At 44.1% G+C, this 144,179-nt stretch overlaps 3 protein-coding genes across 3 annotated transcripts in view; 1 reads left to right on the forward strand and 2 right to left on the reverse strand.

Annotated features, from left to right (window-relative positions):
- Positions 1–45,684: 45,684 nt before the first annotated feature.
- rimbp2b (RIMS binding protein 2b) lies at positions 45,685–92,567 on the forward strand. The gene is made up of 27 exons (XM_064967093.1): positions 45,685–45,765; positions 51,419–51,541; positions 55,893–55,997; positions 57,190–57,240; positions 57,859–57,879; positions 61,156–61,366; positions 61,809–61,963; positions 62,671–62,750; positions 63,436–63,545; positions 66,028–66,232; positions 66,422–67,095; positions 74,924–75,075; positions 75,378–76,037; positions 76,249–76,383; positions 77,917–78,069; positions 79,906–80,688; positions 81,911–82,031; positions 82,520–82,633; positions 84,109–84,296; positions 84,487–84,655; positions 84,869–84,931; positions 85,294–85,397; positions 85,620–85,643; positions 86,443–86,445; positions 86,578–86,649; positions 86,875–87,018; positions 90,007–92,567. The coding sequence occupies exons 3-27, from the start codon at positions 55,896–55,898 to the stop codon at positions 90,199–90,201; spliced, it is 4,689 nt and encodes a 1,562-aa protein (XP_064823165.1). The 5' UTR covers positions 45,685–45,765; positions 51,419–51,541; positions 55,893–55,895; the 3' UTR covers positions 90,202–92,567.
- A 607-nt stretch (positions 92,568–93,174) lies between these two features.
- piwil1 (piwi-like RNA-mediated gene silencing 1) lies at positions 93,175–114,613 on the reverse strand. Its single transcript, XM_064967094.1, has 21 exons — positions 114,549–114,613; positions 113,793–113,877; positions 113,516–113,615; positions 113,210–113,338; positions 112,830–113,044; positions 112,418–112,539; positions 112,168–112,248; positions 111,867–112,064; positions 99,954–100,062; positions 99,740–99,866; positions 99,506–99,623; positions 99,317–99,431; positions 97,953–98,140; positions 97,747–97,819; positions 97,432–97,632; positions 97,217–97,320; positions 96,994–97,073; positions 96,646–96,811; positions 96,416–96,541; positions 96,179–96,326; positions 93,175–95,021 (listed from the first exon to the last, which is right to left on the reverse strand). The coding sequence occupies exons 2-21, from the start codon at positions 113,859–113,861 to the stop codon at positions 94,905–94,907; spliced, it is 2,586 nt and encodes an 861-aa protein (XP_064823166.1). The 5' UTR covers positions 113,862–113,877; positions 114,549–114,613; the 3' UTR covers positions 93,175–94,904.
- A 29,450-nt stretch (positions 114,614–144,063) lies between these two features.
- The window catches only part of LOC135540551 (frizzled-10-like), a 3,085-nt gene continuing 2,969 nt past the window's right edge, over positions 144,064–144,179 (reverse strand). The window contains exon 2 of the mRNA XM_064967095.1: positions 144,064–144,179. This exon is cut by the window's right edge and continues 2,135 nt beyond it. The gene's annotated coding sequence lies outside the window, so the exon portion shown is untranslated.

The following is a 144,179-nucleotide window of genomic DNA, read 5'->3' on the forward strand; positions in this document are numbered from 1 at the left end:
TGCTAAATTGAGTTGCCAGTCGAGGTCTTTTGATTGCAAATGTTGGTTCCCTGTGGCTTACAGAGAAAACACACAGGCCGAGAGAAAAACAGATTCCGATTTCAATCCTCAACCACCCTGGAGTCACAGGGCTCTGTGTTGTAGAAAATAAAGTAATTTGTTTTCAATTGAGCCTCAGCAGGGACGCCTCAGCGGGGACACCTCCCTAGTTGTTCCAGTGTGTGTGTGTATTGCTCCTTAAATTTTTGTATGTTTCGCTCCATTAACTTAATGTTTTTGATGATGAATCACGCCATATGTACATACAGTATTATGCATATTGTGATTGTGATAGTTGTTCTATTGCATACAGTCCCCTCTCAGACTGACTGACTCTCTCAGATTAAGTATTTGAAATTGTAATTAAGTCTGTATCTGCTGCCTGAGTAGCCAACTCTTGGGTTTGTCTGTCTATGTGGTTTGGCTCAGAGGAAGCAGTGTAATGTCTGTCCAGTAAAGGAGTGTCCTGTTATAAATTGGCAATGAGGGAGTGGAGAGAGAGAGGGAGGGTTAGGGAGCATCTCAGTCTGTCCAGACCCAGATGGGCGGGCGGGCAGAGGGGGGAGGGGGGTGGCGTCTGTTTCTCCTGCTTCTGTGCCAGGCTCCAGAGGGGTGAAAGCATGGGTCTTTATCTCCTCCTGGGCACCACCTGGTTCCCATTACAGGTCACTACTACAGGGACTGTTCTCCTCCTGGGCACCACCTGGTTCCCATTACAGGTCACTACTACAGGGACTGTTCTCCTCCTGGGCACCACCTGGTTCCCATTACAGGTCACTACTACAGGGACTGTTCTCCTCCTGGGCACCACCTGGTTCCCATTACAGGTCACTACTACAGGGACTGTTCTCCTCCTGGCACCACCTGGTTCCCATTACAGGTCACTACTACAGGGACTGTTCTCCTCCTGGGCACCACCTGGTTCCCATTACAGGTCACTACTACAGGGACTGTTCTCCTCCTGGGCACCACCTGGTTCCCATTACAGGTCACTACTACAGGGACTGTTCTCCTCCTGGGCACCACCTGGTTCCCATTACAGGTCACTACTACAGGGACTGTTCTCCTCCTGGGCACCACCTGGTTCCCATTACAGGTCACTACTACAGGGACTGTTCTCCTCCTGGGCACCACCTGGTTCCCATTACAGGTCACTACTACAGGGACTGTTCTCCTCCTGGGCACCACCTGGTTCCCATTACAGGTCACTACTACAGGGACTGTTCTCCTCCTGGGCACCACCTGGTTCCCATTACAGGTCACTACTACAGGGACCTGGTTCCCATTACAGGTCACTACTACAGGGACTGTTCTCCTCCTGGGCACCACCTGGTTCCCATTACAGGTCACTACTACAGGGACTGTTCTCCTCCTGGGCACCACCTGGTTCCCATTACAGGTCACTACTACAGGGACTGTTCTCTCCTCCTGGTTCCCATTACAGGTCACTACTACAGGGACTGTTCTCCTCCCACCTGGTTCCCATTACAGGTCACTACTACAGGGACTGTTCTCCTCCTGGGCACCACCTGGTTCCCATTACAGGTCACTACTACAGGGACTGTTCTCCTCCTGGGCACCACCTGGTTCCCATTACAGGTCACTACTACAGGGACTGTTCTCCTCCTGGGCACCACCTGGTTCCCATTACAGGTCACTACTACAGGGACTGTTCTCCTCCTGGGCACCACCTGGTTCCCATTACAGGTCACTACTACAGGGACTGTTCTCCTCCTGGGCACCACCTGGTTCCCATTACAGGTCACTACTACAGGGACTGTTCTCCTCCTGGGCACCACCTGGTTCCCATTACAGGTCACTACTACAGGGACTGTTCTCCTCCTGGGCACCACCTGGTTCCCATTACAGGTCACTACTACAGGGACTGTTCTCCTCCTGGGCACCACCTGGTTCCCATTACAGGTCACTACTACAGGGACTGTTCTCCTCCTGGGCACCACCTGGTTCCCATTACAGGTCACTACTACAGGGACTGTTCTCCTCCTGGGCACCACCTGGTTCCCATTACAGGTCACTACTACAGGGACTGTTCTCCTCCTGGGCACCACCTGGTTCCCATTACAGGTCACTACTACAGGGACTGTTCTCCTCCTGGGCACCACCTGGTTCCCATTACAGGTCACTACTACAGGGACTGTTCTCCTCCTGGGCACCACCTGGTTCCCATTACAGGTCACTACTACAGGGACTGGGCACCACCTGGTTCCCATTACAGGTCACTACTACAGGGACTGTTCTCCTCCTGGGCACCACCTGGTTCCCATTACAGGTCACTACTACAGGGACTGTTCTCCTCCTGGACCTGGTTCCCATTACAGGTCACACCTGGTCCACAGGTCACTACTACAGGGACTGTTCTCCTCCTGGGCACCACCTGGTTCCCATTACAGGTCACTACTACAGGGACTGTTCTCCTCCTGGGCACCACCTGGTTCCCATTACAGGTCACTACTACAGGGACTGTTCTCCTCCTGGGCACCACCTGGTTCCCATTACAGGTCACTACTACAGGGACTGTTCTCCTCCTGGGCACCACCTGGTTCCCATTACAGGTCACTACTACAGGGACTGTTCTCCTCCTGGGCACCACCTGGTTCCCATTACAGGTCACTACTACAGGGACTGTTCTCCTCCTGGGCACCACCTGGTTCCCATTACAGGTCACTACTACAGGGACTGTTCTCCTCCTGGGCACCACCTGGTTCCCATTACAGGTCACTACTACAGGGACTGTTCTCCTCCTGGGCACCACCTGGTTCCCATTACAGGTCACTACTACAGGGACTGTTCTCCTCCTGGGCACCACCTGGTTCCATTACAGGTCACCCATTACAGGTCACTACTACAGGGACTGTTCTCCTCCTGGGCACCACCTGGTTCCCATTACAGGTCACTACTACAGGGACTGTTCTCCTCCTGGGCACCACCTGGTTCCCATTACAGGTCACTACTACAGGGACTGTTCTCCTCCTGGGCACCACCTGGTTCCCATTACAGGTCACTACTACAGGGACTGTTCTCCTCCTGGGCACCACCTGGTTCCCATTACAGGTCACTACTACAGGGACTGTTCTCCTCCTGGGCACCACCTGGTTCCCATTACAGGTCACTACTACAGGGACTGTTCTCCTCCTGGGCACCACCTGGTTCCCATTACAGGTCACTACTACAGGGACTGTTCTCCTCCTGGGCACCACCTGGTTCCCATTACAGGTCACTACTACAGGGACTGTTCTCCTCCTGGGCACCACCTGGTTCCCATTACAGGTCACTACTACAGGGACTGTTTCTCCTGGGCACCACCTGGTTCCCATTACAGGTCACTACACAGGGACTGTTCTCCTTGGGCACCACCTGGTTCCCATTACAGGTCACTACAGGGACTGTTCTCCTCCTGGGCACCACCTGGTTCCCATTACAGGTCACTACTACAGGGACTGTTCTCCTCCTGGGCACCACCTGGTTCCCATTACAGGTCACTACTACAGGGACTGTTCTCCTCCTGGGCACCACCTGGTTCCCATTACAGGTCACTACTACAGGGACTGTTCTCCTCCTGGGCACCACCTGGTTCCCATTACAGGTCACTACTACAGGGACTGTTCTCCTCCTGGGCACCACCTGGTTCCCATTACAGGTCACTACTACAGGGACTGTTCTCCTCCTGGGCACCACCTGGTTCCCATTACAGGTCACTACTACAGGGACTGTTCTCCTCCTGGGCACCACCTGGTTCCCATTACAGGTCACTACTACAGGGACTGTTCTCCTCCTGGGCACCACCTGGTTCCCATTACAGGTCACTACTACAGGGCACCACCTGGTTCCCATTACAGGTTCTACAGGGACCTCCTGGGCACCACCTGGTTCCCATTACAGGTCACTACTACAGGGACTGTTCTCCTCCTGGGCACCACCTGGTTCCCATTACAGGTCACTACTACAGGGACTGTTCTCCTCCTGGGCACCACCTGGTTCCCATTACAGGTCACTACTACAGGGACTGTTCTCCTCCTGGGCACCACCTGGTTCCCATTACAGGTCACTACTACAGGGACTGTTCTCCTCCTGGGCACCACCTGGTTCCCATTACAGGTCACTACTACAGGGACTGTTCTCCTCCTGGGCACCACCTGGTTCCCATTACAGGTCACTACTACAGGGACTGTTCTCCTCCTGGGCACCACCTGGTTCCCATTACAGGTCACTACTACAGGGACTGTTCTCCTCCTGGGCACCACCTGGTTCCCATTACAGGTCACTACTACAGGGACTGTTCTCCTCCTGGGCACCACCTGGTTCCCATTACAGGTCACTACTACAGGGACTGTTCTCCTCCTGGGCACCACCTGGTTCCCATTACAGGTCACAGGTCTACTACAGGGACTGTTCTCCTCCTGGGCACCACCTGGTTCCCATTACAGGTCACTACTACAGGGACTGTTCTCCTCCTGGGCACCACCTGGTTCCCATTACAGGTCACTACTACAGGGACTGTTCTCCTCCTGGGCACCACCTGGTTCCCATTACAGGTCACTACTACAGGGACTGTTCTCCTCCTGGGCACCACCTGGTTCCCATTACAGGTCACTACTACAGGGACTGTTCTCCTCCTGGGCACCACCTGGTTCCCATTACAGGTCACTACTACAGGGACTGTTCTCCTCCTGGGCACCACCTGGTTCCCATTACAGGTCACTACTACAGGGACTGTTCTCCTCCTGGGCACCACCTGGTTCCCATTACAGGTCACTACTACAGGGACTGTTCTCCTCCTGGGCACCACCTGGTTCCCATTACAGGTCACTACTACAGGGACTGTTCTCCTCCTGGGCACCACCTGGTTCCCATTACAGGTCACTACTACAGGGACTGTTCTCCTCCTGGGCACCACCTGGTTCCCAATACAGTCACTACTACAGGGACTGTTCTCCTTACAGGTCACTACTACAGGGACTGTTCTCCTCCTGGGCACCACCTGGTTCCCATTACAGGTCACTACTACAGGGACTGTTCTCCTCCTGGGCACCACCTGGTTCCCATTACAGGTCACTACTACAGGGACTGTTCTCCTCCTGGGCACCACCTGGTTCCCATTACAGGTCACTACTACAGGGACTGTTCTCCTCCTGGGCACCACCTGGTTCCCATTACAGGTCACTACTACAGGGACTGTTCTCCTCCTGGGCACCACCTGGTTCCCATTACAGGTCACTACTACAGGGACTGTTCTCCTCCTGGGCACCACCTGGTTCCCATTACAGGTCACTACTACAGGGACTGTTCTCCTCCTGGGCACCACCTGGTTCCCATTACAGGTCACTACTACAGGGACTGTTCTCCTCCTGGGCACCACCTGGTTCCCATTACAGGTCACTACTACAGGGACTGTTCTCCTCCCAGACCACTCACCCAGTGCCCATTAACAGCCTGCTTCTAGCTGCGACACAGTAAATAAAGGATAGTTGAAATCAGTTCACTACCACTACCAGAGTCAGTTTATCTTGAAACTCAGAGTGATACGTTCCCTGGAGTTAGGGTTGATAACTGGAGTTCATTACCTTTAACTCCATTAAGAGTAACCAGAGACAGGGAGTTCAATCTGTGAAGTTATGCAGGAGGGACCCATTGTCATATTTCCCAGCATGTTCTGTTACAGGTTGATTTCCAAAATGGTTTGTTTCAATATCAATATACAGTTGAAGTTGGAAGTTTACATACACCTTAGCCAAATACATTTAAACTCAGTTTTTCACTATTCCTGACAATTAATCCTAGTAAAAATTCCATGTCTTAGGTCAGTTAGGATCACTACTCACACTAGAATAATAGTAGAGAAAGATTTATTTCAGCTTTTATTTCTTTCATCACATTCCCAGTGGGTCAAGCGTTTACATACACTCAATTAATATTTGGTAGCATTGCCATTAAAGTGTTTAACTTGGGTCAAACGTTTCAGGTAGCCTTCCACAATCTTCCCACAATAAGTTGGTGTAAATTAGTGAAGTTTGTAGGCCTCCTTGCTCGCACACGCATTTTCAGTTCTGCCCACAAATGTCCTATACGATTGAGGTCAGGGCTTTGTGATGGCCACTCCGATACCTTGACTTTGTTGTCCTTAAGCCATTTTGCCACAACTTTGGAAGTATGCTTGGGGTCATTATCCATTTGGAAGACCCATTTGCGACCAAGCTTTAACTTCCTGACTGATGTCTTGAGATGTTGCTTCAACATTCCTTCCCCATAATTCCATCTATTTTGCCATCTATTTTGTGAAGTGCACCAGTTCCTCCTGCAGCAAAGCATCCCCACAACATGATGCTGCCACCCCCGTGCTTCATGGTTGGGGGGGGTGTTCTTCGGCTTGCAAGCCTCCGCCTTTTTCCTCCAAACATAACGATGGTCACTATTTTTGTTTCATCAGAACAGAGGACATTTCTCCAAAAAGTACCATCTTTGTCCCCATGTGCAGTTGCAAACCGTAGTCTGGCTTTTTTATGGTGGTTTTGGAGCAGTGGCTTCTTACTTGCGGAGCGGCCTTTAAGGTTATATCGATATAGGACTCGTTTTACTGTGGATATAGATACTTTTGTACCGGTATCCTCCAGCATCTTCACAAGGTCCTTTGCTGTTGTTCTGGGATTGATTTGCACTTTTCGCATGAAGGTACATTCATCTCTAGGAGACAGAACGCGTCTCCTTCCTGAGCGGTATGATGGCTACGTGGTCCCATGGTGTTTATACTTGCGTACTATTGTTTGTACATATGAACCTGGTACCTTCAGGCATTTGGAAATTGCTCCCAAGGATGAACCAGACTTGTGGAGGTCTGCAATTTTTTTTCTGAAGTCTTGGCTGATTTCTTTTGATCTTCTCATGATGTCAAGTAAAGAGGCACTGAGTTTGAATGTCGGCCTTGAAATAATTGACTCAAATGATGTCAATTAGCCTATCAGAAGCTTCTAAAGACATGACATCATTTTCTGTAATTTTCCAAGCTATTTAAAGACACAGTCAACTTAGTGTATGTACACTTCTGACCCACTGGAATTGTGATACAGTTAATTATAAGTTAAATAATCTGTCTGTACACAATTGTTGGAAAAATTACTTGTGTCGTGCACAAAGTAGATGTCCTAACCGATTTGCCAAAACTATAGTTTGTTCACACGAAATCTGTGGAGTAGTTGAAAAACGAGTTTTAATGACTGCAACCTAAGTGTATGTAATCTTCCGACTTGTAATCTAACTGTAAATGTACATGCGGCAATATCTGTCTACACAAAGATAAGAAACATACATTTTTCTAAACTAATCCAACAAATATTGGATATCAAATGACAAACCACCATAATATGAAACATTAAGAAATAATCTAATATGGCTTTACACCCTTATAATTCAAAGGAAGTAAACGGAAAGACAAATGTACTCTGCTGTAGTTGATTGTTAATTCAAAACATCACAGAAAAGTGTCAAATGGCAATTGGAGATCAATTTAAGCAACTCTTTGAGAGTTGGATATCTACTCCAATTTAGTGTAATTTTAACTCCAAAGAAATCAATACCATAAGTAGTTTTAACACAAAATTGGGTTGGGACCATATAAACCCCAAAATTGTGTTACATTTAACATCATAGGACCTAAATGAACTCTTGCAGTTTTACTGTGCACCATCTTCTCTGATATTATACTTACTATAGGTAGGGCCTGGTGTTTTACCAGGTCACACTCTCTTTATCTCTTACCCCCCCCCCCCACTCTCTCTTTATCAATTCAATTCAAGGGCTTTATTGGCATGGGAAACACGTGTTAACATTGCCAAAGCAAGTAAGGTAGATAATATATAAAGTGAAATAAACAATACAAATTAACAGTAGACATCACACATACAGAAGTTTCAAAACAATAAAGACATTACAAATGTCATATTATATATATACAGTGTTTTAACAATGTACAAATGGTAAAGGACACAAGATAAAATTAATAAGCATAGATATGGGTTGTATTTACAATGGTGCGTGTTCTTCACTGGTTGCCCTTTTCTCGTGGCAACAGGTCACAAATCTTGCTGTTCTGATGGCACACTGTGGAATTTCACCCAGTAGATTGGGAGTTTTTCAAAATTGGATTTGTTTTCGAATTCTTTGTGGATCTGTGTAATCTGAGGGAAATATGTCTCTCTAATATGGTCATACATTGGGCAAGAGGTTAGGAAGTGCAGCTCAGTTTCCACCTCATTTTGTGGGCAGTGAGCAAATAGCCTGTCTTCTCTTGTCTGCCTACGGCGGCCTTTCTCAATAGCAAGGCTATGCTCGCTGAGTCTGTACATAGTCAAAGCTTCCCTTAATTTTGGGTCAGTCACAGTGGTCAGGTATTCTGCCGCTGTGTACTCTCTGTGTAGGGCCAAATAGCATTCTAGTTTGCTCTGTTTTTTGTTAATTCTTTCCAATGTGTCAAGTAATTATCTTTTTGTTTTCTCATGATTTGGTTGGGTCTAATTGTGCTGCTGTCCTGGGGCTCTGTAGGGTGTGTTTGTGAACAGAGCCCCAGGACCAGCTTGCTTAGGGGACTCTTCTCCAGGTTCATCTCTCTGTAGGTGATGGCTGTGTTGTGGAAGGTTTGTTGTGGAAGGTTTGGGAATCGCTTCCTTCCTTTGATGTTTGTCCCATTTTGTGAAGTTTTGGTTGGTGAGCGGACCCCAGACCTCACAACCATAAAGGGCAATGGGCTCTATGACTGATTCAAGTATTTTTAGCCAGATCCTAATTGGTATGTTGAAATTTATGTTCCTTTTGATGGCATAGAATGCCCTTCTTGCCTTGTCTCTCAGATCGTTCACAGCTTTGTGGAAGTTACCTGTGGCGCTGATGTTTAGGCCAAGGTATGTATAGTTTTTTGTGTGCTCTAGGGCAACAGTGTCTAGATGGAATTTGTATTTGTGGTCCTGGTGACTGGACCTTTTTTGGAACACCATTATTTTGGTCTTACTGAGATTTACTGTCAGGGCCCAGGTCTGACAGAATCTGTGCATAAGATCTAGGTGCTGCTGTAGGCCCTCCTTGGTTGGTGACAGAAGTACCAGATCATCAGCAAACTGCAAACATTTGACTTCGGATTCTAGTAGGGTGAGGCCGGGTGCTGCAGACTTTTCTAGTGCCCGCGCCAGTTCGTTGATATATATGTTGAAGAGGGTGGGGCTTAAGCTGCATCCCTGTCTAACCCCACGACCCTGTGTGAAGAAATGTGTGTGTTTTTTGCCAATTTTAACCGCACACTTGTTGTTTGTGTACATGGATTTTATGATGTCGTATGTTTTACCCCCAACACCACTTTCCATCAGTTTGTATAGCAGACCCTCATGCCAAATTGAGTCGAAGGCTTTTTTGAAATCAACAAAGCATGAGAAGACTTTGCCTTTGTTTTGGTTTGTTTGGTTGTCAATTAGGGTGTGAAGGGTGAATACATGGTCTGTTGTACGGTAATTTGGTAAAAAGCCAATTTGACATTTGCTCATTACATTGTTTTCATTGAGGTAGTGTACGAGTCTGCTGTTACTGATAATGCAGAGGATTTTCCCAAGGTTACTGTTGACGCATATTCCACGGTAGTTATTGGGGTCAAATATGTCTCCATTTTTGTGGATTGGGGTGATCAGTCCTTGGTTCCAAATATTGGGGAAGATGCCAGAGCTAAGGATGATGTTAAAGAGTTTTAGTATAGCCAATTGGAGTTTGTTGTCTGTATATTTGATCATTTCATTGAGGATACCATCAACACCACAGGCCTTTTTGGGTTGGAGGGTTTTTATTTTGTCCTGTAACTCATTCAATGTAATTGGAGAATCCAGTGGGTTCTGGTAGTCTTTAAAAGTTGATTCTAATATCTGTATTTGATCATGTATATGTTTTTGATCTTTATTCTTTGTTATAGAGCCAAAAAGATTGGAGAAGTGGTTTACCCATACATCTCCATTTTGGATAGATAATTCTTCGTGTTGTTGTTTGTTTAGTGTTTTCCAATTTTCCCAGAAGTGGTTAGAGTCTATGGATTTTTCAATTACATTGAGCTGATTTCTGACATGCTGTTCCTTCTTTTTCCGTAGTGTATTTCTTTCTGTATTGTTTTAGTGATTCCCCATAGTGAAGGCGTAGACTCAGGTTTTCCGGGTCTCTATGTTTTTGGTTGGACAGGTTTCTCAATTTCTTTCTTAGATTTTTGCATTCTTCATCAAACCATTTGTCATTGTTGTTAATTTTCTTCGGTTTTCTATTTGAGATTTTTAGATTTGATAGGGAAGCTGAGGTCAAATATACTGTTAAGATTTTTTACTGCCAAGTTTACACCTTCACTATTACAGTGGAATGTTTTACCCAGGAAATTGTCTAAAGGGGATTGAATTTGTTGTTGCCTAATTGATTTTTGGTAGGTTTCCAAACTGCATTCCTTCCATCTATAGCATTTCTTAATGTTACTCAGTTCCTTTGGCTTTGATGCCTCATGATTGAGTATTGCTCTGTTTAAGTAGACTGTGATTTTGCTGTGGTCTGATAGGGGTGTCAGTGGGCTGACTGTGAACGCTCTGAGAGACTCTGGGTTGTGGTCAGTGATAAAGTAGTCTACAGTACTACTGCCAAGAGATGAGCTATAGGTGTACCTACCATAGGAGTCTCCTCGAAGCCTACCATTGACTATGTACATACCCAGCGTGCGACAGAGCTGCAGGAGTTGTGACCCGTTTTTGTTGGTTATGTTGTCATAGTTGTGCCTAGGGGGGCATATGTGGGAGGGAATGCTGTCACCTCCAGGCAGGTGTTTGTCCCCTGTGTGCTGAGGGTGTCAGGTTCTTGTCCGGTTCTGGGATTTAGGTCGCCACAGACTAGTACATGTCCCTGGGCCTGGAAATTATTGATTTCCCCCTCCAGGGTGGAGAAGCTGTCTTCATTAAAAATAGGGATTCTAGTGGGGGGATATAGGTAGCACACAGGAGGACATTTTTCTCTGTTAGGATAATTTCCTTTTGAATTTCTAGCCAAATGTAGAATGTTCCTGTTTTGATTAATTTAATGGAGTGAGTTAGGTCTGCTCTATACCAAATTAGCATACCCCCTGAGTCCCTTCCCTGTTTCACACCTGGTAGTTTGGTGGATGGGACTACCAGCTCTCTGTAACCTAGAGGGCAACCAGTGGGTATGTCTCCTCTATACCAGGTTTCTTGCAGGATGACAATGTCTGTATTACCGATTTCTTTGGTGAAGTCCGGGTTTCTGCTCTTCAGGCCAAAGGCAGATGACCTCAGGCCTTGGATATTCCAGGATGATATAGTGAATGCTTTGTGTTCCATAGAGTGTCCAATGTTGTTGGTCGTGGTTTGGCCTCAGGCCAGTAAGTGTGAGCAGAGCCTGCTGAGCATTTGGTACATGCCATTGGCTTGGGCGAGTGTGAGAGTGGGGGTTGGGACTGTTTGCCCGCTCACTACCTGGGCGTATGTGTGGCTTCCATGTTGAGGCCCTCTTTGAGCGGATGGGGTGGGCAGGAGTGGCATAGGTCTGATTTGAGGGGGCCTAAATGGGGTGTGGGCATGGTTGACGTGTGGGGCTGTTGATTGGTTGGGGTGGGGGTGTGGATGTGTCTGGGTGTGCGGTGGTCTGGATGTAATTCCTCTTGGCGTGGGTCCTCTATGTGTCTCGCTGGTCTGGGTGGGGTGTCTATTGATCTGTTGCTCCTGTGTGAAGTGTTGGGGATACGTTTGAGAGCGATGTCCTTTAGAGTTCGGGCAAAGGTGGGCACTGCTGTCTTGTAGAGGTGGACCTGGTCATAGAGGCTGTTCAAGTCCAGGGTGGAGTGGTGGGCCAGGAAAACGTTTGGTTTTGAGGCACAGTCACGGGAAATACTTGCGTTTACCCGCTGTATTGTGGCAGGGTGGAAGTCTTTTCGTGGTAGCAGGGTGGAGATAACCACTTGTGCGTTGGGGAAAGTAGAAGAAGCCTTTTCAATCACTCCCTTCAGTGCTGTGGCCACTCTTTCCTGCTGTGCTCTCAGGTCGTTTGTGCCTGTGTGTATTATTATGTGGCTGGGTGAGCCTAGTTTGGCCTCAGACAGAAGGTCTAGGGCGCGCTGGGTGTTTGGACACCAGAGTTTAGACACACTGTGTTTGGGAAAAAGTTTTTTTTTCTTCTATATATTTCCCATTTGTGTCCATAAGTAGTACAATCTGTGTCTTGTGTTTGTCCTCAGTGGGTGTGGGGGGGTTGTCAGAAGGGCTATCAGGGTGGCTGACAGGGGGGGTGCTCAGAGGGGGTATTATCTCTCTCTGGTGTGTCATTGTTGATGGGTCCACTAATTGAGGACAGTATGTGGGGCCAGGCAGGCTGCAGATTGGGTTGAGGGTTGAGGCAGGGATGAGAATGGGGTTTCCTCTGCCTATTCACTCCAGTCTTTAGTGGAATTTGATAAGTCACAAAATATGATTTAGTATGCCCAAAGCTGCAAGTTGATAAGCTGCTAAAAATCTACCATTTGACTTGCAGCTTTGGCACTGTAGTTTTTGTACTAATTCATGACAATACCCATGTGAAAACACCGAGAGCTGGCACTGCACGTCTGTACAGGTGATGGGTTTTAAAGACGGAAGGCTTAATGTACTGTTCTGTAGGCCTATGTGATGTTTGTTCAGCATTCTCCAGAGACTGTCTTTCAAATACGCCATAAAGACATTGTGAATTGGGTATAAATGGGTATATTCAAATAAGATATTATTCCGCACATCTCTGTCTCCTCCCTGTAGAGTTGAACAGCAGACAGTCTGTACATCTGACTCAGGATCAAAGGGAGACACTGCCTGCCTCTTCCACCTCTGCCATGCAGTCAGAGTACCTCTGCTCCGCTTGGAAGAGTCCCTGGACCTTCTCACTGTCTGTCTGTCTGTCTCTGTCTGTCTCTGTCTGTCTGTCTGTCTGTCTGTCTGTCTGTCTGTCTGTCTGTCTGTCTGTCTGTCTGTCTGTCTGTCTGTCTGTCTCTGTCTGTCTGTCTCTCTCTGTCTGTCTCTCTCTGTCTGTCTGTCTGTCTGTCTGTCTGTCTGTCTGTCTGTCTGTCTGTCTGTCTGTCTGTCTCTGTCTCTGTCTCTGTCTCTGTCTCTGTCTCTGTCTCTGTGTCTGTCTGTCTCTGTCTCACTGTCTGTCTGGGAAGAGACCGCAGTCAATTAGCCTTTTGCTAGCAGTTAAGTGTTTTGTCCTGAGGAGCGGACCTTGATTTGACGCAGAGGAAGAACCAGCAGAGAGTCGTGCTAGTTAGAGCAGACTCCACATCAAAGGCTATAGCTGCCACTCTCCTGATGTGAATTTCAATACTACAGAATATTCTATCACAGGTCGAATCACATAGCTAGGTGGTTGAAAAGTGTAATAGTTCAATTTTCATTAATTGTGAATTAGTGTTAGCTAGCTCAATAAAGTTGAGGTTAATTAAGACTCTTGTCTCATCTTCCTAGTTTCATGGGTCAATGATTTTACATTACCAGAGACATTGTGATAACACTGGATCAGAACAAATAGCACAGCATGTAATATTTTGTGTCACAATCAGCTTCTCTGGGCAGGGCCCAAGTGTCTAGCCAGACCAACAGGCCTGGATGTGAATGAATGTGTTCGTGGCTGGGCTTGTAATGTTTCCTCTCTCTGAGTCTCTCCACGGGCCTGTGATGAGAGAGAGGGACTCAGATGTAGAGACAGACCACACACATTCCCTGTCTGCAGAACAGAATGAAGGAGGCTGCCAATAATGGAGAACATGGGCACTGTTATGTGAGTGATAGTGTGCCATTTGGTCTTATTAAATGTATTTAGAATGTGGGTGTGTTATCTAGATGTAGTGGCAGCCTGGGAACGATTCAGTGACGTCACTGTCTAGGTCACTTGCGTTCCTCTGTGTTGAGATGCAGCCTTAGGCTCCTTCTGTCCCCTCACTCGCACATCATCCACACGTGCATTATATACCTCGGTCATCATGAAGTGCTTTGAGAGGCTGGTCATGGAACACAGCAAGGCCAGCATGGAAGGTACACTGGACCCACTCTAATTTGCCTACCGCTTCAACAGATTCACTGAAGATGCCATTTCCATCGCTATTCAAACAGCTGTAACACATCTGGGCAAGAGGAACACCTATGTGAGAATGCTGTTCATTGACTACAATTCAGCATTCAACTCTATTGTTTCCTGCAAGTTCAACACCAAGCTCAGAGCCCTGGTTCTGGACACCGCCCTCTGCAACTGGATCCTGGACTTCCTGACAGTCAGACCACAGGCAACAAATCCTCCTCCACACGGACTCTTAACACAGAGGCCCCCCCAGGGGTGTGTCCTCCTCTGCTGTGCTCCCTGTTCACCCACAACTGCGTGGGTTTGCACGACACCAACTCCATCATCAAGTTTGCTGATGACCCCACGGCCTGATAAACAACAACGACAAGTCAGCCAATAGGGAGGAGGTAAGTGAACTGGCACTGTGGTGTCATGACAACAACCTCTCCCTCAACGTCAGTGAAACAAAGGAGTTGATTGTCGACTTCAGGAAGCAGAGGAGGACTGAAGTAGAGAGAGTCAGCAGTTTTAAGTCCCTCGGCGCCCACATCACAGAAGACTTGTCATGGACCAACACCACCACCACTCTTGTCAGGAGGGCGCAACAGTGTCTCTACTTCCTAAAGTGGCTCCAAATACTACCGCTGAGCCATCGAGAGGGTCCTGACCGGTGGCATCAAGTCCGGGTACAGTAATTACTCCGTCCACAAGGCCCTCCAGCGGATTTTGAAGACGGTGCTTTAGAAAGGCCTGCAGCATCATCGCGGACCCCACACACCCCAGCTATGAGCTGTTCTCTCCCTTACCGCCAGGCAGACAGTATCAGAGCAGTGAGTCTGATATCAACAGGCTCAGAAACAGTTTCTATCTACAAGCCATCAGACTGCTGAACACTTGGACTGACCACCTGCTCTGATTATCCACACCTTAGCACACATCACAACGGCTGCTACCAACTTCTCAATTTATGCATTTACCCCCCCATTCCCCCCTTTCCCCAATACACGTGTAAATGCTGGACTATAAATAGTTCCTTCCTGTATTATACTGATGCTAAAAATGTATTATATTCTACTGCCACTTACTTTATGTATTCTTATTTTATTTTTTACTACCTCTCCTCTCCTCTCCGGGGGCTGGGCTGATGTGATGAACACAGTGTCCTTCCTACTCAGCGAGAGAACAGTGAGTCAATACCTACCAACCTCCCCTCAGCAGCTAACTCATCTACCTGGCTGGCTCGCTACTGCCCACTCTAATGCACTGCCCCGCTGGCACAATAACTGAGTCAGCCTCAGCTGGGGAGCTGTGAACACTGGAGAATGGAGATAGATCAGTGCTGTGGATTGGTTATGTGATTACCGGAGATGTTACTGTGCACAGAGAAATGATGAGCTGTTGTTGAACGTGTGTGTTTACCTTGTGAACAGACTGTGCGTCTGCAGAGGTTGGAATTGTCATGGTGTGATGGTGAGTAAGCCTCTGAGTGTCTGAGTAGGTTGTAGTGTTGGGAGGGAGTAGGAACAAGGCTATAATGAAGCTAGTCATCAGATGTTCTCTGTGTGAGCCTTAATCGACAAAACATGTTCCCATGTAAAAACACTCACACATTCTCAGTTGACCATGCTACCAACCAGAACCTAATCACATCCTGCTCTCTTAAAGAGCTGTTTTGTCTTGTAGCAGCCTAGTCATTTGACCTCAGGTGTGATGAACAGCTAACTGTACATGTTGTAGTTGTACATTCTCCCTCTGCCTGTCTGCTCCTCAGTAGTCTCTGGTGGCTTTGTGACTCTTTGTTTGCTTTCCATTAATATAAGGTCAAAGTCTCATCTGAATGCTTAGTGGTCATGTCCTGGGATTATCTGAATTTGAGCGTTCTCCCCAGAGGCAGCCACAGGTAAATGGCGTTCAGTCCTCTGTCACCATAATTGACCTCCTATTCCTCCCAGCCAGCCGGCCAGCCCTACTATAGCTTCGGCAGTGGTGGAATAAGTACCCAACAGTCATACTTGAGTAAAACTAAAGATACCTTTAATAGAAAATGCCATAAGTAAAATTCACCCAGTAATATACTACTAGAGTAAAAGTCTGAATGTTTTTGATTTGAAATATACTTAAGTATCAAAAGTAAAAGTATAAATCAATTCAATATCCTCATATTAAGCAAAACAGATGGCATCATTTTCTATTTCAATTTTTCCAGATAGTCAGGGGCACACTCCAACAATCAGACATAATTTACAAACGAAGCATGTGTGTTTAGTGAGTCTGCCAGATCAGAGGCAGTCAGCCAGGCAGTAGGGATGACCAGGGGTGTTCTCTTGAGAAGTGTGTGAATTGGACCATTTTCCTGTCCTGCTAAGCATTCAAAATGTAACGAGTACTTTTGGGTGTCAGGAAAATTGTATTGAGTAAAAAGTACATGATTTTCTTCAGGAAAATAGTAAAAGTAAAAGTAAATAGTAAAAGTAAAAGTAAAAGTTATATGAATTGTAAAGTACATATAACCCAAAATACTACTTAAGTAGTAATTTAAAGTATTATTAAGTGTTTTACACCATTGAGCTTTGGCTATTGGTCTAATACTTCCTCCTAGCAATTTATATTGTATTATTTCCTTTTGTTCTCCTCCAATGCCCTACTCATCTCCCCTTCTCTCCTCTTTTCCAATACTGTGTCTGTTTATATCTGTCCCTAGATCATTTTTCACCTTTCTCCCCACCCAGTTGCTCGTCATTGCTCCTCCCTTCACTTACAGTGTGTTATTTCCTCTCTCCTCTCTCTCCTCCCTTGCTGTGGTGTCTGAGAACCCATCTGCAGGCAGGTAGTGTTCACTCAGTGGCTTGGAGAGGAGAGGTCAGACCCTGGTAAAAGTGGCTTCATTTGGATTCTGACTGCAGTATGCTGGGGCCGTTGGTTTCTAGTGTTGCTGTAAAACTGCTGCTACTGCTGCTTCTACTGGTGCTTCTGCTACTGCTGCTAATGCTTCTGCTAATGGTACTGCTGCTGCTGCTAATACTACTACCACTACTGCTTCTGCTACTACTACTGTTACTACTACTGCTTCTGCTACTACTACCACTACTGCTTCTGCTACTACTACCACTAATACTACTACTACCACTACTGCTTCTGCTACTACTACCACTACAACTACTGTTACCACTTCTGCTGCTGCTACTACTACTACCACTACTGCTACTACTACTGTTACTACTACTGCTTCTGCTACTACCACTACTACTACTACCACTACTGCTTCTGCTACTACTACTGTTACTACCACTGCTTATGCTACTACCACTACTACTACTGTTACTACTGCTTCTGCTGCTACTACTACCACTACTGCTTCTGCTACTAATACTGTTACTACTACTGCTACTACAAATACTGCTTCTGCTACTGCTGCTACTACCACTGCTGCTACTAATGTTACTGCTGCTGCTACTGCTACTATCTCTACAACTGCTGCAACTGCTGCTACTACTGCTGCTACTACTGCTGCTACTACTACTGCTACTACTACTACTGCTACTACTACTACTGCTGCTACTGCTACTACTACTACTACTACTGCTACTACTACTACTGCTGCTACTGCTACTACTACTACTGCCGCTACCACTACTACTACTACTACTGCTGCTGCCACTACTACTGCTACTACATGACGCTTAATACTGTACGTCCTCGATAAGGGCTAAAGCCGTACTGATACCCAGGCTAAAATGCTGCAGAGTTGAGGGCTTATACTGTAAATCGTGCCTCCTTCCATGTGTCTATTTCTCCCATCTCTCTTTCTCTCCCTTTTATGCTTTACCCTGTTTGCTATCTTTCTCTCACTCTCTCGTCCTTTCTTACACACACACACACACACACACACACACACACACACACACACACACACACACACACACACACACACACACACACACACACACACACACACACACACACACACACACACACACACACACACACACACACACACACACACACACACACACACACACACTTTCTGTCCCTCTTTCACTATATCAGTCCATCTCTCTCTCTGTCCATCTCTCTCTCAAATTCAATGGCTATTTTAATGGTAAGAAAAACATTGCGTCAATCTTGCCAAAGCAACAATGTATACAATATACTGTAAATTGTTATAAAATAATGAATAATAATAATATAAATGGTAGTAAATAATAATTAAAATAGAAATAACAACAAAATGGTAACAGTCAATAGTAGAAATATAATCAATAATATGGACAATAAAAGGCTAAACATGGAAAATCGGCATGCTACTATTGTTATTATGATTCAGTGTCCCTCAGGCTATGGCAGACAAATACACACAGTATTTGGTTGCAAGACCGTTGCTCCTTCATCCATTAGTATTTCTCCTCAGGGTTTAATAAGATAACGTAGTAAATTCTGTGAATAATGAATCTCTTGGTGAGGAATATTTCTCACAGTAAAGCTGAAAGTGCATCTCTGTCTCAAAATGTATTTTTATGTCTGCCAGTTTATATTGTCAATTGGTGGTCACTCAGCAATGGCGAATTTATCATGTAAATATTGGTGGGGCAAAAAAAATGCATGCCAGCAAAGCCACTACACAACACAATACTAAACAATACATTAATTGTACTATAACGGTGACAAATGGTGCCCACAAACTGTTTGGGCCTACTTAAAGCTGTCCCAAAAGCAGAGTCCCATCAGCAGTCCCAACACCTTACCACTATCAGCGGAACCTTGTCTAGCAGCGAAACAGTTCATTCAGACTAATTTACTGCCTTTAAAAAACATAGCTGATATGGCTGACTTTCTTAAACAAAGGTGGTTTTTAATGACAATTGAGATGTACAAACTATGGCATAAGGGGACGACAAGCGTATGAGTCAATCTGTAATTTCGATTTAAGACATTAATGAGCGAGCCAGGACGGACATAGCCAATATAACTATTTGTTCAGCACTTTTGAAATGTTCAGGGACAGAATTCAGAACATGGGCCATTATTACAGTGCTCTCCCTGTATACCAAGTCAGAATCGTGGGATAAATAAAGGGGGCACATAAGCAGACAATGAAAGCTCTTACAATATTCGATGATTACATTTCTCAAAAACAGGTTATAGGCTACACTGAGTCAGAACCGTAACTTTAGGCGAAATTAAGAGGTGAAAATAGACCAAATTATAAGGGTGGGCTACTAACAGCTTACTACACAACATACACTTAGTATTTCTTTCTTAGCTACAGTGTACATATCTCCCTGGTATATTACATAATTTATGCAGCAGCATTTAACACATTTTTAGACTCACCCACTTGAACAGGAAGGTGGCACTGCGGTCCTTTGTGGGCAAATTTTGTCAACAAAGAGAGAGAGGCCGGATTTACAATTCTGAATTGGATGAAAATCAATCCAAATGCATTTTCCCAGTGTGAGCTCGTTTATTCCAGACTTCACAGTTGCAATGCTTGCAGTTAGCCACTGTCACCTATTCCTTCCAACCACTCATTGTTGAATTTGCAATTTCCAACTTGTTGTGCAATGTTTATGCCCAATGGTCGATGAGCACTGACACGTTTTACCTATAATTTCTCTTCATATGACAAGGATTAAAAAGGATTTGTCAGTAGATTGTTGACTTGATTCATGATGATGACTGCTAGCTAAGATTTTGAAAGTAAGATGTTGACATCAATCAAAGCTAATGTGCATATAAATAGATTTGATGTCATTTTATCCGTGGCCAGTGACCTTGAGCCTTCTTGGAAGGGCACTGCTAATGTAACTCTGTTAGGGCCCAAAGGCCTTGAATTTTCGATGTCTACCCCTACTAAGGACTTAGACTTGGTGGTGACAGATCACTGAGCCAATCACGGTGCAACGCTCCTATTTTCGGCTGGCTTGCCCCACCACCACAGGAAGCACTGAGCTTGGCTGAAACGCCTGCATTTTGGAGCTGCCTTACTCAAGAAAACAAAAAAGAGACCATTGCTGTGTTCGAGTACCCATACTAACATACTGTATACTACATACTTAATGAGTATATACTACATACTATTAGTTTATTTTAGTACACTGTAAACAAACGGTATCCTTTCAGCATAGTATGCCTGTCTACCAGAAGTTCATGCTGTTGCTATGCAATCTCTTGCCAGCACAACAAATGACTTGCAAGACACTTCGAGTGTGTTCGTAAATTCAACATGGAGTGCCAGAGTGCGCTTTTGTCAATTCAGAGCGTTTCCATCTATGAGCGTTCAGAGGGCACACTGGACGTTCTGGCCGAGGACTAGGGGTTGATCCGAGCGTTCTGCCAACCATAACGGCAGTGAAGCACACAAGCTGACTGGCTAGCTACTTCCAGACATAACTAAGAGAACACCTCACACTGACCATTTTACTCGCCCTAGCAGAGCTGGTTGGACAGTTTTCATGTTATCCAGAGCGTTGGTTACTGTACCTGTGCTGCTAGCAACAATTTAATTACGTTTTTTTGCCCGACGTTTACTGACACAGGCCATATTCGTAATTTCATCAGTTATTCTGCGCTCTGGCTCACTCGGTGCTCTGATATCCGAGTAGATAGCCAGAACGAATATATGTCCATTTAGAACGCACTCAACTATACCACTTAGCTGACGTGAATAATCAAGTCAATAAAAGTTGGGTAGTTAGATAGAGTATAGTTAATATATGGGCAAGTTCGATGTATTAGTAGCCAAACTTTAGGTAATGAGCTAAAATACCGGTACCTACTGCTGTAATGATATGCAATGAGATTTGTAAGGATAGCGTAGCCAACATAACGTGTAGCGTAACTTATTAGAAAAGTAATTACTTTATTACATTGCTCAACTTTTTCTTAACAGTTGTCATAATTAGTTAAAGCAATGAATTTGTATCGGCTTTCGTCGGACTTCGGCTGCATATTTTCCGCCATTTTCTTCAAATCGGGGCGGCAGGTAGCCTAGTGGTTAGTGAGCGTTAGCCCAGTAATTGAAAAGTTGTTAGATCGAATCCCCGAGCGGACAAGGTAAATATCTGTCGTTCTGTCCCTGAACATGGCAGTTAATCCACTGATCCTAAGCCGTCATTTTAAATAACAATTTGTTCTTAACTGACTTGCCAAGTTAAATAAAGGTAAAATAAAAATGACTATAAAGCACAGCCATGAGCCCACAACTGGTCATGTGACCAACTCTTCTGACTTGCCTGGTTAATTTTTTTTTATCTGAAAACGTTGTGAAACCACGCCCATTTTGGAAGAATTGCATTATGGGCCATAAAAGCACAGAAATAGTGTCCACTGCTTGTATACTTTGTATTTTGGCGAATGTAGTACAACATCCGGAAACTTTTGGCATACCAACGCTATCCATACTATGACCAATAAGCATACTACATACTCAATTTACATTACAAATAGTATGGTTATTGCGGTTAGTATGAGTATTCGAACACAGCTCATGGTTTGTATGCGGCTTTATTAACTCAACTATATTTGTTGGCGAACTGATAAATGACTCGTATTAATGCCATAATAACATAACAAACAAGCAAAAACTTTTTTATATGTTTTTCTTGTTCCTAAAAATGTGGTGCTCAATCATTTTAGTCAATAAGATTCTTGCTACGTAAGCTTAACGTTCTGAACATTCGATAAGTGTAGTCCACTTGTCATTCCAATCTCCTTTGCATTAGCGTAGCCTCTTCTGTAGCCTGTCAACTATGTGTCTATCTATCCCTGTTCTCTCCTCTCTGCACAGACCATACAAACGCTCCACACTGCGTGGCCGCGGCCACCCTAATCTGGTGGTCCCCGCGCACGACCCACGTGGAGTTCCAGGTCTCCGGTAGCCTCTGGAACTGCCGATCTGCGGCCAACAAGGCAGAGTTCATCTCAGCCTATGCCTCCCTCCAGTCCCTCGACTTCTTGGCACTGACGGAAACATGGATCACCACAGACAACACTGCTACTCCTACTGCTCTCTCTTCGTCCGCCCACGTGTTCTCGCACACCCCGAGAGCTTCTGGTCAGCGGGGTGGTGGCACCGGGATCCTCATCTCTCCCAAGTGGTCATTCTCTCTTTCTCCCCTTACCCATCTGTCTATCGCCTCCTTTGAATTCCATGCTGTCACAGTTACCAGCCCTTTCAAGCTTAACATCCTTATCATTTATCGCCCTCCAGGTTCCCTCGGAGAGTTCATCAATGAGCTTGATGCCTTGATAAGCTCCTTTCCTGAGGACGGCTCACCTCTCACAGTCCTGGGCGACTTTAACCTCCCCACGTCTACCTTTGACTCATTCCTCTCTGCCTCCTTCTTTCCACTCCTCTCCTCTTTTGACCTCACCCTCTCACCTTCCCCCCTACTCACAAGGCAGGCAATACGCTCGACCTCATCTTTACTAGATGCTGTTCTTCCACTAACCTCATTGCAACTCCCCTCCAAGTCTCCGACCACTACCTTGTATCCTTTTCCCTCTCGCTTTCATCCAACACTTCCCACACTGCCCCTACTCGGATGGTATCGCGCCGTCCCAACCTTTGCTCTCTCTCCCCCGCTACTCTCTCCTCTTCCATCCTATCATCTCTTCCCTCTGCTCATACCTTCTCCAACCTATCTCCTGATTCTGCCTCATCAACCCTCCTCTCTTCCCTTTCTGCATCCTTTGACTCTCTATGTCCCCTATCCTCCAGGCCGGCTCGGTCCTCCCCTCCCGCTCCGTGGCTCGACGACTCACTGCGAGCTCACAGAACAGTGCTCCGGGCAGCCGAGCGGAAATGGAGGAAAACTCGCCTCCCTGCGGACCTGGCATCCTTTCACTCCCTCCTCTCTACATTTTCCTCCTCTGTCTCTGCTGCTAAAGCCACTTTCTTCCACTCTAAATTCCAAGCATCTGCCTCTAACCCTAGGAAGCTCTTTGCCACCTTCTCCTCCCTCCTGAATCCTCCTCCCCCTCCCCCCTCCTCCCTCTCTGCAGATGACTTCGTCAACCATTTTGAAAAGAAGGTCGACGACATCCGATCCTCGTTTGCTAAGTCAAACGACACCGCTGGTTCTGCTCACACTGCCCTACCCTGTGCTCTGACCTCTTTCTCCCCTCTCTCTCCAGATGAAATCTCGCTTTTCTTGTGACGGCCGGCCGCCCAACAACCTGCCCGCTTGACCCTATCCCCTCCTCTCTTCTCCAGACCATTTCCGGAGACCTTCTCCCTTACCTCACCTCGCTCATCAACTCATCCCTGACCGCTGGCTACGTCCCTTCCGTCTTCAAGAGAGCGAGAGTTGCACCCCTTCTGAAAAAACCTACACTCGATCCCTCCGATGTCAACAACTACAGACCAGTATCCCTTCTTTCTTTTCTCTCCAAAACTCTTGAACGTGCCGTCCTTGGCCAGCTCTCCCGCTATCTCTCTCAGAATGACCTTCTTGATCCAAATCAGTCAGGTTTCAAGACTAGTCATTCAACTGAGACTGCTCTTCTCTGTATCACGGAGGCGCTCCGCACTGCTAAAGCTAACTCTCTCTCCTCTGCTCTCATCCTTCTAGACCTATCGGCTGCCTTCGACACTGTGAACCATCAGATCCTCCTCTCCACCCTCTCCGAGTTGGGCATCTCCGGCGCGGCCCACGCTTGGATTGCGTCCTACCTGACAGGTCGCTCCTACCAGGTGGCGTGGCGAGAATCTGTCTCCCGCCACGCGCTCTCACCACTGGTGTCCCCCAGGGCTCTGTTCTAGGCCCTCTCCTATTCTCGCTATACACCAAGTCACTTGGCTCTGTCATAACCTCACATGGTCTCTCCTATCATTGCTATGCAGACGACACACAATTAATCTTCTCCTTTCCCCTTCTGATGACCAGGTATCGCATCTCTGCATGTCTGGCAGACATATCAGTGTGGATGACGGATCACCACCTCAAGCTGAACCTCGGCAAGACGGAGCTGCTCTTCCTCCCGGGGAAGGACTGCCCGTTCCATGATCTCGCCATCACGGTTGACAACTCCATTGTTTCCTCCTCCCAGAGCGCTAAGAACCTTGGCGTGATCCTGGACAACACCCTGTCGTTCTCAACTAACATCAAGGCGGTGGCCCGTTCCTGTAGGTTCATGCTCTACAACATCCGCAGAGTACGACCCTGCCTCACACAGGAAGCGGCGCAGGTCCTAATCCAGGCACTTGTCATCTCCCGTCTGGATTACTGCAACTCGCTGTTGGCTGGGCTCCCTGCCTGTGCCATCAAACCCCTACAACTCATCCAGAACGCCGCAGCCCGTCTGGTGTTCAACCTTCCCAAGTTCTCTCACGTCACCCCGCTCCTCCGCTCTCTCCACTGGCTTCCAGTTGAAGCTTGCATCCGCTACAAGACCATGGTGCTTGCCTACGGAGCTGTGAGGGGAACGGCACCGCAGTACCTCCAGGCTCTGATCAGGCCCTACACCCAAACAAGGGCACTGCGTTCATCCACCTCTGGCCTGCTCGCCTCCCTACCACTGAGGAAGTACAGTTCCCGCTCAGCCCAGTCAAAACTGTTCGCTGCTCTGGCCCCCAATGGTGGAACAAACTCCCTCACGACGCCAGGACAGCGGAGTCAATCACCACCTTCCGGAGACACCTGAAACCCCACCTCTTCAAGGAATACCTAGGATAGGATAAGTAATCCTTCTCACCCCCCCCCTCCCCCTTAATGATTTAGATGCACTATTGTAAAGTGGCTGTTCCACTGGATGTCAGAAGGTGAATTCACCAATTTGTAAGTCGCTCTGGATAAGAGCGTCTGCTAAATGACTTAAATGTAAAATGTAAATGTCAAAACAGTTGTCGCTTTTGCCCTGAATGACTGGTCGCCACTGCTGCTTTGCATCTCTGACAGAGTAGAGATAATCAGCCAATCATATTCCCTGTATAGGGCCAGATAGCAATTTATTCGGCTTTGAGATTTTGTTTGTTTGAATTCTTTCTTTTGAAGCAGTGCTGGTGTCAGCTTGGTTGGTTAGGTTCAACACCAGTTGACTGAGAGGGCTCGTTTCTGGGCTCAGCTCTTGGGTTTGAAGTTCTTTAAATTGGAGACTTGAATTTGGACTTGAATTTAGGTGTGGCCAAAATTGTTACGATATATTTTGTATTTTCATTACCGATGGAAAGCGGCCCTACATGCATTAGGTGATGCATTTCTCTGGATATGTAGAATTTTCCAACATAATTCTGGATGTAGGTCTTCAATTGGATGTTTGTCCCACATTTTAAAGTCCACTTCTGCAAAGAGCTATTGGTAGGATTACACTGTCAAATATTTTGGTCCAAATTCCAGTTGGGATGTTGATTTTTCAATAACGTTTTTTTTTTCCTTTTTTTCTTCTTCTTTTTCCTTCTTTCTTTCTCGATACTCCAGTCTGTGTGAGTATCACAGTGTGTGTGTGTGTGTGTGTGTGTGTGTGTGTGTGTGTGTGTGTGTGTGTGTGTGTGTGTGTGTGTGTGTGCGTGTGTGTCTCTGTGCAGCTGAGGTTCTTACAGGACTCACATACACAACACACACCAGTCAGACGAGTAGAGTATTAACAGAGCAGGCATCTGCGCCCACGCACGCAGACTTAAGCTGTGCAGTTATGTAACTTACTCTGCCATTTCAAATGATTTCTGATCATTACTGCTCCCTGGACTGTGCTGGATTACTGTCTGTTTGGGCTGGGGGTATGAAACCTGTAGTCAGTGCTGCTGTGTGGATCCTGAGTGGAGCTGCCTGGGCTGTGGTGTTAGGTAACAGGGGGATCCTCTTTGAAGTGGTTTAGAGCGCAGTGCAGCGCAGTTGCAAGCTACTGCCTCCCATCAGAGCCAACTCTGTCTTCCATCTTCGCTGTGGAGTTAGCACATACAGAGCTTCCCGAACGCTCCTCTACCAGCTCCAGAGTGAAGGCAGGGATACAAAGAACAACAAGGAGAGTGTGTCTCCTAGCCACTTCTGTTGTGTGTGTACAATTTATCTTCGGCTGCAGCATTGGCATTTTGAGAGGCAACAAATTAGCTGAAAATCTGTGCTCTCCTGTCATAGATGAAGTACCGTGTGATTCTGTGTGTTACTCCTTCAGTAAAGGTCAAATGTTCTGGCACTGTGTGTGACTACCTGCCTCAGTACATTTGAATGACTACTGCTGAATGGTTCCAGTATTTTGACAGCATATTTGTTTATGTGATTAAAATTCAATGGCATAATTAGAGACAAGGTTAACCGTGCCCATATCACATTGAGCACAGGAGGCAAAATGAATAATGTTTAATGGATCAGACTGATATTATCCAAGCATCTTTCATCCCTAAATGTGCCACAGTACTCCTCGAGACAAGGCTGAGAAAACAGATAACGCTCTCTCTCTTGCGCTCTCTCTCTTGCGCTCTCTCTCTTTGCGCTCGCTCTCGCTCTCTTCTCTCTCTCAGGATTAGGAGCCATTATTATGCATGATGCATAGAGAGATTGTGAGGGTGAGATAGAAAGGAAACGTACCCCTGCACTCTCACACAGAAAATAAACATAGGCTTTTCTCATTTACATGGCAAGATAGCAGCAGATAAAAGGGCTGAGAATGGAAGGGAAGAGATTCACTAAATCAGTGTCTGAACTGTGCCGTTGATTATGCTAAGAGGACTGGTAGAGGACAAGGGGACAGGGGTGAGAGGTCCCAGCCACCCAGGAGGGACATCCTCTGTAATATGCTTTGAGGCCACAGCAGCCCAACCAGAGGAGAGCCTGAGGAAACCACCACAGGATAGATGGCAAATCTCTACACTGTGTACAAAACATTATGAACACCTGCTCTTTCCATGACATAGATCAGGTGAATCAAGTGTCATGTTTGTCAAATTCAAAGTTTCTATGTCACATGCAAAAGTGAAATGAAATGGCTTTCTTGCAAACTCAAAACCCAACAATGCAATAATCAGGTGAAAGCTTTGATCCCATATGATCCCTCAGGTGAAAGCTATTATCCCTTATGATCCCTTATTGATGTAACTTGTTAAATCCACTTCAATCAGTATAGATGAAGGGGAAGAGACAGCTTTTAAGCCTTGAGACAGTTGAGACATGTATTGTGTATGTATGCCATTCAGAGGGTGAATGGGCAGCTCAATATTAGGAAGGTGTTCTTAATGTTTTGTAAATTCAGTGACTATCTCTGATCTGTCAACATGAGTGCTCTCCATGGTGCTGAACTACAGATCATTACGACAGGTCACTGTTGTGGCATCATGCACTGTTGTCATGAGTGCTCTGCTCTGATACAACCCTACTTGCCACAATGCTCTTCATACTGTGTAGGAACGTCCTATACAATATGATTCAAGTTATGACCCCTGCTAAAACCAGTTTACTGGTGCTGTTGATATTTTGCTTGCCTGTACTGTATTGTGTTTCTATAGAGATCACAGTGCCTCTCTCTCCTCCCCCTTGTCACTCAGTGCTGGAGTGCTACCATATCTTGCACAATTAAGACATATGGTGCCTGATTACAACAGGAGACTCACATACCGGGAACCCATCCATGTCTATTTTTTCCCTGGCTCACATAGTAACCTACACACACAGTCACACACTAACACACGGTCACACACTAACATAGTACATGTGGGCGGACACGGAGGAAATATTTCACTATACTGTTTATCCTCTGTTGTGTATGTATTTATATTAATGTCATTGTGGCCTCAACAATAGATCCAGCTTAAGGGGGTCCGTCTCCCTCATCTGTCTTAATTTAATGTGCAGTAAACGCCTATACACTTTATCTTGGAGCTCATTACTCAGAACGGCAGCCATTTGAGTCTTTTATTGGAGGGATGTTTAATTGAACATTGGCTGGTGTGTTCCAAACAAATGGGCCTGAGCTGCGTGTGTGTGTGTGTGAAATATTCCTAGCGCTTAGCCCGTCTGGTTATAAAAACTGCACACATTATAGTGGCAGTCCAGGGACACAGAGACAGAGCTGATTGCGGTGGGTGTGTGTGATTCACTCATAGTTAATAATGTAGATGGAAATGACAGAAATGAAAGAATGCAACCCTCTCTACTCATAACCACATACAGTATGCATACACATACACATACACATACACACATACACATACACATACACACACACATACACATACACATACACACACACATACACATACACACACATACACATACACACACATACACATACACACACACACACATACACATACACACACATACACATACACACACATACACATACACACATACACACACACACATACACATACACATACACACACACACACACTTACGTACACACATACACACTCATGCATGCATGCACACATGCATAATTCAACTTGGTAGATTGGTTGTGCCGGATAGGGGTGGTTAAGGATGCATTCATAGCAACTCTCAGTTGCCTGGGGTAAGCAACACAAGGTTAAAGAGCATGTATGGGTCAAAGCATTGGCACTCTATAAAAAACGTTTTGGTCTAGACTAAAATATCATTATGTCTTAGTCACATTTTTGTCATTTTAATAAGGATTTAGTCCAATTATTTTCAAAATGACAAAAAGAGCGGGCCACTTTAGTCAACTAAATGCCCTTTAATTTTAGTCACATTTGTATTGCCTCATTAAGCTGCAGTGCCTTCAGAAAGTATTCAGACCCCTTGCCTTATTCTACATTTTGTTGTGTTACAGCGTGAATTCAAAATTAATTACCCCATAATGACAAAGTGAAAGCATGTTTATACACATTCTTGCAAATGTATTAAAAATGATCAGAAATATCTCATTTTCATAAGTTTTCACACCCCTGAGTCAATACTTTGTAGAAGCACCTTTGGTGGTGATTACAGCTTTGAGTTGGCTTTTCTCCCATTCTTCCTTGCAGATTTTCTCAAGCTCTGTCAAGTTAAATGGGGAGCGGTGGTGAACAGCAATCGTCAAGTCTTTCCACAGATTTTCAATGGGATTCAAGTCTGGGCCACTCAAGGACTTTCACATTCTTGTTCTGAAGCAATTCCAGCGTTGCTTTGGCTATATGCTACTGGTAATGTTACCAGGGCCACGTTCAGTTGCAAAACGTTCTTGAATGTTGCAGATAGAAAATTCCATGAATAGAGACAATGTTATTCCATATTATAAACGGGTTGGTTCGAGCCCTGAATGTTGATTGGCTGACAGCCGTGGTATATCAGACCCTATATATCAAGGGTATGACTAAACGTTTATTTTTACTGCTCTAATTACGTAACCAGTTTATAATAGCAATAAGGCAGCTCGTGGGTTTGTGGTATATGGCCAATATACCACGGCTAATGGGCTGTGTCCAGGCACTCCGCCGATATGCAATATGCTTGATGAATGAAAAATGCCCCCCGGCAATGCGCGATAGAAATAAATGATGGGTCATATCTTTTGAACAGTAATCTCTCAAGCCATTTTCTCAGAGGAAAAGATGGAGAATTGGCTACAGAACCTGGCAATGAATTGCAGTGGGGAAAGTTAATTTTCTGCTTTACTATTAAACTCAATGCAGCTATTGTTTTTAATTTAATCGACCAGCTTGTGTTTCTTAACCAGGCAACGGGTAGCTAACTAGAAGGCTGGGGGTGACTGGTTAGCTATACGGAGAAGCATGAGAGTTGCCCGCACGATGTGTATAATTGGAGGTGAAGCAGGACACCTGTCTGCCCACACATCACTTGCTCCCACGCAGCTGATGAGTGCCGGGTCTGGTGCGACCTTTCCACTGCTACACAGAATGGCACTGCTAATATTAATGGGTTTATCACTGAAAAACTCTCAATCTCTCCAAAAACTATTTTCCAGTCCATTTAGTAGTCAGATTGTGTCTCGTCTCATTTAAGTCAAATGAAATGAAAAATACATTTAAAAAAATTCTGGGTATATTTAGTCAATTATAGGCTCATCAACTGCCACTGAAAAATAGGTGTTTGAGACAAATATTGTAGTCACTACTTTTTGGAACCCTTCCTCTCTGCCTCAGACATGTTGCTACAGAAGCCCTGTGCCAACTCAAAAGCACAACCAACATAGAATCCTATTCCATAAAAATCACTTTTTTTAGATAACCATTCATACAAACCAGGTAGATTAAACAAGTAACTTTCTATTACAAAGTGACAGTATATGCATTTTTCTGAAATATAGGGAAATCTCAGGTTGAAATGAATGATGTGCAAATGAATGGGTTTTCATATGCTTCATGTGCTGGGATCTTCTGGGGGCTATGCTAATGTTTATTGTAGTCCTGTCTAGGGATCTCGCTCCATTCCACCAGGGAGTGTACAGTAGTGGAACACATTGACACAGTTCAAATCCATTTTAGTTCTACACACTAATCTTAGAATATCCAGCTGCACTTCCTCTGCACCCTTTCAATCCCAGCATGTCTACAGTAACAAGCACATTCCTCATTAACATTTCACAGCAATCAGTTAGCTGGAGCTCAATCTACTGAAGACCAGAAGGAAACAGTATTGACGTAGGCCATCAGCTGTTCACAGTTAGGACATGAGTTTTGATGTGTTCAAGCCTGTCAAATGTGTCGACACGTTGAAAAGGAAGCTCTGAATTATATTAACGTTGCCGCTAGAAATAACAACACTAGGGCTTTCAATTTTCCCTTATTTGTTTGATGGGGACTTATTTTAAGGTGACACCTGGACCTAGTAAAAGGTCAAAGATGTTATATTGTACCAGGCCGTCCACCTGAGAATGAATCTGTCGCTTCTGCCTGGCACCTACTACCATACCCTAGAAGGTGCCAGGGAGAAGCAATGGATTCATTCTCACTTCAATATTTTGTCTTGCCCATTCACCTTCTGAATGGCACACGTATGTACAGTGCATGAGGAAAGTATTCAGACCCCTTGACGTTTACCACATTTTGTTACGTTACAGCCTTATTCTAAAATGGAAGAAAATGTCATTGTCCCTCCTATCCATCTACACACAATACCCCATAATGACAAAGCAAAAATAGGTTTTTATACATTTTTGCAAATGTCTAAAAAAAATACATAACTGAAATATCACATTTACATAAGTATTTAGACCCTTTACTCAGTACTTTGTTGTAGCACCTTTAGCAGCGATTACAGCCTGGAGTCTTGTGGGTATGACGCTACAAGCTTGGCAACCTGTATTTGGGGAGTTTCTCCCATTTTTCCCTGCAGATCCTCTCAAGTTCTGTCAGATTGGATGGGGAGCGTCGCTGCAAAGCTATTTTCACATCTCTCCAGAGATATACAATTGGGTTCATGTCCGGCCTCTGGCTTGGCCACTCAATGACATTCAGAGACTTGTCCCGAAGCCACTCCTGCATTGTCTTGGCTGTGTACTTAGTGTCATTGTCCTGTTGGAAGGTGAACCTTCGCCCCAGTCTGAGTTCTTGAGCGCTCTGAAGGAGGTTTTCATCAAGGATCTCTCTGTACTTTGCTCCGTTCATCCCTTGATCCTGACCAGTCTCCCAGTCCCTGCTGCTCTAAAACATTCCCCCAGTATGATGCCACCACCACCATGCATCACCGTAAAGATGGTGCCAGGTTTTTTCCAGATGTCACGCTTGGCATTCAGGCCAAAGAGTTCAATCTTCGTTTCAACAGACCAGAGAATCTTGTTTCTCATGGTCTGAGAGTCCTTTACATGCCTTTTGGCAAACTCCAAGCGGCCTGTCATTTGCTTTTTACTGAGGAGTGGCTTCTGTCTGGCCACTCTACCATAAATGCCTGATTGGTGGAGTGCTGCAGACATGGTTGTCCTTCTGGAAGGTTCTCCCATCTCCGCAGAGGACTCTGGAGCTCTGTCAGAGTGACCATCAGGTTCTTGGTCACCTCCCTGACCAAGGCCCTTCTCTCCCGATTGCTCAGTTTGGCCGGCCAGCTCTAGAAAGAGTCTTGGTGGTTCTAAACTTCTTCCATTTAAGAATGATGGAGGCCACTGGGTTCTTGGGGACCTTCAATGCTGCAGAATGTTTTGGTGCCCTTCCCCAGATCTGTGCCTCGACACAATCCTGCCTCTGAGCTCTACGGACAATTCCTTAGACCTCAAGGCTTGGTTTTTGCTCTGACATGCACTGTCAACTGTGTGACCTTATATAGACAGGAGTATGCATTTCCAAATAATTTCCAATCAAGTGGATTTACCACAGGTGGATTCCAATCAAGATGTAGAAACATCTCAAGGATGATAAATGAAAACAGGATGCACCTGAGTTCAATTTCGAGTCTCATAACAAAGGGTCTGAATACTTATGTAGATAAGGTATTTCTGTTTTTATTATTTTTTTATTCTAAAAAAACTATTTTCACTTTGTCATTATGGGGTATTGCGTGTAGTTTGATGAGGGAAAAAAAATGTAAAATCCATTTTAGAATAACGCTGTAACGTAACAAAATGTGGAAAAGGTCAATGGGTCTGAATACTTTCAGAATGCACTGTATGCAACATTGCAGCATATTTTCACACTGTGAATCATGGGACCACTTATGGGAGGCTGGCTTTCTAGCCACCTGTTTTCTGTAACTACATATTGTTGTTCTCTGTAACTATATATTGTTGTTCTCTGTAACTACATATTGTTGTTCTCTGTAACTACGTGTTGTTGTTCTCTGTAACTATGTACTGTTGTTCTCTGTAACTACGTATTGTTGTTCTCTGTAACTACGTATTGTTGTTCTCTGTAACTGCGTATTGTTGTTCTCTGTAACTACGTATTGTTGTTCTCTGTAACTACGTATTGTTGTTCTCTGTAACTACGTATTGTTGTTCTCTGTAACTGTGTATTGTTGTTCTCTGTAACTATGTATTGTTGTTCTCTGTAACTACGTATTGTTGTTCTCTGTAACTGTGTATTGTTGTTCTCTGTAACTATGTATTGTTGTTCTCTGTAACTACGTGTTGTTGTTCTCTGTAACTATGTATTGTTGTTCTCTGTAACTACGTATTGTTGTTCTCTGAAACTACGTATTGTTGTTCTCTGTAACTACGTATTGTTGTTCTCTGTAACTACATGTTGTCGTTCAATTGACAACTCAATTATACAGCTAATTGATATATGGGTGGTGTGAAAACCAGCTTTGAAAGACCCCAGGGGCTTGACTGGGAAACACACCTCATGTGGGGAAGGAGTATCAGCAGCTATCAGGTGGATGCTGCCTGGCCTGGTGGAAGAGGGCTGCTGGAAATGGAGGCTTTGTCTGAGCTTGTATCTCACTGTGTTTCAATGAAGGGACTCTGCAGAGAGCATGGTATTATAACCCAGACCTCTCTGAAGGGCCAAGCTAATTCATGTCTTTCCTTGCTTATGTTGGACATTCGGTGTAAAGGTTGAGTCTCACAGACTTGAGAGGCAGGTGGTTGACACCTTTATGATGGCATGTGGATGAAGATGAAAGGAGTTGAATGGACTCTTCCTCCCTCTATCTCTCTTGCCCCCCCTCTCACATGCACACACACACTCTGAGACGGCACTGAATAAATGAAAGGCTCTGTCCTCCACTGACTAGTCTCACTGTCAGTCGGTTTTCTCTCAGGACACTGTTGTCATACCGTGGCATGACTAAGTTAAAGTCATTGTCCCTGACAAAACAGAGAAGCCAAACACAGCAAGTCTTTTCTTCTTCTCAGGAGACTGAGATCAGCAGGAAAAGGGAGGAGTGTGAAGCTCTGAGGGGGTGAAGAAACAGAATAAGTGCTCTAAAAATACCTCTGGCTCTCACTCGCTGAAATGCCAAGAGTCTCAGTCCAATTGATTTGTACCTGAGAGAGGGAGCGCGAGACGGCTTTGCCCCATGTCATCACGTACACACAGAGCTCCCCAGAGAAGATTAGCTGTGCTGTACTGTGGTGTGTGTCACACTGCTGGCATTCTAGCGGTGATTATAGAAATGAAGAAATAGGCTCACATTAATGGGATTTGCATGTGCAGCATAAAACAATGAACACTGTGCTGCATTCTGACTATGCGAGGATGTACGCTATGCATTCCTGCTTATTCTGCTCTTTGCACAGATGACAATTTCCACACTGTTTATATATTGTACTAGCTATAATACATTATAGAGATATACTGTACACTTAGCTAGTAAGATGGGCCCTGGATATGTTGGCACTGATGTATACAGTATAGTTCATGCTGTGTAGATGTCATGGTTGTTCACAGGAGGAGGTCAGTGGTGTGTTACACAAGCCCTCTGCTCCTATGTGCTGCTCTCTGCCTCTCTCTCTGCCTTTCTCCTCTGCTGCCTCTCTGCTGCCTCTGCACCCCCAGGAACGTTTCTCAGAAAGTAGCAGAAATGTCAGTGTGCCTTCTGGGCTGGCCTTGACTCTATACAAAGGGTCAGGGAGGGAAGAAAGGACAAGGCAGAAAGCAGCCAGTGCTGAGAGAGTAATCCACTCTGACTACTCTGGAAGGCATTTAAAGAGGAGCCTTTCTCCCTACCCTTGACATTTTAAAACATATACAGTATTTCATCAGGATGGATAGTGGGGTCTTTTGCTGGGGCTATTTAAAACGGTTTCTCTCTCTCTCTTTTGCTCTCTCTTTATTTTTCATTCTCTGTCTCTTTCTTTCTTCTCTCTCTCTCTCTCTCTCTCTCTATTTCTCTCTCTCTCTTTTTCTTTCTCTCTTTTTCTTTCTCTCTCTTTCTTTCTCTCTCTCTCTCATATAATTCATGGAACAGTTCCTTCTGCATATTTCACATGTAATAACATAGTAGGTTTTTGTGCTTTAGAATAAGCTGTGAAATCTAGATATAGCACATTAACATTTTCTAGAGATGTATCTATGTGTCTTTGTTGTATTGTTTGAAATTGCTTGAGTCTAACACATATCTCAGATATGAAGGAAGCCATGAGGAGCAGTCAGTATGTCCCCGACCCATCCTGCCCTTCACTGCAGGAGAACAGTGCGTCACAGCACAGCTATTGGTATGTGTGTGGCGGTGGGGTTTCCCCATCAGAACTACAGGGGAGCCTAGATGGATCTACAGCTCATGTCTCATCATATCGGTTTAAGCATCATTTCTTAACCCAGAACCAACTGTTGTGTGCGCTAGCTAGCTACTCGATTTGAAGACATTTGTTTACGTTTCTGTTAAGTCTGTCACAGGAGATTAGTTTAAGCATGACATTTGTACTGTTGTTGTGTTTGTTATTCATATTATTCTATAAGTTTTGTCATTGCCGGATGTATTATTCATGCCAACCTGTTTAGAAAGTAAGCCCAGAATAATGTAGATGGACTGATTTAAGCAACACTTTGTGTGCATTATTTTCCCGTGGAGGTCTGCAGAGTGCTGCAGGGTAAAGTTCCATCAGTAAGCTAAATGGTGCTGCCTGTTTGCAGCTGGACCATTAGAATTCACTGCTCGCTGCCCCAAGGCCCTCCTCTTTAGTGGGCCTGACTTTGTGTGTGGTGCTCTGCCCCAAATAAACACTCCATTAAGGCTGTGTGCTCTGCGTGCTCCTACTTACAGTATGTTCCCTCCCCACAGAACAGCAGCACTCCACTCCACCACACTGCTCCCCTTTCCTATCCTGTCTGCCCCCAATGTCAACCTCCTCAGTCCCCGGGAATTACCCAGAGGAGAAACTGTCCCCAAATGACGTACATAAATGGAAGGCAGGCTAGCCTTTACAGAGACTTCAGAGCTGCTCTTATCTCCTCATAGACTAAGTTTACAGAGTAACAGAAACACAGCCAGGCAGCTGGGCAGACACAGAGACACGACCAGAGGCAAGCAGTCCATGTGAGAGTAGAGGAGATGGAGGGGCAGGCATTAGTGTCAGTCTGTTTGGTCTATGCTGGCCAACCTCTCTGTGTTCTTCAGTGCACTCGTCAGACCATGCCAGCCTCACTTCTCTTTATCTGGGATCTGAGAAATGTTGTTTGTATTGCTGAGTATCAGTTTGATAAGATACCGTATCTCTCTGGTGTTTTTTTACTGGGATGGTAGCATATCCCAGTATGAAATTAAAGACTGCCTAAACTATATTTTGCTATTAGCATAACACACATTTGAGTAAAAATCAAACACTCGATGTTGGAGTGTGTATTAGAATGTGTAGTATTGTGAGTAACAGTGTTTAGTGGCAGGGCCATCTGGCACCTCATCCTACCCAGTAGTACCCAGGGACAGAGTATTTTACTGCTGCTCTGTTCACTGATGTGGAATAAAGCATGTCACAGCCCATAAGGACAGTCACCTTGGAAATGGTCATTAGCCATACTAACACCACCCCAATATTAATCTCTGCACACATAGTAGAGAAGGCTGTTAAAACAACATGATCTATGAGGCAGCTTGTCTTATCAACTACTGGATAACCAAGAAGTCAAAACACTAGACTTCATTTAGTTCAACTGAAATAAACAATAATATAGCCATTTGCTCAGTAAACTAAAGAAATTTGGCTTAGCACCTAAAACCCTCACAAACTTTTACAGATGCACAATTGAGAGCATCCTGTCAGGCTGTATCACCGCCTGGTACGGCAACTGCACCACCCACAGCCGCAAAGCTCTCCAGAGGGTGGTGCGGTCTGCCCAACGCAGTACCAGGGGCAAACTTCCCGCCTTCCTGGACACCTACAGCATCCGATGCTATAGGAACTCCTCATCGGAGTTCTACTCCTACTCCTCATCGGTTCCTCTGGTGATGTAGAGGTTAATCTAGGCCCTGCAGCGCCTAGCTCCACTCCCATTCCCCAGGCACTCTCATTTGTTGACTTCTGTAACCGTAAAATCCTTGGTTTCATGCATGTTAACATTAGAAGCCTCCTCCCTAAGTTTGTTTTATTCACTACTTTAGCACACTCTGCCAACACAGATTTCCTGGCTGTGTCTGCTTCCTGGCTTAGGAAGGCCACCAAAAATCTTGAAATTTCTATCCCTAACTATAACATTTTCTGACAAGATAGAACTGCCAAATGGGGCGGAGTTGCAATCTACTGCAGAGATAGCCTGCAGAGTTCTGTCATACTATCCAGGTCTGTGCCCAAACAATTCGAGCTTCTACATTTAAAAATCCACCTTTCCAGAAACAAGTCTCTCACCGTTGACGCATGTTATAGACCACCTTCAGCCCTCAGCTGTGCTCTGGACATCATATGTGAATTGATTGCCTCCCATCTATCTTCAGAGGTGACCTAAACTGACCTAAACTGGGACATGCTTAACACCCTGGCCATCCTACAATCTGAGCTAGATGCCCACAATCTCACACAAATAATAAATGAACCTACCAGGTACAACCCCAAATCCGTAAACACGGGCACCCTCCTGGCCTGGGTATCCTGGAAGGATATTGACCTCATTCCGTCAGTAGAGGATGCCTGGTTATTCTTTAAAAGTGCGTTCCTCACCATCTTAAATAAGCATGCCCCATTCAAGAAATTTTGAACCAGGAACAGATATAGCCCTTGGTTCACTCCAGACCTGACTGCCCATGACCAGCACAAAATCATCCTGTGGCGTACTGCATTAGCATCAAATTGCCCCCGCGATATGCAACTTTTCAGGGAAGTTAGGAACCAATATACACAGGTAGTTAGGAAAGCAAACTCCAAAAAGTTCTGGGACACTGTAAAATCCATGGAGAATAAGAGCACCTCCTCCCAGCTGCCCACTGCACTGAGGCTAGGAAACACTGTCATCACCACCGATAAATCCACAATATTAGAGAATTTCAATTAGCATTTTTCTACAGCTGGCCTTGCTTTCCACCTGGCTACCCCTACCTCGGTCAATAGCCCTGCACTCCCCACAGCAACTTGGCCAAGCTTCCCCCATTTCTCCTTCACCCAAATCCAGATAGTAGAAGTTCTGAAAGAGCTGCAAAATCTAGATCACTACAAATCAGCTGGGCTAGAGACAATCTGGACCCTCTCTTTCTAAAATTATCCGCCGCAATTGTTGCAACCCCTATCACTAACCCCTATTACTCCTTTGTATCGTCTGAGATCCCCAAAGATTGGAAAGCTGCCACGGCCATCCCCCTCTTCAAAGGGGGAGACACTCTAGACCTATATCTATCCTACCCTGCCTTTCTAAGGTCTTCGAAAGCCAAGTTAACAAACAGATCACCGACCATTTTGAATCCCGCCGTGCCTTCTCCGCTGTGCAATCTGGTTTCCGAGCTGGTCATGGGTGCACCTCAGCCACGCGCAAGGTCCTAAATGATATCATAACCTCCATCGATAAAAGACAATACTGTGCAGCTGTCTTCATCGGCCTGGCCAAGACTTTCGACTCTGTCAATCACCACATTCTTATCGGCAGACTCAACAGCATTGGTTTCTCAAATGACTGCCTCACCTGGTTCACCAACTACTTCTCAGACAGAGTAAAATGTGTCAAATCGGAGGGCCTGTTGTCCGGACCTCTGGCAATGTCTATGGGGGTGCCACAGGGTTCAATTCTCGGGCCGACTCTTTTCTCTGTATACATCAATGATGTCGCTCTTGCTGCTGGTGATTCTCTGATCCACCTCTACGCAGACGACATCATTCTGTATACACCAATCACCGACACCATTCGGGCCCTTCTTTGGACACTGTGTTAACTAACCTCCAGACGAGCTTCAATGCCATACAACTCTCCTTCTGTGGCCTCCAGCTGCTCTTAAATGCAAGTAAAACTAAATACATGCTCTTCAACCAATCGCTGCCCGCACCTGCCCGCCCATGCAGCATCACTACTCTGGACGGTTCTGACTTAGAATATGTGGACAACTACAAATACCTAGGTGTCTGGTTAGTCCTAGGTGTAATACCTAGGTGTCTGGTTCGGCTCACATTAAGCATCTCCAATCCAAAATTAAATCTAGAATCAGCTTCCTATTTCGCAACAAAGTATCCTTCACTCATGCTGCCAAACATAACCTCATAAAACTGACTATCCTACCGATCTCTGCCATGGCCATAGTGGAGTTTGGAGTGTGACTGTTTGAGGTTGTGGACAGGTGTCTTTTATACTGATAACAAGTTCAAAAAGGTACCATTAATACAGGTAACAAGTGGAGGACAGAGGAGCCTCTTAAAGAAGAAGTTACAGGTCTGTGAGAGCCAGTAATCTTGCTTGTTTGTAGGTGACCAAATACTTATTTTCCACCATAATTTGCAAATAAATTCATTCTCATTTTGTCTGTCATAGTTGAAGTGTACCTATGATGAAAATTACAGGCCTCTCATCTTTTTAAGTGGGAGAACTTGCACAATTGGTGGCTGACTAAATTATTTTTTGCCCCACTGTATGTATATTCTTAATCCATTCCTTACTTAGATTTATGTGTATTTGGGGTATATGTTGTGAAACGGTTGGATATTACTTCGATATTACTGCATTGTTGGCGCTAGAAGCACAAGCATTACGCTACACCCGCAATAACATCTACTAAACACGTGTATGTGACCAATAAAATTTGATTTGATTTAATAATACCACTTGAATAATATCACTTTAATGTTTACATATCTTGCATTACTCATCTCATATGTAAATACTGTATTTTATACCATCTATTCTATCTTGCCTATGTCTTACAGTCATTGCTCATCAATATGTTTATATGTATATATTCTTATTCCATTCCTTTACTTAGATGTGTGTGTATTATGTATTTGTCGTGGAATTGTTAGAGTACTTGTTAGATATTGCTGCACTATCAGAACTAGAAGCACAAGCATTTCGCTACACTCACAATAACATCTGCTAACCATGTGTATGTGACTAATACAAGTTGATCATTTTACTTAATCCAGCTATTGGCCTCATAGTAATCTTTGGTAAGGGTTTGTAATGTCACCATGGTTTGGCATACAGCATACAGATGGGAAACAGAAGAATTTGTTAGCAGCATGGTTGTTGATATGGTTTCTCCCACGGGTGTGTTTATTTCTCTCTCACAGATAAACTGATAAGTTGGTGTGTGTATTTGTCTTTCACAGATGAGCTGATATGTTGATGTGTGTATTTGTCTTTCACAGATGAGCTGATATGTTAATGTGTGTATTTGTCTTTCACAGATGAGCTGATATGTTGATGTGTGTATTTGTCTTTCACAGATGAGCTGATATGTTAATGTGTGTATTTGTCTTTCACAGATGAGCTGATATGTTGATGTGTGTATTTCTCTCTCACAGATGAGCTGATATGTTGATGTGTGTATTTCTCTCTCACAGATGAACTGATATGTTGATATGTGAAATGCAGCATGTTTCTGTGGTCATGAAGGCTATTTTACATCTGAACACTCCACTATTCAGGAATTGTTTACAAACACAAAGAACAATGTTTGTGCAGTAAGCTATAAGCCCAATACATTATCAACACATATTGGCTTTGCTTGAATTGCCATGTCAATGCATTGCTGTTTGGGCCATTAAAAAAATGTATTTCACAATTTGAGGTAGGCTATATGATCACACTGGTAATACATCCATTGTTGTTTTACTTGTGAGGCACAGCTGAGTGAGCATACATTTAAATAATCTGCTTTTTATTTTGTATTTTACTGGGCTGATTGAGCCTGCATCTGATGGTCAGTCTCAGCAGAGGGAGAGAGCAGCAGACTGAGGGTCAGCCTCTCAACATACCTCCGTTCTCCCTTTCCTCCACTGACACTGACCAAAAAGGGACACGGTCTTCCAGCTGATGGCAAAACTCACGTCGCACTGCATTATTTCTGTCTCATAAACACATTAATTTTGTTACTCCTATGAACAGAGAAAGTGAAATATTCCTTGATGTTAAAAAGACCCAAGCCACTAATAATAACAACAACGCAAGCCAATAGATACACTCTCCTGTTCATTCATAACAGCCAATTACCTGTATGCTTGATCCGACTGTGTTCGGAGGCGCCGTATGGATGGTGTGACGCAGTAGCCTCCGGAGGCACGCAGAGGCCAATTTGAGCTCTGTACCGCGTCGCTGTGCGGCTCTCAAATGTTGTAACAATGCAGAGTGCTCCATATACAGGGCCAAGAAAAAGTATGTGAACCCTTTGTAATTACCTGGATTTCTGCATAAATGTGACAGAATTTGATCTGATCTTTATCTAAGTCACAACAATAGACAAACACAGTGTGCTTAAACTAATAACACAAATAATTGTATTTTTCTTGTCTATATTGAATGCATCATTTAAACATTCACAGTGTGGTTGGAAAAAGTACGTGAACCCCTGGGCTAATGACTTCTTCAAAAGCTAATTGAAGTCAGGAGTCAACTAACCTGGAGTCGAATCAATGAGACGAGATTGGTGTTTTTGGTTAGAGCTGCCCTGCCCCATAAAAAACACTCACAAAATTTGAGTTTGTTATTCACAAGAAGCATTGTCTGATCTGAACCATGCATCAAACAAAAGAGATCTCAGAAGACATAAGATTAATTGTTGCCTTGCATAAAGCTAGAAAGGGTTACAAAAATATCTCTTAAAGTCAGTCCACGGTAAGACAAATTGTCTATAAATTGTGAAATTTCAGCACTGTTGCTACTCTCCCTAGGAGTGTCCATCCTGCAAAGATGACTGCAAGAGCACAGCGCAGAATGCTCAATGAGGATAAGATGAATCCTAGAGTGGAACATGCTAACATCTCTGCTGACGAGTCGACAATACGTAAAACACTAAACAAGAATGGTGATCATTGGAGGATAACATGGAAGAAGTCACTGTTGTCCAAAAAAACATTGCTGCACATCTGAAGTTTGCAAAATAGCACCTGGATGTTCCACAACGCTACTGGCAAAATATTCTGTGGACAGATGAATCTAATGTTGAGTTCTTTGGAGGAACACACAACACTATGTGTGGAGAAAAAAAGGTTGTTAGCCAATTGAAGCTCAACAGAAGTTAGGTGATGCAACAGGACAACAACCCAAATGACAGAAGTAAATCATCAGAATGGCTTGAAGAGAAGAAAATACGCCTTCTGGAGTGGCCCAGTCTGTCCTGACCTCAACCCTGATTGAGATGCTGTGGCATGACCTCAAGAGAGCGGTTCACACCAGACATCCCAAGAATATTGTGTAACTGAAACGGTTTTATAAAGAGGAATGGTCCAAAATTCCTCCTGACCTCTGTGCAGGTCTGATCCGCAACTACAGAAAACGTTTGGTTGAGGTTATTGCTGCCAATGGAGGGTCAACCTGTTATTAAATACTTTTTCCATCCTGCACTGTTTACACAGTGTGTTCATTAAGGACATGAACAATTATAATTGTTTGTGTGTTATTAGTTTCAGCAGACTGTTTGTCTATTGTTGTCACTTAGATGAAGATCAGATCACGTTTTATGACCAATTTATGCAGAAACCCATGTAATTCGAAGGGTTTCACATGTGTTTTCTTCCCACTGTAGCTCCGCGTTGTCATGATTGGTTGACGGTAGGTGAGGGCGGGAAGTCCTGTATAAACTCACTTCCTCGACAACTTCCTTCACATCAGCTCTGCGCTGCTCGGTGAACCTCTTGAAGTATGAATGCTCTGATGTCTGCAGAGGCCGTATCATCATATATGCTGTAGCAGCGCGGATAAAGGCAGACGTCAGAGTGACCAGGCAGCGCCTTTTACTGCTGCAGTGCTGAGGGAAAATAGGAAGAACGGGAATTTTATGGCTTATAAAAGTGTTGAATACAAAGTGTTGACAGTGCTGAGTAAGAATTTAAACATGAGCTCAGTCATAAAAACAGCAGCTCTTCGCTTTCTTATGCCTGCTACATTACTGTCGACATGGTAATCTGAGCCATCCGATTGGCCAGCGGTAGGCCTAAAGTGCACTTGATATGCTCTCTGGGCCTGCCGGGAAGGTAGAGTTTACCTTCAGACACATGAAATAGTTAGAAATGGCAATAGTTCGCCAGCCCTGGCGCGCAGGGCAGCTTAATCGGGTGCACCTAAGGATTTATTGATGTTTTTTTTTACTGAAATGTTTGTTGATCGACGAGGAATGCCTTGGAGATCGACCAGTTGATCGCGATTGACTGGTTGGTGACCACAGCTTTAGAAAGTTGAGTGATGTTCAAACTTGTGCTTATTTATGTGGGCTGTTATGTCTTCTGTGCGGCTGTTTGGGGAGCTGCGCGGTAATCTGCGCCTCCGCCTGCAGTTTAGAGGGAAAATTGGTCTCAGCTAATTCCGTTACCATGGAATTGCCCATGAACAGTCATCTGACTGAGAACACAGGAGAAGGACAGTGCCCCTTTTAGAAAGGTCAGTGTTGGCTGCTTGGTGGAGAGACAGAGAAAGAGAATCCATTCCTCAGCCCTGGTCTAATTAACTACCCAGAACAGTGTCCACCCAGCCGAGATCCAGCCTCAGCCCAGATCCAGCCATTGTCTTTGTCTGGTTACACACATGGTCGGCTGGATGGCTGGCTCCTCTCTGATAGTCTTTTAACAGTAGGGCAGATTCAGTTATTCCGCACATGTGCCTAATTACCCTCTGAGCCTTAGTCTAAATACATTATTCACAAGGCTTCCTTGAATCCACCCTGAAGAATTAATATAATACATTTTTATGACCTCCCCATTTGCAAAGCTTCAAATACACAATTTATTTTGTGGCACAGATATACCCGGCGTCATTGTCTTCATTTGCTCTTTGTCATTTTATATAGTTATTAGTCAAGCCAAAGTTTATGGAAGATTGATAACTAGTCGGCCTGCCCATTGCAAATTACATCCAAACATTGTGAGAAGACTGGGAATTCCAGCTATTGTCTGGTTTGCCTGTTCACTACGGTATTTTTCAGACAATCTACAAGCATTACAAATCATTCAGTGAAATTAATAATCAGAGTTTTGGGTGTAGCTAGAACATCTCACTCTGCCAATCTCTCTGGTGTTGCTAGCCTCATCTTGGCAGAGATGGAGCTAGTGCATGTTGTGCATTCAGAGCATACAGTGTCTCTTATTGTTATGATGACTCCTCACTCCGCATTAACGATGCAGCAGCATCTCTGTTTTGTTTTCAGTTGTTCTCTGTTGGTCTCACTTCATACACATGTACACTTGGACCTGTGTCCTTCAGAAAGCCAACCTACACCAGCTATGAGTTGAAGGGATCGATATACGTGTATTGAAATACCAATGCAAACGTGCTTATACAGGAAAGATTGGAATTGACTTGAATGAATTGATGCAGTTTGAAACACCAATGGTTTTTGATGAGAGAGAATTGAAATGAATGGAAGTACAACCGGACTTCTGCAGAACACAGTGGTGTCACATGTCTCTTTAAAGTGTGCCTCCCCCTCTGCACTCAGATGGCCATTTCTCCTGTCTTATGTGTTATGTTCTAGGGCAGGGGTATTCAACTCTTACCTTACGAGGTCCGAAGCCTGCTGGTTTTCTGTTCTACTTGATAATGAATCGCACCCACCTGGTGTCCCAGGTCTAAATCAGTCCCTGGTTAGAGGGGTAGAATGAAAAAACATTGCGGAACTGGCTTCGAGGTCCAGAGTTGCGTTTGAGAGCTCTAGGATGTAATATCTGTGTGTGTGTGTGTGTGTGTGTGTGTGTGTGTGTGTGTGTGTGTGTGTGTGTGTGTGTGTGTGTGTGTGTACGCGTTTGTGCCTCTGTGCTGGTATGTGAGAGTGTCTTTACAATTCACATGTGTCCTCTATACCAGCATGTCTGACCTTCATAAGTAAAACACCAGAAGATTCCAGGACAACACCGTGCACTGTCAATAGCCATTTAAAAGACACACTGTACTTAAAGTTCATCTATCGTGCATGAGCGGCGAAGGCTTCTTAGATCCTTGCAAAACAACACTGCCTTTGCTTTGCCTGCCGCTGTAGTTAAAGTGAACTGCACATCACAAAAGAGAGAAGTTCTCCAGTTGACACTCCAAATTGCATCTGCGGCACCCTCATGGCTGTTGATTGAATCTAATTACGTTTTCCTCCTCTGCAATGAATGGATGTTTTTTAATCTCCCCCTGACACACTTAGTGGGAAGAAGGGTGGGGGAGGTGCCATGAGTGTCTAGAGTGGGTATAAAAATGCTAATCTTATTTGCATTCGGTGTCAGTGGAAACATTACTTGGTTAAATATGCTCTTTTTTCCATCTGTTTCTCTTCCCACCAACTACATCTAACGCATTGCAGTAAGATCTGGCATTTGTGTTTTTATGTCAACTACCATGAAAATGTTGGTTTTTCATGAAGGCATGTTGTTCCTTTAGTCGTCCCACTGGGCACAGGCGTCAGATCAACGTCTATTCCACGTTGGTTCTACGTCATTTCATTTAAATAACGTGGACGCGGTGTTGATTCAACCAGTGCGTGCCCAGTGGGATGCTTCCTAGGACAGATGAGCAAACCCCCAGTGGATGAATAATGCAGCACCTATGGCCGAAACACGTCTGCTCTGTTGAGTACAGCAGCAGCTTACTCTACTGGCATAATCAGGAGCTCCTCTCCTCTGAGGTCTAAACACTCTCTATCTGCTCTCTCTTCCCTCTCTGTCCAGGAGCATGAGCTTCAAGATGTTCTCAAGGAGAAAAAGCACTTGAGTCACCACTTGTTCAACAATAGCAAAAAGGCAGTCCAGAATGAGCAGGTAGGTACTGTAGGAGAGAAAGCCACACCACAGATGGTTGCCATGGTGCTGTAATGGCAGCGTAGTTTGAGAGCTCCTGTAAACATTGTACATATTTAGCTGATTTAAGTGTTTTTAAATGATTTATTTAATTATTTGTGTGATAACTCATTGAATTTTGATTTAATATATTTAGTTGCCTTGACCAACAGAGTAGCATAATTTATGGCAGATGGATTTGTTTGGTTTGCTAAACTACCTCTATAGCTAACTGTCCACTGCATTCAAGTGATGCACAGCACCGGCTTCTACTTTCAACCAAAGTGAGAGAACTGCAGTGTGGAGATGGCAGAAAGTGCTCCCTCATAGTATGAGGCTGACTTTATATACTGGACTGATGTTTGGTGAGCTTTTAGTGCCTGTATCAGCATCAGAAGAAGAAGCATCACCCAAGTTGGTGCTACACATTGCTAGTAGAGGAGTCGTACAGTTCCTACAGAGCGTTGAGGACTGCAGACAACATCAGGACCAGCAAGCTTAACTCAAGCACCACCATCATCATCAAACCTGTCCCTCCTTTGTACCATCCAACTGGGCTGCCAGCAGAATGACCTTAACCAAGAGCAGGCACCATCTGAACCTGTCAAGACTAGAGACATCACAAAGAGCAGGCACCATCTGAACCTGTCAAGAGGAGAGACATTACCAATAGCAGGCACCATCTGAACCTGTCAAGAGCAGAGACATTACCAATAGCAGGCACCATCTGAACCTGTCAAGAGGAGAGACATTACCAATAGCAGGCACCATCTGAACCTGTCAAGAGCAGAGACATTACCAATAGCAGGCACCATCTGAACCTGTCAAGAGGAGAGACATTACCAATAGCAGGCACCATCTGAACCTGTCAAGAGTAGAGACATCACCAAGAGCAGGCACCATCTGAACCTGTCAAGAGGAGACGCATCACCAAGAGCAGGCACCATCTGAACCTGTCATCACCAAGAGCAGGCACCATCTGAACCTGTCAAGAGTAAAGACATCACCAAGAGCAGGCATCATCTGAACCTGTCATCACCAAGAGCAGGCACCATCTGAACCTGTCAAGACTAGAGACATCACAAAGAGCAGGCACCATCTGAACCTGTCAAGAGGAGAGACATTACCAATAGCAGGCACCATCTGAACCTGTCAAGAGCAGAGACATTACCAATAGCAGGCACCATCTGAACCTGTCAAGAGGAGAGACATTACCAATAGCAGGCACCATCTGAACCTGTCAAGAGCAGAGACATTACCAATAGCAGGCACCATCTGAACCTGTCAAGAGTAGAGACATCACCAAGAGCAGGCACCATCTGAACCTGTCAAGAGGAGACGCATCACCAAGAGCAGGCACCATCTGAACCTGTCAAGAGTAGAGACATCACCAAGAGCAGGCACCATCTGAACCTGTCAAGAGGAGACGCATCACCAAGAGCAGGCACCATCTGAACCTGTCATCACCAAGAGCAGGCACCATCTGAACCTGTCAAGAGTAGACACATCACCAAGAGCAGGCATCATCTGAACCTGTCATCATCAAGAGCAGGCACCATCTGAACCTGTCAAGAGTAGAGACATCACCAAGAGCAGGCACCATCTGAACCTGTCAAGAGTAGACACATCACCAAGAGCAGGCATCATCTGAACCTGTCATCACCAAGAGCAGGCACCATCTGAACCTGTCAAGAGTAGAGACATCACCAAGAGCAGGCATCATCTGAACCTGTCATCACCAAGAGCAGGCACCATCTGAACCTGTCAAGAGTAGAGACATCACCAAGAGCAGGCATCATCTGAACCCGTCAAGACTAGACTTCAATCTACACTTTTTTCACCTTTTTTCTTTCTGTCTGTATACTGCAATTCTGCTTTTAGCTGTGAATGTGTACAAGACAGTCTAACTAATAATAAAAAGACAATAACTAACCCAATATAAACCACAGCCTGTCATTTCCAATGGAGCAAATTAATCATAGCGGGCAGAACAAGGAAGGATTTGGGCAGAGCACAGCATGAGCTAGTGAGATCATATTTACTGTGTTCTGCATATATTTGCATATTTCCATTAGGGAACACTTACTCTGTGATTTGCGCATGTGCAATAACTCAATCCGCCCTTGCACTCCTTCCAAACAACACCATTTTTTACTTTGTAAAGTCTACAAAACTTAGTCCACTCTGTTCTTAACATTCTAGTTTTGGGAACAGAAAACTATATTGAGGTCAAATGTTTAATCTTCTCTCACTGCCGGCCACTCGTCTTCCTCTCATCACCATATTTGGTGGTGAGGGGAAATGCCAACCGGATGCTTTAGATTTATACATTCAGTGAAATATCTGTCTCTTTGTTCTATCTGTGGCTACAATGTGCTGCTATGATTTATGAATACACAATGAAACCTCCGCAAACACACCGTCTCAGGGGTTCACTCCATTCCACTCTCTGGGACTGGGACTAAATGTGACTGGGACTAAATCAGGGTTCCCCAGCTGGCGACCCCCGCGGGTGGTTTTATTTGGCCCCCAAGTTTTCTGTAGCCCCCCCATTCCCCCCCCCATTTATTTATTTGTCTGTTCTTTTCTTTCATTAATGGAAAGACCAGGAAATCAGCTCCAAGTCCTTTTAATTTAAGAAATCTATTCACAAGTAGAGAGACATGACGTGATCATATATACAGTTGAAGTCGGAAGTTTACATACACTTAGGTTGGGGTCATTAAAACTTGTTTTTCAACCACTCCATAAATTTCTTGTTAACAAACTATAGTTTTGGCAAGTCGGTTAGTACATTTACTTGGTGCATGACACAAGTATTTTTTCCAACAATTGTTTACAGACAGATTATTTCACTTATAGTTCACTGTATCACAATTATAGTGGGTGAGAAGTTTACATACACTAAGTTGACTGTGCCTTTAAAACAGATTGGAAAATTACAGAAAATGATGTCATGGCTTTAGAAGCTTCGGATAGGCTAATTGACATCATTTGAGTCAATTGGAGGTGTACCTGTGGATGCATTTCAAGGCCTACCTTCAAAGTCAGTGCCTCTGCTTGACATCATAGGAAAATCCAAAGAAATCAGCCCAGACCTCAGAAAAAAAATTGTAGACCTTCACTCGTCTGGTTCATCCTTGGGAGCAATTTCCAAACGCCTGAAGGTACCACATTCATCTGTACAAACAATAGTACACAAGTATAAACACCATGGGACCACGTAGCCATCATACCACTCAGGAAGGAGACGCTTTCTGTCTTCTAGAAATGAATATACTGCGAAAAGTGCAACTCAATCCCAGAACAATAGCAAATGACCTTGTGAAGATGCTGGAGGAAACAGGTACAAAAGTATCTATATCATCAGTAAAAACGAGTCCTATATCAACAACCTGAAAAGCCTCTCAACAAGGGAGAAGCCACTGCTCCAAAAACTGCCATAAAAAAGCCAGACTACGTTTTAAAACTAAATATGGGGACAAAGATCGTACTTTTTGGAGAAATGTCCTCTGGTCTGATGAAACAAAAATAGAACTGTTTGGCCATAATGACCACCGTTATGTTTGGAGGAAAAAGGGGTGAGGGGCTTGCAAGCCAAAGAACACCATCCCAACCGTGAATCACAGGGGTGGCAGCATCATGTTGTGGGGGTGGTTTGCTGCAGGAGGCACTGGTGCACTTCACAAAATAGATGGATTCATGAGGGAGGAAAATTATGTGGATATATTGAAGCAACATCTCAAGACATCAGTCAGGAAGTTAAAGCTTGGTCGCAAATGGGTCTTCCAAATGGGCAATGACCCCAAGCATACTTCCAAAGTTGTGGCAAAATGGCTTAAGGACAACAAAGTCAAGGTTTTGGGGTGGCCATCACAAAGCCCTGACCTCAATCCCATAGAAAATGTGTGGGCAGAACTGAAAAAGCGTGTGCGAGCAAGGAGGCTTACAAACCTGACTCAGTTACACCAGCTCTGTAAGGAGTAATGGGCCGAAATCCACCCAACCAATGGGCCAAAATCCACCCAACCTATTGTGGGAAGCTTGTGGAAGGCTACCCGAGACCCAAGTTAAACAATTTAAAGGCAATGCTACCAAGTACTAATTGAGTGTATGTAAACTTCTGACCCACTGGGAATGTGATGAAAGAAATAAAACTGAAATAAATAATTCTCTCTACAATTATTCTGACATTTCACATTCTTAAAATGAAGTGGTGATCCTAACTGACCTAAAACAGGGATTTTTTTACTAGGATTAAATGTCAGGAATTGTGAAAACCTGAGTTTAAATGTATTTGGCTAAGGTGTATGTTAACTTCCGACTTCAAATGTAAGCAAGGTTTGAACTGATTATGTTTTAGTCAAACATGTCTGTTTGGCCTTCTTGAGGTCAAATTTGCAGTCTACAAATGATTTGTAATTATGTTCCGGTCCCATGACCATCCGCTCTAGACAAAGTTGATGAGCCCTGGACTAAATGATCAGGGGTTTTCATAATAAAAGGCAGTGGGCTTGGGCTCTGTCTTTACATTTCCTGTCTTATCAGAGGGCTGTTTGCATCACAGTGGCACACAGCCAGAGCTGCCCTGGCCTCTCTCTCCTGTTATATAAATGAATGTGTTTATTTTCCATAAGCGTAGTGCTGATGTTGAAGCTGCTAGTGTCTCCAGTCTCATCTGTAACATGGCTAGAACCCTGAGCCTCTGATAGTATTAGAGCACTTCCTGTGAGCTCCTCACACCTCAGACCTTCCTTCCTGCTCAGCTGATAACACCAAGACAGGGGTCCTCTGTATCAATCATTGTAAGTCCTCTGTATCGACACTAAGGCAATTTCCTGGAGGAGTTGATTGTCAGGTAGCTGTTGGGCGTGGAGGGAGTTGAGGAGGGAGAGGCTGGTTATTAATGTTTTATCAGGACACTCGGCTGTCCTGACAAGACAGCCATCCGTCAGAGTTATCACTGAGGCGGATATGAGGGGAGCTCTCTGCAGGGTGCATGGGCGGATATTAGACCTTCCATCGCCTCGCCTGCACCTTTGTGTTCCTTATCATCATCTCTTAGAGTGACGAGAAGACTACTGAGAAGGGGCGGAGCATGGTAATATAATGGCACCTCCCATCTGCACTCCCACCAAACTGTTCAGTCCTATCTGGCCAACTTAGCTGAGACACAACAATGCCTTTCATCCTTCTACAGACATACCCCCCCCTCCCTCCCCCACTATGTGGAGATGGACCAATGACTCTGAAGTAGTTCTGTGTGTTGTTGTTGGTGTGACAGCCTCCTTCCTCTGTGTGTGAGTCATAGTATAAATGTTGTGATTACATGGCAGCCATCCTATTTCTAATTGTATTTTACAGTAGCAGTAGCTATAGTAGTGCATTACAAAATACAACTTCATTCATTTAACTCTGTTCAGGTTTCCTTTTTGAATAAGAACAAAGAATTACAAATGTATACAGTAGTTGATCCCAGACCCAGTTTCATTACTCCACCATTATTATACTGTAGCTGTCATTATCTAGTCAGCCATTCAAAAAAATGTGCTGTGTAATTGCGGGCTATTCTTTGAGTGCTGAAATCAGTCGTTTTTGTTCAACACTTGTGTTGTGTTGTGCTCTGTGTGTGCAGGTGAAGTCAGAGTATGAGCAGCTCAAAGAGACCCTCGGTGCTGTGACTCAGGAGAGAGATTCAGCCCTGCGGGAGAAGACCCAGCTCCAAGGCAAACTGGAGAACCTAGAGCAGGTGCTAAAGGTGAGAGTCTGGAGACACACTGAACCTTATTTTATCTCTACTGTATCTCTACTGTATCTCTACTGCATCTCTACTGCATCTCTACCGTGTCTCTACTGCATCTCTACTGTATCTCTACTGTATCTCTACTGCATCTCTACTGTATCTCTACTGTATCTCTACTGTATCTCTACTGCATCTCTACTGTATCTCTACTGTATCTCTACTGTATCTCTACTGCATCTCTACTGTATCTCTACTGCATCTCTACTGTATCTCTACTGTATCTCTACTGTATCTCTACTGTATCTCTACTGTATCTCTACTGTATCTCTACTGCATCTCTACTGTATCTCTACTGTATCTCTACTGCATCTCTACTGTATCTCTACTGTATCTCTACTGTCTACTGCATCTCTACTGCATCTCTACTGCATCTCTACTGCATCTCTACTGTATCTCTACTGCATCTCTACTGTATCTCTACTGTATCTCTACTGCATCTCTACTGTATCTCTACTGTATCTCTACTGCATCTCTACTGTATCTCTACATCTCTCTCTACTGTATCTCTACTGTATCTCTACTGCATCTCTACTGTATCTCTATCTCTACTGTATCTCTACTGTATCTCTACATCTCTACTGCATCTCTATCTCTACTGTATCTCTACTGCATCTCTACTGTATCTCTACTGTATCTCTACTGCATCTCTACTGCATCTCTACTGTATCTCTACTGTATCTCTACTGTATCTCTACTATCTCTACTGCATCTCTACTGTATCTCTACTGTATCTCTACTGCATCTCTACTGTATCTCTACTGTATCTCTACTGCATCTCTACTGTATCTCTACTGCATCTCTATCTCTACTGTATCTCTACTGTATCTCTACTGCATCTCTACTGTATCTCTACTGCATCTCTACTGTATCTCTACTGTATGTCTGTGATTAATGAGAATCATAGCCCTAGCTCAGGTTGTTTAACACAGCCTGACCCTATGCCAGCCTCTACCCTTCCCTCACCCCCTCTCTATCTTTCTCTCTCTCCCTCTCCTCTCTCTCTCATATATAATATCCCTGACCTGTCTGTTGCCTTCCAGTGCCAATGTGGGAGGAAGCTTGACCAGAAGCTGTGAAAGACTAGGAAGCTTGGTAGTCAGTCTGCATCTCTACTGTATCCCCACGCATCTCTACCCCTGTATCCTATCCATCTCCTATCTCTACACCCCTCCATCCCCCTACCACCTACCCCTCCATCCTCTACCACCTATCCCTCCATCCCCTACCACCTACCCCTCCATCCCCTACCACCTATCCCTCCATCCCCTACCACTGTGTCTCTACTGCACCCCTACCATCCCCTGCACTCTACCTCTACCCCTCCATTCCCTACCATCTCCTATCCCTCCATCCCCTACCACTCTACCTGTATCCCTCCATCCCCTACCACCTACCCCTCCATCCCCTATCTCTATCTCCACCTATCCACCCCTCCATCCCCTACCACCTACCCCTCCATCCCCTACCACCTACTGCCCCTCCATCCCTCTACCACCTATCCTCCATCCCCTACCATCTCTACCCCTCCATCCCCTACCACCTATCCCTCCATCCCCTACCACCTATCTCCCCTCCATCCCCTACTACCTGTACCTACCCCTCCATCCCCTACCACCTACCCCTCCATCCCCTACCACCTACCCTTCCCTCATCCCCTCCATCCCCTACCACCTATCCCTCCATCCCCCCTACCACCTACCCCTCCATCCCCTACCACCCCTCCATCCCCTACCACCTATCCCTCCATCCCCTACCACCTATCCCTCCATCCCCTATCCTCCACCTACCACCCCCTCCATCCCCTACCACCTATCCCTCCATCCCCTACCACCTACCCCTCCATCCCCTACCACCTACCCCTCCATCCCCTACCACCTACCCCTCCATCCCCTACCACCTACCCCCATCCCCTACCACCTACCCCTCCATCCCCTACCACCTACCCCTCCATCCCCTACCACCTACCCCTCCATCCCCTACCACCTACCCCCTCCATACCCCTATCCCTCCACCTACCACCCCCTCCATCCCCTACCACCTACCCCTCCATCCCCTACCCCCCCTCCCCTACCACCTACCCCTCCATCCCCTACCACCCCCTCACCCCTACCACCTATCCCTCCCCACCTCCATCCCCCTACCCCTCCACCCCTACCACCTACCCCTCCCTACCACCTACCCCTCCATCCCCTACCCTACCACCCCTATCCCTCCATCCCCTACCCCTCCATCCCTACCACCTACCCCTCCATCCCCTACCACCTATCCCTCCACCCCTACCACCTCCATCCCTCCATACCCCCTCCCCTACCCCTACCCCTCCATCCCCTACCACCCCTCCATCCCCACCTCCATCCCCTACCACCTATCCCTCCATCCCCTACCACCTACCCCTCCATCCCCTACCACCACCCCTCCGTCCTCCCCTATCCCTCCATCCCCTATCCCTCCATCCCCTACCACCACCCCTCATCCCCCTCCATCCCCTACCACCATCCCTATCCCCCCCTCCATCCCCAACCCCTCCAACCACCACCCCTCCATCCCCTACCACCTATCCCTCCATCCCCTACCACCACCCCTCCATCCCCACCCCTACCACCTACCCCCCCATCCATTACCACCTACCCCCATTCCCTACCCCTCCATCCCCTACCCCTCACCCCTACCCCCTACCGCTACATCTCCTTCCCCTCCACCCCCCTCTCTCCCGCTAGATTGATTAGGTATCACTGCTATGTCCATTTGTATGGGGAGCAGACCACTCTAGCCCCATTTTGAATGCTTTTCTTCACCCCACTGGCCATGCTAGCTCTCTCTATTTGTCTGGGCTGCTTTCCTATGACACGAAAAGGCAACCTGGCTCAAACCAGTCCAGTATGAATGGGCACCTGGCTAGGACCAGTCCAGTATGAATGGGCACCTGGCTAAGACCAGCCCAGTACGAATGGGCACCTGGCTAAGACAAGTCCAGTACGAATGGGCACCTGGCTAAGACCAGTCCTGTACGAATGGGCACCTGGCTTGGACCATCCTGTACGAATGGACACCTGGCTAGGACCATCCTGTACGAATGGGCACCTGGCTAGGACCAGTCCAGGAGGAGTGGGCACCTGGCTAGGACCATCCTGTACGAATGGGCACCTGGCTTGGATCAGTTCAGGAGGAATGGGCACCTGGCTGGACCATCCAGTCCAGGAGGAATGGGCACCTGGCTTGGATCAGTCCAGGAGGAATGGGCACCTGGCTTGGACCATCCTGTACGAATGGGCACCTGGCTTGGACCATCCTGTACGAATGGGCACCTGGCTTGGACCATCCTGTACGAATGGGCACCTAGCTTGGACCATTCTGTACGAATGGGCACCTGGCTTGGACCATCCTGTACGAATGGGCACCTGGCTTGGACCAATCCAGCACGCTGTGGAATGTGATTGTGCATGATGAGGCGCGTCTATGAGTTCAGTGAATATGTGGAAGGGGTGGGAGAGGGGAGAGCTGGGGTTGGGTATCACTGTTCATGATGACAATATCACACACAGGCTTGATGACATGAAATAACCCAGGGGATAGATGTATATTGGACGGCATGAAAATGTAATGAATATGTTTTCTGATTCTTACCATTTAAACGAAAGCAATAAGATGACTAGATGGCACTTTGACATAATGGTTGAGGAAGGCCGTGCATTTAGCCTTTGTTTTGTATGGCTTCTTTTGTTAATGATGACCACGGACAAGTGAGCACGCCTTGGAGTTTGTGCACCCTTTTCATGTAACTTAAAACCCTGTATTGATCATGCAAATACATCATTGCTTAGGACAGCTCTTCTGTAGTGACATCACACACAGGTATTGTTTCCCAAAGGGTGCAGCAAACTGAGAGCAGTTAATTGATGATTGGTTGATCATGTACAGCAAAGCTTCTCCAGTTCTCATCCAAACATGTTCAAACATTCCTTCTAGTATGGATTCTGACGATAAGATCCAGGCTTTGGGGAGAGTGGGGGGGGTCTCTCTCATTTAGATCATATGATACAAACTGTAAATTGACATTGGTCATTGACATTGGTCACATGGGTGTTTTGACATAACCTCTGCCTAAAGTTTGGAAGACTTGGAGGTCCAGTAACTGTCATCAAGCTCAGTATTTGTAACATATAAGCCAGGAGTTTGTTGAGGACAAATGACTGGAGACTTGTGGAAGCCTGATGTCATGAGTTTTTACTTCTACTAACAGCAGCCCTCTCTATGCCCCAAACCACCCTCCTTCTGTCTCCCACCTCCCCCCGCCCTCTGAGGACAGCATATGCGTGAGGCTGCAGAGCGGAGGCAGCAGCTAGAGTTGGAGCATGAACAAGCCTTGGCTGTACTCAATGCAAAGCAGCAGGAGATTGACCTTCTGCAGCAGGTAAGGTCACCATGTCAGCGCTAGCTGCACAGGGAGTGCCGCCACTCTTGTTATCCCAGACCAGTGCTGGGTCAGAGGTCAAAGAGCTTTGTGTTGAGCACTGCTACAGCTTCGCCGTATCCTCTTAAATCCTTCAGCTGTCTGTCTGTCTGTCTGTCTGCCAGCCCCCCAGGCTGTGGGGCAAGAGAGAGAGAGTGCTGGAACCAAGTAACTCAGTAACTCAGTAACAAGCTCTTACCCTGCTACAGGGAGCAGTTTAGCACAATAAAACTTTAAAGTTGGATCAGACTTGATGTTTTTTGTTGGCTTGCTAAAAGACTGGTCCGGATGATTTGACATAGTCCCTGCCGCCTCTGAGGAGAGGAGCTGATGTCAAGCAACACCTCATCTGGAATCATCAGCCTCTCTATCTCTCTCTCTCTCTCTCTCTCTCTCTCTCGCTCTCTCTTTCTCTCTCTCTCGCTCTCTCGCTCTCTCTCTCTCACGCTCTCTCGCTCTCTCTCTCATGCTCTCTCTCTCGTGCTCTCTCTCACACACACTCTCTCTCACACTCTCCCTCTCTCTCTCTCTCTCTCTCTCTCTCTCTCTCTCTCTCACACTTTCTCTCTATTTCTCTCTGTCTCTCTCTGTTTAACTCTCTCTCTCACTGCCTGTGCTACTTATTTTAGAGTTGGCCATAAATACGCTCTGTTTTCTCTCATTAGCAAAAGGAGCTCATTACAGCGTTATCGTTCTATAGAGACACTGGCTGCTTTCTGCGTTCTCTACAATTAATTGCCTCCGAAGTGGATTCATGAAATTGGAAAGTCTGCAGATGTTTTCCTATTCATGTGGAACGTTAGTTTTCTCAACAGATGTTCCCAGTCACATGAAGTAAACTAGCATGCATTATTTTATGTTTATTATACACTACAGTGGGTTTATATCAAACAAAGATGAATCTTCTAGAAGAGCCCCTCAATCTAGTTTCAAGAGAGCACTACAGAAGTATATGAAGATACAATATTAATTGTTTGTCATAATTGTTTTAATGTTTACACACCATTGTTTTCATAGATGGCCTTCATCACAGCTCAAACAGCATTTTGTTGAATGTTTTTTTGCGTGCTGTCCAGCCAGTTCCCAACGATCCAGTTGTTGAGGAAATGGGTTGTATGTGTTTTGAATGTAACACAGATGTTATGTTTTACAGGCTCAGGTTGAGGCTAAGAAGGAGCATGAGGGAGCTGTCCATCTGTTAGAGGTGAGTGTCTGGGCACTGGGAGGGGGGGGGGGGGACAGGAGGTTGGCCTGCCATGTTGTGTGTGCGTGTGCTTGTGTGTGTCTGCGTGTGTATCTGCTTTTGGAGTGTGTGTGTGTGTGTGTGTGTGTGTGTGTGTGTACTGCTCAGCCTGCCAGTCGGACATGTGTGAGCCCAGGGTCATTTTCTACTGGCTCTGTCTGTGAGACCCTGTTCACTCTGTTGAAGGTTGTGAATGTGGCATGCATAAAGACTAAGGCCAAATGGAATAATAGATTCTTGCCCATGACGACTTTATTTTGATCATTTTTAAAGTCTAAACTGTAACTAGCAGTGCAGAAATAAGAATGGAAGAGTGCGTTTGATATGACACATTAGCTATTGTGTTTTTGTAAATGTGTATTCAGTATATACAAACGGTATTATATCGACATACATCGTTATTGATCATGTGTGGTTGTTTATTATTATTATTAACAAATAATTTTGCATGAGTGCCACAGAAAATCTTCTGTTTTAATTTTAAGGTGTGTATGAGTGTTCATATGTGTAATTGTGCTTCATTTCTTTCTTACATCTTTTTTTCACTGTGTTATTGGTGTGTGTTTTATGCATATACAGAACCACTTGGACAGCATGCAGGTATTTCAGAATTGTTTTTGTTTACTTGATATTTCCATCTCTGCCTGTACAATACAATATACATCAGGCATATATCCCCCTAGTTTTGGGCTCTTTCAAAGTAAATCATGATGGAATGACATTTCAGAATTGGAAGGGCAATGTTTTGGGGATTCAATGGATAGTCACATTTTAAGCATACACCACACCAAAGTGGCAGTCCATCAAGAGGTCATTTTCATAATCAGATTTTGGCGGGAGATATTGCGTTAGATTTACAGTGCATTCGGAAAGTATTCAGACCCCTTGACTTTTTCCACATTACATTACAGCCTTATTCTGAAATGGATTAAATAAAAAACCTCCTCATGAATCTACACAATTTTAGCAAATTTGTAAAAAATAAAAAACATAAATAGCTTATTTACAAGTATTCAGTCCCTTTGCTATGAGACTCGAAATTGAGCTCAGGTGCGTCTGTGTCAATTGATCATCCTTGAGATGTTTCTTCAACTTGATTGGAATCCACCTGAGGTAAATTTAATTGATTGGACATGATTTGGAAAGTCACACACCTGTCTGTATAAGGTCCCACAGTTGACCTATGAGGTTGAAGGAATTGTCCGTAGAGCTCAGAGACAGGATTGTGTCGAGGCACATATCTGGGGAAGGGTACCTAAAAATGTCAGCAGCATTGAAGGGCCCCAAGAACACACACTCCATCATTCTTAAATGGAAGAAGTTTGGAACCACCAAGACTCTTCCTAGATCCGCCCGACCAGACTGAGCAATCGGGGGAGAAGGGCCTTGGTCAGGGAGGTGACCAAGTACCCGATGGTCACTCTGACAGAGCTCCAGAGTTCCAATGTGGAGATGGGAGAACCTTCCAGTAGGACAACCATCTCTGCAGCACTCCACCAACCAGGCCTTTATGGTAGAGTGGCCAGACGCTAGCCACTCCTCAGTAAAAGGCACATGACGGCCCACTTGGAGTTTGCCAAAAGGCACCTAAAAGACTCTCAGACCATGTGAAAAAGATTCTCTGGTCTGATGAAACCCAGATTGAACTCTTTGGCCTGAATGCCAAGCGACACGTCCGGAGGAAACCTTGCACCATCCCTACGGTGAAGCATGGTGGTGGCAGAATCATGCTGTGGGGATGTTTTTCAGTGGCAGGCACTGGGATACTAGTCAGGATCGAGGGACAGATGAACAGAGCAAAGTACAGAGAGATCCTTGATGAAAACCTGCTCCAGAGCGCTCAGGACCTCAGACTGGGGCGAAGGTTCACCTTCCAACAGGACAACGACCCTAAGCACACAGCCAAGACAACGCAGGAGTGGCTTCGGGACAAGTCTCTGAATGTCCTTGAGTGGCCCGAACATCCCTGAAGAGACCTGGAAATAGCTGTGCAGTAATGCTCCCCATCCAACCTGACAGAGCTTGAGAGGATCTGCAAAGAAGAATGGGAGAAACTCCCCTAATACATGTGTGCCGAGCCTGTAGCGTCATACCCAAGAAGAGGTGTGAATACTTATGTAAATGTAATATTTTTTAAAATAAATTTGCAAACATTTCTAAAAGCCTGTTTTTGCTTCGTCATTGTGGGGTATTGATGAGGGGGGGAAACGATTTAATCCATTTTAGAATAAGGTTGTGACGTAACAACATTTGGAAATTGTGAACTGGTCTGATTGCTTTCCAAATGCCCTGTATTTTCATTTTGAAACAAGATTCAAGAGCTGAACAAGAGGTGAAACAATGCCTACTCATTAATTCATTGCTACGGTTTTTTGTTGTTGTAGCTAGCTGCTGTTCATGATTTTATTTTTATTTAACGTTTATTTAACCCGTCAAGTCAATTAAGAACAAATTATTATTGACAAAAAGATGCATAGTTGTATTGTTGTATCTGTGCAGACAGAAACATGTTTCAGTTGTTGAATGTTTGCTTTCCAAAAGCAAGGCTGTCCTATCCACACAATGATGGTTCACACTCGCATCCTCCATTCAGCTTGTCATCAATGCATGTGTAGGCATCCACACTCCACTAGGCTCAGAGCCTGCTCTGCTTACCGGACAGTCACTGGGGAAGGGGTTGTCACAGGACACAACAAGACAGAAGGCCTGACTGGGACATAGGAGAGGCCATCAGACAATCGCTCTCATCATCACTAATTTGTGTTATGGCATCATTCTAATGTCTGAGGAATTGTGTTTAGATGCTGGCATAATGGAAACAATTGATGTTATGATGTTATGATTGTAACCGTTCATTTTGGTTGGAGTTGCATGCAGGGCAGCATGTTTCGCAAGGCTAATACAGGACTGGTCATACACCCAGGGGAAGGCTTTAAGATGGTGAAAGGCTAACCACCCTCTGTGTTAATGCATCAACCCATTGAATCATATGCAGTGATTGCAAATGCTAATCCTCCTCGAACAGCATGTTCACGTGCTGACAAACAATAACTTGTCTGCATGAAAGTCATTCAGCTGAATAAAACGCCACAGACATTAGGCATCACTGCTTTGGGGAAGGTGTGCAGCAAATGACATGGTAGCTTCAGCAATGCTCTCAGGGTGGTCTGATGAAGGGGCTGATTTGGGTTTATGTGAAGAGGGGTTGTCTGTCTCCATTTGATGCTTACCACTCAACACTTACTCCTGCCCAAGGGAAGATCTTGAGCTGGATACCCCTGGGGTTTCTGCTAGGCCTGCCTATTCTCCCACTGTACCGTAGTCTCCGGGCCAGTGTGAGAACAGACAGTATTTCACTGTAGAAAGCCAAGGATTTGATTGCATGGTTCTATGATGTTTTAATTGCTGTTGCCCCTCTTTTGTCGGCTTCGTAACTCATGATGATGACTCTTGCCTTTATTTTACTATCTCTGTGCAATGAAGTTGAGGAGCATTCCCCGCGCTTTGAACACAGTGCAGTTTTTGGTATGCATACTTCCTCTTAACAAGAGGCTGCTCTATAGAATAATGTGCATTCACTGTAGTCCTGCATGTGATCTGCGTACTGTGACTAGTTTAGGTGTTTATGACTGGACTGTATTTTACCTGATAGGAAATTTAAGGTGTCAACTCCCTTTTCTCTGTAATTTAAAGTCCAATATCTCATCCTACCTAATTTTGTGTGTGTATTTATACAAATATACAGTTTTGGGTTTCAGATGTTCTCTTCCTTTCACTTTATTTCCTTCTGTTACTTTCTTCTCTTTTGTCTCTCTACTTCTTCCTTCCTTTTCTCCACCTCTCTGTCTTTCTCTCTCACTCGCTATCTGTCGCCAGGCCAAAGTCCGAGAGCTGGAGGAGAAATGTCGGACACAAAGTGAGCAGTTCAACCTCCTCTCCAAAGAGCTGGAGAAGTTCCGGCTACAGACTGGAAAGTTTGATACCCTTGGTAGTGGCACCGATCCCTTAACTGTGTGTGAATCCCCTGGATCGCCAAACAAATCCCTCTCCCAGCTCTTCAACGGGCTGGCCGCCCCCACAGGGAAAGGTTAGAGGAATCGCAGAAGAGCTTTGTTTTAGCTTGTTGTTGACTTAAATAATAATACTGATGTTTACATTGGGCCTGTGCCTGGAATCTAACTCTCCTTCTGATTGCATAAGGATCTGTATGTTTTTTAACACTAATGCAATTAGGATGATTATTTTCCTAATTGTTAATGGGTTGTATCCATCTGTTGTTTGTGCTGTTGGTTCTTACAATGTTATCTATTATTTTTAATGGTATCTAATCAAATGAGGTATGGAGGATGATGAAGATGATGAATGGTGACAATAACGATGAATGACGATCACATGATGAAATGGATAAATAATTGTATATGATATATTGCACTCCATTTTGGACATTAGTGCCACGCACAGATATAAATATGATTTCAGCAGGCGCAGTCATATTTCAGATCTTAGCTCTTCCTTTGTTTTGCCCGCAGGCAATGAGAGTCCGCTGAGCAGATCTGTGATCTCTGAGTTCATCCGACCGCTCCATATCTGTGAGGACAAGCCGGAGCTCGTGTCTGTAAAGCCAACATTCCTCACCCGCAGCAGCAGCCGGACTGGCAGCTCTCAACGGGCCCTCCTCACTGAGGTGAGTCCTACTAGGTCCCTCCCTCCCTCCCTCCCTCCCTCCCTCCCTCCCTCCCCCCTCCCCCTCCCTACCTCCCTCCCTCCCTCCCTCCCCCTCCCCCTCCCTACCTCCCTCCCTCCCTCCCCCTCCCTCCCTCCCCCTCAATCCCTCCCTCCCTACCTCCCTCCCCCTCCCTACCTCCCTCCCTCCCTACCTCCCTCCCTCCCTCCCTCCCTACCTCCCTCCCTCCCTCCCTCCCTCCCTCTACCTCCCTCCCTCCCCCTCCCTCCCTCCCTCCCTCCCTCCCTCCCCTCTAGCCCTGATTATATAAGCCTAATGAAGATGGACCTAAATAGCTTGATTGCCCTTTCAAATAACTCCTTAGAAGATGGTAAAGCATTAATTACACTGTTACATTATTACAGCATTTATTACATGATTGCAAAATTGCTTCCTGTTTTGAAAGTCTAAGCTGAAGTCCCACTCAGGTGGAGATGTAGGACTGAGGAAACACAGTGATGCAGAAAGGCCTTTTCACACCCCATCCTATCTGTTTCCTTTTACTCTCCTCTGCTGGGAGGTTTGGCAGGTTTACCAAGTGTGTATAGGATATGTTTATAGGCTCTGCTATCATCCCACTGATTTCCACCATAGAAATGTCCACCATGAAAACAAAAATACATGTAATTTGGTTGTTACATCTCTCAAGGTTGGTTCTCTCTTATCAGATGGACAAAGAACTAAGCTCAACGACTAGGACCAAGAACAGGTTCACAGGCAAGGTCCGTCTGTGCATCGCCCGGTACAGGTGAGAGGAGTGAGCAGCTTTGAGATGCCTTACACTACAGTGTTATATTAAAAATGCATCCCTGCACAGCACTTTTCAGAAGTGTTTTCCACCCACATTGTCCCACTGAGGTTTGAACTCACCTCTTAATAATGATGCAGTGCTATGCTCTCACCAAATAAAATGAACTGTCAGCTGAAATAATTGGAATCCCCCAGAACAAAGGCAAATACATGAATGGAACCCAGTGCTGTCCAACCCCACAGTTTTTTTCTATCTCATTTAGCCTGTTGGAAAATTTAGTCTGTTGGAAAATGTTATATTTTATATTAGTTTTTTATTGCAGCACTCAGCAATTCCCCTATCACAGAGTTACACAAGGGTACTGCTACTGCAGTGTTTGTGGCAAAAATGTAACTGTGCTTGGATTTGTTTGGAATTGCTCGGATACTATTTAGCTCGGCTACTGTGCTTTCCCATCACAATGTCATCAAGTTTTGACAGAAGCTAATTGTCCATACACAGTTCCTAATATTGTGTTTAATAAATGTCTCATTTTGATCCTAGGTTTTGAACCTTTTTGAACCTGAATTTATCATCTAGCCTGAGATAATTGGACACATATCCACTTGTGTTTGGTTCAGAGGAGCAACGCAGCAAGTTCATCAGCTTGATTCTATTGTACTCTACTCTTTCTTTCCCCCAGTTATAACCCCTGTAATGGGCCCAATGAGCATCCTGAGGCAGAGCTCCCCCTGGTGGCGGGGAAGTACCTCTACGTGTATGGGACCATGGATGATGACGGCTTCTATGAAGGTCTGATATCTCACTGTGTTTTACACTCTCTCTCTTAAAAACCAATTCACATGATTTAAAAATTATTATTATTTCAGAGCAGAATGATTGTTGCTGCTAAGAGACAGCCTGGATTATGGGATGTATTTACTGTATGGGCATTCGATGAGATGAGGATTAGGCAGTTGTGGATCAATCAGTGCTAATGTGGCTTTTACGATTGTCCTCTCTAGTCTTCACTGTACTTGGAGAGTTGTTGTTTATACTACTTACTACTCGTCACTGTGAGTTGTTGTTAATACTACTTACTGCTCTTCACTGTGAGAGTTGTTAATACTACTTACTGCTCGTCACTGTGAGAGTTGTTGTTTATACTACTTACTACTCGTCACTGTGAGAGTTGTTAATACTACTTACTGCTCTTCACTGTGAGAGTTGTTAATTCTACTTACTGCTCTTCACTGTGAGAGTTGTTAATACTACTTACTGCTCGTCACTGTGAGAGTTGTTGTTTATACTACTTACTACTCGTCACTGTGAGAGTTGTTGTTTATACTACTTACTACTCGTCACTGTGAGAGTTGTTGTTTATACTAATTACTACTCGTCACTGTGAGAGTTGTTGTTTATACTACTTACTACTCGTCACTGTGAGAGTTGTTAATACCACTTACTGCTCGTCACTGTGAGAGTTGTTAATACTACTTACTGCTCGTCACTGTGAGAGTTGTTAATACCACTTACTGTTCTTCACTGTGACAGTTGTTAATACTACTTACTGCTCGTCACTGTGAGAGTTGTTAATACTACTTACTGCTCTTCCCTGTGAGAGTTGTTAATACTACTTACTGCTCTTCACTGTGAGGGTTGTTAATACTACTTACTGCTCGTCACTGTGAGAGTTGTTAATTCTACTTACTGCTCTTCACTGTGAGAGTTGTTAATTCTACTTACTGCTCTTCACTGTGAGAGTTGTTAATACTACTCGTCACTGTGAGAGTTGTTAATACTACTTACTACTCGTCACTGTGAGAGTTGTTGTTTATACTACTTACTACTCGTCACTGTGAGAGTTGTTAATACTACTTACTGCTCGTCACTGTGAGAGTTGTTAATACCACTTACTACTCGTCACTGTGAGAGTTGTTGTTTATACTACTTACTACTCGTCACTGTGAGAGTTGTTAATACTACTTACTGCTCGTCACTGTGAGAGTTGTTAATACTACTTACTGCTCGTCACTGTGAGAGTTGTTAATACTACTTACTACTCGTCACTGTGAGAGTTGTTGTTTATACTACTTACTACTCGTCACTGTGAGAGTTGTTAATACTGCTCATCACTGTGAGAGTTGTTATACTACTTACTTACTGCTCATCACTGTGAGAGTTGTTAATACTACTTACTGCTCATCACTGTGAGAGTTGTTAATACCACTTACTGTTCTTCACTGTGAGAGTTGTTAATACTACTTACTGCTCGTCACTGTGAGAGTTGTTAATACTACTTACTGCTCTTCACTGTGAGAGTTGTTAATACTACTTACTGCTCTTCACTGTGAGAGTTGTTAACACTACTTACTGCTCTTCACTGTGAGAGTTGTTAATAACACTTACTGCTGAGAGTTGTAACGCTCAATGAGTGAATGGGTACTGGAGTCACTGTGAGAGTTGGAAATACTACTTTACTGTCTTCACTGTGAGAGTTATTTACAATATACTTACTTACAGGACAGAGCTCTCACAAATCACTGTGAGAGTTATTAAATAACACCACCTTACCAAACAATGAACAGGTGAGAGTTGTAGTTAATACTACTTACTGCTCGTCACTGTGAGAGTTGTTTATACTACTTACTGCTCTTCACTGTGAGAGTTGTTTATACTACTTACTGCTCTTCACTGTGAGAGTTGTTTATACTACTTACTGCTCTTCACTGTGAGAGTTGTTTATACTACTTACTGCTCGTCACTGTGAGAGTTGTTTATACTACTTACTGCTCTTCACTGTGAGAGTTGTTAATACTACTACACTGTGAGAGTGTGTTTATACTACTTACTGCTCTTCACTGTGAGAGTTGTTTTACTCTTACTTACTGCTCTTCACTGTGAGAGTTGTTTATACTACTTCACTGTGAGAGTTGTTAATACTACTTACTGCTCTTCACTGTGAGTGTTGTTTATACTACTTACTGCTCTTCACTGTGAGTGTTGTTAATACTACTTACTGCTCTTCACTGTGAGAGTTGTTTATACTACTTACTGCTCTTCACTGTGAGAGTTGTTTATACTACTTACTGCTCTTCACTGTGAGAGTTGTTTATACTACTTACTGCTCTTCACTGTGAGAGTTGTTTATACTACTTACTGCTCTTCACTGTGAGAGTTGTTTATACTACTTGCTGCTCTTCACTGTGAGTGTTGTTGTTAATACTACTTGCTGCTCTTCACTCTTTGTGTTGTTGTTAATAGTAATACCTACTGCTTTCTCTCTGTTCCTCAGGAGAGCTGCTGGATGGACAGCAGGGCCTCGTCCCTTCCAACTTTGTGGACTTTGTTAAGGATGAGAAGATGCCCTCTGCTCAGCACAGGGACGGGGCCAAAGAGTCAGGCTACCTCAGTAGTAACCACAGCAGCCTGGGCTCCACAGGGCTGGGCAGCATGGGCCTGAGCAGCATCAGCAGCCTGCTGTGTGACAGTAAACTGGACCTGGGCCCTAGCCTAGATAGAAACCTGGAGAGAAATCTTGAGAGAAACCTGGGGAGCAACCTCAGTTCCACTCTGGGTTCCACTCACGGTTCCACTCTGGGCAGCCACATGGGTTCCACTCTGGGTTCCACTCACGGTTCCAGTCACGGTTCCACTGGACTGGGTTCCAGTCTGAGCAGCACTCTGACCAGCCTGGGCAGCAGTAGTCTGGGCATGGACTTCCTGGGCTCCATGGGTTCCTGCAGCAATGGGACAGGGACCCTGGATGTCAGCATTGACGAGATTGGTGAAAATATTGTGCCTTACCCTCGCCGTATCAATCTGATCAAACAGCTGGCCAAGAGTGTGATCGTGTGCTGGGACCCTCCGGTGGTGCCGCCCGGCTGGGGCTCCATCAGTGGCTACAACGTCCTGGTGGACAAGGAGGTGAGGATGAGCGTTCCCTTTGGGGGCAAGACAAAGTCGCTTATCGAGAAACTTAACCTGGCCACCAATACCTACCGCATCTCGGTACAGAGCATCACAGAGCGGGGCCCGTCTGACGAGCTGCGCTGCACTCTACTAGTGGGGAAGGATGTGGTGGTGGCTCCTTATTATCTGAGGGTAGACAACATCACACAGGTCTCTGCTGAGCTCTCCTGGCAGCCTAGCAACAGCAACTACAGCCACACCATCTTCCTGAACGAGGCTGAGTATGACATGGTGAAGGCAGGGGCCTACAAGTACCAGTTCTTCCAACTGAAGCCCATGACCGTTTACAAGGTGAAGGCCGTGGCGCGGACACACCAGATACCTTGGCAGATGCCCCTGGAGCACAGGGACAAGAGGGAGATCTCTGTGGAGTTCTGCACCCAGCCTGCAGGTCAGCCCACCTACTATATCTCCCTTTCTCCCATCATTAAAACCAGAGGAGGCTGCTGAGGGGAGGACGGCTCATAATAATGGCTGGAATGCAGTGAATAGTTATCAAACCAATGTAAACCACGTGTTCGATGTGTTTGATATCATTCCATTTATGCCGTTCCAGCCATTACTATGAGCCTCCTCCTCTCAGCAGCCTCCTCTGGTTAAAACACACACTTAGTCATCAGGTGGCATTTTGCATAATTGTAAATGCTTTCCGGTCTCCCAAAGAGGTGTACTCAGCATAACTGGCCTGGTTGTGTGTCTCTTCAGGGTGCATTGAGCATGCAGTGCAATTGTAGTTAGTTCCTGCTGCTTCTGCTGCCTCTTGTATATCCAACCTGCACAGCCATATACTTTCACTGTGTTCTCCTGCTTTCAAAACCATTTCTGGCTAAAAAGCCTTTGGCAATTTGGCGTAAACACAGCAATCTATTTACTTTAGCTCTGACAAGCTTTGAGCCTATTATATTTACAACCTTGTACCTGACAGACATCTAAAGGCTCGTTTTCATATTTCTCAGTCACTTTTTTTGATTGCCTTCAAGGATTTGTGTGTTGCTGGCTTTGATAAGAGAGGCGCACGCTAAAGATGGAGGGGAAAAGAAGTGTGATGAATAGACATCCAGGGAGCGTTTGCTGCAGAAGGCTGCATATTATCAGAAGACGAGAGTGAAAACCGAGTCACAGGATGAGAGTGAAAACCGAGTCGGTAGGGGAGAAAGAGAGAAACTCGGGATGCCTAATGTGTGTAAATAGTGTATGTTCTGTAGCTCTGTGTGACTGGTCTCCCCTGAGACCCCATACAGCTCTACACGCCACGTGAGAGAGAGAGAGAGAGAGAGAGAGAGAGAGAGAGAGAGAGAGAGAGAGAGAGAGAGAAGGGAGTGAAGAGAGAGAAAGAGACCGCACAGTCATTACTATACATACAGTCTGCCAGCGCCCTTAAACCCACTGGCTGCTAGGTTTAACTTTTCAACCACTTATAAAGAACACTACCAATGATTTCCCTCTGTTGTCTGGACATTAGTAATAAGTGTTAATAAAAAAAAAAGAAAATCAATTTGTGTTTAAAATAATGAACAAGCTTGCGAACTCCCAACTGTACATTTACGCAACCTTGAAATGAATTGAGCTGACCTGAATGTACTGACTAGCCCTGCTGTGTGTGAGTGACTGCTTGAGTCTAATGGAAGGGCAGAGGTCAGGAAGAGGTGAGAGGGAAGAGACAGGACAGAACAGGACAGGAAGGACAGCTGTACTGGGAGCTTTATGTGTTTAGGCAGCAGCAACAGGGAGGGGACTTATTACTGGGAACACACTGGGCATTTATCTTATCAAGCTCCACCATCACATTGTGAGGTTAAGACAGCATTTGAGATGCTTTCAATTATTGGAAATTGACCTTGTTCCTGTGGATGAAGTCACCAATTACATGACCCACTTCATGCCCTCCGCCTAGCCAGTCCAGTTGACTGGAATATGTTGCTCATGTTGAGAACAAAGATGGTTAGAAATAACTGGATGTATCATGCAACCAAAACATCATACAAGGGTTCGTACAAGGGTTCATACAAGGGTTTGTACAAAGGTTACTCCTACTGGTTTTTCTCTGCATGAATTTTCGGGTTTCACTGAGATGATTTAAATGCACATTTGAGCCCTCACTGACACTCATGCTTTATAATATTCATAGTTGAATGACTAAAACAGCTGAGTGCTCAGAATGCTCAGAATGTCTACTGCTGAATCCTCCTCTTCAGAAAGGAGTAGCTATATCTCTGCTGACACTCATCTAGTGGTGAAATGTGATTGAAGATGTATTGATGCACATTCTCAGACTGCTCTGCTCTGGGTGCCTTCTGCTCTGAACTTCACTGCTCTGCTATCCACTGCTCTGCTCTGATCTCCACTGTTCTGCTTTGAATTTCACTGCTCTGCTCTGATTTTCACTGCTCTGCTCTGATCTTCACCGCTCTGCTCTGACCTTCACTACTCTGCTCTGATCTTCACTGCTCTGCTGTGATCTCCACTGATCTGCTCTGATCTCCACTGCTCTGCTTTGAATTTCACTGCTCTGCTCTGATTTTCACTGCTCTGCTCTGCTTTTCACTGCTCTGCTCTGACCTTCACTGCTCTGCTCTGACCTTCACTGCTCTGCTCTGCTCTTCACTGCTCTGCTCTTCACTACTCTGTTCTGCTCTTCACTGCTCTGCTCTGACCTTCACTGCTTTGCTCTGATCTTCTCTGATTTTCACTGCTCTGCTCTGATCTTCACTGCTCTGCTCTAATCTTCACTGCTCTGCTCTGATTTTCTCTGCTCTGCTCTGGTCTTCACTGCTCTGCTCTGATTTTCACTGCTCTGCCTTTCACTGCTCTGCTTTGAATTTCCTGCTCTGCTCTGCTCTTCACTGCTCTACTATGACCTTCACTGCTCTGCTCTGACCTTCACTGCTCTGCTCTTCACTGCTCTGCTCTGACGTTCACTGCTTTACTCTGATCTTCTCTTCTCTGCTCTGCTCTGCTCTTCACTGCTCTGCTCTGACTTTCACTGCTTTACTCTGATCTTCTCTGCTCTGCTCTGCTCTTCACTGCTCTGCTCTGATTTTCACTGCTCTTCACTGCTCAACTCTGCTCTGTTCTCTACTCTGCTCTACTCCACTCTTTATTGCTCTGCTCTTTACTGCTCTGTGTGTGTGTGTGTGTGTGTGTGTGTGTGTGTGTGTGTGTGTGTGTGTGTGTGTGTGTGTGTGTGTGTGTGTGTGTGTGTGTGTGTGTGTGTGTGTGTGTGTGTGTGTGTGTGTGTGTGTGTGTGTGTGTGTGTGTGTGTGTGTGTGTGTGTGTGTGTGTGTGTGTGTGTGTGTGTGTGTGTGTGTGTGTGTGTGTGTCTCTGCGGGGCACTGGCAGCTCAGCACAGATGGGCCCTGTTGATTTAGCATGCATCAGAGCAGAGGTAGAGGGACTGTGAAAACCAACCTGACTGTCTCTGGCTGTTCTGAGGAATATTTGGACAGAAATCCTGACAGCATGATAATGTTACACCCATAGACATACATATGTAGACACAAACATACACACCACGGGCTATGGTACATACGGTACCCACACCTGAAGCATTACTTACATACATACATGCATTTAAAATATATATATATATGTATATATATATATTTCACCTTTATTTAACCAGGTAGGCCAGTTCTCATTTACAACTGCGACCTGGCCAAGATAAAGCAAAGCAGTGTGACACAACACAACAACACATAAACAAATGTACAGTCAATAACACAATAGAAAATTCTATATACAGTGTGTGCAAATGGCGTAAGGAGGTAAGGCAATAAATAAGCCATAGTAGAGAACTAATTACAATTTAGCAAGTTAACACTGGAGTGATAGATGTGCAGATGATGATGTGCAAGTAGAAATACTGGTGTGGAAAAGAGCAAAAAAGTAAATAAAACAATATGGGGATGAGGTAGGTAGTTGGATGGGCTAATTACAGATGGGCTGTGTACAGCTGCAGCGATCGGTAAGCTGCACAGATTGCTGACGCTTAAAGTTAGTGAGGGAGATATAAGTCTCCAACGTCAGTGATTTTTGCAATTCTTTCCAGTCATTGGCAGTAGAGAGCTGGAAGGAAAGGCGGCCAAAGGAGGTGTTGGCTTTGAGGATGACCAGTGAGATATACCTGCTGGAGCGCCTGGTACGCGTGGGTGTTGTTATGGTGACCAGTGAGCTGAGATAAGGCGGAGCTTTACCTAGCAGAGACTTATAGATGACATGGGGCCAGTGGGTCTGGTGGCAAATATGTAGCGAGGGCCAGCCGACGAGAAAATACAGGTCGCAGTGGTGGGTGGTATATGGGGCTTTGGTGACAAAACATATGGCACTGTGATAGACTGCATCCAGTTTGCTGAGTAGAGTGGGTTAGGGTTAGGGTTAAAAGTTGAGGATTGGTAGGATAGTCAGTTTTACAAGGGTATGTTTGGCAGCGTGAGTGAAGGAGGCTTTGTTGCGAAATAGGAAGCCAATTCTAGATTTCATTTTGGATCGGAGATGTTTAATGTGAGTCTGGAAGGAGAGTTTCCAGTCTAGCCAGACACCTAGGTATTTGTAGTTGTCCACATATTCTAAGTCAGAACCGTCCAGAGTAGTGATGCTAGTCGGGCGGGCGGGTGTGGCCAGCGATCGGTTGAAGAGCATGCATTTAGTTTGTGGTGTTGTATGGTATTGAACTCGTTTGGAGGTTTGTTAACACCGTGAAGGGCCAGAAGTATACAGAATGGTGTCGTCTGTGTAGAGGTGGATCAAGGAATCACCTGCAGCAAGAGCGACATCGTTGATATATACAGAAAAAAGAGTCGGCCGAGAATTGAACCCTGTGGTATCACCATAGAGACTGACAGAGGTCTGGACAACAGGCCCTCCGATTTGACACACTGAACTATGTCTGAGAGGTAGTTGGTGAACCAGGCGAGGCAGTCATTTGAGAAACCAAGGCTGTTCAGTCTGCCGATAAGAATGTGGTGATTGACAGAGTCGAAAGCCTTTTATCGACGGCGGTTATTATATCGTTTAGTACCTTGAGCGTGGCTGAGGTGCACCCGTGACCAGCTCGGAAACCGGATTGCACAGCGGAGAAGGTACGGTGGGATTCGAAATGGTCAGTGATCTGTTTGTTAACTTGGCTTTTGAAGACTTTAGAAAGGCAGGGCAGGATGGATATAGTTCTGTAACAGTTTGGGTCTAGAGTGTCACCCCCTGTGAAGAGGGGGATGACCGTGGCAGCTTTCTAATCTTTAGGAATCTCAGACGAAACGAAAGAGAGGTTGAACAGACTGGTAATAGGGGTTGCAACAATGGCGGCAGATAATTTTAGAAAGAGAGGGTCCAGATTGTCTAGCCCAGCTGATTTGTACGGGACTTTGTATTGGTTCCTGAGTTGCATATCGCGGGGACTATTCGATGCTAGTGCAGTCCGCCACAGGATGTTTTTGTGCTGGTGTAACAGTATAGATTCTGTCCCTCTCCTCGAACCAGGGACCCTCTGCACACAGACAACAGTCACCCTCAAAGCATTGTTACCCATTTCGTCACAAAAGCCACGGCCCTTGCAGAGCAAGGGGAACAACTACTTCAAGGTCTCAGAGCGAGTGACATCACCAATTGAAACGCTATTAGTGTGCATCCCACTAACTAGCTAGCCATTTCACATCGGTTACCCTGGTCAAGGCCAGTCAGGTCTGGAGTGAACCAAGGGCTATATCTGTTCTTAGTTCTACATTTTTTGAAAGGGTCATGCTTATTCAAGATGGTGAGGAAATTACTTTTAAAGATCGACCAGGCATCCTCTACTGACGGGATGAGGTTAATATCCTTCCAGGATACCCGGACCAGGTCGATTAGAAAGGCCTGCTCGCAGAAGTGTTTTAGGGAGACCCCAATCGAACAAGGGAGAAACCATGTACATACATACATACTGTACAAGCCCATCCCCCCAATTAAGGTGCCACCAACCTCCTGTGACACACACACACACACACACACACACACAGACAAATTCAGGTATGTTTATCCCCGTTTCGTTCCATTTACTTCCATTAAAGAGACATTTTTCAACAGAATCGTCAGAGTGTATACACACCTGATCCCACGCAAACACGGTTAACTTTCATTGCATCCACATACAAACAGCATGATCCCTTTGATCGTTGTATAATTCCTTGCATCTACGCACTCTCCTCGCACACTTGTGGACTTGATGTGTACAACACATCAGCTGTCTGTGGCCTGGCGAAAACACCTTTCCAAGCAAAAACCTTCATATCATACCTGCTAACTGCTATACACAGCCTACATTGTTGTCACCATATTAGCTAAAGTCATAGTCAACATAGCTACTAGAACTGACATATTAGTAAACCCGCTACAATCATGTTGTACAGGGTACAGTTAGCAAGCAGTTTAGCAGTTACACCGGCGGGCCCCGGTGGCAATAAATCAATTAAACCAAAAGCTTACCTCGACTTAGAAGAGTTTGTGTTGGATAGCCACTTAACTAACACAGCATCCCTCTCTGTTTGAGCCAGGTGTTTGACTAGGCTAAACTAGCTAGCTGCATTCGCTCGCTAAGTAAGTGAAAAGAAAATACAACAAAATATAGCTGTCTCTCTCCTCTCTCTTGCTTCTCCTTCATTTTTGAAGAAATTAATTTGTTCAAAACTATTCAACTATGGTCTTTCTCTCTCAGTCAGCTACTCGCCACATTTTATGTTCTGTGGTGCTAGCTTATGCTTTCAGTACTAGATTAATTATCTGATCCTTTGAGTGGACAACATGTCAGTTCATGCTACAAGAGCTTTGATAGGTTGGAGGACGTCCTCCGAATGTGGTCATAATTACTGTGTAAGTCTATAGAAGGGTACCACAAGCCTCGTAGGTTTTGTATTGAAGTCAATGTACCCAGAGGAGGACGGAAACTAGCTGTCCTCCGGCTATACCATGGGGAGCGTTGCTGCATCTCTATTGTCAGGCCTCTCCAAAGATGTTTAATTGGGTTCGGGCACTGGGCCACTCAAAGACATTCAGAGACTTGTCCCAAAGCCCCTCCTGCGTTGTCTTGGCTGTGTGCTTTGGGTCATTGTCCTGTTGGAAGGTGACCCTTCTCCGCAGTCTGAGGTCCTGAGCGCTCTGGAGCAGGTTTTCATCAAGGATCTCTATGTACTTTCCTCCGTTAATCTTTCCCTCGATCCTGACTAGTCTCCCAGTCCCTGCTGCTGAAAAACATCCCCACAGCATGATGCTGCCACCACCATGCTTCACTGTAGGGATGGTGCCTGGTTTCCTCCATACTTGGCATTCAGGCCGAAGAGTTCAATCTTGGTTTAATCAGACCAGAAGTCGGAGAGTCCTTTAGGTGCCTTTTGTCAAACTCCAAGTGATGATGTAGCCCACTGTGTTCTTGGGGACCTTCAATGCTGCAGATATGTTTTGATACCGTTCACCAGATCTGTGCCTCGACACAATCCTGTTTCGGAGCTCTACGGACAGTTCTTTCGACCTCATGGCTTGGTTTTTGCTCTGACATGCACTGTCAACTGTGGGACCATTAAATAGACAGGTGTGTGCCTTTCCAAATCATGTCCAATTAATTGAATTTACCACAGGTGGACTCAAATCAAGTTGTAGAAACATCTCAAGGATGATCAATGGAAATAGGATGCACCTGAGCTCAATTTTGAGTCTCATAGCAAAGGATCTGAATACTTATGTAATTTTTGCAAACCTGTTTCTCTTTGTCATTATGGGGTTTTGTGTGTTGATTGATGAGGGGGAAAAATAATGCAATACATTTTAGAATAAGGCTCTAACGTAACAAAATGTGGAAAAAGTCAAGGGGTCTGAATACTTTCCGAATGCACTGTATTTAGTATAGTTTTATCTAAAAAGGGTAACTTTTGAATGTTTCACTATTTTTATTTTGATGAAATTCACTGAGGATGGTCCTCCCCTTCCTCCTCTGAGGAGCCTCCACTGACATACATACAGTACAAATCATACTGTTTTCTTATTTCCCTATTACACACATTTTTGATTGCATAAAAACATCTAATGCAACATGAACTATCTGAGTGCCTCTTTGGTATTGTATGGAATCAGGTCAAGACATTATTTTCCTTTGAAGGAACATACAAACTGTTCAGCTGATAGTGTATTGTTTTCTAAATGTTGTAGTGTATTGTGTTGATATCCTTACACTCCTGTGTGTCTGCTGTCCTCCATAGGTCCTCCCTTTCCTCCCCAGGAGGTGCAGGTCCAGTTGGGCCAGAACCCCGGGGTTCTGCAGGTGCGATGGAAACCCCCCATCCTCACCCCCACTGGAACCTCCAACGGAGCCAACGTGATTGGCTATGCTGTGTGCACAAAGGGACAAAAGGTGCATTAGAATGATGTATTATGCAGAACCTGATGCTTAATGCTGTGAAAGTGAGTGTGTGGTGTAACAGCTAACCCTCAATGCTGTGATTTATGTGTAACACTCTACCGCCATCTGCTGGAGAGTGGTGATGTAACGGTGACGTTCAGTCCATGGTTTCTGTAGGCCTTATGTAATGCAGTGGTTTGAAAACACAGGTTTACCAGGCCCCATTTTGCGTGAAATTCAGAAATAATATATTGGGTTTGTTACTTAAGACATGTGAATTGAAGTGTCTTGTCCCTGTCCCTGTGTGTGTCCAGATAGCGGAGGTGATGTACCCAACAGCTGACTATGTGACAGTGGAGCTGAATAGGATCCAGTGTCTGGAGGCCAGGGAGGTCATTGTCAGGACGTTATCAGCACAAGGAGAGTCTCAGGACTCCCCCGTGGCCACCATACCGCACAATATCCTGGCGCCTCCCCATCACTCACCCCACCACCGCTCCCCTGCACACCCCCATCCTATGCCTCAACCCCAGCACCATCAGCCACACACACAAACACACCCGCCATACCCCCAGACCTACCCCCCAACCCACCCCCAACCTCAGGTCCACCCTCTGCCTCGATCCCAGCCCCACACCCTGCATCATGGTCAGCCTCTGCGCCACCCACCCCCTCACCCCCAGCCCCAACACCAGCCCTACCCCATGTCTAAGCCCAATTTAGTAAGTGCCAGAGAGTCAGAAACCAAAGAGTATGAGGTGGGCCTGCGGCCTGGTCCGCCCTGGGAGCGCTCTCCTTCGCCCCTCCCTCCTACCATGCGTGGACACACTTTGGAGCCGCCCCACTTCCAGGGGCGTCGTTCACCCTCTCCTCAGAGGATCCTGCCCCAGCCTCAGGGAGCCCCCATCCCCAACACCATCGCCAAGGCCATGGCCAGGGAAGCTGCACAGAGAGTGTTCGCTGAGAACAACCGTGTAAGCAGCCACTTCAGATTTTCCTATGACATGACGACACACAGTACAGCGCAAACAGAGTTTGGTTTGTGTACTAATTGCCTCATAGACTCTCAGGGTACTATTCAGTCAATACTATAGAGAACTAATATCATGTATCATTGTGATAGTGTGATGCATCTGCAGCTATATACATGTATAAGGTTTTCTTGTCTGTGTTTTCCTGTGTCAGATGGAGAAGAGGAACATCTTCAGTGAGCGGAGCGTGAACTCTGATGAGGAGGAGGATGGTTATGTCTCTCCACACACCAGGAGGAGAGGGGCCTCTGTGGACGAATTCCTCAGAGGCTCTGAACTGGGGAGACATGTACGGGTAAAACAACAACTCTGTCAGCTTAAATACAGAATAATACAGTTTGTTTCTGTTCCAATCATCGCTCTGGGAAAATGAAGAAAAATATATGATTGTAACCTGTAACTCCATGTTAAATCGAATCAAATCACATTTTATTTGTCACATGTGCCGAATACAACAGGTGTAGACCTTACCGTGAAATGCTTACTTACAGGCCCTTAACCAACAATGCATTTTTAAGAAAGTATTTAATTAATAAAATAAAGTAAAACATTTAAAAATTACAATAACGAGGCAATATACAGGGGGTACCGGTACCGAGTCAATGTGCAGGGTAACAGGTTAGTCGAGGTAATTGAAGTAATATGTGCATGTAGGTAGTGGTAAAGTGACTATGCATAGATTATAAACAGCGAGTAGCAGCAGCGTAAAGAAAGGGGGGGGGGTCAATGCAAACTGTCCCGGGTAGCCATTTGCTTAGCTTTTCAGCAGTCTTATGGCTTGGAGGTAGAAGCTGATAAGAAGCCTTTTGGACCTAGACTTGGCGCTCCGGTGGGAAAGGGCAGTGTGGAGTGCAATAGAGATTGCATCATCTGTGGATCTGTTGGGGTGGTGTGCGAATTGGAGTGGGTCTAGGGTTTCTGGGATAATGGTGTTGATGTGAGCCATGACCAGTCTTTCAAAGCACTTCATGGCTACAGACATGAGTGCTACGGTTCGGTGTCATTTAGGCAGGTCACCTTGGTGTTCTTGAGGACAGGGACTATGATGGTCTGCTTGAAACATGTTGGTTTTACAGACTCAGCCAGGGACAGGTTGTAAATGTCAGTGAAGAGACTTGGTCAGTTGGTCAGTGCATGCTCTGAGTACACGTCCTGGTAATCCATCTGGCCCTGCATCCTTGTGAATGTTGACCTGTTTGAAACTTCCCCCCCGTCTCCTAGTTCAGCCAGTCAGACACAGGCTTGTTGTTCCTGTGGTTCCATGTTAAAGCCGGTCCTCTCCCCCGTCTCCTAGTTCAGCCAGTCAGACACAGGCTTGTTGTTCCTGTGGTTCCATGTTAAAGCCGGTCCTCTCCCCCGTCTCCTAGTTCAGCCAGTCAGACACAGGCTTGTTGTTCCTGTGGTTCCATGTTAAAGCTGGTCCTCTCCCCGTCTCCTAGTTCAGCCAGTCAGACACAGGCTTGTTGTTCCTGTGGTTCCATGTTAAAGCTGGTCCTCTCCCCCGTCTCCTAGTTCAGCCAGTCAGACACAGGCTTGTTGTTCCTGTGGTTCCATGTTAAAGCCGGTCCTCTCCCCCGTCTCCTAGTTCAGCCAGTCAGACACAGGCTTGTTGTTCCTGTGGTTCCATGTTCAGAAAGTTCCTGGTCCTCTCAGCCAGTCCCCTTGTTGTCTCCTAGTTCAGCCAGTCAGACACAGGCTTGTTGTTCCTGTGGTTCCATGTTAAAGCTGGTCCTCTCCCCCGTCTCCTAGTTCAGCCAGTCAGACACAGGCTTGTTGTTCCTGTGGTTCCATGTTAAAGCTGGTCCTCTCCCCTGTCTCCCAGCACCACTACAGCCACAGTGAGGAGTACCAGACAGAGAGCAGCCGTGGCTCAGACCTGTCTGACATCATGGAGGAGGACGAGGATGACCTGTACTCTGAGATGCAGCTGGAGGAGGGCCGTCGGCGCAGCATCAACTCTCACAACACTCTCAAGGTACAGCACACATATACCTCATCTAGTGGGGGTCCAGGGGAGGCGGGTAGGGAGGGGGGTAGGAGAGGTAGGGAGGGGGGTTGGGAGGCGGGTAGGGGGGTTGGGGAGGGAGGAGGGCCCTCCTATCTACTGTGGCCCGGGCTGCCTTCTCTTACTGTCTGGCTCTACATGCAGGCCCACTGTGGCTTTGCCTGCTGAGCGCTCCATCCTGTTCTGAGCTGAACAACACACTGCATATCAGCTTCATCATCCAAGTCTTAACTAACCCATCTGAATGGCTGTACTATACACACCCAGCATGGACTGTAAAAGGAGAGGTGAACAATTATGTTTAAAACGAGCTTGGTATCGATAGAAACATGGAATGTTGTTTTGTCTCAATATGCATTTTAATATACAGTTTAATTAAGACTGTCCATATTTTGTAAAAACTGGATAATTAGTAGACTTACTGTTCATGAATAATCTGTTAAAAATGTGTTGTAAAGGAATATATCAATGACCAAACATTGATATTTTAAAATGTACTGTATCATCATCTAGAAGGGTCATGGCATATCAAATGCATATGGGAATCTCATTTAAGTGATTTTAGGCTACTTAAATGGAATAATTCACTTTGGGTTGTGTCCGTCTCATGTTGTACCTTTTTGTGTTTGAGTTCTTGTCTGGACGTTGATGATGGTTACCTTTGAGGATGTCTCCATTGAGTATGTTTCAACGGGCACATGTGGATGTGTGGTCAATAATCATTATGTAACAAGTTCTCCTGAGTGACATTATTGTTAGCAGTGAAACATAGGTTATATTTACTGTGTTGATGATAAATTGTCTTCTGTATTCACTGGGACTGTTGATATGAAAGGTCCCCAGGTCATTTCCAAAGAAACATGTTTACAGTCATTCAATGCTGTGGGAATACGTGTGAAACATTTAACTTATCAAGGTGATAAGAGTAGGCAAGATGTGATCCCTCACACTGTACGGTACTCAACAGAACAGTCTTTTTTAGGTGTATTGATCTGCTGCATTTGCCTATGTTTTCCATACTACCTCATCATGTCACCAATCAGAATGTCTCATTCATGTTCTGTATGTATTTGTGTCTTTTTACTATGCTCTGGAAAGGAAGTGTCCTATGCAGTAGTGCATGCAATCAGGGTCAAATATCAGAAGCAACACAGCTGAGATTCAGTCGATAGTCATTAATTGGTGGAACCTCTAAATCTGTCATAAGAACAGCCCTTGGGTCATGTCTGAAAATGTTAGAACAGACTGAGACACTTTTTAAATGTCTTATTTTGCTTATGCAAGTGCTTTGCTTAGTTTGCTGCCACATTCCTCTTGGTTAATGTGTATACTGTAGGTCTTACTCACTTGCCCAGGCTGTGCTTGGTGCAATGTGTTTGAAGTCTTTTCTTTATGAGTTAATTCACTTATATGTTTGGTGAGTTTGTCACCTGTGTCATTTATCTGTGAGTATTTCTCCCTTGGCAGATTTGTTGCACCCTTTTCTAATCTGTCCCAGACCCATCCTCAGTGTTACTGTCTATTACTCCCTTTGCTTTCGTCCCACGTATTCCCGTTCAGAGCATGCTATTTCCCCCAGCTCACGGAATGACACTGCATGCCTTACATCTGGCCATTCTGCCACAAATAACTAATTCTGTTCTTATTTTGTCTTTTTTCCCATTTAATTTTTTATTCACACACTGTGTTGTTTCCTGCCTGTTCTAACACCTTCAAAAACTAAATTTTAAACAAAACTCTTAATTGAAATGCCAAACCAATCCACCCTGCTCTCTGCACCGTGGCTGTCCCATCCTGGTCTTCCAGGCGTATTACAGGCGTCAGGACCAAGGGGAGGAGAGGGACTGCTGGGACCTACAGAGGGAGGTGGTGAGACAGAAGTCCCTGCGTAGTAAACGCCTCCACAGCATCCCTGAGGTGGCCGAGGACGAGCCGGACGGAGTGGTAGGGATGGATCATCATCATCAGCGCCTGCGCTTTGACGACGAATGCAGGCCTGGTACACCCTGCATGCACCGCAGGAGCCCCCGTATCTACCAGCAGGACCCCCACCAGCACAACCACCTCTCCCCCAGCAAGAACCACCGTCGCCTGCTGCAGCGCCAGCATTCCTCTCCCCGCTATGGCTGTAATTTCGAGGAGCGCAGCCTGAACCGGCCCAGCCGCCAGACCACCAAGAGCCCTGACAGCGGCCTGGACTGTGGCAGTGAGGAGGAGGGCTCTTTGGGGTACCGGGGTTACCCCCACGGCAGCCCCTTAAGGGGTCCTGTCCACTACATCCACTGTGAGGGGCCGGTAGAGCGACGGGCCCTGGCTGTAGGCAGGAAGAGGCAGCTGACACGGCAGTGCAGCATGGATGAGGACCACTGTGACAGCCCTAAGACGGGCCACATGTCTGACCTGAGGTACAGGGAGGTGCACTACGGGCCAGGCCGGGAGTGGGAGAGGGAACCAGGGAACAGCCCCAGACGCTACCCCAGGGACGGAGCCCTGAGCGAGGGCAGGCTCCACCAGCTGGACAGGCCTTATCAAAGGGACCTTAGGGCCAGCTATGTGAACAGGCTCAACAGGGTCTCGGACCAGCCGCCGGTGTGTGTGACTCAGACTCTTACCTGCTGTACATTCCATCAGCAAGCAGTAAAACCATACCTTTTTTCTTGGTGTTTTTTCTCTCTATGGGTCTCCCACCTTTACATTGATTTATTTTTGTTTTGTCCAATATTCTGGCAAGTTATTAGTACATGTTCATGGTGATTCTTATTTGTAGTTTTTCATGTGTGTAGTTTGCTCGTTCTTAGAACGTCCAGTGAGTTTTTAAGTGAAGCTTTTTTGATTATCTAAAGGCCATTTCAGAAAGTTTTTGTTTCTGATGTGTCTGAGGAGAAAGATTCCTTTTTTAAACAAAATGGCAGCTCAACCATTATAGTTTGCATGGGGATCCGTTATCCCTATTCTGCTCCGCCTTCCCCCTCTCTCTACCAGCCAATGGGTTTGATATGCAGCTATGACAGACATCTTGCCCATCCTATCCCACCTCTGACTTTACCCTGATTGCACTGCCTTCCACAGGGGGACCTCTATTCCAGCATGTCCTGCTTCTCATTGCGCGTAAAGGCTGTCGTCCTTGACAGATGAAGCCTTTTCTAGTAGGACCACATGGAGGATAGTCTCTCATTGTCTTATAGCTGATTTAGCCTTCAGTCCATCTGCATTATCTCAGTGCTCTGCAGACAATATGCTCTCCCCTCTTCATGCTCTTCCATAATCTTTTCAACAGAATCTCCTCTCCTCCTCCTATATTACACACAGCAGTGGTCATCTTATTGCTCGATCCCCCTCCCCCCATCTCTGTCCCATATATCCTGTATGACTAACCGGATGAGAAGCCTTTGGGCTTCAGTTTCTCTCTCTCTGGTTTGGGCCCCAGGCTGAAGCCATTATGGTTGTGCTCAGCTAACTATGCCTTTCTCCATTCTATTCTCTTTCCTCTACTCGCTCACTCACTCTTCTCATCAAGGAGCTGACATGAGCAGAACAAAAAACAAATGGTCTTTAGCTAAACATCTGATCCTGTTGTGGTGTCTGGAGTTGATTTACTTTGGTTCTGTTGATGGTTTTTTGGTTTGTTTGGTCTCTTTATTTTATGGGTTTATTTATTACTCTTATTTTGCCTCCTTAAGGACAAATGGAAGTGATATAATTTGCTCTTATGGTTTTGTGATCCTTTTGAATGGCTGGTTTGTTATGTGAGAGAGGCCGTGTAAAAGGCAGCTTGTTTTAACTTAAGCTGTGTTTTTCTCGCCCTCTAAAGATTATAGGGAACTCCCCTTCCCATGGATGCTCCCATGGCGACCGGCTGGACCATTCAGGGAGGAGGCCTGTCCATGGTGGCAACCCCCCACAGCGACGACCCATGATGGTTCCTTCCATTGGTTAGTGTGGTCAATACATGATGGGATCCCCCGTCCTCCCCTGAGCTGAACATCTCTCCCATAGACACATGACCTTAAACAACCATGCAGTTCTCTGTAGTTGTGGTGTGCTCCTACACCTGTAGTTCTGACCAACCTCATACCTCTTTACGGTGTCTCTGACTTGGCTTTTTAAATGTGCATAAGCAGTTAAGGGGGAGGGGCTGCTACTGTTTACTATCGACTTTATATACTGTGTGCATAAAGGGCTCACCTGCTCTTACCCTTCCCTCTGTCTCACACAGTGCAAAGCATTGCTGTTTTACATTGAAGAACTCCAGATTACAACTTGTTGCCTTATCCCACCCCCTGTTCCCCATGACCCCTGATCCCCCCAGCCCCTTCCCCTCCAGCAGCATGTCCAGCCAGGCATTGGCCGGTCTGTGAAGTAGAACAGTGTGGGGGGGTCCCTGACAGTAACGCTGTGATCTGATTGGTGTCTTCTGTAGAGATCACCATGATGGAGAGTAACAGTGAGGGAAGTGAGGGAAACCTCTCACCTGGCAAGGAGGATGTTTACTATCATGGCAGTGTAGCTCGGCGGAGGATATGGCATGACGATGGTATGTGGCCCAGCTTCTCTCTAGAACAACATGAATAAACCATGAAAAGTACATAGAAGACCGTGTTAAGAACCTTACTTGATATTAGAAAGGAATAGTAGTCTCAAGCTTAAGTGTGAATTATACACTCGGCTGCCGGGAAAGACAAGATGGCCACTTTTTCTGTAGCTGAAGAATGAGTGTCCCCTCCCCTCCCTGTATAGCTCTCTGCAGCCTTAATCCCAGGCCTCCCTTGGAGACCCCTCTTCCTTCCCTCTCACCCATCCCTTCTTTTCACCCTTCTCCTCCCAGGGCATATAGTCCCCCTGTTGACTGTTGATTTTGCATGACTGATTGTTTACAGTCCAGTGACAAGGAAAACCATTGGATGAGTAAGTGCACTCAAGTCTTGTTGGTATCACTCCATTGCACCAGAATCATTAAAACATAATTGAACAGACATTTTCCCTGAATTGTGATATAGAAATGTGGTTTGTTTGGACATGGAGTTCCAGGAAATCCACTAGTGAATGAATATAAGGTGGATTGCTTTCCTTTTCCCTCACTGTCCCTGATGCCCCCGATGAGTCAGGTTTCTGCTATGGCATTTGATGTTATAATTTCTTGCAGGAATATTCATTTTCCCTTTTAGCTTATTGCTGTATTTCTAATGTGGGCATGGTTTTACCCTCTTGTATTGATATGGAAGCATACTTCCTCATTTTGAAGAGTGGAACACATGAATGCCTGTTTACGCTCCGTGAGACAGTGAAGTAAAACAGCAACGAACAGTCTGAGTCTGTTTCCATTCTTTCTTTGTTATGTGCATATGGTCGTGTAGTTCCCCCTGCATCCCATCGTCTGGCTTGACATGTGCTGCTGTCTGTCCTACTTGACCTCTGTCTAACTGTATCTATGAGTGTTATAAAGGTACTGTTTGTCCTTTTGGTGTCTGTCCTACCAGCATTTAGAGATGTGTGAAAAAACATCCAATCTGTCCTATCTGTCAATTATAGATAGCTTAGACTTTTTTTTAAACTCTAAAAACAGTGTCCTACTTACATGTTCTAATAAATTGGGAATCATAAATGTTGCTACAGTATGTAATAGGGTCTTATCGACATTTTTAGAAGCGTGCCCTTTGAGAGGATCAAATCAAATGTATTTATATAGCCCTTCTTACATCAGCTGATGTATCAAAGTGCTGTACAGAAACCCAGACTAAATCCCCAAATAGCAAGCAATGCAGGTGTAGAAGCACGGTGGCTAGGATGATGGACACAATAGTACAGACTGACCATTCTATCTTAAAGCCTCTTTAAATCCCCCTTGAAATCTTGGGCTCTTTTTCACACACGTGTTTCATGGCCCTCTCCCCTGTCTGTCAGCTCTGACAAAGTGACATCTTCTCGTTCCGCTGCCCTCTACTCCACTCTGCACCCCAGCCTATCTTGTGCTGGGGGCTGGCAGTTGCAGCAGTGCCTTCTGTGTTTTAGATGACTACGGTGGGCAAGGCCGCGGACATGGCCGAGAGCGGCGGTCGCCAGTGTACTACGAGGAGTCGGAGCCAGAGGACCTGGCGCGTATATTTGTGGCCCTGTTTGACTACGACCCCCTGTCCATGTCCCCCAACCCTGATGCTGCTGACGAGGAGCTGCCCTTCAAAGAGGGCCAGATCATCAAGGTGGGAGCCTGATCCACACAGTGCTGTAGTCCAATCTGCTTTCCTCATCCTAACAACAAAAGGGCCTCGTGTTGACTTACATTCGTGGGTTAGATGTAGTTGTGCATGTGAAGCTGCTATTAAACAACTGTAGTGGTTGTGGCTGTCTCTCTTTCTCCCTCCTGCTAACATTGTTCTCTGTGCTGGTCAGGTGTTTGGAGATAAGGACACGGATGGGTTCTACAGGGCAGAGATCCGTGACCGCCCGGGTCTGATCCCCTGTAACATGGTGTCAGAGATCCAGACTGAGGATGATGGGATGATGGACCAGCTACTCAAACAGGGCTTCCTCCCACTCAACACTCCTGTAGAGAAATTAGGTAGGGCGGCACCTGGACTCCCACTTGCTCTCTGTCTTTTCTCCACTACTCTTTCTTACTCTAATTCGGACCTGATTTTCTCTTCCCTTCCTCTTTTCCTGTCTCGCTTGCTTTCATTACACACTGATGTCTAATGCTGATAATACTCTAATTTCCCTGTCTCTACAATCGTTTCCCTCGCTCTTTTTCTTTTCTCTCTACTTTCCCGTGAAGTGATCTGCAACCGCTTCAAAGATGGTCGCTCAATAAACCGCAGGTCCCGAAAATCCAAACGAGGTCTGTGTTCTCCTTAGATGCACTCTTTCTGCACTATTTTTCATCTTCACACTTTGCTTCTTCCACCATTTCTTCACTTTTCTTATGCGTTTCGTTGGGAATTATGGGTATTTTCTGTCAGAATTGTCACTAACATGCTCATCTTCAGTAAATCCATGGGGGTGTTCATTATGGCTTTCACCTTCATGTACCATGTTCATTCAGCCTTTGCCTGGTATAGACGGTCATGAGAGATCATAAGGCATTGCATACTGTCATTTTAGTGTGTGATTTTACAACTGAGGTTAGTACGGTGATTATCTCGTTTAGTGTGTTACTTGTCATTCTTATTGATTGATGACTGTCTGTGTGTCTCTGTCCAGAGAGGAACAGGCGGAGTGGGCGTCAACACCCCTCGTCCACACGTAGAATGGTGGCACTGTATGACTACGACCCCAGGGAGAGCTCCCCCAACGTGGATGTGGAGGTACTGCTAGAGTCAGGTGTAGAGGTAGTTCTACCCTGTTACTACTAACGATGTACCTGCTTGCCTTGCCAACATTGCAGCAATACACCAGCCAGTCTTACTCCCCATCTTTACCATTACCTGGTCCCCATTAGTAGCTTAACCTTTTCCTGTTGTTCTTATGGCCCTTCCCCCCTGGTTTCACTCACTCTCACCTTTCTATTGGCACGGCCCCAGACACAGTATGGGAGAGACAGGCTGAATGAGGTGAGTGAGAGGAGCGTCCGCTCTCTGTGTGTTTTTCTCCCTGACTGTTGTTGGAGTGTTCAGAGGTGGACACATGGTAGAGGGGGCTACAGTATACCCCTCTCATGAACACAGCCCCTCACCCATTGCCTGCACTGGCATCCTTCCTCAGTTTGGTCTGTGTGTTGAGCCATCTCCTACGTTTGGTTTGTGTGTTTTGGAGAGGCCTGGAAAAGTGGATAGTAGATAGTAGTATGGTATGCCTATTGTCTGTGCTGCAAACAATGATGTATACAAACCTTGGATTGCTGATGCTATGTGTTGGCCATTGAGAGGCTTTGAAGCCACCGGTCAGCCATATTGGCACTACCCAGAAGGAGCAGTCCTCCATAGGAATTAATGGAATTCTACAGTATCTCAATGAAATGTTTCAAGGACAACATTTTTGTTGTAGTAGGGACAATAACATTAGTACAAAAAAAGGAAAATGTTTATATATTTTTTCATATTTTATATGTATGTTTAGTTCACATAATATAATTTAAAAGTATGTATTAAGGTGGCTGTCATATAATAAACGTGTCAATAAATGCGTTTCTATTGCCTCCAAAATCTTTTTTACAATGGAGGATGAGTACCAAGATGGCTGGACCGTGGCTTCATTACAGCGCCCCCTGTCAGTCATCCAGGATTTATATACAACACTGGTTGCAATCCTGTCTTCAAATATCCAACACTTGATGCATTTGATAGCTGCAGCAGTCTGCCAAGATTGTACCGACACTTCTAGATTCACAATGCATCACAGTGATTGGAATAGGAAGTACAGCATTTCACACAAATTAAACCCTAACAGTATCCCACGTGGGCGGGTTATAGAGAGAATCTTCAACAGATGCAAGCTGCTTTGATGTAGAGAAAGCAGGTCAAACTGAACTCAAACCTGTTTTGACAGGCTGAACTGACATTCTGTGCTGGTGACGTCATAACAGTATTTGGTGAAATTGATGAAGATGGGTTTCATTATGTAAGTATGTGAGATGTGACTTACACTTGATATAAAGTTCATAGTTCATATTTCTTCAACCAGCTTAGTGCAAATAAACACAGTGGAAATGACAGTGATAGTAATAGTAGTCGTAAGATAAACAATTTAAAATGATAATTTTATATCCCTTTCGTCTAGTTTCTTATATTGTGGAGTCCAATGTACATTCTATGCCAGTCACTCTGTGTGTTTGTGATCCCTCAGGGCGAGCTCAATGGACACAAAGGTCTTGTTCCCTCCAACTTTCTAGAAGAAGTGCCTGATGATGTTGAGGTTTTTCTCACTGACACTCAGTCTCGAGATTCTCGATACCCGCAGGACGCTGCAGCGCGGATAAAGACCAAAAGGGTACATGCTCTCTCGCAGTACTAGCCCTCTGTCATCCATTCGCTCCTTTCCGTTCCCTTTACCTCCTTACTCCTTTAGTTTCCCGTCTGTGCTTGTGTTTCATTCCTGAACATATGATGGGAATTCAGACTTTGGAGCATTATGCTGTAAACGTTGTTGATGCCTCATAAATATAAAGAAAACTATTAATACTTGACATAGGATCTTTTATTTTCAATGTTGACTGCCGTGGGGTTGGGGGGGGGACATGCATTGTAAAATATGTGGACATATTCATAAAGCGTTCTCAAAGAGAATAGACTGAAATAATAAAAGAAAAGCAGAATTGTCATGTAATGTCTTGAAAAATAGCAGTCAACAACATGCAATGTTTTTTTTGCACATGCATATTTAGCATTGTAATAAATGCTTTATGAATATTACCTGTGTTTCTAATAGAGGAAATAGTTTATGTACTGGAGGATGAAATATCTAGACTGTAGCACTGCATGTTCTCTCTTTAAGATGCATGATTTCCCTTGGAACCTTTTTATAGTGAACAATAAGTCTAGTACAGTAGAACTTTTGTATTTGCTCCTGAAAACCTTGTTTTTGTATATTGCTTACTTGTATAATAGCATCAAGAAGCTTATGTTGCTCTTTGAGAGTATAATTTCAAATGTCATTATAATTATAACTAGTTGTAAAATAATGTTACAATAGTTCTGTATTTAACAAATAATTGCAAGTTAATGTTTAAATATGAGCAGATTTCATCTCAAGTTTCTTGGTTGGTTTTATAATTTGTCATTCTCATAGTGCAGACTATTGAAACGCCATCACTGCATTTTTTATTTGATTTCTTTTCCTCACCCGCTTGGCAAACAGAAGAAGAGTGTTCATTTCACACCTTAAAGGCTGTTTCCATCACGTAAGTGAGCAACTGAGGATACCAAGGTAACGCAGCCCTCGTCTAATGCAGATGACATGGGTTCCCCTTAGTTTCCGGTACGCAACACACACTCCGTTTATATGATTTATTTTGCCAGTTTCAATTTCAGTTAATTCCCTTTTCAGTGGATGTAAATATTTATAGAATACTGTGGTACACACCAGGATGATCCAAGTGTACATGCGTTTATTTGACGTGAGATTATTGTAAAAGCATTCAGGTTGTGTTAACTTAAGGACGACCACTCTAGCCAATGCATTAGACAAGAAGCATGGTATCTTCAGTTGTTTCTCTGGGTGTTGTACATTACAATGTCCTTCTCTCAAGATAAGTCTCCTGCTGTAACTCATGGTAAGCTAAAAGGCCATTGTTGCACGCCTAGGTTGCCTCCCCGTAGTACTAGTGGTAACATTCAGACTCTATAGCTAACATTCTGATAGAACCTCCCCTCTCTTTGAAGTAGTGCACCCTGCCACGCTTAATCTAATCAAACTCCGCTAGAAACAATGAACTGTCTGCCAGACAGGCAACTGCCTCTTGTTGAGGTTTCTAATCAATCAGATAAACATTTCATTGGCATTACTTTACCCATAGATACCCAAGATAGTGGTCTGCTCCACATGCCTTTAAGTTGTTAGTGGGGTGCACTTTTTCTCTCACATAAGGAATGATGCAAAATGGCAAAAATAGCTACTAACATTTTTTACTCATAGAAAGTGTCATCAATTCGATTTTTCGAAAAGTTATTTTAATTAACATGAGAAATGGAAAATCACTTTTTTATTTAGTTTGTATAAATATTTAAGTTGCTTGTGATCAGATTTGTAAATACAACTTTTTTTAAAGCAGGTTAAATTGGTTCCAACAACCTTGATGAAGTTACCTTGATGAAAAGTGATTAATTGCTTCAAAAACTGGTAAATTGAAACGCTTATCCCCTCTCGACGTATGATAAATTATGAACATTCGATGTGCAGAATAATATGACCCTCTTATTGATCTGGATGTGTCTATATGTAGCTATATACTATATCTACTGTAGAGACTAGTGCTAGAGACTATACTATATCTACTGTAGAGACTAGTGCTAGACTATACTATATCTACATCTACTGTAGAGACTATAGTATATCTACTGTAAAGACTAGTGCTAGAGACTATACTATATCTACCGTAGAGACTAGTGCCAGAGACTATACTATATCTACCGTAGAGACTAGTGCCAGAGACTATACTATACCTACTGTAGAGACTATACTATATCTACTGTAGAGACTAGTGCCAGAGACTATACTATATCTACCGTAGAGACTAGTGCCAGAGACTATACTATATCTACTGTAGAGACTATACTATATCTACTGTAGAGACTAGTGCCAGAGACTATACTAAATCTACTGTAGAGACTAGTGCCAGAGACTATACTAAATCTACTGTAGAGACTAGTGCCAGAGACTATACAATATCTACAGTAGACTAGTCTCATGTTAATAGGATCTTAAGGATACATCTTTCCTAAGTGCAATTGAAAAGAAGCCTTTTAGCTCATGATTACAATGAAGGAATATTTAGATATTAGATGTTTACTGTAACCCAGTTGTATATGAATGCCCTTTATATTTAAAAAGAAAATCTGCTGTCATATGTTGTCCCATAATGTTAATACAATATTGTATCTCTTGTTTTGTGTGTGAAAGACATGGCTTATGCCATTGATAGCCATTCTGGAGAATCTCAGCATAGAAATGTGTGATTGGTAAAGAGTATGTGGACATTCTTTGACATTGAAGTCTATCATTTAAACCAGCTTGATGAAAGACTACCTAAATGGCAGTGGGGGGGGGGGGGGTATACAGCACCTCAGTACACTCAAGATACAATATCCTAACATTTACAAGTTGAACTGGGCTACGCTATGAGGGAGATAGACTGATGAAGTCAAAAGTATGGTGACCCTGCTGAGACAGAAAGGACTAAGTGGAAGGGAGTAGTGACTGGGGTGCTAGAGGGTTGGCTCTTTAACCCCGCTGAACTGTCCCTTACGGGTCTCCCATTAGGTTCCATTGGAAAAATCGGGTCCGCCCAGAAGAGCCGCCTCCCCCACAGTGCGCCAACACATCCCTGGCTCTGGCCCTGCTACAGTGGGGCCTGGCAGTCCCATCAGGGGCCCCTGCGACTTGTCCTCCAAAAAGAAAAAGGGACTGCTCTCCAAAGGGAAGAAACTATTGAAAAGACTTGGCGCTGTAAAATAACCCCTTCAAATACTTGAAGTATATTATCAACCACATAATTCATCTCCAACACTTCCATTACTGTAAATTCAGTCCTGTGAGAAGAAAAAAAGTGGTCAAAATGTACAAATGTTGTATTCTAGAAACCATATTTTCTTATTTAAATTGCAGTATGTATTTTGAATATGGTTCAGGGACCTCATAGTTTGACATTTAGTGTCATAAGCCAACCTCTGCTCATTTATGTTTTGCTATCTGAAGCAGAAGACTGTAACACGATGGATGATTTGAAATATTCTCAATTTTGAAGGCCAATAGGTACGTAGGTGTGTTTGATGACGCTGTAGACCACAATGTTCCTCAGAGTAAGAGGGGTTTATACCAGAGTCTCTTTAGGGCTGAGATCAAAGGATCGGGCTCAGAATGGCCAGTCAACATCATACTTGATAATACTGCTGGTGGCTCACCTTAACCAAACCTTCACATTGTAGTACCCATATTGATGCAAGGAAAAGAGCAGTTTTAGGATCAGGCAGCTGAGGTCATTTGAACTGTATAGGTTTGCATGTTTTACCTAAACCACATTTAGAATAATAATTCCCATCCAACCTTTGAAAGCACATGCTAACTAATGGCCTTTTCTATCAGAACTCAAGGCTCAATTTGCATGCTTTGTCAGTGCATTTTTATGATATCGTGTATGAGCAATATTTGCTAAATGAATAGTAAAAACAAATATTAACTTAAAACAGAATATTCAATACAAACCTAATTGTCACATTCATATTCAGTTCAATTCAAGCCCAGGTACACATTTGACTAGTCACCAACTTAGCACCTGAAGTCACGATATGTGCAGTGGTAAAATATGAAAAATCTCCAGAAAGACTTGTCAGATTGGTCTGGAGAGAATTTGATAAGCAAGTATCAATTCTTAAGAGCAAGTGTCAGTTCTTCAGGCACACTGAAATAACTCTGGACAAGGACATTAGATAGGACAGGGTTTCAAGATTCAGTATATTTTTGTTGTTGAATTGTCATGAAATGCCTAGTTGAAACCAACCTCCCATGTATTTGCCTTATAAATGCACAATGGTTTGTATTTTGTCCAGTGAGTGGTGTTATGTCCTGTATGCATTCAAGTCATTGCATTACTTTTGAAATGTATTTGTAAATTATGTTGATCAAGACTAGTGATGTGCAGGTTATTACTTGTAGGAATGTTTTTTGGAGGACCTGCGCATTATAATGACATTCAAACAAAATTCAATACAAAAAAGGGGGAAATGTAAATGTGTATTTACGTTTTAATGTTTCACACTATTTTTGCACAAAAAGACTAATGAAAAAAATAAGGCACTTTATTTTGTTCTTCATGTTAAACATGCAATGTATTTACTGCATTCACAATCCCATTTTGACACGTTTGTGTACAAGACAATGGATGTGAAAGAAAAGCAATTGAAGCCCAGTTTAATTAAATGTTTCCAAGATAAGTTGCAATCAGCAGTTGTTATTATTTTTGTTTCAAACTAAGTTTTGTAGAGTACACTCCAAACTTGCAATTCTTGGAAGCAGGAAAATGTTTGACTTATGACAGAGACTAGGTTTGATTGAATAACCATCAGATAAAAGCCCTATATATCAAGTTGTTGTTACATAGAAATTGTGATTTAAACAAGACAAGTCTACCTCCATAATGACCCCTATAAGTTCTACTAATTTGACTACAGGTTCACAGAAGTCAACTCTCCATTTCATATATTTGCAAAGGGTAGAAGTACTGTATTTGTGTCAGCACCCAACTAGCACAGAGTAGTGAATGTATGATTAATTGAAAGCCAATTTATTTTATTTATCAAAACTTTCCATTAGGAGTATGCAGATGTCCAGCGTTCTCTGGTCCAGTTTGTATGTGAAATGAAACCTTCCATCTGTAAAATCCTTACACTATTTTGTTAATCATTTCATCCTTCCATTCACTTTATATCACAGCTTTTTCTGGACAACACTACTTTCATGAGATTTGAACTGAGACTGCCAAAAAAGAATGTACGAAAAGCATTCTGTACAACTTTCTGTACAATTGTCGGTCATTGCTTCTATATATATTGTTTTGACTGTTGCTCTTTTTGTACTTTGTCCATTTGTAAATTGTTTTTAAATGTTTATACTTGATTTTCAGACTGCCTTTTTTGTACATTAAAATTTATAATCAAACAGTGCAAAGCTTTCCCCATGGTGTCTTCAAAACCATAATGTTTTAAAAGTCTGCAATTGTGTGCTAGCTTTATGACAAAAAATATCAGCCTATATTGGTGGTTACAAAATATTGTGTGGGTGTGCATGTGCAAAAAATTTTATCAAATAAATTTCATATTTTGTAATGCTGTTTGCGCTGTGTTTTATTCACCAAATGCCATGGTGCAACAGCAAAGTCAAAGGATTAAGGACTCGATTCAATGCAAATCGTTCAGCCCTGTACCACAATTTGAAATGTAAAGGTAATTTCTGATTGAGCGGACAGAGTCTTACTGTGAATGTGGTCTCAGCGAACATTGCATTAATTTCTATTGCGCTGTATGTAGTGGAGGTCTACAGCACTACGGATTAAATCAAGCCATAAACGTTAATATCAAGTCCTGAGTATTGACAGAATCGAATTTCTCCAAAAGGGCATAGGCCTGAAAAAGGAACGGGAAGTGTAATTATCACAACTTCAAATACTATTGCTAGACCAGGGATATTCAACTCTTGCCCTACGAGTTGCAGAGCCTGCTGGTTTTCTGTTATACCTGATAATTAATTGCACCCACCTGGTGTAACAGGTCTAAATCAGTCCCTGATTAAAGAGGAACAATGAAAAGAACACAGTGGAACTGGCTTTGAGGTCCAGAGTTGAGTTTGAGCATGCTAGACAGTAACGCAATAACAGTACTACAAAGTTAATCAAAGGGTAATCAAATTACACAAATCTGGATCCACAATTATTTTAATCAATTGATTTAACTGCATTTTTTTTTTTAAACAACCAAAGTTGAAACAATAATTTTTCAACCCAGGCAATAACCTTAATGTTCACTGTGATATTGAACAAAGAGGTACGGTGCGTTCGGAAAGTAAATGTTTTTCCACATTTTGTTATGTTACAGCCTTATTCTAAAATGGATTAAATACTTTTCCTCAATCTACACAAAATACCCCATGATGACAAAAGTAAAACAGGTTTAGAAATTTTTGCAAATGTATTAAAAATAACAGAAATAGCTTCTTTACATACATTTTCAGACCCTTTGCTATGAGACTCGAAATTGAGCTCAAGTGCATTGCTTCCATTGATCATTCTTCAGATGTTTCTACAACTTGATTGGAGTCCACCTGTGGTAAATTCAATTGATTGGACATGATTCGGAAAGGCACACACCGGTCTCTATAAAAAGTCCCACAGTTGACAGTGTGGAACCTTGTAGTTTGGAACCACCAAGACACTTCCTAGAGCTGGCCGGCCAAACTGAGCAATCAGGGGAGAAGGGCCTTGGTCACGGAGGTGACCAAGAACCCAACGGAGCTCTGTCAGAGTGACCAGAGTTCCTCTGTGGAGATGGGAGAACCTTCCAGAAGGACAACCCTCTCTGCAGCACTCCACCAATTAGGTCTTTATGCCAGATGGAAGCCACTCCTCAGTAAAAGGCAGCAGCCGCTTGGAGTTTGCCAAAAGACACCAAAAGGACTCTGGGACCATGAGAAATAACATTTCGGGTCTGTTGATACCAAGATGTAACTATTTGGCCTGAATGCCAAACTTCACGTCTGGAGGAAACCTGGCACCATCCCTACGGTGAAGCATGGTGGTGGCAGCATCATGCTGTGGGGATGTTTTTCAGAGGCAGGGCCTGGGAGACTAGTCAGGATTGAGGCAAAGATTAACAGAGATCCTCAATAAAAACTTGCTCCAGAGCGCTCAGGACCTCAGACTAGGGCGAAGGTTCATCTTCCAAATGGACAACAGCCCTAAGCACACAGCCAAGACAATGCAGGTGTGGCTTCGGGACAAGAACCTCTGTCTTTGAGTGGCCCAGCCAGAGCCCAGACTTGAACATCTCTGGAGACCTGAAAATAGCTATGCAGTAACGCTCCCCATCCAACCTGACAGAGCTTGAGAGGATCTGCAGAGATTGGGAGAAACTCCCCAAATACAGGTGTGCCAAGCTTGTAACGTCATACCCAAGAAGTCTTGAGGTTGTACTCGCTGCCAAAGGTGCTTCCACAAAGTACTGCGTAAAGAGTCTGAATACTTATATATTTTTGCTTGGTCATTATTAGGTATTGCGTGTAAATTGTTGAGAAAAACAGCAATTTAATCCATTTTTAGAATATGGCTGTAACGTAACAATGTGGAGAAAGTCAAGGGGTCTGAATACTTTCCAAATGCACTGTACAGCCAAAATAAAAGCTGAGGTAGCAAACTTCTCAAAACAGTCTCATACCATGTCACACAAATAAAACACTTTGCAATGACCATCTACAAATAAAACAGCATAAAACAGAAGATAATCAAATTGCTGAAGTATAAAAAAATAAAAATGGTTTCACTCTCCTGTAAATTGGGGAATATCCTAACCAATTTACCCCCTAAGTAAATTCAGTCAATTTCCTGAACAAAAATCAAACAGTTTCAAGGAAACCAAGTTTTCCAATGTGCTCTTTAGTTAGCTTGTGCTCTCTTACAGGTAGTAAAGGAAGTCATCCAGGTTCATGTTGGGCTCTCTGTGGATGCTCTGGCCCACCAGGAAGGCCAATTTGTGGGCGTATTGACAGGGTGCAGGCACTCGGATGATTCCCTGGAGATAAGCACACAGAAAACCAATGACATGCATACCCACAATATACTACTACTATCGTGTCCGAAATAAACAATACCGTAATTGCTGGACTATTAAGCACACCTGAATATAAACCGCACCCACTGAATTATAAAAAAATATGTATTTTGTACATAAATAAGCCGCACGTCTATAAACCGCAGGTGCCTACCAGTACATTGAAACAAATGAACTTTACACAGCCTTTAAACGAAGCACGGCTTGTAACAAAAATTAAAACAGTAGCCTACCAAGAAAGTCATTGGTCACTATCTTCCTGTGCACTGAAACCACTGAAGTCATCTCCTTCGGTGTCGGAGTTGAATAGCCTCATCCGATGTTGGATCGTTTTCATGGTCGCTCTCGTCACTTTCATCCGGAGGCAAATACCCCGCTGAGCTCATGCTGCCCCTTCAACACGCAGCAGTCCAGCCTTTCGAAACCCGTTGATGATAGTGGATTTTTTGACAATGCTCCACACTGTCAGGACCCACTGGCAGACTTGACCATAAGATGCTATTTGCCTGCGGCCCGTTTTAGTGAAGGATTTCTCCCCACTTATCATCCAAGCCTCCCACTGAACAAGGAGCGCCACCTTAAATGCACGATTTACACTGATGTCGAGTGGCTGCAAATACTTTGGGCCATCTGCTTTTCTTCCCTCTGAAAGCTTTTGTTGTCTTTTTGCACTGAGTCAGTTCCTCACGCTGCTGTTTCCAACGTCTTATCATCGACTCATTAAGGCCAAGCTCCATTTCCTTTTCCAACAGCCAGATCGATCGCCTTCAACTTGAAAGCTGCATCATATGCATTTCTCCGTGTCTGTGCCATGATGAGGGTGACAAAATTACTACCGTAATCAGAATGATGGGAAGTTTGAGCACGCTCGATTTACGTCACATTATGTGACAGTGCTCAGTTTTTTGGCGGCATGAATCTTGTGAAAGCTGGAAAAATCCATAAATTAGCCGCGTCATTGTATGAACCACGAGGTTCAAAGTGTGGGAATTAAGCCGCTACTTTTAGTCCGGAAATTACGGTACTCAACAATATAGCAATCAATAACCAATATGATAAAGCAGTACTCTTCAGCTAGGAATGTTTGCAATACAACTAGCTACGAGAATCCAGCCTACCTGCCAGTTGTAGTACATGTGGCAGAGTTTGTAGGTCAGTCGCTGCATGTGGTCAGGCTTCAGTCCACTGCTGTCGTACACCACATTGTAGTGGGTTGGGGAGACACTGCCCATGCGAACGGCCTGGCTGACAATGAAGAAGTCGTACCTGAAAAGGAAAGACAGACAATAAGGATACGTAGTCACACATGATTACATTTCCATGATTGAAAAATCAGTCATCGTCAGTGATCGTACCATTCTGGGCGGGTGACCTCAGTATCGATGCATGTTCCAGGGGGAGGGTTGGTCAGCTTGCCATCGATGCGGGCAAAGAACCTGGAACTGATGCGCTTCTTCACAACCACCAAGGTTAGTTTGGGTCTAGGAGGGGGTAACACAGGAAAGAACAATATCAGCAATAGAATGACTGGTGATTGAAATGGAGTCAATGCAGTGGTGAGTTTCTAGAATAGATTGTCTCGTACGCATAGTCGTGTCCCATGGTCTTGATGGACTCCATGATCTGTGGCACCTCGTAGTTGACCACACTCTGCAGCATCCCGTCTCCCACTCCGTCTCTGTACACAATGATACGTGACGGCAGGCAGTTGTTGTGCCTCAGCCACGCCTTCAGGGCACCTGGAAAAGAGCCTGCTGTCAGGACACTGGGGATCATGGTTACAAACTTCAATAGGGATAAAACCCTTTCAGCCTTAGACTTTGAAAAATCTGTCACAAACGTGACACACTAAATTGGCTCAAATGAATCATAGAAAAACACTTGGAAGTGAGCTTTTAATAGTTCCTTTTATGTAACAAGTGTTTGATTTGACTGAACATGCCTTGCAGCGCCACCTTGAGTCCGTCCATGATCTCCTGTCCACGGTTCTGCAGCACACACTTTGAGAACCACCTGGGAAATCAGAGGTATGTCCCATTAGTTTAATTGTTAACTCATTCATCATAATATCAGCTTCTGCCATCACACTCTTAGCTTGGCAAAAAAACCTGATGGGAAAGTGTCCATGCATGCCTCCTGGCCATAAGGACACATACCTGGACATGCCCTGGTTAAGACTGGCCACCAGAGCTCCAATTGATCTCTTGCCAGCAGCCGTGTCATGGTAGCAGTCAATGCCCACAATCATCAGCTGCTTCAGCTGTAAAACAGGGAGGTAAGGTGGTTATGTCTTTCAAGTGTAACGCCTTAGCATAGGCACATTCTTCCATTGAAATACATGGGATGCATATGATTTGTGCGTGTGTCTTACTGGGATCTCCACACTCCACAGCTCTCCTCCCATCTTGCAGTTAATCTGCAGGGCGATCTTGGTGGCCACGGTCATGAGGGCCTGTTGTTTGGCGAGGGTGCGAGCCACCACACACTGGCTGGGTGTAGGGCAGTCCACACACAGATACTTCTTCACACTGTCGTACTTGTCCTTTCTGTTGCTGGGCAGGACCACCACCACCTTAGGAAGGAACCCAACACAACTGACATAGATTCCTGACAAATAGCTGCAACATGTTTGTAATAACACCATGACAGTCATGTTTAGCCAGACTTTAGCTGAGTGACTACTGACCATCTGGGTTTCTTTCTTAACATTCTGCTGCAGGGCCCTGAGCAGAGACTCCTGACGGTCCTCGTACTCCACCCTGGAAGAATGCAATATTATGTCAACTCTGGGACATCAAGTCATTTCTCCGGTGAGAAAGGCTTCACTTGGTATTCCATACAACTGGGTAGTGCAGTTCTCTGTATCTTACTCTCTTGTGTGTGTGTACTCACATGATGGCCCTCTGCATTCGGATGCCCAGGGGTGTGGAGACCTTGTTGAGGGTCTGCAGGAGGGCCTGGGCCACATCATTGTTCCTGCGGGTGAAGAACATTAACCAGTTCTCCAGTGGTCGGCAACTGATCAGTGGGATGCCTCTCATTTCCTTGGACCAGTCTGCTTGCCAGGGGTTGTACTCATACTAAGAGAAAATACAAGAAATAGCAGTTACATTACATCTGCTGAAAATACCATACTTCAAACATTGAATGTTAACCTCTGACACCTATGGTGGCGCTATTTCATTTTTGGAAGAAAAACGTTCCCGTTTTAAACGAGATATTTTGTCACAAAAAGATGCTCGACTATGCATATAATTGCTACTGTTCGAAAGAAAACACTCTGACGTGTCCAGAAATACAAATATCTTCTCTGTGCGTGCCCTTTAACGTGAGCTTCAGGCAAAACCAAGATGACTTGGCATCCAGGAAATGACAAGGATTTTTGAGGCTCTGTCTTTCATGATCTCCTTATATGGCTGTGAACGCAAGAGGAATGAGTCTGCCCTTTCTGTCGTTTCCCCAAGGTGTCTGCAGCATTGTGACGTATTTGTAGGCAGATCATTGGAAGATTGACCACAAGAGACCACATTTACCACGTGTCCGCCCGGTGTCCCCGAAATTGGTGCGCAAAAGTCACCTGCCAGTATTTTTCCATGGGAGAAAGAGAGAGAAGCAAGCTTCCACGAACTGCATGTCAATGAAGAGATATGTGAAAAAACACAGGATTGATTCCAAACAACGTTTGCCATGTTTCGGTCGATATTATGTAGTTAATCCGGAAAAAGTTTCACGTTGTAGGTGACTGCATTTTCGGTTCGTTTCGGTAGCCAGGCGCAATGTAGAAAACGGAACGCTTTCAGGAAACACTGCGCATCTGGTATGTGGCTGGGAGTCTCCTCATTGAAAACATCAGAAGCTCTTCAAAGGTAAATGATTTTATTTATTTGGTTATCTGGCTTTTGTGAAAATGTTGCGTGCTACATGCTACACAAAATGCTATGCTAGCTTTGCATACTCTTACACAAATTAGTCAATTTCTATGGTTCAAAAGCATATTTTGAAAATCTGAGATGACAGTGTTGTTAAGAAAAGGCTAAGTTTGAGAGCAAACGCATTATTTAAATTTTATTTGCGATTTTCAGAAATCGTTAACGTTGCGTTATGCTAATGAGCCTGAGGCTTAGTCACAATCCCGGATCCGGGATGGGGAGTTTCAAGAGGTTAACCTGTTAAATCAGGAAAGTGCAGGAAGACGCCCCACCCCCTATTCTAATATAAACAACACTAAAACTTTGATTTTGTGTTGGATTATATACCGTTCTGGATCCCTGCACAATCCTTTCTGCAGGGAGGACCCTGCCAGTGAGGCTCAGGAGTTTGGTGTCAAAGTTGAGTCCCCAGGTATTCAGCTCTGTCTGGGCCTCCGTGTTCCTGCAATATAAAGAGATGGTCAGTATTGTAATCAATCAAAACTGGGGAATAGAAACCACAGACATTAAACTTACTGGTGGATGTTCCCAACGAAGCGGTTGAGCCGCCCCTCCCTCTGCTCTGGGGTCAGTCTGGTGTGGGTGGATAGGTCCTTCATGATGTTGAAGTCAGCACGCATCTTGTCAGTCAGGCCTTTTAAATAAGACACACAAAAGCCAAAAGTTGTGGTTTGATCACGTAATACCTGGCACGACAGTACATTTAACACTTAAAAAACATTTGCAGTGTTTTGTTATAGTCAGTGGTACCTGTGAGGTAGCAGAACTCTGGGACAAGCATGGCTGGCCCTTGGGGCGGTCCTCCAGAAGAACCAATCTTCTTCATATGGCTGATCAGAAGCACCTGGTTGCCGTCAGTGATGTCCAGACCATATTGCTGAAGAGACATTAAACCACCATTAGTTCAGTCAAGGTTCCATTAAGAGACAACTGCTCATACGCGTGTGTGTGGGACAAAACCTACTGCCTTGTAGTAGTCTTTGAAAGAAATCTCAGAGTCTCCCCTCTTGAATGTGTTGTTGGGAGTATGGTCCCACGCAATGTCATCAATCCTGTAGGTTTTGTTGTTGTACCTAAGGGAAATGATGCATTTACATTAGGATGAAGCCTAATTTTCCATTGTTAATTCATATGTCATTGTTACCCATGGCAGAATCTTAGCATGTTATCAATAGTGAAATACATGGAAGCAAAGACCATAGCCCTTTACACTCGTACTCGGGGTTGAAAAATGGCAGAGTTGGCCACTAACATGCTATACATGACGTCAGACCAACATGTTTTTGTTGTTTGCGTGAGGGAAATGCTGTAAATTGATGACTACGTATTTTGAAAGATGAGACGTTGACAATTATAATAAACACAGCTTTGATGTCATACAAGCCAGCCAAACAACTGAGTCCAAATGTGCATACATAGTGTTAATGTTTAACATCACTGTGTTTGATATAAGTTACAAGATGACATGGCTTCATACACTGGGTTTTGAACAGAATGTGCTGGTTTGTTAATTGTGAAGAAAACTCCCGAAGCACACGCACCTGAATGCACTCAGGGAACTGACCCGAAAACTGTAAAATAAATACATTTTCAATTAATAACAGAAATAGAACCTGTAACCATACTGTTCCGGAACCGTTATTTTAAAAGCATGGGAAGCAGTTAACGTTCTTTTATGTTCCAGAATTTTTTCTAGTCCCACAACAAAATGCCTATTCAAAGCCCTCATGCTGTCCCTTAGAAACTGATTCCAGTGTCTGCCTTCAAGCTGAAAATCTTTGCCTGTGTGTGTGTTTAGGCTACCTGCCCCTCCCACCTCCAAAGCATAGACTACTGTATTGACGTAACAAGCTTGATTCAGAAGATAGGGAGATAGATTTGTAATTAGCTAGAGAAGAATGGATTACTTTCCAAGGCTAGTTCAGGATACTATAGGCCTAGTTATGACGTTTCACGCAGGATTTACAAATACGTTTTTAATTCTGGTGTCACTCAGTGCACACACAAGCTTGTTAGCTAGCAAGGTCAAGCGTGTTAGCGCACTAGCTCAAAGGACGCTCAAAGTTCCCCCACTCACAGGTATAATTCCTAATATAATATCATGTCATAAGATGCCTAGCGAGTCAAGCGTCCTCCTCAACCCGCTCTCTACCTACCCGCAAAATTTGCCATCTTGCACCAGGCTACACTTGTCTGTTCATCACACATGTAAACAGCTAGCTTGCATTCTTAATCTGTACGGATTGAAGTAATTTAAGGAACTGTAAATGTAAAAAATTATTCAACGGTGAAACATATATATATAAAGGAACGCTATAAATTCAAGGCCCTGTGCAACTGGGTCCTGGACTTCATGATGGGCAGCTGCCAGGTGGTGAAGGTAGGCAACAACATCTCCACTACTCTTTAACATAATGGCCCCACAAGGGTACATGCTCAGCCCTGTACTCCCTGTTCACCCATGACTGCGTGGCCACGCAAGCCTCCAATTCAATCATGGAGTTTGCAGACGACAGTGGTAGGTAGGCCTGACTACCAACAACGATGAGAAAGGCTACAGGGCCTTGGCGGAGTGGTGCCAGGAAAATAACATCTCCCTCAACAAAAAGAAGGAGCTGATTGTGGATGGGAGCACGTCCTGACCCCCGTCCATTCTTCTGCGTACACATCACTGACAATCTGAAGAAATTCAGATTGGCCCTTAACATACGAACACCACTTGGGTTAAGTGCGCGCTGCAAAATAAATGTACACATACATGTTATTCAATCATTGCACGTCAACGAACATCTGCGTAGCCAGGCGTTAAAATAGAACTTGGTTCTATTTGTGAAGCTTAACGCGCAGGAAGTCCCGGCTCTCCAATCTCCTCATCGGTTTTTAGGAGCATATACCCACGGATGATTGAACGATTAACCTGTTGAAACTCTGGGGGCGCTATATCATTTTTGGATAAAAAGACGTGCCAGTTTTAAGCGCAATATTTTGTCACAAAAAGATGCTCGACTATGCATATAATTGGTAGCTTTGGAAAGAAAACACTCTGACGTGTCCAGAACTGCAAAGATATTCTCTGTGCGTGCCTTAGAACGTGAGCTACAGGCAAAACCAAGATGAGACGGCATCCAGGAAATGAGCAGGATTTTTGAGGCTCCGTTTTCCATTGTCTCCTTATATGGCTGTGAATGCGAGAGTAGTGAGTCTGCCCTTTCTGTCGTTTCCCCAAGGTGTCTGCAGCATTGTGACGTATTTGTAGGCATATCATTGGAAGATTGACCATAAGAGACCACATTTACCAGGTGTCCGCCCGGTGTCCTGCGGCGAAATTGGTGCGCAAAACTCAGCTGCAAGTATTTTTCCATGGAATTTAGAGAAGAAAGCAGGCATCCACGAACGATATATCAATGAAGAGATATGTGAAAAAACACCTTGAGGATTGATTCCAAACAACGTTTGCCATGTTTCGGTCGATATTATGGAGTTAATTCGGAAAAAGTTTGACGTTGTAGGTGACTGAATTTTCGGTTCGTTTCGGTAGCCAAATGTGATGTACAAAACGGAGCGATTTCTCCTACACTAAGACGCTTTCAGGAAAAACTGCACATTTGCTGTGTAACTGAGAGTCTCCTCATTGAAAACATCCGAAGCTCTTCAAAGGTAAATTATTTTATTTATTTGGTTATCTGGTTTTTGTGAAAATGTTGCGTGCTAAATGCTACTCAAAATGCTAAGCTAGCTTAGCATACTCTTACACAAATTAGTGAATTGCTATGGTTCAAAAGCATATTTTGAAAATCTGAGATGACAGTGTTGTTAAGAAAAGGCTAAGCTTGAGAGTAGGCACATTATTTTCATTTTATTTGCGATTTTCAGAAATCGTTAACGTTGCGTTATGCTAATGAGCCTGAGGCTTTAGTCACGATCCCGGATCCGGGATGGGGAGTTAAGAGGTTAACTGAGGTCCACACTCCAGTCCAGATGGTGGTAGTAATGCACCTTAAAGTTGGTTGCCAACTGTCATAAAGTTCAAAGAGTGGAGGAGAGATTACTAGAAACTAACTCGCTTTACCCTTTTATCTGTGGATTAATTGTCAGAGTAGAGGACCTTGTGCATTTCAGGTAAAATAACAACCCAGCAAGCAACAGCAAGCTAGCGAACTAAAGTGTCTTGATTGTTTAATGCTTTTCGACCTGTCCCCAAATTAATATGGTTGGTTCAGTTAGTTTTGATATTTCAACCTGCGTGTCCTGATCGCATCTCGTATGGATGGACAAAAATCAACATCACCGGGGGCACACTGCCAGCCCTCCAGGACATCTACAGCACCCATTTATCTACATTTTGTTATGTTATAGCCTTATTCTAAAATGTATAAAATAATTGTTGTTTTCTCTCAATCTACATGCAATACCCCATAAAGACAAAGCAAAAACAGAAGTTCACATTAACTTGTTTTTCAACCACTCCACAAATGTTTTGTTAACAAACTATAGTTTTGGCAAGTCAGTTAGGACATCTACTTTGTGCATAAATAACACAAGTAATTTTTCCCAACAATTGTTTACAGACAGATTATTTCACTTATTCACTGCATCACAATTCCAGTGGGTCAACAGTTTACATACACAAAGTTGACTGTGCCTTTAAACAGCTTGGAAAATTCCAGAAAATTATGTCATGGCTTTAGAAGCTTCTGATAGGCTAATTGACATCATTTGAGTCAATTGGAGGTGTACCTGTGGATGTATTTCAAAGCCTACCTTCAAACTCAGTGCCTCTTTGCTTGACATCATGGGAAAATCAAAGTAAATCAGCCAAGACCTCAGAAAAGTCTCTCCCAGAGTTGAACATACTTTGCAAATCAAAACAATTGTAGACCTCCACAAGTCTGGTTCATCCTTGGGAGCAATTTCCAAACGCCTGAAGGTACCACGTTCATCTGTACAAACAATAGTACGCAAGTATAAACACCATGGGACCACGCAGCCATCATACCGCTCAGGAAGGAGAGGCATTCTCCATTAAAAAAGCCAGACTACGGTTTGCAACTGCAAATGGGGACAAAGATCGTACTTTTTGGAGAAATGTCCTCCTGGTCTGATGAAACAAAAATGAAACAAAAATAGAACGGTTTGGCCATAATGACCATCGTTATGTTTGGAGGAAAAAGGGGAAGGCTTGCAAGCCAAAGAACACCATCCCAACCGTGAAAAACGGGGAAGGCAGGATCATGTTGTGGGGGTGGGGACTGGTGCACGTCACAAAATAGATGGCACCATGAGGTAGGAAAATTATGTGGATATATCGAAGCAACATTTCAAGACATTAGTCAGGAGGTTAACTTCTTGAGTGTAGGGGGCAGGATTTTCGTACGCATTTGAAACTGCCTATTTCTCAGGCCCAGAAACTAGAATATGCATATAATAGTCAGATTAGGATAGAAAACTCTAAAGTTTCCAAAACTGTCAAAATAGAAAAAAATATTAATTTTCCTATGGCTTCCTCAAGGTGTCAACAGTCTTTAGACATAGTTTCAGGCTTTTATTTTGAAAAAATGAGCGAGAAAGATAACATCACGTGAGTGGATAGCTAGGTGTTCGCAGAGTTTTGCTTGCGCAACAGAGTGGGGCAGCCATCGTCTCTCCCTCTTCTATTGAAAAAGCGACATTCCCAGTTGGTATATTATCGATTATATATTTTAAAAACAACCTGAGGATTGATTATAAACCGCTCGAGCCTGTGGATTTCTGAACATGACGCGCCAAACAAATGGAGGTATTTTGGATATTAAAATAATCTTTATGGAACAAAAGGAACATTTATTGTGTAACAGAGTTTTGTGAGTGCAAACATCCGAAGATCATCTAAGGTAAGCGATTTAATCTATTGATTTTCTGACTTTCGTGGCCAATCTACTTGGCGGCTAGTGTTTGTAATATTTTGTCTACTGAGAGAGATGTTCTTACAAACGCTTGTTATGCTTTCGCCGAAAAGCTGTATTGAAATCTGACACGCCAGGTGGATTAACAACAAGCTACGCTGTGTTTTGCTATATTGCACTTGTGATTTCATGAAAATTAAATATTTTTAGTAATTTAATTTGAAGCGCTGCAATTCAGCGGGTGTTGATGAAAATTATCACACTAAAGGGATGGGTGCATCAAGAAGTTAAAGCTTGGTCGCAAATGGGTCTTTCAAATGGACAATGAGCCCAAGCATACTTCCAAAGTTGTGGCAAAATGCCCTAAGGACAACAAAGTCAAGGTATTGGAGTGGCCCTCACAAAGCACTGAACTCAATCCCATAGAAAATTTGTGGGTAGAACAGAATAAGCTTGTGCGAGCAAGGAGGCCTACAAACCTAACTCAGTTACACCAGCTCTGTCAGGAGGAATGGGCCAAAATTCCGACTTCAACTGTACATAAGTATTTAGACCCTTTGCACCCGACTCAACTGAGCTCGGGTGCATCGTGTTTCCATTGATCATCCTTGATATGTTTCTACAACTTAATTTGAGTCTTTCTGTGGTAAATTAAATTGACATGATTTGGAAAGGCACACACTTGTCTATAGAAGGTCCCACAGTTGACAGTGCATGTCAGAGTAAAAACGAATTAATGAGGTCTAAGGAATTGTCTATAGAGCTCTGAGACAGGATTGTGTCGAGTCACAGATTTGAGGAAGGGTACAAAAAAACGTCAGCAACATTGAAGGTCCCCAAGAACACAAGGGCCTCCATCATTCAGGGGTGGCGGGTAGCCTAGTGGTTAGAGCGTTGCGCCATTAACCGAAAGGTTGTTAGATCGTGTCCCCAAGCTGACAAGGTAAAAATCTGTCATTCTGCCCCTGAACAAGGCAGTTAACCCACTGTTCCTAGGTTGTCATTTTAAATACAAATATGTTCTTAACTGACATGCTTAGTTAAATAAAGGTTAAATAAATAAAATAAAAAAATGCTTAAATGGAATAAGTTTAGAACCTCCAAGACTATTCCTAGAGCTGGCTGCACTCCACCAATCAGGCATTTATGGTAGAGTGGCCAGACGGAATCAACTCCTCAGTAAAAGGCATATGACAGCCCACTTGGAGTTTGCCAAAAGGCACCTAAACGGGATTTAGACCATGAGAAACACAATTTTCTGGTCTGATGAAACCAAGATTGAACTCACGTCTGGAGGAAACCAGCCACCGCTCATCACCTAGCCAATACCATCCCTACGGTGAAGCATCGGTGGTGGCAGCATCATGCTGTGGGGATGTTTTTCCAGCAGCAGGGACCAGGAGACTAATCAAGATCGAGGGAAAGATGAACGGAAAAAAGTACAGAGAAACCCTTGATGAAAACCTGTTCCAGGGCATTCAGGATCTCAGACTGGAGCAAAGGTTTACCTTCCAACAGGACAACGACACTAAGCACATAGCCAATGCAGGGCCTCCATCATTCAGGGGTGGCGGGTAGCGGTTCCGGTTGGAGCGAGCGGTCGCATCTACACTTCGGTCCGCAGGTAGTATAACTTTTCATTACATTTCGTTATAGTACAACGGTTTGATTTGTCTAATCTTAGCAATTTCTTCTTAGCCAGCTACATAGCCGTCTTTGTATTAACGACAATTGCATAATTATCGTATTTCGTCGTCCTAACGTATCTGCCCAGCAGCTAGCTAAGCAGCTAGCTAACATCCACTGTCCACTAGCACTGTAGAAACTATTACACTCAACTGAACGACTCGATTAGCGTAGTGTCAGCTAGCTACATAGTTGTCTTCGTATCCAAGATAATTGTGCAGTTTAGAGTGTGTAGACTTAGAGTGATTATCTTAATTTACCGAGGTTAGCTAGCCAGCTATTTGTCGTCCTTAACGTAGGAAATGCTGCTAGCTAGCTAGCCAACAGCTAGCCAACCTCTACCGAATTGAACTCTAACTACCCGGTCAACATTCCGCGTCGCTCCACAGGTAGTATCACATTTTCATTTCACTTCATTACAGTACAACGGTTTGATTTGTTTGATCGTAGCTAGCCAGCTACATAGCCGTCTTTGTATCTAAGACAATTGTGTAGTCTAGAGCGATTTTCTAGGTTAGCTGGCCAGCCATTGTCGTTCTTCTAACGTAGCTAGCCAGCTAGCCCCCGATTAGCAGCACTGTAGTAACTATTACAGTACAACGGTTTGTTTTGTTTGATCGTAGCTAGCTAGCTACATAGCCGTCTTTGTATCCAAGACAATTGTGTAGCCTAGAGCGATTTTCTAGGTTAGCTGGCCAGCTATTGTCGTTCTTCTAACGTAGCTAGCCAGCTAGCCCCCGAATAGCAGCACTGTAGTAACTATCACAGTACAACGGTTTGTTTTGTTTGATCGTAGCTAGCTAGCTACATAGCCGTCTTTGTATCTAAGACAATTGTGTAGCCTAGAGCGATTTTCTAGGTTAGCCAGCCAGCTATTGTCGTTCTTTTAAAGTAACGGAACGCAATCAACCTTGCTAGCTAGCCAGCTAGCCCCCGAATAGCAGCACTGTAGAAACTATTTCGACGGACGACTTGATTAGTGTAGTGTCAACATCGCAGCCACTACCAGCTAGCCTACTCCAGCAGTACTGTATCATTTCAATCATTTTAGTCAATAAGATTCTTGCTACGTAAGCTTAACTTTCTGAACATTCGAGACGTGTAGTCCACTTGTCATTCCAATCTCCTTTGCATTAGCGTAGCCTCTTCTGTACCCTGTTAACTATGTGTCTATCTATCCCTGTTCTCTCCTCTCTGCACAGACCATACAAACGCTCCATTGGCCGCAGCCACCCTAATCTGGTGGTCCCAGCGCGCACGACCCACGTGGAGTTCCTGGTCTCCGGTAGCCTCTGGAACTGCCGATCTGCGGCCAACAAGGCAGAGTTCATCTCAGCCTATGCCTCCCTCCAGTCCCTCGACTTCCTGGCACTGACGGAAACATGGATCACCACAGATAACACTGCTACTCCTACTGCTCTCTCTTCGTCCGCCCACGTGTTCTCGCACACCCCGAGAGCTTCTGGTCAGCGGGGTGGTGGCACCGGGATCCTCATCTCTCCTAAGTGGTCATTCTCTCTCTCTCCCCTTACCCATCTATCTATCGCCTCCTTTGAATTCCATGCTGTCACAGTTACCAGCCCTTTCAAGCTTAACATTCTTATCATTTATCGCCCTCCAGGTTCCCTCGGAGAGTTCATCAATGAGCTTGATGCCTTGATAAGCTCCTTTCCTGAGGACGGCTCACCTCTCACAGTCCTGGGCGACTTTAACCTCCCCACGTCTACCTTTGACTCATTCCTCTCTGCCTCCTTCTTTCCACTCCTCTCCCTTTTGACCTCACCCTCTCATACTCACAAGGCAGGCAATACGCTCGACCTCATCTTTACTGGATGCTGTTCTTCCACTAACCTCACTGCAACTCCCCTCCAAGTCTCCGACCACTACCTTGTATCCTTTTCCCTCTCGCTCTCATCCAACACTTCCCACACTGCCCCTACTCGGATGGTATCGCGCCGTCCCAACCTTCGCTCTCTCTCCCCCGCTACTCTTTCCTCTTCCATCCTATCATCTCTTCCCTCTGCTCATACCTTCTCCAACCTTTCTCCTGACTCTGCCTCCTCAACCCTCCTCTCTTCCCTTTCTGCATCCTTTGACTCTCTATGTCCCCTATCCTCCAGGCCGGCTCGGTCCTCCCCTCCCGCTCCGTGGCTCGATGACTCATTGCGAGCTCACAGAACAGAGCTCCGGGCAGCCGAGCGGAAATGGAGGAAAACTCGCCTCCCTGCGGACCTGGCATCCTTTCACTCCCTCCTCTCTACATTTTCCTCCTCTGTCTCTGCTGCTAAAGCCACTTTCTACCACTCTAAATTCCAAGCATCTGCCTCTAACCCTAGGAAGCTCTTTGCCACCTTCTCCTCCCTCCTGAATCCTCCTCCCCCCCCCCCTCCTCCTCTCTGCAGATGACTTCGTCAACCATTTTGAAAAGAAGGTCGACGAATCCGATCCTCGTTTGCTAAGTCAAACGACACCGCTGGTTCTGCTCACACTGCCCTACCCTGTGCTCTGACCTCTTTCTCCCCTCTTCTCCAGATGAAATCTCGCTTCTTGTGACGGCCGGCCGCCCAACAATAAACCCTATCCCCTCCTCTCTCCTCCAGACCATTTCCGGGGACCTTCTCCCTTACCTCACCTCGCTCATCAACTCATCCCTGACCGCTGGCTACGTCCCTTCCGTCTTCAAGAGAGCGAGAGTTGCACCCCTTCTGAAAAAACCTACACTCGATCCCTCCGATGTCAACAACTACAGACCAGTATCCCTTCTTTCTTTTCTCTCCAAAACTCTTGAACGTGCCGTCCTTGGCCAGCTCTCCCGCTATCTCTCTCAGAATGACCTTCTTGATCCAAATCAGTCAGGTTTCAAGACTAGTCATTCAACTGAGACTGCTCTTCTCTGCATCACGGAGGCGCTCCGCACTGCTAAAGCTAACTCTCTCTCCTCTGCTCTCATCCTTCTAGACCTATCGGCTGCCTTCGATACTGTGAACCATCAGATCCTCCTCTCCACCCTCTCCGAGTTGGGCATCTCCGGCGCGGCCCACGCTTGGATTGCGTCCTACCTGACAGGTCGCTCCTACCAGGTGGCGTGGCGAGAATCTGTCTCCTCGCCACGCGCTCTCACCACTGGTGTCCCCCAGGGCTCTGTTCTAGGCCCTCTCCTATTCTCGCTATACACCAAGTCACTTGGCTCTGTCATTCACATGGTCTCTCCTATCATTGCTATGCAGACGACACACAATTAATCTTCTCCTTTCCCCTTCTGATGACCAGGTGGCGAATCGCATCTCTGCATGTCTGGCAGACATATCAGTGTGGATGACGGATCACCACCTCAAGCTGAACCTCGGCAAGACGGAGCTGCTCTTCCTCCCGGGGAAGGACTGCCCGTTCCATGATCTCGCCATCACGGTTGACAACTCCATTGTGTCCTCCTCCCAGAGCGCTAAGAACCTTGGCGTGATCCTGGACAACACCCTGTCGTTCTCAACCAACATCATGGCGGTGGCCCGTTCCTGTAGGTTCATGCTCTACAACATCCGCAGAGTAGACCCTGCCTCACACAGGAAGCGGCGCAGGTCCTAATCCAGGCACTTGTCATCTCCCGTCTGGATTACTGCAACTCGCTGTTGGCTGGGCTCCCTGCCTGTGCCATTAAACCCCTACAACTCATCAGAACGCCGCAGCCCGTCTGGTGTTCAAACCCCGCTCCTCCGCTCTCTCCACTGGCTTCCAGTTGAAGCTCGCATCCGCTACAAGACCATGGTGCTTGCCTACGGAGCTGTGAGGGGAACGGCACCCAGTACCTCCAGGCTCTGATCAGGCCCTACACCCAAAAGGGCACTGCGTTCATCCACCTCTGGCCTGCTCGCCTCCCTACCATTGAGGAAGTACAGTTCCTCAGCCCAGTCAAAACTGGCTGCTCTGGCCCCCAATGGTGGAACAAACTCCCTCACGACGCCAGGACTTCAATCACCACCTTCCGGAGACACCTGAAACCCCACCTCTTCAAGGAATACCTAGGATAGGATAAGTAATCCCTCTCACCCCCCCCCTTAATGATTTAGATGCACTATTGTAAAGTGGCTGTTCCACTGGATGTCAGAAGGTGAATTCACCAATTTGTAAGTCGCTCTGGATAAGAGCGTCTGCTAAATGACTTAAATGTAATGATGTTAAATGAGTGGCTTCGGAATAAGTCTGAATGTCATTGAGTGGCCAAGCTAGAGGCCGGATTTGAACCTGATCTAACATCTCTGGAGAGACCTGAAAATAGCTGTGCAGTGACGCTCTCCATTCAACCTGACAGCGTGTGAGAGGATCTGGAGAGAAGAATGGAACAAACTCCCCAAATACAGGTGTGCCGAGCTTGTAGCGCCCTACCCAAAAAGACTCAATGCTGTAATTGCTGCCAAAGGTGCTTCAACAAAGTACTGAGTAAAGGGTCTGAACACTTTGCCTTGCGAAAGCTTTGCTAGTAATGTTGTCAATAGAACAAGCTTTCAAATCATGCCCACCTGACCTAGATTGCAATTTATAATGCACTGTTTTTGGATTGCGTAAACAGTAACTGTGTGATGGTGGGGATGCAGAGTTGTGTTCCAAAGTAAACTACAAATGCGAATGCTCCAGTTCGTCAACGGCACAGTTATGAGAGTTCAAAAATGTACATTATTGTTGAATGTAGACAACATCTCCACTACCCTGCTCTTTAACACAAAGGCCCCACAAGGGTACATGCTCAGCACCCTCCTGTACTCCCTGTTCACCAATGACTTTTAAGTCCTAAAAGTGCATTGAAACTGCTTATAAACTGTACACACTTTGGAAAGGTGTGGCTATTTGGAGACACCAGTTAGTCCTCTCACTCGAACCCTTGCAATTTGTTGGTCATATGTCACACCTACTCCACATTTTCCAGGAAGTCTTATGTTACTGAATGTATCCAGAGTATTTTCAGATTGTTATCAACAAATGTGAAAAGTACAGAAATGGTCAAATCAACAGTGTAATGTTTGGATTTAGTCTTGTCAGTTGAACTGTTGTGTACTCACCTTCGGTCTAATAATTTTCCCATTATCTATAAACTGTTCCCTTTCAATTGGTACCATGGCTATGCATATGTTATCCATATTTATTCTGTAAGAAAAATTTCAATTTAGCCCTATCCATATAGGCCAATTCCCAGAAGTGTAAAAAGGGATAACACTTTTCAAGCACTTGTTCCCTATGCCAAGATTCACAGATTTAGGATTTCATCCAATTAGACTCCTGTAGTTCAGTATTGAAGGCACTATAGTAATGGGTCTTACTTGGTGAGGACGATGAGTCCTACCAGCTCCTTGGTGCAGGCCTCTGGGAAGCGCTGATCTCCACTCTGCTGCCTGAGACCCATCATGAAGCTGAGCACCGTCTCACTGCGCAGCACCTTGTGGCTCACGTCCGTGCACAGCATGATGCTGGACTCGTACTGGAGGATGGTGGAAGTAAAGCCGGGCCAGATGGTCAGCCTGAAGAACACACACAGCGAAAAACAACAAAAGACATCATATTACTTAATTCTGGTTCTCTAGTCTCCATAGATTCCACTGTTGAGGCTAGTGAAATACAGACCTGTGCTGTGGGATATTGAGTGGGTCTGTTGGGTTGTAGTAATGGCGTCCAATCTGCTGCATGTTCAGCATCCTCAGTACTCTGAAAACAAGAACAGACAACTGTTAGGCAATGATGGAGTAGAGCCACGGCTAGGGTTTTCATGTTAACATGTCACTGTCCCCTATTTTATAGACATGGAATATTATTTTCAGAGTTTTGAAACTCAAAGCTGTGAACACAACAATGACCCTTCAGTAGGTGTTCTGACCTTCTGAAGATGATGTTGTAGAACTGCAGGCACACTGGAGAAGTGGGGGGCAGCTCATTGGTCAGAGTAACAGTGATCTGGACTTTCTCACCCATTCTGGTCTCACTGTACAGCACAGTCTCCTATAAACAAAAAATGTGTATCTAAAGACCCAGAAGATTTAGAATAATGTATTAATTTAAGTCTAAAAAGCACCTAGGTGCCAAACAGCCTTTGTTTTTTGACAGAAACTTAAAGCTGCAATATGCAACTTTTTGGGCGCCCCCAACCAAATTCACACAGAAAGTTTGAGTCTTAGTTTTGTACAATATAATATATAATATAATAAATCCCATGTTACATAAGAAGTTAGTACTAAATTACATAACTATATAAAGCCACCAGAGGAATAGTGCCCTCCAGTGTACTGTACCGTGTTGTGCAGTTTGTGAGGCAGGAAGAGGAGGGCTCCATCAAAGGTGCGAGCTTTGCCTAGTGTCTCCTCATGCTGATACATGAGGGCAGAACGTAGGCGCCGTGACTCCATGACAGGCTTGAAGTCCACATGGTACTGGTACAGCACCCACTGAGGGCGGGACAGGATCTTGAAGAAGTTGGATTTCAGCTCAATGGGAGAGCCAGAGAAACCTGAGGAAATATCAAAGGTTACCGTTAAACCTGACTGCAGCCAGGGCAATTTGAATTTTGAAATCTTTACTAAATGATTTAGCTCAGTAACACTTTGGGGTTTTTAAATAAAGATGTATCATGGCAAATCCTGTCAAACCATGTAGTCATAAGCCATTTACACACCAGACTTGGACTCTCTCACATGCTCCATGGCCTGCCTGGTGTTGATTCCTGCATCATGAAAGTCACGACGCCGTCCACCTCTCTCTCCGATCTTCACCTGCTGAAACCCTGCAGATATCTGAATAACGGCTGTGAAAAAAACACAAATTATTTAAGTCAGCCCTCTATAGTTCATTGCAAATGTATGCACAGCATTTTTTCATTTTCATTAAATTCAACTATCCATAGTCAATTGTTTTGGGACTTAATGTCATATTGGGACTTAATGTCATATTTGATTAGATCCAGAGGGAAAGCGCACTGCACCTTCAGAGGACACAGCCCCTGGGGCAGTTCTCTGTCTTCCTCGACCCACAAGCTCGCCCTCAGAGGGGGGAGCTTCTCGTGCCGTCTCCTGAAAGGGTGTCTGCGGGTAAGATCAGACTCATATCAGATAAGACAACTGTAATTTCTTACATTAGATTAACAAACACCTTAAGATTCAAGTACATTAATTGTTTCGTCAAAACGAAAGTGTTAAAATGGACTACTCCAGGCCCTAGTTAACAGATAGCATATTAACTAGTTGCTCATGCAGACTAACCACGCCAGGTGCCGCGGTCTCTTGACCGCGCGCTCGGCCCCTTGATCGTGCTCGTGCACGGCCAGTCATTTTCAGTTTCTAAAACCTGGAGAAGACAGTGTTATTGCAAAGTATTTACCCAATTACTAAAATATTTTGTTAACTATGTTGCTTGTAAGATAGCTGGTTTAGGTCGCTAATAGTGTCAACCAAGTTTAAGCACATACAAATACTTGCAACACAAGTACTTTACTTGCCAAAGCCTCGCTAGGCCAACAAAAATAGGACCTGCAGCCAACTATTAGAATGATTTCAACCACAAATAGTGAAAAGAGAAATTGGTTGACAAAGTTAAAAGCAGGCGCTGGGAAGTGGCTGGCTAACTACTTCCACAATGAAGTAAAAAAATGCATGGCAGGCACATGGCCCCTTAAAGCTAGTTTAGCTAGCTAGCTTTGGAGTGACAGCTAACTATCTTTGCACATTAACTTGACGGAGAAAAAAAACATTCCATTGCAACTTATTTTCAACAAGCTAACAGGATAAGTTTTCGTGATGTCTAAAAAAGCCCAGCAAGAATGTTGTTTAGCTAGCCAGCCAACATGTTCTAACTAACGTTAGCGCGCTAACATTAGTTGACAGCATTTAACGTACAAAATTCAATTCATGTAAATTAACAGATTCCATTCTTCACATGAAGTTCATGTATACACTTAATGTCTATCCGAATCTTTTGTGATTTATGTAAATATGATATCAATATTTCTACCTACTTACAAACTCAACCTAGTCAAAGAACGAATCAGCAGCAACAATTAAACTTTTGTCTTGCTTGAACGCAGTATGTGTAGGTCTTCTCACTTCAAAGTATTACTACGCTCGTCAAATTTGCGAATGAAATGAACAACAGTTCAACGCGAAACATCTTATTTTAATACATATTTTACTAATTGGATGAAATGTGTTTGTTTTTAAGAAAAAAAATGGATCCAAAAATTCTAACTATACATATGTTCAAAACGGAGGAGAGAAAGATATCTATTTTTGGAATGGAAAGATAATAAGCGGAGTGATCTTCATGACCTTGAACGTTTTCAGTATACCTCTCGCACCTGCCAGCTGCAATCTTACAAATATCCACCAGATGGAGATAAAGTACAGGCCTGGCAGCTACACAAACCGACATAAACCCATGTCTATACATCGGCCTAGGAGACGACCTGATTATAATCTAGACATAATTTTATAATTTCTAGAAAATAAACTCTTATCTTGTTGACATCATAAAACACATTTTTGTCATAATAATACACATGATGGTGTCATTCAAAAGCCCAAGGAACACATATCATCTTAAATTATATCAGGCCTACTCACTACTCATGCCCTATAATTAATAACGTAAGAATTGTCTTGTGTTTGGATGTGTTGTGCTATTCAAAATTAAGTATCCAACATAGTCCAATAATCTGGAATTATAATTTTTTCCATAGCTAATGCCTAATTTATTTATCCGAATCTAGCCTTAAACTCAGAGATGTGTTTTGATACTGTCAGAGATTATACTTGGTAGAAGTCCCCCTACTGTGCCACTTTGGTCTGTTTCATCACCATGATTTGTTTTGATGTTGACTAGATCAATGGGAAATGCCTGTTTCGGGGGGAGCACATTGCTCAACATGGATTCTGGATGGACATGTATCTAATTTCCTCTGGATGTTCAAAGGAAAAGTGATCTAGGGGTTGTGCGATTTTCCCGATAAATTGCTGCTGATGTTAGTGTTGTGCTTGCATCATCTCAGTTTTTGATGAGCTGTTTTCGTAAGCAAAGAATAATGAGGAAGCATGGATAGTGAAACTTTTAACAGAGCCTGAAGTTTTTTTCCTTGCAGCCCAGCCTCCAATCATCTAGCTGTGATACCTCAACTTTGTCATCCCTCCTAATTCTGTATGCCCATTGTTCTTTTCATAGGAACAATCTCTCTTGCTTCTATCAAACATTACTGTGCATAATTTGTTTAATGACTTCCTTCTTACATTGGTTTTTACATGCACTAGTGGGCAAACAAACCATCATGTACTAAGTACTCACCCATAGTTTCTGGAGGCAAGAACTGTCCTAAAGACTGGGATGGACCATTCCTTTTCTTCTTTCAGAGCACCTCTTGACATTGATAAAAAATATGTTAATGATTCTGTGACAGTCACTTTTATTTCTCTTTCACGTTCTTTCAAGGGGGCTAAAATAAATGTCAACATTTCTTCTCCCACCCTTCCTCCCCTTTCCCGTCTCACCCTTTATCCATTAGAAAATAAGTTGCCATTTTGAGGAAGATGTACGCAAGTCTTTCATGTCTGAGATCTAAGAGTGATTACTGATTCAGACCTGAGGGACCAGTCTGAGAGGAATCGCTCCAGTCACTGTTTACCTGCCTGACAAAAGGGAGAGAGATGATTTTATTTGTTTTAATTAACCTTTATTTAACTAGGCAAGTCAGTTAAAAACTCATTCGTATTTACAATGACGGCCTAAACCGGCCAAACCCTCCCCTAACTTAGACGACACTAGGCCAATTGTGCGCCGCCCTACTCCCGATCACGGCCGGTTGTGATACAGCCCGGGATCGAACCAGGGTCTGTTGTGACGCCTCTAGCACTAATGAGAGAGAAAGGAGAGAGAGGATAGACAGAAGAGGGAGAGGGGGTGTCAGTGTCATCAACATTAATTTAGTGCTTTATCCTACGTAAGTATCATAACTTATTTTCGTCAATCCCTTATTATAAATAAATAAAAAAGCCACTGGACCACTTAATGGACAACAAACAAGGGAAAAACAACACACAAACATAACTCTGTATGGTGTTTGTCTTTTAAAAGACAATGTGTAAAACGTTGATGATGGGCCAGTTAAATGCAAATGAGAGGTAAATGCTCTATATAAAGTGCTAATTGAACATCTGGAAACGTAAAGCGGGCCCCTCTGGGAAGGTGTCATAAAACTCCCTTCTCCTTTGAGCAACAAGACCCTTTTCTTTTCTAGGACAGTTCGGCAGTTTTTTTGTCTTTAGAACTTCTTCACTTGGAGTAAAAAAGTAAATTATTACAAGATCATAATCACACCCATCTTACATCTGAAGGGAGTAATGCCCTTCTTCTCAATGAGCATTAGGCTATACAAGCAAATACAGATTTCCCTCAAATTCTATTTGGTATTTGGGGTAGCTAGATTGGCCAACCATGAGACAGAAAAAACTACTTCAAATTGAAGCTGGAATGTATTTTAACAGTAGCTCCAAATGATGAACAGTGGTGTGGCTTCTGAAAATATTTGTATCTATCATATCAACTTTCACTCCAATGATAAGACATCAGACACATACTTTTAAGGGCTTCTTTGGGAAGAAAACGTTTCCTTCAAACACCACCCCTTCCCTTAAACAACAACAACAACAACAAAGGCCAAAGCCAAAAAGGAAACGAAAATTAAAGGTAAATAATGAAAAGCAAGGATGAGAGCGAGCTGCAAGATGAGCAGTGCCTGGCTGAGAGCGAGATACAAGATGAGCAGTGCCAGGCAGAGAGCGAGCTGCAAGATGAGCAGTGCGAGGCAGAGAGCGAGCTGCAAGATGAGCAGTGCGAGGCAGAGAGCGAGCTGCAAGATGAGCAGTGCGAGGCAGAGAGCGAGCTGCAAGATGAGCAGTGCGAGTCAGAGAGCGAGCTACAAGATGAGCAGTGCGAGCAGTGAGCAGGGCAAGGCAGAGAGCGAGCTGCAAGATGAGCAGTGCCTGGCTGAGAGCGAGCTGCAAGATGAGCAGTGCGAGGCAGAGAGCGAGCTACAAGATGAGCAGTGCGAGGCAGAGAGCGAGCTACAAGATGAGCAGTGCGAGGCAGAGAGCGAGCTACAAGATGAGCAGTGCCTGGCTGAGAGCGAGCTACAAGATGAGCAGTGCGAGGCAGAGAGCGAGCTACAAGATGAGCAGTGAGCAGTGCGAGGCAGAGAGTGAGCTACAAGATGAGCAGTGCGAGGCAGAGAGCGAGCTACAAGATGAGCAGTGCGAGGCAGAGAGCGAGCTACAAGATGAGCAGTGCCTGGCTGAGAGCGAGCTACAAGATGAGCAGTGCGAGGCAGAGAGCGAGCTACAAGATGAGCAGTGCGAGGCAGAGAGCGAGCTACAAGATGAGCAGTGCAAGGCAGAGAGCGGGCTACAAGATGAGCAGTGCGAGGCAGAGAGCGAGCTACAAGATGAGCAGTGCGAGGCAGAGAGCGAGCTACAAGATGAGCAGTGCAAGGCAGAGAGCGAGCTACAAGATGAGCAGTGCGAGGCAGAGAGCGAGCTACAAGATGAGCAGTGCGAGGCAGAGAGCGAGCTACAAGATGAGCAGTGCAAGGCAGAGAAAGGTACCCCCTGCCAGGGTCGATGATAAATGCGCTTCAGGCTTCAAACTGGTCCAGCAGTGTGGATCCCACACTTACACTAATCAACCACTGAGAGACTATCCAGGACCAACGCAAATGAGTAGGCGCCTTCCTCCAAGAGAATCACGGAATGTACAGTACATTAGGACTGCATACCAAATTGGTTTTGTTGTTTGAAAATTAATGATCATAGTGATCATTATCATCATTGTGATAGTTATTTTGGGTGTTTCTGACTCAAAACATGCAATAGCTGTGTGTCTGTCCAAACATCATGGCTAGCACTATTTCTCCCTGACTTACTGTCCCCATTTGGACAAAAATATGCAGGGTCACAATAGCAGTGGATCTATTGAGCTCCTACACTTGATTGGAAATGTAGAACTGAGGGGATTAATAAGGATACAGTGGCATGATATCAGTAAGCAGGCTAGGAAATTAGATTACTCTATTGCCTGCTGTGGAACTTAATCTGCTCAGCATCAATGCGATCCCTCTGTAAAATGGTACGCACTCACACACACGCGCACACACACACACACACACACACACACACACACACACACACACACACACACACACACACACACACACACACACACACACACACACACACACACACACACACACACACACACACACACACACACACACACACACACACACACACACACACACATACACATACACATACACACACAAACACACACACACATTGTTTACCTGACTTGACCTCACTTCCCTTGCCCACACACCCATGTCCTCTAAACAAATGGATGAATCAAATAGCACCATATAGTATGTATACCGCACCACAAAAGGTACTATAACCAGCTCAATATAAGGCTTTACATATGTCTTGAATCCTCCATCCTTCCTTATCTCTGTTCTTCTACAAAGCCACAGTCAAGCTGAGTCATCATGTAGAAGTTTACTGAAAGATGGTTTCTTCCCCCAAAAGAGTTAAATCCATGGAAAGGGTTCTTGCTCCTCTGATAGATTGAAATGTTTCTGCCTTTAATCTTTCATTTGACTAAACTATACCATTATCTCCATTAAATGCAGCCTTGACCAAAAAGTAGGAACATTCTTTGAACTCCAGTAAGTGGAAACAAATGGAGAGTAAGATAGAGATCCCCTAGAGGATGATGACTGTGATGGACATTCTTTCCACATTTCCCCCTCAACACATTTAGTTTGAAGTTGTCCCATTCAGAAACCGTGCCACACACCGCAACCGATGGAACAGTAAATCAAAATATCAAAGGCAAATATATCAACTGTAAAACAAAGAGAACAAGCATGAGGGCGTCAAAGAGAAATGGGAAGGAACAGACTGTCTTTTCCCTAGCAGTCAGAGATTAGTAAAAGCAGCACCACTATTACTACTTGCTGTAATCTTATCATATCCATCATCTTGTGATGATAAACATCTCTGAGTTGTTCTCACCAATATATATACTCAAAGGGATCACAGATGAATTCTAATACAGTTTCTGACGCATGCGATCATTATGACTGAGGGCCATGGAGATGCCCAGAGTTATATTTAATCATTAAATACAGTATGACACACTTACAAAGAGTCAAATTCTATTAACTTTTTTCTAGATGAAGAGGGGCTTTGAAGTGATTGAATGAATGTGGAAATAGGGGCAATTTCTTCTGTTTTGACATGGTGCTGCTGTTAATCATACTTAACATGGCATAAGAGCCACAAGGGCAAGACTCATGTCTAATAACAGGGCAGTTTATGAGGGGTTGATATTGAGTCCAGTGTTTACCATGCAAGTTGGAAGGCTAGGGTGACACTCAACTGTCATGACAGAATTCAGCTTTCAGCACACACTCAGGGTGACATGCTGATTGGCTATGCACTGAGTAGAAAGGTTGGTTGGAGCTCACATGCATCCTCATATTATCCCTAACTTCGAAACGGTTCAGGAATGAGGAAATAGAAGAAAATGGACCATGACTGTTTAATTGGCTGGGAAATTGTGTGTCTCTGTCTTTTGTTGTTAACCGGTTGCAGCAAGCACACACACTATAGTTCCACCCTTTAAGATTTGTGCACTAGCTTGGTGTGAGAGCCAGGTCAGAGAGGAGCCTGCTACTTGACTTCAATGGATATTCCCCTTCCAGAACATCATTGTGTGTTAAGCATGTAGGTTAAACACTTGAATTGCACAAATTATAGGGATTACAACTATTGGAGACATATTGGTCTTGGAAATGGGCTAACCTGGACAAGTAATTCATAAACGGGGTATAGGTGTCATTCTTAAAATGAGAAGGGCAGCATTTTATACTGTCTACAGACATTTGTAGGACAGTACAGTACTGAAATTGGGTGTTTACATTATATATGGCAAGACACTTAACAAACCCCTGCCAGGGCCTTGATAATTCCTTCTCTTCTGTTTGTTGAAATAATGACCCTTACCCATACTTCCCCTAACCCAGATTAGTACCGAGGAAACTCTCCCCTTCAAATTCTAATTCCTTCTTATTTGGCAAATGTTGTTTCCTCTGGGTTTGATAACAAAGATCTCATTCAGCCTATAGGCTTGACTCTTTTCAGGACTGAACAACATGTTTTGAAGGTTGTTTGTTGATGGAGAAAGAGTGCGATCCTCAGTTCAGTGAATGGAAATACATTTGTATCATTAGATAATTGTCATCTGTCTGCGAAGATGTGAAATGTAAACATCACACACTTCTGTAATTTAGTTTGTCCCACCAGTCATGCTACTAGTCAGACACCAAAGACAAGGAAGTATCTGACTAATTTCATAGATACCAAACAACAGATAGTAACAGGAGCTCTATGCTGTAGTGAACCTTGTGTTTTTGGCTTATCTCCACATGTGTAAACTTTAGCCAGCTTGGCAGTAGGAGGAGGGGGCACATGCTGACCAGCCCATGCTGACCAGAGCAGTGTCCTACAGAGGTTATGCCCCTTGGAGCCCCTTGGAGCGAGCCTCAGAGACATGTGATCTTTCAAAAGTCAACAAAGTGCTGGGCCACAGCTGGGCTTCAGGGGAACAGAGAGCAGACGCTTAGCAACACCCTCCTGCTGGGCTCTGGAAGAGGAGAGGGTTGGTGGATTCACATTGCCTGCCTGCCTGCCTGCCTGCCTGCCTGCCTGCCTGCCTGCCTGCCTGCCTGCCTGCCTGCCTGCCTGCCTGCCTGCCTGCCTGCCTGCCTGCCTGCCTGCCTGCCTGCCTGCCTGCCTGCCTGCCTGCCTGCCTGCCTGCCTGCCTGCCTGCCTGCCTGCCTGCCTGCCTGCCTGCCTGCCTGCCTGCCTGCATTTGCATGTACAGTATATTCCTCTCTTACAGGGGTGTCGATTCTCACTAGGTTCTTTGTTCATAAAGGACCTTATCACTAGGTTCTTACTAACCAGTTGGATTTTGGGGTTATTTTTAGTGATATTGTTTTTGTTAATTGCATGTTACATGCTTACATTACAAAAAAGCAATCATCTTTTTGTGATTTCAAATACCCAGCACTAGTGATTTGAGAATTTCCTCCTATACCTAAACACACACAGTGTAGCCTAGTGGTTAGAGCATTGGACTAGTAACCGAAAGGTTGCAAGTTCAAATCCCTGAGCTGACAAGGTACAAAATCTGTTGTTCTGCCCCTGTACAGGCAGTTAACCCACTGTTCCTAGGCTGTCATTGAAAATAAGATTTTGTTCTTAACTGACTTGCCTAGTTAAATAAAGGTTACATTTTTTTTTTTTTTTTTTATCTCATCTCCCCTCCTCGGGAGTTGGCCAAGAGCCGTCACACAATGGGAGAGCCACTGATTTCATTTCCACAAAAGATTAAGTTGCTATCTGCACTGCTGAAACTGTCTGGGGGTTTGAAGTTGAGATTTCAGTCGTTATGCCTGTCTTTGTCCAAAGCATGGGCTTGAACAAAGGTGCACTGAAGCATCGTGCTGCAAGAAGCTAATAAGCAGGAGGGGGGAAGAAAATCCCAGGGAAGTGAGCATCAAAGGGGGGAAGCCACAGCATGACTGGCATGGGTCTGAACTCCCAACCTAAGACACACAGCATGCTCTTCAGCAATCCCCCCTTTAGACAATGCCTGGGTAGTAATTAAAAGCATCATTCTTACTGCCTCAGTATCTCATTAGCCACAGGACCCTGGGCTTTCATCCCTGTTTGTCCCAAAACATCACATCTACTCCACATTGACAAAGGGGAGTTGTACAGTACAAACTACCAAAACACATTATTGGTTGTAACATCTCTAAGTCAATTAAAGTATCATCAATATCAGAACTAGTAGCTGCTCCTTCCCACTCCTGTTGTGAACAAAGAAACAAATGATCAAGCAATTCCTGTTAGACCAACCTTATTTCAAACAAATGGTCTTACTTCAATACCCATCATCCCTGTTCTGAGAGTTTGGGCTGTATAATATCACGTTGTGATATAGTGTTGATTTTGATGGGAAAACGTAGGGAGCACAGTTCTGGCGCTCTCAGTCGCCTTCATAAGCATTTCTGTTGCATGTAAATATTTTCACTCCACAAAACTCCACAAGATATTTCATCAGAGAGTATGTTAAAATGATCTTATTTTATACCATCTGAGAAGATATAGACGATTCGATTTAGTACTTTGGCTGCAGATAAAAAATAAACTAATCTTGCCATGTTCAATTCAGTCAGAGGCATGACTAACCCATGTAGCACACTGGACCTGTGATGTATATTAGAAGCCACTTTCCTGACTTCGGTATCCTACTGCTGAGATGCAGGTCACCATATGAGAGGTATGTGTGTTGGGATAGGTTTTAGTTGTTATTTTACCCCTTAGCAAATCAGTTCCACTCCAATTGAGCAGTGTGAAGAGCCATACTGAAACCTTAATCCACTGCATGTTATTAACCTACTTGACACCACTGCCAAGCTGTTTTAATTCTTTCAAAAGACAAGAAAAGGAGGAGAGTAAGCCAAAAGACATCACTGTGGTTGCTTCTCTACATAGATCCAGGTCAAAGCAAGCTTCAGAAGAAAACTACAGACAGAATCATGGCACTACCACAGTTTCACAGCCGCTATGCTGCTTGCCTGCCTGCCCACCTGCCTGCATTTACCTACATCTGCACACCTTAATGTCACAGCAACAAAAAGAACACTTGCAGAGTTTCATATCTGCCCTACTCAGGTGTGATGAGATTAGGTCCTCACCATTCTTAACCTACAGTATCACTTAAAGCTGTTATCTTCTGTCCAAAGTTTGAACACACCTACTCATTCAAGGACTTTTCTTTATTTGAACTATTTTCCACATTGTAGAATAATAGTGAAGACATCAAAGCTATGAAAGACAACATATGGAATCATGTAGTAACCAAAAAAGTGTTTAACAAATCAAAATATATTTTTTATTTGAGATTCTTCAAAGTAGCCACCCTTTGCCTTGATGACAGTTTTGCACACTCTTGGCATTTTCTCAACCAGCTTCACCTGGAATGTTTTTCCAACAGTCTTGAAGTAGTTCCCACATATGCTGAGCACTTGTTGGCTGCTTTTCCTTGGCCCATGCAAGTCTCTTCTTCTTAATGGTGTCCTTTCATAGTGGTTTCTTTGCAGCAATTTGCGCATGAAGGCCTGATTCACGCAGTCTCCTCTGATGTTGAAATGTGTCTGTTACTTGAACTCTGTGAAGCCTTTATTTAGGCTGGTAACTCTAATGAACTTATCCTCTGCAGCAGAGGTAACTCTGTGTCTTCCTTTCTTGTGGCGGTCCTCATGAGAGCCAGTTTCATCATAGTGCTTGTCACAACACAACTGATTGGCTCAAATGCATTAAGAAGGAAAGAAATTCCACAAATGAACTTTTAACAAGGCACACCTGTTAATTGAAATGCATTCCAGGTGAATACCTCATGAAGCTGATTGAGAGAATGCCAATAGTGTGCAAAGATGTCATCAAGGCAAAGGGTGGCTACTTTGAAGAATCTCAAGTATAAAATATATTTTGATTAGTTTTTTTTGGTTACCACATGATTCCATGATTCCATAGCTTTGATGTCTTCACTTTTATTCTACAATGTAGAAAATAGTAAAAATAAAGAAAAAACCCTGAATGAGTAGGTGTGTCCAAACTTTTGACTGGTACTGTATTTTCTTAGTGCTGTACCACAAAACTGAAATGTCTCCATCACAACCCATATAGGGCAAAATCCATCTGTTCCTACAATGTCCTGTTACATACCCCTCCCAAACATCACGACCCCTCCTCCCCTTTCATGTGAGGAATGCCTGTGTGTGTGCAGGGCCAGGGAGGACAGAAGAGGGCAGTTCAGCCTGTCTCTGGCCACAGGGATCCTATAAGCTTGCTGAAAATGATGGCTTACTGTATTAGAACTCATCCCTGGTCAGTACTCCCAGTCTATAACCACTTAACCATCAGAGCAGCTGTGAATTTCTTATGTCTGTGTTTGTTTGGAAAGGCCTGCTGCATTGATGCCACTCCTAAAAAACAGCATAGCCCCCATTTCCTCTTTGATGCCAGTATAAGTCAGACAAAATTAAAATTGAACCCCAATCTGGTTCTCAGCCAAATTCAGTTTACTGACTTGCTCTCTCCTGCTCTGTTTCTTTGAGAAGCCTTTGATGTTAGCGGGGGGCTTTTGCACTCGCAGTGATGGTAACCAGTGATACTTTAAGCGATTCTTTTTTATCTGGCTAGCTTAATGAAAGATTAATGGGTTTGATATTTTCTCTTGTTTATGTTTTATTTAAAAAGTCAGCCATGGTCCTTGGAACCTGTTAAAAGCTCCTCTGCAACTTCTGCAATGATTTTATGGCTCAGTGGAGCCTATGTAGTTCTCATTTGAAATCGGACAAAATGCAACCGTAAGAGCTGATTGTCTTCTTAGTCACACACACACATCTTTACAGTGAGGGATGTTGACCTTGAGAGCACTGCCACTTTATTTCAGTCTTAATAGGACATTTAAATGGAAACTGCTATGGCAGCTACGGTTATGTTCATTCATTCCATATGTCCTGTTTGAACTGTCATAAGCTTCCCTCTGTTTGCTCAATTTTTACGCATTTGCCCAAGGAATAAAGAAAAACTCTGCCCCTGTGGAGTTTGTGTGTATAGCATGCATACTGTGTAGTATTAGTATATTGTACATTTTAGTAAACATTCTTATCTAGAGCAACTTAGTGCATACATTCTTCATACTTGTCCCCCTTGGGAATCAAACCCACCACCCTGGTGTTGCAAGTGCCTTGCTCTACCAACTGAGCCATACAGGACCAGATATAGTGTGTGTAGTGTGTAGTTTGATTTAACTAGGATGTCTTTTAGTTCTCCTTTGGACTAATCTTCCAAGAGTATAGTGTGTATATTTCACATAATTTAGCAGACACTAATACCAGAACGACTTCAGTCAGTAGTGAGTGCATACATACATTTTCATACTGGTGCCCCATGGGAATCGATCCTGCAACTTTGGCATTGCAAGCACCATGCTCTAGCAACTGAGCCACATAGGACATTTAGTGTGTATAGTGTACAGTGTATATAGTGTGTATAGTGTACAGTGTATATAGTGTATAGTGTATACACTATACACTCTACACTGTACAGCATGTAGAGTGTGTATTGTGTATAGTGTATATTGTATAGTGTGTGTAGTGTATAGTGTTTATATAGTATAGTGTGTATAGTGTATAGTGTGAATACTGTCTAATGTGTATAGTGTCTATAGTGTGTGTGATTATAGTGAATAATGTGTATAGTGTATATAGTGTTTCACCCCCAATTTGTCCTTGGCTGGGGCTGCTCCCCTCTATATTCTATTTGATGGGTTCTTCTGTCAGGTTGGCCATGCCAAGTGTTTTAGAGCTTTTCCTCCATAGGGCCGTGAGCCAACAGAGAAGAATGGTGTTGGTTCACATCAGCAATTTCCACCATTGTTTCCTGTTGGCTGGCGCTATAACTCCTTTAAAGTGTTCAGAATGTTGGAGTGCAGGATGCACATGTGGTATGCACTGGCTGTGAGAGAGAGAGAGCTGAACTTGTTGGACCGGTGCGGGCCAGGCACCTGTACGGCTCCCATGGTCAGGGGAGATTGTGAAGTGAAGAGAGTGCTGGCTTGGTGTGAGTGCAGGAGGGCACCATGTCTCTTTCTCTGATGGTGACTGACTCCTGTCAGTGGTGGCCTTCTGGGCCCCCTGGGCCACGATGCCTCGCTCCCTCTCTGATCCTTTAATTACAGAGCCGCAGCAGTCAGGTACAGCTACAGGTTCAGCCAGGTTGAGGCACAGACATGCCCCATAACCTGAGAGAGAGGAGCTGCTCCCACCTGCTCCTCCTCAGCTTAAATAGCACTGCTGCAATTTTCCCCTCAGCCTAATCTCCCTGACATTTGCTCGCGGTCTGTTTGGCACAGGACATAATCAGCACAGATATAATATCCCCTCCTCAATTAATATGAGTAATTTTAATTGGCTGGTATTCTGTATGTGTGCACTTCATGGCACCCTATCACTTGTCTTCTCATGCAACCGCTGTTGTTGAAGACTACCACCTAGATATCTCACCCACACACATCCTGTCCCTCTCTCCTGAAATACATATGATGTGTTAGTTGGTGTTTCAGAGAAATGGTTTTGTGTTACTGGTGTCTTTTGGTAGAGAGGGTAATCTAGGAACTCTACAGCCTGTGTGTCTGTGTACATACATGGATGTCTGTGACTCAGTAAGATTTGTCAGAGGACAGAAACCTCCTTGGTGAGGCAGCAGGAAAGAATGACAGCGGGAGAAGGAAGAAAAAGAGGAAGAAAGGCAGAATGTGCCCACATGACTGTGACAAAGTGCTGCAGGCTTGCTTTGCTCACCATGGCAACCTTGTGGAGGGTAAGGGGGGAGACCCCTCTGCTTGGAGACCCCCCTGCTTTTGGTAGAGGCACAATAAGGAGAGGCAAGGCTGTCTTAACCTTAGTGACGTCCCTGTTGTCATCGGGTCAAATCCTTGAATATCAATGAACTGATTCAGTGCCCCTTGTAGAAGTCCTCAAAAGTGTCCGGCTCTCACGGGAGCCCTTCCCTGTCCTCCCTGACCTTTGCTGACCTGCTCCAGCCACTTAGTTAACTCAGCTCCAAGGCCTATATTCTTAAGTAAAACAACAGTTAATGAGAGCTCATCCATCTCTGCTTCCATCATTTCAATCGACACCTTCAGAAGAACAATTGAGAGTTTGATTTAGTTTCTCTGCATACTATTCTATCCTTTGAAGAACTAAATCAGAGGCTGTTTGTCATGTTGTTTTGTGTCTAGCCTTGTTTGAAAATGTTGCCCATACCCTGTTATAGCGATCAAATGCTGAGAGCTAATGCTGAGAGCTAATGCTGAGAGCTAATGCTGAGAGCTAATGCTGAGAGCTAATGCTGAGAGCTATGTTCAGTGCATCACTTCAATGGTGGCCATTGTCGCTTGTATTTACCAAACCACAAACACTAATATGCAAATGGTATATACTGTAAACAAGTGTACATTGAGATTAAAGTTGAGTGTGCTGCATGCTTTCATGGAGGGGGTTCTAGAATGCAGTGGGTACGCCTGTGGGCCTCTCTCACTTACGACAGCTGTCGTCCAGACAGACTTTAAGTGGGCCTGGATTTTCCACTCTGTGCAGATAAGTGGGTCCTGACCTCCTCTCTCTGCAGATTACCCACTTGTCAGCACTCTCATTACCACTATCATGACCATGCAATCTGGGCCAACCTCAGTGTTTGAGAAACTGAGATCCCCTTCCCAGGCTTTAGCTTGATTATTCAAAGGAACACATGTATCTGGTATCAGATACAGTAAGAAACAAAACAAGAAAGCCATTTGTCAACTCCTTGGCCGTTGTTCTGTTTGGCCTACATTTCTTCCAGTCCTGTCACTGCCTAGATTAAACTACGGAACCTCTGAGGGGAAACACATGTTATGTGTTGTACATGCCAGTTTGAATGAACTACTTTCCCCGGTGAAAAAGGAACACCCCAGGGATACAGGCAGGTTCTGATTGCACCACTTAATACAATCCCTGTGGACAGAAACACATATGTTGCATGTACCAGACCTGGAAGGTGAAAATGAGAAGAGACCAATGACAGTAGACTATACATTTGTTGTCATGGAGTACAAATATGGATACTTCATATGGCGGTAAACAGGATTTGACACACTTATGGTTATATACAATGACAAGAACACGTTTATTCCTATATGTGTAATATGCTGTACATAATGTTGTTTTGGAACTGGTACAGAATCTAGTTTGCAAAATGTTGTAGAATGTCTGGATATGTTCTGGTAGTGAGGCCGAGATGTTTTCCCCAAGTTTATGTGACAGTTGATTGTGTCGTTTCCTTTCATATGCTCCCCCTCTGAGCCATCTTTCTTTGTTAAGTTTGTTGAGAGTGTCTTTGAACCACAGGCATACTCTCTCAGCGATGTTTCTGAGCCCTGCCAGTTCCACCATCATCCCTCTCGCTCTATTCTCTCCCTATATCTTTCTCACACACAAACACTCCCAAATGTACACACAAAAACAAACACAAACATAGTGACAGACTCCTGGTGTGCTTGCTCTCTCCACCTCTGCATCTTTTGCCATCAATCCTCTCACTGCCTTGCCAACATCACACACACACACGTACGCAAGCACACACGCGTGCACACACACACGTGCACACACACACACACACACATTCCTTGATTGTTTGCATGGGGAAGGATTTGTTCAGTAATCACAATAGGCATCATACAGTGACGACATTCCAATGCACCAATGCACTAAAGACAAAATGCAGATTTAAGATAGCACCCCCATTACATTCAATATGACTGTATGTGTCTATGTGCATTTGTGTGTATTTGTGTACAGTTGAAGTCGGAAGTTTACATACACCTTAGCCAAACACATTTAAACTCAGTATTTCACAATTTCTGACATTTAATCCTTGTAAAAATTCCCTGTCGTAGGTCAGTTAGGATCACCACTTTATTTTAAGAATGTGAAATGGCAGAATAATAGTAGAGAGAATCATTTCTTTCAGCTTTAATTTATTTCATCACATTCCCAGTGGGTCAGAAGTTTACATACACTCAATTAGTATTTAGTAGCATTGCCTTTACATTGTTGAACTTGGGTCAAACGTTTCGGGTAGCCTTCCACAAGCTTCCCACAATAAGTTGAGTCAGGCTTGTAGCCTTCCTTGCTCACACAATTTTTTTAGTTCCGCCCACAAATTTTCTATAGGATTGAGTTCAGGAATTTGTGATGGCCACCCCAATACCTTGACATTGTTGTCCTTAAGCCATAACGTTTGAAGTATGCTTGGGGTCATTGTCCATTTGGAATACCCATTTGCGACCAAGCTTTAACTTCCTGACTGATGTCTTGCTTCAATATATCCACATAATTTTCCTACCTCATGATGCCATCTACTTCGTAATGTGTTCCAGTCCCTCCCGCAGCAAAGCACCCCACTACATGATGCTGCCACCCCCGTGCTTCACGGTTGGGATGGTGTTCTTCGGCTTCCAAGCCTCCTCTTTTTTCCAAACATAACGATAGGGCATTATGGCCAAACAGTTGTATTTTTGTTTCATCAGACCAGAGGACATTTCTCCAAAAAGTACGATCTTTGTTCCCATGTGCAAGTTGCAAACCGTAGTCTGGCTATTTTTATGTCGATATGTCGATATAGGACTCGTTTTACTGTGGATATAGATACTTTTGTACCTGTTTCCTCCAGCATCTTCACGAGGTCCTTTGCAGTTGTTCTGTAATTGATTTTCACTTTTCGCACCAAAGTACGTTCATCTCTAGGAGACAGAACGCGTCCCTTTCCTGAGCGGTATGGCGGCTACGAGGTCCTATGGTGTTTATACTTCAAATCATATCACATTTATTTGTCACATACACATGTTTAGCAGACAGGATGCTCTCGATTGTGCATCCGTAAAGGATTGAGTGTTTGCTGCTGTGCCTTCTTCACCACACTGTCTGTGTGGGTGGACCATTTCAGTTTGTCCATGATGTGTACGCCAAGGAACTTAAAACTCTCCACCCTCTCCACTACTGTCCTGTCAATGTAGGTAGGGGGCTACTCCCTCTGCTGTTTCCTGAAGTACACGATCATCTCCTTTGTTTTGTTGATATTGAGTGTGAGGTTATTTTACTGACACCACACTCCGAGGGCCCTCACCTCCTCCCTGTAGGCCGTCTCGTCGTTGTTGGTAATCAAGCCTACCACTGTAGTGTCGTCTACAAACTTGATGATAGAGTTGGAGGCGTGCATGGCCACGCAGTCGTGGGTGAACAGGAAGTACAGGAGAGGGCTGAGAACGCACCCTTGTGGGGACCCAGTGTTGAGTGGAGTCCTGTGTGGCTCAGTCGGTAGAGCATGGCGCTTGCAACGCCAAGCGTCGTGGGTTCGTTTCCCACTGGGGCCACCCATATGCAAAAGTAGTGGCCCCAGCCGACTTGTAAGTCGCTTTGGACAAAAGCGTCTGCTAAATGGGATATATACTATAATATATATAGGATCAGCGGGGTGGAGATGTTGTTACCCACCCTCACCACCTGGGGGCGGCCTGTCAGGAGTCCAGGACCCAGTTGCATAGGGTGGGGTCGAGACCCAGGGTCTCGAGCTTAGTGACGAGTTTGGAGGGTACTATGGTGTTAAATGCTGAGCTGTAATTGATGAACAGCATTCTTACATAGGTATTCCTCTTGTCCAGATGGGTTAATGCAGTGTGCAGTGTGATGGCAATTGTGTCATCTGTGGACCTATCGGGGCCGTAAGGAAATCGGAGTGGGTCTAGGGTGTCAGGTAGGGTGGAGGTGATATGGTCCTTGACTAGTCTCCCAAAGCACCATGATGACAGAAGTGAGTGCTACAGGGCAGTAGTCATTTAGCTCAGTTACCTTAGCTTTCTTGGGAACAGGAACAATGGTGGCCCTCTTGAAGCATGTGGGGACAGCAGACTGGGATAAGGATTGATTGAATATGTCTGTAAACACACCAGCCAGCTGGTCTGCGCATGCTCTGAGGATGCGGCCGGGGATGCCGACTGGGCGTCTGCAGCCTTGCGAGGGTTAACACGTTTAAATGTTTTACTCACGTTTGCTACAGTGAAGGAGAGCCCGCAGGTTTTGGTAGCGGGCCATGTCAGTGGCACTGTATTGTCCTCAAAGCGAGCAAAAAAGTTGTTTAGTCTGTCTGGGAGCAAGGCATTGTGATCCGCGACGGGGCTGGTTTTTCTTTTGTAGTCCGTGATTGACTGTAGACCCTGCCACATACCTCTCGTGTCTGAGCTGTTGGATTGCGACTCTACTTTGTCTCTGTACTAACGCTTAGCTTGTTTGATTGCCTTGTGGAGGGAATAGCTACACTATTTGTATTCGGTCATGTTTTCGTTCACCTTGCTCTGATTAAATGCAGTGGTTCACGCGTTCAGTTTTGCGCGAATGATGCCATTAATCCACGGTTTCTGGTTGGGGAATGTTTTAATAGGCGCTGTGGGTACAACATCACTGATGCACTTGTTAATAAACTCGCTCACCGAATCAGCGTATTCATCAATGTTGTTGTTCGCCGCAATGCAGAACATATCCCAGTCCACGTGATCGAAGCAATCTTGAAGCGTGGAATCCGATTGGTCGGACCAGCATTGAACAGACCTGAGCGCGGGTTCTTCCTGTTTTAGATTCTGTCTATAGGCAAGGAGCAACAAATTGGAGTCGTGGTCAGCTTTTCCGAAGGGAGGGCGGGGGAGAGCCTTCCATACGTCACGGAAGCTAGAATAACAGTGGTCTAGGGTTTTGCCAGCCCTGGTAGCACAATCGATATGCTGATAGAATTTGGGGAGTCTTGTTTTCAGATTAGCCTTGTTAAAATCCCCGGCTACAATGAATGCAGCCTTAGGATATGTGATTTCCAGTTTACATAGAGTCCAATGAAGTTCTTTCAGGGCCGTCGATGTGCCTGCTTGGGAATATACACGACTGTGATTATGATCAAAGAGAATTCTCTTGGTAGATAATGCGGTCGGCATTTGATTGTGAGGAATTCTAAGTCAGGTGAACAAAAGGACTTGAGTTCTTGTATGTTGTTATGATCACACCACGTCTCGTTAATCATAAGGCATACACACCCGCCCTTCTTCTTACCAGAGAGATGCTTGTTTCTGACGGCTCGATGCATGAAGAAACCAGGTGGCTGTACCGACTCAGATAGCGTGTCTCGAGTGAGCCATGTTTACATGAAACAAAGAACATTACAGTCTCGAATGTCTCTCTGGAATGCTGCCCTTGCTCGGATTTTGTCTACCTTGTTGTCAAGAGACTGGACATTGGCGAGTAGTATGCTCGGGAGCGTGCGCGATGTGCCCGTCTACGGAACCTGACCAGAAGACCGCTCCGTCTGCCCCTTCTACGGCGCCGTTGTTTTGGGTCGGCGGCTGGGATCCGATCCATTGTCCTGGGTGGTAGTCCAGACAGAAGAGGCACTGACTTTGTCCCCATGTGCAGTTTGTCCCCATGTGCAGTTCAAACCGTAGTCAGACTTTTTTATGAAGGTTTTGGAGCAGTGGCTTCTTCCTTGCTGAGCGGCTTTTCAGGTTATGTCGATATAAGACTTGTTTTACTGTGGATATAGATACTTTTCTACCTGCTTCCTCCAGCATCGTCACAAGGTCCTTGCTGTTGTTCTGGATTTGATTTGCAAAGTATGTTCAACTCTGGGAGAGCCTTTTCTGAGGTCTTGGCTGATTTCTTTTGATTTTCCCATGATGTCAAGGAAAGAGGCACTGAGTTTGAAGGTAGGCCTTGAAATACATCCACAGGTACACCTCCAAATGACTCAAATTATGTAAATTAGCCTATCAGAATCTTCTAAAGCAATGACATCATTTTCTGGTCAACTTAGTGTATGTAAACTTCTGAACCACTGGAATTGTGATACAGGAAATTATAAGTGAAATAATCTGTCTGTAAACAATTGTTGTAAAAATTACTTGTGTCATTGCCAAAGTAGATGTCCTAACCGACTTGCCAAAACCAGAGTTTGTTAACAAGAAATTTGTGGAGTGGTTGAAAAACTAATTTAAATGACACCAATCTAAGTGTATGTAAACTTTTGACTTCAACTGTATGTGTGTGTGAGAGGGAATGCGTTCAGAGAGAGGGAACCCATCCCCTTTACCGGGCAACAATGGGGTTCTGGGTGCTGGAATTCTGATGGGTTTTATTATCTGAGCACTTTGCTGTGAAGATTAGGAAGGTGGCAGATTAGAGTGTCACAATCTGGCGCTGCTAAATCACCATGGCGAAAACGCTGCTTCCAGCTGACACCAGACTATTCACCCCTCCTCCCCTTCCCCCATGCACAATCTCCACTCACCCGCCTTTGTAGATTCAGCTCCGTTTCAGCTTATGGGTGCCACAAGTATTAGTTATACTTCTCCCTTATTTTTGGACGCTACATTTCAGTTTAATGTTTAATATCCCTGTGCCTTTGTCATCATATAAAACATGTGTGGTGCCATGCTGAGGCCATGCCAAGGCCTGTTAGCCCAATAATGTGGAATGATCTTCCCATTCAGGCTGGTGGATGTTGATATGTTTCGGTCACTGTGTATTACAGTATATGACAGGTAAGTCCCTGTTCTGATGTCTGTTATGACAGGAATCCAAATATGATGGAATTTGAAAATGATGCAGAGGTTGCAGAATAATGTTATGAAAACAAGAGGGAAAATACATGAAGGCATGAAAAAGGTCACTATTTGTGTGTTAGAGTCGAGTGATCATTTTCTGTTGTACTTGTTCACAAATGTGATGTCACTTTTTCTGCTGTTGTTTGCTCTTGCTCAGGTCCATGCCCCTTCTGTTAATAACAAACCAAACAAAAAAAACAGAAAACAAATCAATCTGTAACAAGGGTTCTCTTTCCCCGAATGATGTTATTTTCATCCCTTGTTGAAGGTTACTGCTAACAAACCCCTGAAGGACTGTCTGTTTGCACTTTGCAGGGGCTGCTTTCAACAGCAGCCTGGCCTCAAAAAATGTCATATTATTCTGTACGTAAATCCGCGATGCTCCATTTAGTATGATATATTACGTATTCTTTTGTGGATCTTCAGTACCCATTTCGTATAATATGTTACGAATTACAATCCGTATTATATGTTGTGAATTTGCAAAACGTACAATATGTTATGAATTTAGCTAGGCTAGGTTTAGGGGTTAAGGTTAGGTTTAAGTTTAGGAGTAAGGTTAAATGGTTAGGGTTAAGTATCCATCTGTCTTATGGAACCATACCAAACGTAACATATTATACTAATTTGTATCCCCTTTCACTTTCCCTTAATTGGAGTGTTCCATATTTACATTTACTATGTTACGTCAAGTCTATGAGACTAGGCTGTCAACAGAGGTCCATCTCAGGTAACACTAATCAAATCAAATCAAAGTTTATTTGTCACGTGCTCCGAATACAACAGGCGTAGACCACAATGCAAATAGTCCGGGTAGCCATTTGATTACCTGTTCAGGAGTCTTATGGCTTGGGGGTAAAAACTGTTGAGAAGCCTTTTTGTCCTAGACTTGGCACTCCGGTACCAAGTCTAGCAGGCCTAGCAGTTTCAATACCAGGCAGTGAGGCAACCAGTCTGGATGCTCTCGATGTTGCAGCTGTAGAACCTTTTGAGGATCTGATGACCCAGCTTCCTGAAAAGGCTTTGTCGTGCCCTCTTCACGACTGTCTTGGTGTGCTTGGACTATTCTAGTTTGTTGGTAATGTGGAGACCAATGAACTTGAAGCTCTCAACCTGCTCCACTACAGCCCCGTCAATGAGAATGGGGGCGTGCTCGGTCCTCCTTTTCCTGTAGTCTACAATCATCTCCTTAATCTTGGTTACGTTGAGCGATAGGTTGTTATTCTGGCACCACCCGGCCAGGTCTCTGACCTCCTCCCTATGTGCTGTCCTGTCAATGTCGGTGATCAGACCTACCACTGTTGTGTTGTCTGCAAACTTAATGATGGTGTTGGAGTTGTGCCTGGCCACGCAGTCGTGGGTGAACAGGGAGTACAGGAGGGGACTGAGCACGCACCCCTGAGGGGCTCCAGTGTTGAGGATCAGTGTGGCAGATGTGTTGCTATCTACCCTCACCACCTGGGGGCGCCCCGTCAGGAAGTCCAGGATCCAGTTGCAGAGAGAGATGTTTAGTCCCAGGATCCTTAGTTTAGTGATGAGCTTTGAGGGTACTATGGTGTTGAACTCTAAGATGTAGTCAATGAACAGCATTCTCAGGTAGGTGTTCCTTTTGTCCAGGTGGGAAAGAGCAATATGGAGTGCAATAGAAATGTCATCATCTGTGGATCTGTTTGGGCGGTATGCAAATTGGAGTGGGTCTAGGGTTTCTGGGATAATTGTGTCTACCTGATCTCTACCTCATTCACTCCTAAACATGCAAATAAACATATTCAGACCGCTTTATAAACAAAGCTACCATCAAACACTTGTTTGATCAGGAGAGGGCTTGAATGGCACATCATTATGCATTTTAAAAACGTGACTTCACACAGCTTACAGGGAAGGCTCACATTATTGCCATATTCGTATGTAATTACCCTCACCTTCAATAGGCAGGGGAACATTGCATTTGGGCTGTAGGAGAGGCAGACAGAGGTATGTGTGTGTTTCCTATGGATGTGAAAAATGATAATAGGACATTGTGCAAAAATATCCTTATCCTACTTCTAGCCATGTCTGGACCTTTATTAAGACATTTGTTTTTTTACAAGATCACTTTTATTCTGTACACTGTTCCTTTTCTTTCCCTCCAAAGCCAATGAAAGGTCAGCTCTACAAGTGTCAAATGATGTATATTTGATGACGTTGTTAAGTTAGTGGAAGAAGTGCCAGGGTTCACTCCTCAAAGATAAAACAAATCTTTACATTTGTTTTAGTGCATCAGGAGCTTACATGTTGGGAGAGTTCATGCTGGGAGAGCTCCCCCCTAGCTAGAGATAAATTCCTTTGTGTGTGTGTGTAATGGGTCTAAAGACAGAGAAAGAGAGAAGAGCCGAGTACTGCACTTCCAACAGACAGGCCTGGACTGGTAAACAGGTGCTGCTTGGGCAACTGAGGATGAGGACATGGGGCGTCCTCAGAAAGCCTGATAAAAGCTGTCTCGGCCGCCAATCAACCAGTCAACCAGTCAACCATACAGCCTGATTTATGTCACCATGCCAGAGCACTTTATGACTGCTAGCAGCAGCAGCCAATGCACAGGTAGAGAGGCAGAATTCTGGTTCCACCACACCTTCATATATAATGGGAGGAAAGCTACACAATAAGCGTTGGGGCAAAGGGAATAGGAATTTGGTAATCGTTTTTATAGGTGTATGAGTTTCTTTCAATTTTCGCCTAAAATGACATACCCAAATCTAACTGCCTGTAGCTCAGGCCCTTGAAAGGAAACACTTTGACGTTTGCGGAAATGTGAAAGGAAGGAAAGAGAATATAACACAATAGATCTGGTAAAAGATAATACAAATCAAAAACAACTTTGCTTTTGTATTTTTTTGTACCATCATCTTTGAAATGCAAGAGATAGGCCTTAATGTATTATTCCAGCCCAGCTGCAATTTAGAGTTTGTATGTGCAACGTTTTAGACTGAGCTAATGAACCATTGCATTTCTGTTCAAAATGTTGTATCAAGACTGCCCAAATGTGCCTAATTTGTTCATTAATAACTTTTCATTTTCAAAACTGTGCGCTCTTCTCAAACAATAGCATGGCATTATTTAACTGTAATAGCTACTATAAATTGGACAGTGCAGTTAGATTAACAAGAATTTAAGCTTTCTGTCAATATCAGATATGCCTATGTCCCTGGATTTTTTTTTTTGCTTACAACCTCATGCTAATCACATTAGCCTACGTTAGCTCAACTGTACCGTGGACGGGACACCGATCCCAAAGATTAAGGGATCAACTGAATGATGACGTTACCCTGCTTGTTTTCCCATCCCTGAATTTGAGTCAGAGACTGTCAGAGACTTGCTTCCAGAAGGCCTGTTCTGTCACATTAACTTTATGTTTACAGCACCCGGCCACACAAATAGGCTTAACATCATCTCAATTACACAGTGCGAAAATACTACCATCTGCCATCCCAACTTGTGGGTGGCAGATGGTAGTATTTTCAATTAAATCAAGTTCGTATCAAAGATTTGATACTTTCAACTACCCACTGGGCACACCACATCATTTCAATGTGAATAGTTGAGTAATATTTGGTTGAGATGTTGAGCAATGAGATTACAACCTACAGTATTTTCACCCACTCAAAAAGAAGTTTGTTGAATTTCCAATGTGTTATCACTATGCTTTCAACCATCTAAAAGCAAAACCAAATTACAATGAAAAAACGATGTCTTCATTTTGTTTTAGTTGTCACCCAAATGTCTATCGTTGTGCTTTCAACCTTTTACAACAAACAGGAAAGTTCAAATGGGAATACAATGTCAGATGTTTTGTTTATGTACACAACAGATGAATGCATCACTGTGCTTCATCCAATAGCAGAACCAAATTACCCAGATTACAGCGAAATGTAAATTAAATGTACATGATGCAAGTGATCAATGCCGCTCAAGATTCTGCGCAAATTATAACGCAGGTTAGCGTTTTTCGTCATGATTCTTGTTCTATAGGCAGCTGTGGTCAATAATCATAAAATATGTTTTTAAACCTAACCATACCCTTAACCACACGGCTAACCCTAATGCCTAATCCCAACCTTAAATGAAAAATGCTGTTTTCATTCATTTTTAAATTTAGAGTCAATTATGACTTTGCAGCTAGCCTATCTAAATGGAATATGCTCAGGTCTGCCTTCAAAACACGACTCATGACAATAAATGTCAATTTGCGATTATAACAGCAATTGTAAAGATCTCCACATACCTGCGCGACCTATGCACGCTATCTTGAACATGCATGCTTTATGATTACATAAGAATACATTTATAGTTACTGTAACCTCAAAATGTGGCCATGGATTTGTAACTCACTTAAAGGTTGAATGTTGCATTAGTTTGTTGACAACCAACCAAATATAACCAAATATAGGATATGGATCTACTGCTAGGATAGTTCCATCTGAGCCACTGGTTTAATCCCATTCTTTAACTTTTATTTTTGGCTGAGTTGAATACTTGAATCCAACGTCATTTGTTAGCCTATTAACTTGCGGACAAGTTATTTATTGTATTTCAAAAGTGATATTGAATTGTGTTTGGTTTTCAACTCAACCAAAAATCAACATTCGAAGGAGATTTACCTCAGATTTACCTCATATAGTTCCATCTGTGCCACTGACTTAGTCTGGCTTTAACTCCATTTTGTCAACAAATGTATAATTGATATGTCGAATTCACATCTCCATCTCAGCTAAAAATCTAAGTCAAAGAACAGGACTAAATCAAATCAAATCAAACTTTACATGGATTTGATTTGATTTAGTCATATTCTTCAACTTTGATCTTTGTGGAGATGGAGACATGAATCAAACATATACATTATTAATTTGTAGATACATTGGAAATAAAGCTAGACTAAGTCAGTGGCACAGATGGAACTATCCAAGCAGAAGATTTTCTTCAAATGTTGATATTTGCTTGCAATGGCAATTAAACACAATTCAATATATCTAAATATCATTACATTTGAAAACAAACCCTAGGCCTATTGTATTGTTTATTTGTTGAATTGAAACTATAGCTGTTGATGACTGACTAAAGTATGATCATATTTTATTTGCTCTGTTAAACCTACCCCTTGGAATGACTGCAATAGCAACAGTATTTAGTCGGAAGTTGGAGTCATATAAACTTGTTTTTCAACCACTCCACGAGTTTCTTGTTAACAAACTATAGTTTTGGAAAGTCAGTTAGGACATCTACTTTGTGCATGACACAAGTAATTTTTCCAATAATTGTTTACAGACAGATTATTTCACTTATAATTCACTGTATCACAATTCCAATGGGTCAGAAGTTTACATACACTATGTTGACTGTGCCTTTAAACAGCTTGGAAAATTCCAGAAAATGATGTCATGGCTTTAGAAGATTCTGATAGGCTAATTGACATCATTTGAGTCATTTGGAGGTGTACCTGTGGATGAATTACAAGGCCTACCTTCAAACTCAGTGCCTCTTCACTTGACATCACGAGAAAATCAAAAGAAATCAGCCAAGACCTCAGAAAAGACTCTCCTAGAGTTGAACGTACGTTGGTGTGATAAGTGCAAATCAAATCCAGAACAACAGCAAGGACCTTGTGACGATGCTGGAGGAACCTGGTAGAAAAGTATATCCACAGTAAAACGAGTCTTATATCGACATAACCTGAAAAGCCGCTCAGCAAGGAAGAAGCCACTGCTCCAAAACCTCCATAAAAAAGTCTGACTACGGTTTGCAACTGCACATGGGGACAAACTTTTTGGAGAAATGTTCTCTGGTCTGATGAAACAAAAATAGAACTGTTTGGCCATAATGACCATTGTTATGTTTGGAGGAAAAAGGGGGAGGCTTGCAAGCCGAAGAACACCATCCCAACCGTGAAGCACGGGGGTGGCAACATCATGTTGTGGGGGTGCTTTGCTGCAGGAGGGACTGGTGCACTTCACAAAATAGATTGCATCATGAAGAGAAAATTACGTGGATATATTGAAGCAACATCTCAAGACATCAGTCAGGGAATTGGTCGCAAATGGGTCTTCCAAATGGACAATGACCTCAAGCATACTTCCAAAGTTCTGGCAAAATGGCTTAAGGGCAACAAAGTCAAGGTATTTGAGTGGCCATCACAAAGCCCTGAACTCAATCCTATAGAAAATGTATGGGCAGAACTAAAAAATGTGTGCAAGCAAGGAGGCCTACAAACCTGACTCAGTTACATCAGCTCTGTCAGGAGGAATGGGCCAAAATTCACCCAACTTATTGTGGGATGCTTGTGGAAGGCTACCCAGAAACGTTTGACCCAAGTTAAACAATTTAAAGGCAACACTACCAAATACTAATTGAGTGTATGTAAACTTCTGACCCACTGGGAATGTGATGAAAGAAATAAAAGCTGAAATAAATAATTCTCTCTACTATTATTCCGACATTTCACATTCTTAAAATAAAGTGGTGATCCTAACTAACCGAAGATGGGGAATTGTTACTAGGATTTGTATTTGGCTAAGGTGTATGTAAGTTCCGACTTCAACTGTAAGTGGCGATCTCTCAACAATCATTCTCATGATAGCACATTGTTAATAGTCAGTGACAAATATCATAGCTAAGCAGTGCTTGGCTTGATTAAAACACTGGATGGGAGACCAAAGGGTAGATAAAGCAATTTTCCAGAGGTGCTCTTTGAAGAGTATTTTTAAAGGAAAACTACCCAAAAGCAGTCTTTTGGTATTTGTTTCATTAGTCCATTGTTAGTCCCAAAATGTTTTGAATGTCAGCAATCAACTTTTCCAGACATATGACTTTCAAAATACTGAAATACAGCCAGTATGATGCATTTTGGATCATATGATGTTGCATTTTGGATCATAAGATACTTGATGTGTTTGTGATGTGTTGTCTCTTAAGATGAATGTACTAATTGTAAGTCGCTAAAGGACTATAATGTACATGTAAACTTAATAATGTTGAAGATTTGATGTTGTTTTAAAGGTACAAATTCAACATATTTTATACAAGGTTTATCTATGTTGAAATTTGGTTACCATGACGACATAATCCTGTGGTTTAAAATTCAACCTCAAAACAACATTGATTACTTTTTCAAATCCAATGTATTTTCCACGCAGGTTTAAAGTCACAATTCATTTACAAATTACGTTGAAACAAAGTTGATTCAAACAGTTTGTGCCCAGTGGGTAAGCAGATCACAAGCAGAAGCTCCGGTCTCTTTTGTCAAACACTGTATACTTCCCCCAAAAGACTGCTGCTGTAGAGAACTACAGTATATAAGTGTCATATTAACAGGAGAGTTGTTGAGGGGAAAAGTTGCGAGGAAGCGAAGGGTGAGGGAATGAGAGAGTGAGTGTGATAGGGGCTATGGGGGATGAGTGAGTCCTTTCAGATTGGGGCCATGGTCATTCTTTGAGATATGGTGATCTGAAGACCCTTATCCCCAGTTACATGCCGGCTGCCAGATTCCCCACTGGGACAAACAAAACATGTTGTCTACCACACCATCACTAGGGACAACAACTGGGCTATGAGAGGGGCCATGTGACACACACACTATCTAATGAGCCACTTGGTTGATTCAATCATAGCTCCAGACCTATAAAAGCCTTTGCACTGTTAGGGGGAAACAATGCCAGCAATGAGGAATAGCAGGTCTAATCATCTGTGATACAGTGTCATGAAAACAAGAACTCTACCGGAGAGAAATTCAGAAGCATGTGTAGTTTATTCCAAAACATTTTGGGCTGACACTACTGTGCCCTTGCTCACATACTATTTTCTTTTCAAAAGGAAACACTGAAGTAACTTAGAAGCATACGCTCCAGAGGAAGAGGTTGGTAACTGTCATATTTACAGCTTTCCCAGACACCTTGGGGGCTGTTATCCAGGTGGCCTCTGTTGAAGCCCTCGAAAACACTCACCTTTTTCACAACACGGAGTATCAACTACTTGAATTTGATTCAGCCAGTGAGTCATGTGCTTTTCACTGTTAAAACGGGTTGGGCTGATGCTGGAACTTGAATGCCCTCAGGGGAGAGCACATATTTACACTCAACCTGCAACATTATTATACCTGGGTCTGGGAGATCTTCTCATGCATATTAAAAGCCACAAAACCTTAAAGTTAAAATGAAGGTGCAGAATGATCCTTGTTATTTGGGGTTTTCTGAAATTGTCTCTTATGGTATGACCTAATGAAAATGGGCAATTCAGTGCTGGTAGTTGAGTATTCAAGTCTAATAGGCTAAAAAGTACCCTGACATTAGAATGACATTTTACACACTTGGTCTTGTGCTGTAACCTCTCTAAATCCTAAAGACAAAACCCAGAGGGGAGCTGAGCTCATATTAGTGTGGGTTCCACTCCAAAATGGACTTGTAGTTTGAAGGGGATGTGGCCTGAATTTTACTAAACCTTTATTTAACCAGGCAAGTCATTTAAGAACAAATTCCTATTTACAATGACAGCCTGTTTACATAATTGTTTACAGTGTGAGAGCATTTAACCCCCACCCAAATTAGTACGCTAACAGATATATTAGTTTGTCAATAGCCTACCATGCTATTGAAAACTAGTCTCAGTCAAAATGATAGCCTGAAATCCAGGCCAGATGTGTCTTTAGAAATATCACTATGCCTGGGTGATAAGAGGAGGGTAGATGACAGATATTGTTGATTTTGTTTGCAGTTATCCTCTTCTCAAAGCCAGACCCTTCAAACTGCCTAATCCTGCCCTGAATGACTGTAGGATTATTGCATAATCCCCATCCCTAAAACACACACGCATGAAAACACACGTGACTGAATCAGTGACCTGACAAAAAAGCACAAAAACAAAATCATTATCTGTGTTATCTGAACTTAACTGCATAGACGTTCATCTATAGGCCTAAAGAAGTCAGAGCAGAACTGTAATTCAAGAAAAAACATTAAAAGCAGTGGACTGATTATCTCAGAAACATAATCAAAGCCTGACTTGAGTGAGTTCTTTGAGTGGGAGGTTATCTGTGAGATGATCATACCAGACCCGTATTTGCATATTAAGTTTGTTTTGTTTTTGGTTCACAGTTTTTCCATTTATTTCTAACATGAAATCAGGCACTTTTTTTATCTAGTCTTCGATTTTAGCACCTTTTTTCTTGCGATGAAATAAATCGAAGGCTCTAATAAATATTGTCTGATTTCATATGTTACAAACAAACTGAAAAACTGTGAACCAAAAACAAAACAAACTTAAAAGCCTTTGTTTCCTTATAGCTTATGTATGAAACATGGGCGTGAACAGGAACATTTTAATAGGAATGGAATATGAAAGCCTTGCTTTAAAAAGGGTTGACTCTACAATAATATAAGAGTGCTTTGTTCATCATCTCTTTGATGTCAAACTTTTTTCTATTAGTCATCTCTAATAAATGTGCTATGGAGGGAGCGGGCTCTGGATTACCCATGATGCTTTCCTTTTCAACAATTAAAACAGACGTGTACAGATGCCATTGTTTCTTCATCCTGTATGTACTTCATTGAGAGCGCACTCCACTCTATCAGGTATCAACAGAAGTCAGAGTATTCACAAGGCTAACATCAAACACCAATTTGTCTATGTAATTAAAAGCATAAGCCTCTCAAAAGAGAGATACAGTAAGTCAAGTGTGTGCACTGCTACATGCGCTCTCTCACACACACACACACACACACACACACACACACACACACACACACGCTCAGACAACAGTGGATGATTGAAATATTCCATACTTTCACATCAATGGTTAGTGATGACTATCTTCAAATGTCCAATGTAATAATGTCATTGAGAAATGTGCTTTTTGTAAAAACCCATTGTGAACTCATTCACATGACATATAAAACCCACACAGTTATAATATACAGTTCCAGTTTTGGACATTTAAAACTGGAATGTTTTATTTGTATTTTTTTTTTATAAAATATGAACTTCAAGAAATATATACAAATGCTCCCTTGTGCTATAAAACAGCAAAGATACAACAACAGGAAAACTGTCTGTACAAATAGTCACTTTTGCGATGTCCAGTGCTTGTTTTGCGTCACATTAGGCAGTCCATGCAATCCTGAGCCCCTTTCAACAGCTGCTTTCTCACTTCAGTCCAAACATGTGACACTGCCTTGATTTCCATTAAAAAGCCACACAACGCAACACTA

The sequence above is a fragment of the Oncorhynchus masou genome, chromosome 1 (assembly GCF_036934945.1).
Source record: "Oncorhynchus masou masou isolate Uvic2021 chromosome 1, UVic_Omas_1.1, whole genome shotgun sequence".
Taxonomy (NCBI): Eukaryota; Metazoa; Chordata; class Actinopteri; order Salmoniformes; family Salmonidae; genus Oncorhynchus; species Oncorhynchus masou.

Coding starts and splice junctions, on each gene's coding strand:
- piwil1 (XM_064967094.1), bottom strand. CDS start 113,861: ATGACTGGCCGTGCACGAGCACGATCAAGGGGCCGAGCGCGCGGTCAA. Junction 99,432..99,505: donor TTCGTTGGGAACATCCACCA/GTAAGTTTAATG, acceptor TTTATATTGCAG/GAACACGGAGGCCCAGACAG. Junction 98,141..99,316: donor TTGTGCAGGGATCCAGAACG/GTATATAATCCA, acceptor ATTTTCTCTTAG/TATGAGTACAACCCCTGGCA.
- rimbp2b (XM_064967093.1), top strand. CDS start 55,896: ATGCGTGAGGCTGCAGAGCGGAGGCAGCAGCTAGAGTTGGAGCATGAA. Junction 61,964..62,670: donor AACGGGCCCTCCTCACTGAG/GTGAGTCCTACT, acceptor CTCTCTTATCAG/ATGGACAAAGAACTAAGCTC. Junction 87,019..90,006: donor CGCGGATAAAGACCAAAAGG/GTACATGCTCTC, acceptor GTCTCCCATTAG/GTTCCATTGGAAAAATCGGG.